This window comes from Enoplosus armatus, chromosome 23 (assembly GCF_043641665.1).
Source record: "Enoplosus armatus isolate fEnoArm2 chromosome 23, fEnoArm2.hap1, whole genome shotgun sequence".
NCBI classification, from domain to species: domain Eukaryota; kingdom Metazoa; phylum Chordata; class Actinopteri; order Centrarchiformes; family Enoplosidae; genus Enoplosus; species Enoplosus armatus.
Genome location: NC_092202.1, coordinates 14,650,266 through 14,766,900, shown reverse-complemented (window position 1 = coordinate 14,766,900; position 116,635 = coordinate 14,650,266). Strand labels below are relative to the sequence as shown.

The following is a 116,635-nucleotide window of genomic DNA, read 5'->3' as shown; positions in this document are numbered from 1 at the left end:
AAGGTGTCAGTCGTCGTGGCTAACACAGAAAATGATTCAGTCAGATTCCCTCGCCTCAACAGAGCGTTTTTTTTTTTTTTTTGTTAATCAAGCTAATTGTTTTGGTTTTAGATGTGAACGTCATGGTTCAGTCTCATTGCTTTCGTCACAGTCATTTCAAGTATGGCAACAAAAAAAACCCCAACAGCACTAAAAACCCACTGTGCCACCACCTGCTCGCTACCAAACATCGCACAGGCTGAGCCAGCTGGTAAACATAGTGGAGCATTTAGCCGCAAAGCTAACAGAGAGTCAATGTAGGACGCAAACTCAGCTCCTAATGGACGCTAATGTGGCGCCGTGTCAGATGTTGTTTTTGCAGCTTGTTGCGGTGCCCCCAAGTGGCCAAAAAAAGAAGGAAAAAAAAAAAGTAATGCCGCTTTAAAGGTTGTCTCTGCGTTGTAACATAGACACTTTCCGCTGGTCATTTTCATATAAAATGTAAAGAAATTTCTGACGGCAGGTGAAAGGGGGGGGGGGGGGAAGCCATCATTTGTCATCATTTGCATCAAAGTCTGAAAACATAATGATGCTGCTGTATGATATCAAAATCTCAATGCTTTTATCATTCAGGGTGTTTATCTGTGTGTGTGTGTGTGTGTGTGTGTGTGTTCTTGGAAGCTACATTATATTCCCAGCTGCTCTATGTGTCAGCGACAGATCATAAATAGACTCGGGGGGTAGAGGGGGCTAAACTGGAAAAGTCCCTCCAGCTGAGAGGGGGGGGGGGACTTGTGACTTGCTCCCTGACAGGCCCTCACAGGTAATTTCTATTTTGCAGTCGGTCCTTGATCACATCCCAAAACACAGCGTCATGGGAACTCACTAATCACTGTTTGCCTCTTCGTGTCGGACACGTCATCTGATTCGGGCAGTGGGAGGGGGGGGCAAGGGGGAATTGCTTGCATCTATTATTCATTAACATGTAAAAGCAAATGATGTCTGTATACCTATTATTATTATTATAGCCTGGCCCTGATGAGAAATCGGCAGGGGACGTACAGCAGCCTGTGGCTCCCAGCTAAGTGACCCCACTGGACATTATGGTGTTCTGTCTTTTTACACTTGAGCTACAGCATCACACGTCCTCCACATCCCACTGAGTCACTGTAGGTGTGACCTGTGGAGCTCAGGGGGATATTGCCCAACAACCACCTCCACCCTCCACTGCGTCAAGCCGGCCACAATCAGCTGCTGGAGAAACAGGAAGTACTGACCTTTTTTTTTTTTTTTTTTAAAGTTATAACAATCCGATTATTATTTTAGTTCAAAGGAAACTTCACTTTAATAACCAATTTCAACTGGTTCATCAGTTAAATCTGGAAAAAAAAGTAATAAAATACTTGCACACGGTCGGCCTATTGGATTCTTTCCAAATGTCCAAACCTGCACACCCCCCCCAAAAAAAATATCCTGCAACATGTAACTACTGAATTATTATCTTACAAAAAAAGGGGTGCTTGGCTCGTCCCGCTGGCCATACGTGTGATTCATTTATGCCATCTATGGGCCATCAAAGTCACCATCAAGGACGCTGAGATCACTATGTCCACACAGATTTAAGTATTTCCACAATTCGAGTCAATAAGATGAAGTTTCAAACTCCTGTATATCCAGTTCGACTACTCCTACACCAAGCTTTAGCATTTCTTATCTCGTCAATAAGAGCAGACCAACAATTGTCCGTTGTTTGGAGAACGCGTGTTGGCTGACAGATAATGGTGAAAGTGATGGTGGTTTGATAAATAGCAGTGTCTTGTAGTCCCACGTGGGATGGGACAAACGTTTGGCATGACATGGAGATCAATTATTATAATAAATTATTATATTCTTCAGTTAGGAACTTCATGGCACCTCAATATTTCTGAAATGGGGGCTAAGGCAAAAAAAAAAAAAAAAAAAAAAAAAATGATCCTGACTTTTTTTGCTCCTGGTCAACCTGCATTTCACAGGGGCTTTATTTTGAAAGGCCTACTCCTCGGAGTTCCGGTTGGTCCTGCTTTAGCCTGACGCTAGCTCTAACTTGAGGCGTGTGTTTGTTTTGTAGCCGAGCTGAGGAGCGGGCGCCGGCGGGGAGTTGGGTGTCACACACGCCGCCGGAGGAGAGGAGCCGTCAGCTTCCACGGGTGGAGTCACGGCAGCGGCGGGAGGAGGGGGGGGGTTTCACAGTTCCTTCGTATTCATGTCGGTTCATCGTGTCGAGAGTATTATCTGACGAGCCTTGGCCATGACTTCGGTATGGAAGCGGCTCCAGCGGGTCGGAAAGAAAGCGTCCAAGTTCCAGTTTGCCGCCTCCTTTCAAGAACTGATTATAGAATGCACGAAAAAATGGTAAGTAACTGTAATAAGACTTCCAACGAGCTAATGTAGTGGGTATGTGTTGCGTTTCTTTTGGCAAAGCCATCCCAATGTGTTGCCAGCAAGTGTCAGAGGGACGGACAGCCTTGCCGTGCGTGGGAAGAGAAAGTGATGTGCCAAACTCCGTTCAGAAATATTAAACTTTTTCTTTTCGGCAAAGTCATGTACGCCACAGAAGAAAAATGGCCTTTGGGGGATCATTCGGACCTTATTCGGCTCACACCCCAAACGGCAACCACTGTTTTTGTCAATAATATTAAATTTAATTTATTGGCTCCCTTGTTAACCCATCGTTATTAGTGCCCGACATATATACTGGGGGGGGGGGGGGGGGGGCGGCGGAAGCGAACGCTCTTAAATGTTTCTAAAAGGTAAGGCTTTTTTGTATAGAGTGTTGTTTGGGCCATTTTTCTGTGGCTTTTACCGATTTGTCTTGGTTGTCGAGTCAAGTTCTGGGAAGTACGTGTCCGTCTGTGAACTGTGCGGTTACCAGGACAGTGTTGGCACCGGAAGCTTTAACTTCTTAAATTAATGATGCAGTTTAAAAAAAAACAAAAAAAATCAAAATATGGTGACGCTCCTTCACAGAGCGCGCCCCCTTTACTTCCGCATCCGCTTGTTGTTGTTGTTGTTTTTTTTTTTTCCCCCCCATATTGACCCTATGTAGTTGTTGTTGTTACCATGTGGTATAGCATGCCTAGTGCATAACCTGGAGGAGTGGCTGGTGTCAGTTGTGCAGGTGGGGAAAGGATGTGGTCATCCGCACCATCAGCACCACCAGGGCTGCAGCCAGGGGTTTTTACACTAATGAGGTCATGCATTCAGTGTGCATTCAGTGGTTGGTTGTCTTTGCTAATGACCAATCGCTCCACTCCATTGATTTTGTTTTTAAAATCATTTAACTCGACTATTTAAGATGCACTTTTCCCACAAAAGCCTTTATGAAATAGCCAGTGTTAGAGTCAGTCAAGTTTGGCTTGACTTCACATTCTTCACAATCTTGAAATAGCTATGTTATGATGCCACGAGTATGCAAAAAAAAGCAGGCTTTAGCCACTGTCCATTGACGATATTTGGCTACATTGGGCTAGTAATAATGACTCTTACACCAAATATGCGTGATTTTCAGTCAGATTAAATGGCAGGACACATGGAAAGCTTGTAGAGTTTGAAGCGAAATGTCCCCGCCCCCCCCCCCCCCCCCCCCCCCCCCAGTGTAGTCTAGAGGCTGTGGCGCAGATAAGGATCTTAAATAACAATCATACATTGTTAGTCTGACTGCTTCGCTCTTGGCACTGCCGGAGTTCCTTTTAATTCCATTATCATTACTCACGGTGGCAGTCAGCATGTGTTTCCAATACTCCAGCCCTGGCTTGTATAGCGGCCTACCTTCCTGTCACTCCGTCCTGCACTCTTTGAGACGTATCATACACACCGACCGGTATCAACTTGTTTCTGTCCTTGGTAGATTCTGTCACGTAGGGTGTTTAGCCACACAGCGTGAGGACTGATACACTTGTGATTACTTGTTCTGTACGACAGCGCCCCTCAGGCACACAACAATGTATGATATTACGCGTAGAATGTACAGGGAAGTGAGTGTAGACTACAGATGTGAGATATATAGACTAATGTGATATGTTTAGGATGTTGAAATTGTGTGTTTTTTAAATGAGGTCTGGGGATTTTTGAGGTGAGTCCCTGAGGTGAGGTGTTTTTGGTGGTTTGTTAAGGTTGTTTCAGGGGTGGATGAAATGTTATATGTGTCATATAACTTATTGACATTTTAAGTCAAAATTAGTCACAGGTATAATTTGACATTTAGAGATAATTGGTCAAGAATTATGATAACTTGCGATAACTTTGACTTAAAATACGAAGTCACAATTTTGACCTACGACCACGTCATAATATTTATCTAGCAGGTTTACGTACTAGTAAGTCTTGACTTAGTGTCTAATAGTAATGTCTTAATTGAATATAAGATTGAGTAACAATTTTTACTCAGAAAAATCAAAATCGCTACTTACTTTCTAGAGAATAAATTGTCCAGGCTGACATATCGGCCGATATTAGCTCATTGCAGTCTTGCCATTCTATAGTTTGGTCGCCAGTTTTGCGGTGACAATTTTCTTAAACTGCTAAACGTCCTGTCCTGTCCATTTCTTGTTTATTGTTAAAAAAACAACTAGTTCATGGAAACGTCATCAAAAGTGTAAATATTCATGTTATGGGTTGTGTGAAGAATATTGGCCAACATATATCATTATCGGATTATTATTGTTTTTGTACGTTTCTTTTCTTGTCTTGGCATAAATTAACTTCCATAATTTCGCAGCGGTCGCATTGAACAGAAATGAGAGCACACAGTCCCGCGGCTTAATGGCAAGTCCAGACCTCGACAACCATCTGGCTGTGTGTGAATGTTTACACTCTCTGGTTTACAGCGTGTTTCAAAATCCAGAGTACTTTCCTTCATTTCTTAACCAAGAGCAGCTCCTCGGGAGGCTGCGCCCGTACATGTTCGCGCCTTATGTAACACCAGGGGATGCCCTGAAAGCACAGAGCGTACGGCGGTGAGCTCCAGCCTAAACCCAGATACGACATCTGCCATTTCATCAGAGTGCGTGTAAAGGGTTAGTTGGGTGGTTTACATGCTTTATCATCTGTGACGAGAAGGAATCTTCTTTATGTTGGGTGTAAAAACCTGTAAAGTGACATTTAGACCACTGATGACTCGCTTTTCCAGGAGTGAGATGTTCAGATAGATATCGGTCTCGTGTCTATGTGTTAAGTGCAGAGCTGGAGTCAGGGAGTGGTTAGCCTAGCTTAGCATACAGACTGGAAGCAGGGGGGGGAAACAGCTAACCTGACTCCGTCCAAAGTCCAAAAACACACCTGCCAGCACATTTAATGCCGCGTTCACTTCATATCTACACTAAATGTTCAGATTGCAATTACCGTTAATTTCAGCCTCCCGAGACAGACGGATCAGGAGTGATGTTTTCCACTTGGTGAAGAGAAACTACAGAGGTTTCGTTTGTACAAACAGAAATGTAAAGCGACAGTTTGTGGTTTTGTGGTAGTTCCGTGCTGGAACTATTTCTTAACAACAGTGCGACAGCAGCGTATCCACCTACGGCACTTCTGTGCTGCGTCTCCAGCTGTGTCTCCAGTCTTGGTTTTGATATCCATCTTCTCATCGCCTCAGCAAAAGGCATTTGTCATGAAAATGACTATGATTAAATTGCCCCACCTTAACAGGTGCAACAAAGCCAATGGAGGTGCTGCAGGAATGAGTCCTAAAACCAGGAAATGAGTCAGCATTTTTACACTTCCTGTTCCCTCGTCTGGAAGTCGGCGGGTTTTTTGAATGGGTTTTTGGTTAGATGCCTGAAATAAGGTCTGTGGTAAACACGAGCTTAAGAGATTTTCACGTTCCATCTGCTTTTTATGGAGGTGGGGAACCAGGGCGATGCTATAATAATAATAATTGAAAGCACCTGTGCGGGTGTGCGTGGGCTTTAAAGTTGAGCAAGAAACGGAACGCATGGTTTGTCCCACGGGTGACAGCGCGGCTGTGTTTTCTACACTCTTATGACAGGAATGTGTGAAATGTGGATCGGCTAGATGGGCCGTCTCCCTGAACTGATCAGCGAGAACCACCCCACACTGACGTGTCGGAGAGTTTAGACAGTCTGGGGAAACTGTTTTGGAAGTCGTATGATCAACAACTTCCCTCACGCCATCGTATGGTAAAGCTCAAGCACCTCGTCCTGCAGTGGCCAAGTCTGCTGTCTTGAGAAGCTGGACTCTGAAAACCACTCGTCATATTTGTAGGTCAAGCCCGTTGCAACCTCACAGGAACATGTCTGTGATGAATAGCGCAGCAGGTGTGGGATTGCTATTAAGCCTCCGTGAAGTTCAGCAGTGGTAGACGTTGTCTATTTCTGTTCTCTCTCCCTTTCACTGTCACTGTCACTCTCCCTCGCAACCTTTTGGCACACATTGGTCACGCCAACATGAGAAGGGGGCCCAGGCACGCCGTCCCCTCCGCAGGCCCGAGGCCCAACCTGGCCCCCGTTTTTTGGTAGTTCTGGCCTTTATTTCTGTGGGCTGCGCTAAAAGTCGCGCTCGCCAAAGTAACCGCTGAGATTCGGGAGCATGGCAACACCGCTACGACAAAGCGAGACAAGTCGGAATGTCGCCAACGATCCCTCATCGCACGGCAGGTTAAAGGTGAAGCAGGAAGTCAGTCATTTTTGGCACAGGTAGATGACACACAGAGGAAGATGTGTCTCTGTCTATTTGCGTCACCACCACCATCATCATCATCATCATCATCAGCCTCCGTGACAAAGACTGCGGCAAAAAAAAAAAGATATGAATTTAGAATAGCTTATTGGAGGAGAGCCGAGATGATGTAGGAGAAATGGATTATGGGTCTGGAGGGAGGGGCGGAGGGATGGAGGGATGGAGGGGAGAAATCAGGGTCGTGTCCGGGTGGACAGAGGAGTGCGTTTGATGCATCGGCGTATTGGCTGGTAGCGGGAAGACAGGGGAGGGAGCCGGGGGAGTCGAGACTCTGAGCGGGGGGAGGAAGAGGAAGAGGAGGAGAGAGAAAAAGGGGGTTTGATGGGGGGGGGGGAGGATGTGAAGACTGAGTCAAGAAGAAGGGAGCGGATAAGGTGTGTTCGAGGCGTGGCCGTCTCAAACTGTGGGACATTTAGTGACCCTGCAATGACCCTGTTTATTTGTTACCCGCATCACAAACATGATATCATGTCTGGGGGTGGGGTGGGGGGGGCGAGTGTGGGGAAACTTCAGAAACGTAATGGGATACTACATTCTATTTTCACGGCAAGGGCCTCGTCCACATATTAGTCGTGTTTTCCCCAATTTCCAGTCTGAAGGATAAATGTGGGTCTGAGTGAGATTTCAGTCATGTGTGGTGGTCTCCTGCTGTGTTTCCAGTATCTTCCTCCCTCTCGTTCTCTCTCTCTCTCTCTCTCTCCCTCTCACACACACACACACACACACACACACACACACACAGGCACACAGGCACACATCCAATCAGAACTGTTAATCCTCAGGAGACCATCTCCCCATCACGGAGCTCTTGCTCACACGGTCACAGGATTTTCATTTTCTCCCCGCCTCGATGTTTTGGAAGCACACAGATGGGGAGCTCGTGTGTCTCGCTTTCGACAAGTCACCGTCTGCTGGGCCTGTTGCCCTTCCCCAGGCCCTGCTATTAGACTGAATTAAATGAGGCGGTAATGTGCTGGTTGCGACCCAAAAAAAACCAGTAAGAGTGAACACAGAATATGTTAAATATCAGAAATCTGTGTGTGTTGCAGTGTTTCTCAGTCCCATTGAAGCTCCGGGAAAGAAGTGTATTCTTTTGGCCAAGGTAGGGGCTCCAGGGATGGCTCAGTCCACCACTTTGGTCCAGACTGAAGTATTTCAGCAACTATAGGATGGATGCTAACAATTAGCGCTTAGCTCAAACCAATGCTGTGTCCCCACGTGCAGCCGGACAGAGCTGCTAGTGTGGCTGTAGGCTCACCACCTACCTAGTGCACTAGCGAACTAGGGGGTGAATTTCGTCACTTTCTTCAGCTTTATTTTCACGCACAAAAAAAGGTCGACCGTGAAACTGAAAAGGGAACTGAAACACCCTTCCAGAAACTTGTCAGCACACCTACCCGTGTGTGTGTCTTGAGCATGTTGTCAGAATCAGAATCAGATATACTTTATTGATCCCCGGGGGGAAATTGTACCCGATTGGAGGACAGTAAAATGCTCTCTCTGTGCTCGACTTGCAGGCAACCAGACAAACTGAGAGTGGTGTGGATCCGGAGGAACAGGCGCCACAGCACCAAGGTAATGAAGCGAAGACGAGTGAGGTGACATTCACTCAGAAGCATTCGAAATGCCCAGCTGTCTCACACTTGTGTTTTTAAAGCGTGCCCTGCAGCGGCTAAAATGCAATCCAATACGAAATGTAGGCAACAGAGTTTGAGATCACATCCCCTTTGTCTGTGTTGTCTTTCCTGCCAGCTCCACAGCTGGCAGCCCGGGATTAAAAACCCCTACAGAGGCCTGGTGGTTTGGCAGGCCCCAGAGAGTTTGGACATCACCGTCACGCTCTTCAAGGTAAGAAGTCAAGCCTCTAGGTAGTTGTGGCTGATGGGAAATCCATAATTGAATGGCGTGGCTAAGGCATCAAGCAATTATTCATCTGTCAACAGGAACCTACTGCAGAGGAGTTTGAAGACAAGGACTGGACGTTTGTCATTGAAAATGTGAGTCTGCCGTGTCTCCGCGTTATCCGCAGTTCTGATTTCCTTTTCATTTGGGGAGAGTCAGGCGGGCGGCGTGTTCTCAGGGTGAAGGCGCCTCTCCTTGCTTTTTGCTCATTAGGAGACGAAGGGCCGCAGGAAGGTGCTGGCGTCGGCCGACGTCAACATGAAGAAGTTCGCCAGTGCCACGCCGGCCCAGTACGACGTGACGCTGAAGCTCAAACCGCTGTCTGTCAAAGTGGTGGAAGCCACGCTGAAGCTGAGCTTGTCCTGCGTCTTTCTCAAAGAGGGCAAGGCCACGTGAGTCAGCGCAGTTTTTCGTCATTTTTGGACACGGATGTTCAGGCGTCTTAATGTTTTAAGAGGATTCTTTTCCCATCCCCCCACCCCCCTTTCCCCCTGCAGAGACGAGGACATGCAGAGTTTGGCCAGTCTGATGAGCATGAAACAAAGTGACATTGGGAACCTGGATGACTTCAATGACAGCGATGATGAGGTCGGCGAGGAGAGGAGGGCCAGCTTTGGAACCGGACAAGCTACTCATCCTACTGGTGAGAATGGGGATACCCGGTAGAGCACACGCCATATATATATATATATATATATATATATACGTGTCAGATACTATTGCAGGTCTTGTGGGGGTGTATGGGTATCAGACGTTTAAGCGGGCAAAGCGGGCGCCGGGGGGGCAAACGGTTGCAAATAGTTTGTGCTAATTTGACTAGCTGCATATTTGTTGGGTGTGTTGAGACAACGACAAGTTATTTAAACAATAGCGATTCACATTTGTTTTCAGGTTGGTGAAACTGAAATGGTTGGGGACGCCTGTTATTGAATGTACATTTTAGTGGGGGGGGGGGTTTTATTTCGCCCCATATCCCATTTTTAGTTCTTTTAATAGGCCCTGATTCAAAGCTATGAAGCTGATGAGCTTAAACGATGGATTATTGATATGGTGTGCGATTTGCAACTTGCACACTACAAGGTATCGTTCCTTCTGGACTCGCCAGACTTGAGAGATCTTTTGCCCCCCCCCCCCTGTTTGTTTCTCTTCTGAACTGTTTGAGCTTCTCACGCTGCTGCTTCCTCTTTTGCTTCCTATTTGAATGTCGGTTCCCTTTTCGTTTAATCTCTCTGCCCGCTCTTCCCTTTTCCCCTCCACAGCGGCCTCCGCCTCCTCTGCGGCAAGAGTTCTCGACCTGGCGTGGAGGCCTGTAATTGAATCAGGCCCCACAGGTAAACTCCCTGCTCCACCTTCCCGATTGGTAGCCGATTTCCCTCCTCGGTGTTTTCAGAGTGAGATTCAAAAATCCACTCTTTCATCTCACTCCTCTTCCCCTTTTCACTTCTCCTCACTCCCTCTTTCCTCAAATATGCTGCAAATCCTCACTCCCACATTTCCATCTTTATTCTGTGTTTTACTGCTCCCATCTCCCCCTCTTCTCATTCGTCTTTTCTCTCAATCCTTCATTTAACCCCCCCCCCCCCCCCCCCCCCCCATCTTTTATCCTCACCCCTGTCCGTCCATCTCATCTCATCTCTCATCTTTCGCTCAGTAACCTCAGAGATGGAGTGGAAAACGTCCTCTGGCATTTCCTCCGCCATCTCGGCCCCACCTCGTCCTCCTCTGCCTGAGCCCCCAGACCCCTTTGTTCCATCCTCTTTACACACTCGGCCACCGAGCACCACCCAGCGGGCTCGGCCCTCCGCCTACGCCTACTCATTGCCAGCCTTTGCGCGCGCTCACCCTCCTGCGCTTCCCAAAATCTTCCAGCCCGGTGCCGGATCAGGTATCGGTCCACAGACACTCCTCCTCCTGTGTGGTCCCCTGTCACCAGTTGCATGTCCATATTTCAAAATGTCCTCTCCGCTCAATGTTGTTTCAACATTTAAGTCAACAGGCTTGACCCTGATGTGGTTAGCCTAGCTTAGCATAAAGATTGGAGTCTTGTCTTCACAGTGAGGGTGCCTTTACAGAGGCCAAAACCAAAATCTGCGCTCACTGAAGGCATCTGGCAACCCACGCCACACGGATATGTTGACAGACAATTCCAGTGCTTCCGGTCTTCATGCTAAGCTAGGCTAACCACATCCTGGTTTCGGCTCTGTACTTAACACACAGACATGAGAATGGTGTCCATCCTCTCATTTCACTCTTGGAAAGGGAGAAATATGGATTTTACCAATATGATGAGCTATTTCCTTGAATTTTTCACATTAAGAGCTATACATGGCTGTTTCTGTTCCCTGTTAGCAGATTGGTTGGTTGTTAACATTCTGTTCATTTCTAGTTTCACTCACCATTTTTCTATCTTTTGGGTTTGTCTTCCCGCTCTCCCCTTTCCTCTTACTTTTCTGCCACTTCCTGTGCGTACCCTGCCATCTTTGCAGTGCCCACTTCAGCTCCTCGAAGGCCCCATAGCTTCCACAGCGGCTCCTCTCCAGCTGAGGGCTTGGAGGCCGAGGCTTTCTCTCCCTTCGCTCCTTCTAAGGCCCTCTCCACCTCCTCTCTCTCATCTTCACCCTCTGATCCATCTCTTCATCCCCCCGCTTCCTTTGATACCTCACAGACAGGTATTACGTAATTCAGTCTTGATTTGCTGCAAGGGCTAATGCTGCACTCACATTCAATAGAAGAGACAGACATGAGGTCCTACTTTTATCAAATAAATATCTGGAGAGAAAACCGTTAATCTCAGCTTTCAGATTGTGTCTTATATTGTCTTCATATATTATATAAAGTAGCCCTGTACGACAAATTGCAATTTTTCCAACCAATATTGCTAATTAAATACCTCACCATGTCTACATGGTTTTAAAGGCCCCATATGATGCTCATTTCCAGCTCTATGTTTTTATTCTGGGGCTCCACTAGAGCAGCTTTGCATGATTCATAGTTGAAAGAAGTCCTTATGTATCACCTCCTGGCCCTTTCTGCAGCCCCCCAGTCCCCCCCCCCCTGTCTGAAACAAGCCGTTTGAGACAAACTGAACCACCTCCAAAAACCTGAAGAGTAGTTCCTGAGCAGAGCGCTCCAATAACTCAGACAGACTGAGCGGGTGGATGAGCATCCCTGTACTTTGTGGGTGGTGCTGTGATTGGAGCAGATGACCTGCTGGGGGCGTGGCTGAGTGTATAGTTGTGACATCACAACCGTAGGGAAGTCCTGACGGCTCGTTTTAAAGGCGCAGTGTCTGAATACTGGCTGTGTTTTGATGCTTTCCCAGTATTTATACAGCACCTAGACCTGCTTTATAATCAAACAAGACATGGAGATCTCACTTTCTACAATATAGGACCTTTAAAACAAACATATTTCCATAATTAGCTAATTTCTGCGTATAAAAAAAGGGAAATGCCAACAAGTACTCCAAAATAAATTACAAAATACATTCAACCCATATTAGTGTGTTCTGATCCCGCACCCCATACATTAGTGGTGCAACTGTTTGACGTTACCACTAGTCGGCGCAGTTTCCCCACATACGATAGGACGTCTGGTGTTTTAAATGGGACTGACAACCCCTTATATTAATGTTTGCGCTAACGTTAGCTTCACAGACTGTCAGGAGGAGCTGTTTCACAACCCCCGAATCATGGAGGCCTCAACTCAGAGCTTTTTGATGTAATGAAATTAAGACAATGTGCATGTCAAAAGTTTCATTGTTCACAGTCTGCCAACTGTTTGTCATGCCCGACAGCTACCAGGGTAACTCAACAACTGCCGAGCTATTCTTTTACTTGTTTACAGCTGGTTAAAATTGAGGTTCTTCAAAAGTTGCGCTCTTTCAAATTGCAATGTTGGTGCAGCATTCTTGTCAGCATGCTTTTGTTCCACCTTTTTTTCATCACTACCTTCTTTTTCTTTTCTTTTCTTCTTAACGTCCTCCTCTCTCAGCCTGCCCCAGTGCCTGGAGAGCACAGAGCGTTCCTTCCTTTTCTCCTGTCTCCTCCTCCTCCTCCACCTCCTCATCTTCAGCTCCTCTCAGCTCCTTCCCTGCTATACCACCACCACCGCCTCCTGCTTCCAGACAGCCCAAAGCTCGCCTCACCTCTGTGGGGGAGCCAGGCTCTGCCCTCACCAGGCCCACCAGTCTCCCATCTGCCCCTGAGACAGGTACAGGGACAGGAGGAGGCTAGTTCACGCCTTTCAATTCTTACACTTTTTCACTACGCCTTTACCCACGTTTCTCCCTCTATCCTTCCATTTGTTTTCCCCAGCTTCCTGGCAGAGCGAATGGAGGCCTCCGAAATCTCAGGCCCCTCTAGCCCAGCCTGCCCTCTCCCCTAAGTTTCTGCATCTCTCTGGCAATGATCCTGGACAGCCTGCAGTGCTGCAGAAAAAGCAGAGAATAGAGACGCCATGTAATGCTGCGCTACCTTTAACCCAACTCAAGCCTGACATCCTCCCCTGTTATTCAGCCTTGGCCTGTGCTAACATTTGTAAATATGTAGCTTTGATTCATCTGCACTGATTCTCCACTGCCTATTTCATATAGTCCTACAAGCATAGTTCAAAATAATCACACACATTTTATAGACTGATCTTACATGAGAACAATCACTTTGACAACTTAAAGGTCCCATATGAGGCTTTTTCCAGCTCTATGTTTTTATTCTGGGACATCACAACCTGTCCCGGCGGCTCGTTTGTCTGAATACGGGCTGTGTGCAGAGTTTCAATTCTTTCCCAGTATTTATACAGCACCTAGAGCTGCTTTATAATCAACCAAGACATGGACATCTCACTTTCTACAATATGGGACCTGTAAAGGGTGAATCCTGTAGTTTTCATCTTATCAGCAAATCCCATGTGGAGAGCCCAATGCTAAATTCATTCCACAGAGCTCCATTGTTGCCTGTAAACTGTTAACAACACATCAGTGAGCCACACTGTTGCACTGGGTGACATGCTCCTTCAATTGCATGCATGAAATATCCAGCAAATCGCTTTTTACGTACAGCGTGTGACCAAATAAGGGTCATGGCGAAAGTGATCGGGTGTGAGAGGCTCTCTTTTTATAACAGCCTTGTTACAGTAGTTTTATTATATATTTTATATATATATATATATATATATATATATATATATATATATATAGATATATATAGATATATATATATATATACTGAGGGCTTAACAAAAACTTCCTGTGTCCTAACCTTCATCCTTGTTATCTACTCTGCTTCCTCCTTAAGAGCCTGGTCTGTGTCCATCCCATGCCTTTTGTTTCTTATATGGTGTTTTTTGCCTCTGGCTCTGTGGTTCCATCTACTGCACTACCTGCCCCCCCCCCCCCGCCTCTTTGTTAGTTGTCCATAGTGGTGAGCTAAGTGGCTGCTACACGCACACTAACACCGTGGAGAAAATGCCTGCTGAACTGATTTTGGAAAGCGAACTTAAGTTTTGGGTCATTGATATTCCGCCCTCCGTTCCCCTCTGCTCTTCCCTCTTTCCTCCCCCTCCTTCCCATCATCCCTCTGCCCCGTTGTGTTCCCTCTCTGTCAGCTTCATTCTCTCTGCCCACTGGTCAGCCTTTGGAGCAGAAACCCCAGGGAGGGTCTGGCTTTGCTCCTTCCTGGAGACCCCAGGTCACCCCTACAGTTGAGACCCCCTCACCTTCTCCTTTCAGTCCTTCCTCTGCTCTTGAGCTCTGTGGGCCTCCTCTTCCTCCTCTTCCTCCTCCTCCTCCTCAGACTCAAATATCCCAAACTGCCACAGCCTCCCCCAGTGACCAAGATGCAGGTACAGAATCAAAAAGGAGCGATGATCCGTCTTGTTCCTGATTGAGTGACTGAGCCCCACCGATATACAAGCACATGTCTCCCCCTACTGGCTGTTTTCATTAAAGCAGCTAAACTCTTAATGCCACAAGTAAAAATACACACATGTACATGCTGTGCTGGGATTATGATGTAATACCTCTTCCATGCTTTTCTTTCATTTTAGAGTTCAGAAGACAGTTGAGCACGCTGAGTGAAGAGGACAACCAGTGTACCACACCTACAAGTGAGCGTGAGCGCAAAACATGCAGCGCAGTTGAATGAGTGATAATGTGGCTCATTTCATGCCTAATGTCTGCCTGCTCTTCAGCCCCTGACCCCAGAGCCCCGGCCAGCCGGAGGCCAGAGCCGCCCAGGGCTTCAGAACGGAAAAGAGACGCACATTTTGGAATCGAGGTTGTCAAGGCAGCGAGGTGAGTGAACGTAAAAGGCTGCCTTTTTTAATATTTGCTGTGGTCGGCATGGCTGTAAAGGAATAATCCACCCTCAGGTTTAAGCATGAACGTTTATTAGTGAGATTGGGAGTGGTAGTTTGCTCATAACAACTGAGGATACTCTCGTCAGAAAACTCAATTCACTGATGAAGAACATGCAATAGGGTTGGAAGGGCTCGGAAAAAGCCAGAGGACCTTGCTCGGTCCTTGGTCTTGGATTATCCAGTGGACAATGGGAAGCCCACCTCTAGAGATTTTAAGTTATTGGATGGACAGAACAGCTCTCCAATAATTAGGACGTCTGTTTAATTTGAGAAAATATGGGGACGTCTTGCCTCGCATAAAGTCCAGGCAGTGGCTTGGGTTAGTTAGATTACTGAGATCATCGCAGTGACAGCACAGGTGAGTAGCACAAAAGTGGAAGGATGTGATTTCCTTGTACACGTTTCAAAGAAATACTTTCAACGACCCCCGTGAAAATGGGAGGGCATTAGTGTGAAAATATTTTTGCTGGTTCCGCTGCTACATTTCCTTTCAACAGTGCACGACATTTACAACAGCCTCTGAAACCAGTGACCCAAACCAACATCCCATGGACTACATTTGCACTAAGTTTTGCAATATACACTCATTTTCAACCTCTGCTTATGTTTTCTAAAGAACTGCATTCTGTTACTGCTACAGCGGCAACTGGTAGCAAGGCAGCAACAGCAAGTCAATGCATTGCTTCATCAGAAACATGCCTGGAAATGCAAAGCACATTGCTGCCATGCATATTTAACAGTGTTAGGGGTAGATTCTTCCCTTAGGGATAGAATTTTCATTAATTTACATCACTCATTTAATTAACATTAATCACACTGCATTTGTGTTACTACGTTCTCTGTGTAATCATACATGGCAACAGGTTATTTGCAGTGATACATATATGATATTGTGGTCTGTTCCTTACTTACATTTGGCAACTGAAGGACCTTCGCTCTGAATAAAATGAGACCAGATAACCTCTGAATCTGAGGTTGAGTAAGGCTGGACTTCTATGAGGTTAGAGATGATTTATCATTATTCATCCCAATAATTGTCGGGGGTGAATATGGTCCAGGGCCTTGGTCAATACTGATGTTCAGCAGGTTGGGCATGTTTTACGCAACAGGCAGTGTCTGTGTCTAACTTTTGAACAAATTAAACAGAAATTGTTGTTCTGACTGACAATTATCATTACTGATTAAGAGGGATGGTATTGCCCCGGCCTAATGCCTGATAAAGGCAACCATCTCCAGGACAGTAGACAATATGTGTAGATCATTAGCCTGTGCAGCACGCCTACTACTCCATCCAGCTTGCACGGGAACATGATTTGAATTCGTCGGAAATTGGCAATTAAGTCCTCTAAATGTGTAAGATATAAGGCAATTCAGTATAAAATCTTGTACTCCAAACTTGAGGACAATTACTTGCCAGGGTACAGACCTTTGAATCTGCCCATTCCACCGAGTTGAGTGCTTCTGGTCTGGCATCATGACATGGAATCATGACATGGGACTTCTCGGTTGAAAAGCTGTGGGAGGACTAACGATTAGCCTATCAGCACCACGGACGGGACTAACACCCTCATCAAGCTGTTGTCAAGATCCAGGCGGATATGTTGGCCTCTAGTGATCGGTCAGGAATCCCCCTCCCCCATGGAAATCGGTTAGAGTGGAGGCAATGTCAGACTGAAGATGGAAATGGAGTGTAACGAGTTGACAATTACAATTATCCTTACCAATGTTGGAAAAGGTTGTGGAAGCAGGGATTCTTTGTTGGATCTATTGTGGGAGTGCCCAGAAGTGCAAATTCTTTGGTCCAAGTTAGTTTCGCTTATGAATTAAATCCTGCATGCTAATTATCCGGTCTGACTCGTACTATGTCTGCTGGACCAGGAATTTGAAGCGGTTCACTCTTTTCCTACGAACCGTATTTTCACGCTGGGGTGTCTCTCGGCCAAACGAATAATCTTGATGAACTGAAAAGAGCATAAACCATCCTGCTTTGCGATAAGAAACTGGTTGGAGGACTCCGTTGTTCTGTTCAACACGGAGAGAGGAGCAGTCTTTCTTGAGAGGCCAATGGGACTTGGTTAGGAATTTCATGGAAACACACCACGTAACATAGCCTTTACTGTATTATCCCATCAATTGTTCTGTAAGCCACCCTCCCCCCTCCTCCTTTTTATGTCTGTGCTTTGTGCCGGTTCCAGATAATTGCTTTGGTTTGCATAAATTGATATATATGCATGGACAGCTGCCCTTAGTTCACAAGATCCTATGTTGGTTGCACTGTATGCAACCTGGCCAGTGCAAAATGGTGGAGCTAACTAAATGAGTGGCTGGTGAAGAGCCAATCTTTTATTTTCAATGGTAAGTGGACTGGATATTGCAGACTTGCATTTGACATTAGGCGTAAAAGAGCGCTCCAAAAGAATGTCCATCTCACTGTGTTTCTGCTGGATATGTTGGGGTAAGATCATAATTGTTTCAGAGGTCTAGTTTATTCCCTCTAGCAGTCAAAAAACAACAAAAAAATCTTTTGTTGCTGGCTAAGATCCTGTCTACACAAGGGTCACAACAACATTAAGGTAGCTAATGTAGTGTAGCATGGTTTGGCACGCATTTATCATTAAATGGTCAGGCCTTGAATAGCAGCTTTGGCTTTTAATACAAACCAACAACCCCCCCCCCATTAGTTTGGCTTGTAAGGGCTTCTGGTAAGGTTTGAAATAACTCTAGGTTAAATAGAGAAGTCTTTATTTTCACTGTAATATCTGGTGAAGCCTCTGTTGAGCAGGTTCTACTACTTATAATTTTGTGGCTATGTTTCAGCACTGCGAAACATTTGTTATCACGCTGCTTGTTCAGCTGCCTCTTGAAATTGCAGATGGGGGTTCTAAAAAAGGTTATTTTTGCGTTGAAATTTAAACGAAAGCAGCTTAGTCAAAGTCATGTTGATGTAGCAAGTGCCTGATCTGGCAGTGTTGTTTCGATGTATTATTTTAAAAGGCTGCTGCTGCTTGGCAAGACCTGCTCATTCCTTCCATGATTTATCACAAAATGCTTGTTTGGTTGGTGACTGTCTGGTTTTGCCATATATCACTTTTTCGCAGTTTCATCTCACATTGCTCATATGCTTGTGTGCTGTTAAGTGGAATTCTGTGAATATGGCCTGGATATGGACTGCATTACTGCGGTGGAGACTTCCCTTACGTCGTAACGTCATAACTCTGATCTTCATTTGTTTGTCCCTCAGACCTGAGAGCATGGCATCAATTCTGCCCCTTAGCCCCAGAACGCCCGTAGCCCCAGCGCTAAAATATTTTGAGATGCCAAAAACACTGATGGATCGGACAGAATCAAGGCCAACAAGGACATTCCCAAACATCCAGCCAACGCTTCCTCCCTTCACTTCTGCACCTAAGCAAAACCCTAATTTTCAAGATGTGCAATGCACATCTGCATCAGATGTCAAGGAGCTTCTGGTTACACCAAGAAGTCACTTATCCACGATCTCCATTCAGTTAGGGAATCCAATAGCCCAACCAGAGCCTGATCAACAAACGCCATGTTCTTCTACCAACCCCCAACCTACTTCCAGATTACTCCAGGGACCTTTGTTGCAGATGCCAGAAATTGCTACAACCTCTGAAACAAAACCGATTGAAAGGATAGGAGTGGCCCATAAAAAAGAAGTTTTAACTATGGATTTTGGGTAAGTGTAGCGTGGTGCTCTGTCAGTTATATCCCTAGTCTGTAGTCTTGAAAATAAATCTAAGTATCAATGATACCACTTGCAATGCAAAAGTAAATCACGATGATTAAAGATACGTAGATTTCGCTTAGGTATTTCTAACAGCTTTCTAAAGCACTTCAGTCTGTTTGTTCTGACATCAGTCTTTGGTATACTCTACTCCTTCAGAAATGAGAGCACGGCTGCCTCAGTGTCATTTTGTCTCAGAGACGCCGATTCTGCTTTTTCTCCAATGAGGATGAACAAAACACCAGAAACTCAGTCTGGAGAATGGTCCATTGCGAAAAACCCACAGTGGAAGCCACAAAGAGACGCTGAAAAAGTCAGCCCTGCTGTTCGAATACCCATTATGGATAAGAAAATCATATCCAACATGACTGCCTCGAGCCAAGTCACTTCAAGATTGGACTCTCATTTTGGGCTTCTCTCAGCACAGGAGGCCACAACAGAAGACTTATCAAAACAGAAAGAAGACTCTAAAGTGAAATTTGAATCGCCTCCCACAAAAACATTTGTTGTGGATGGTTTGGACCCAGAACATTGTACGGAGAAAGGGAGAACTGAAAATGTAACCTGGTCTGTGGATAAGAGACCACTGTGTGATAGGGATGGGAGAGTTACACAGGACCTTGTGTTACCAAGCTCTGCAGTCAGTATAGAAGACAAGTGTGTGTACATAACTAAGGTGGAACTCGGTCCGTTGTGTCTAAGAGGAAGTTCTAGTTCTCATTTACCATCTACTTTTCAGCCTGAAGCTCAGATTGAAGGAACAGTGGGGGTGCCAAGTATGATTAAGTTATCAATTTGCCCACAATATTCCAAGATTCCTGGCATGCCATCTTTATATCAGTCACAAGTTATAGCTTGGCCTGATGATAGAAGGTTATTGTTTCAGAAGTTGCCCAGTAACAGATTTCCTTTACTCCTGTATTCAGATTATGTTAGTTTCCTTTATGATGGTAGTGCAGGGATTGCAAAAATGGTGGATTTAAAACCCTCCTGCTCCAGGTCTGCCAGTATTCCTGGATTCCCATCTGCTTTGAAACGTGAGCCAAATATGGCTCACCTTTTACCTACGTGTCCCAGAATTTGCAGGATTCCAGGGTTTGCCTCTGCTGGATCAATGTCTCAATATGAAAATAGCGTTTGGGACAGGTGTTCTCTGTGGAAGAAACCATTTCAGATAAAAGAAGCATTTGTTTCACGCACGTCTTGTGTTCAGGAACAAGCTGTCAGTGATATGAACATGGTTAAAGTCATGGTGGCTATGTTGCCAACATGTTCTAGAAAGGCTAGTGTCCCAGGGTTTCCTTCTGCGCCATTGCAGAAGGCTTCAAATACTCCAAGTATGGCCAGTCTCCTCCCTACATGCCCCAAACAGACAATGATCGCAGGTATGCCATTTAAACAAAGAGTTGGGGCATATAATGACAGCTGGTGTATTTTGAGGGAATTAATTTTAGATAGACCAATGATAGGTAATCCTGTTCTTATAAAACATAGGGTAGATATGTTACCATCTTGTCCCTGGAAGGCAACCATCCCTAGTTTTCCCTCTGTGCCACGAAAAGACCCCAGTGTGCCTGGTGTTCCATCTGCACCAAGCCAAGACCCTAGCATGGCAGATTTTTTGCCCACTTGCCCAAGAAAAACCAGAGTTATTGGTTTACCCTCTAAGGAGCCAGTTAGTGCTCAAGGTGAAGGCTTGGATATAACCAGGCATATGTTGATGGAGAAGTCCTTGAGTAAAGGTGAAGATGTCATTCAAGATATTTTCTCGGGTGCTGCTCAGGATCTGGACAAAAGAGAAATGTTCAGTTCAGTGACAATGTCACCCTCATGTCCCTTGAGAACTTGCCTCGTGGGTATGCCCCCAGGACCCCAGAAGCTGTTACCAAGTATTGTCAGTATTGTACCTATATGCCCCAAACAGACCCAAACTCCTGGTATGCCATCTCGAGACCAAAACAATTCAGAGAACAAAGATTGGCATGCCTTGAGGCAATTAATTAACATGAGACCACAGAAGAAAACACAAGCTTACATTGCTCAGTGGATACCGAAAAACACAGAAGTCCTTAAAGACATGGTAGATATGTTGATAAGTTGCCCACAAAAAAGTAAAGTTTTTGGCTTACCCTCTGCTCCACGACTAGAACCTAGTATGGTTAATGTAATGCCCTCATGTCCCAGACACAGCGGAGTCCCTGGTTTGCCTTCAAAGACTGGACAAAAACTTTGTTTGTTCAGCTGCAATGAATGGTTTGCTTATGAAAGTTTACAGTGGGGAAGTCCGTTTATCAAAAGGGAAGTGCAGATTCTAGATGCAGTTTCGTGTTTTGATAAGAACACTGCTGAAAGTATGAGTGCAATATTACCCTCTTTACCTGAGAAAGCTAGTGTACCTGGGTTTCCCTCTGCTCTGACACCGACATTAGCCGATGGCCCAAATATGGTGAATTTATTACCTAGTTGTACAAAGGAATCTAGAGTTCCTGGAATGCCACTTAGAGACACCACCAAACAATTGGAGTGGCTACTGGAAAGAAATTCATTGCTACTCCCTAGGGAAAAGTCTGCAGTTACGTTACATTTTCAGGATGTTAACGCGTTCTATCTTGATTATGACACGATCACAAATATGGTATGCATATTTCCATCCTGCCCTCGGTCAGCACGTTTACCAGGCTTTCCATCAGTACCATGTCAGCTGCTGGCAGACATACCAAGTATGATCAATCTGTTGCCTACTTGTCCAAGACATTCCAGAGTTTGTGGAATACCGTCTAGATTCCACAGTGGGTCTGATGAAGCAGAATGGAGTGTAGACAAAAGGCCAGTATGGGAAAAGCCCTTAACAAACATTGGAAGACTATCAGTAATACATGACCATGAAATGTATTTTAGAGAAAAGGCAGTAGTTAGAATTATGGTATCAATGTTGCCACCCTGTCCCAAACGCTCATATATTCTTGGAATTCCCTCCAAGGCAGGAAAGAGACCAGTGGAAGCTTTGATGAAAGATGCTCCCAGCATGTTAAAATCCTTAGCCACTTTACCAAAACATAGTAAAATTCCCGGTTTACCTGCAAAGAATAGTGCAAAAGAATATGATGGCTGGGATGTAGATAGGGATGCACTTTGGGAAAACCCTTTAAATAGAAGGTATGAAGTTGCTCATCAAGATTTTATAGTTAAGGAAATGTTATATAGGGACAAAGAAATAATGCTGAGTATGCTTCCATCATGTCCACGTCAAGCGCTGAACCCTGGATTTCCATCCATGCAACGACCCCAAGCTGTTGATGCCATTGTGGAAAAATATCCAGACATAGTACAGTTGCTGCCATGTTGCCCAAGACAGTCAAGTATCATTGGTTTTGCCTCTAGAGTGCCTGTTATTTCTGATTCTAAAGGAATGGAAGGAGGGAACTGGCCAGTGATGATGATAAAGACACAAGGCTCCTGTCCATTTTACAAAAAATATGGATCCCCCCACAAAGATATAATGAAGGCAATTCTTTCTCTTGAACCTTCTTGTCCAAACATCTCTCTCAGTTCTGGCTTGACAGCAGTTCCACCACCTGACATAGGCTGGCTTCCACATATGGTAAATATTGTGCCATCTTGCCCAAAGAAAGCTTCTTTTCTTGGGGTGCCATCAACACATGTGCACTATGGAATGTTATGGGATGAAGCCAGTCCAACAAGATCAGATCTTGACACAAAGAAAACCAAATCTGATGTGTGCTCACCTTTGGAGATGCAAAAAGATGAATGTGGCTTTTGGACACCAAATGAGGCTGAAGAAATAGCTGTTCTAGAAAAAGGGTGAGTGAGTTGGAGAGTTGGAGTTGTAGTTCTCTCTGTGGTGTCAGGGGGGGTCGTTTTTGAAACATATGCTTTACGATTCTGTTTTCAGAAACTTGCATTGCAGAATGTGGCACTCCATTCCTGACATGCCACTATTCTTGAGTGTTTTTAAGAGGTGGGTTGCCTTGGTTTGCACAGTGATGCAATGATGTGATGCATTTCCACAATAATGCATTTGCTTTATCTCAACATATGTCGTGTGTGTCATACTTTGTGTAGCTTTGAGTTATTCTGTGGTTCTCCAAATGTACACAGGATTTTCCCTCTTGTCACTTGTCATTGTTTAAAAAGCAACAAAGACACCATGAAGCTAGGTGTATAAGCCAGACAACAGCAGAAACAACTTATTATTAAAGAAGAGTGTTCTAAGTGTTAAAGATTAAGATTTACTACATATTTTTGGAGGTCATAAGTCAACACGAAGGTGTATAACAACATCTTCTACATCTGTGTGAGTGAAACTCTTATTTAAAGAAATCCACATTATTCTCATGGAAAGATACAGTTCAATATTGATTCTCAGGTACTTTGCTTTTTATATATATGTTGTACAACTCTGATATACTGTGAAGAATACTTATGTTGAACAATTCGAAGTATTTTCCTCACAAATAACACTAATAACGCTAATAGCACTGGCTGTTTAACAGTAGTTGTAGAATCAACCCAAGGGAATGCTGTGGCATGGTGTTCTTTTGAGTGCAGCTTTTTAGCTCTTGTTGAGGGTTGTTTTAATACAGCCTGGAGTAAGTTTGGAGTGAAAAGCATTTGTTGAAATTGCATGCATGTAAAAGACCTATTTTAAGAATGAGAACAAGTAGTAACATACAGTTTTATTACCAACTTTGCTGTCATATGTAAATTAGTTGGAATTACACGATGAAGCACTGATTACTTTCTCCCTGATTGATTGAGGTACACTGCACCAGACTTGCATTGTATTGTGATGAGAATATGTAGAATTACAGTGTTGGTTATGGGAATGCTCTTATACATTAATTTTACTTGGCATCTTTTAACAGCAAACTTTGACGATAACTTATTGTATTGTATTTACCTTCTCTTTAGACATGAAAACAAGGTTTCACTACAGCCATCATACCCAATTGTTGCTGGTGCAGCAGAACTCCCATCCCAAACCCAAATAAATAACGCTGAGCAGCAGTTAGAAAAACATCCTACAAACAGGACCATACAATGGGAGGAGCTACCAAAGGCGACTACAGTAAAATGTCCTACAGACAAGACCATACTATGGGAGGAGCTACCAAAGGTGAATACAGAAGTAACTAGAATTGTACCAGAAGAAGAAATGGGAATTACAAAGGAAATAGTCAGTATGTTCCCATCGTTCCCTGGTGCTGCCATTGTCACAAGTCTACCTTCCATGAAGTTAGACACTGATGATGAAATGAAGACAAATACAGAAGGTGGGATGGCAGACCTGTTGCCAATATTCCCAACAGGCATATTTGAATTAACGAATAGTGCTAAACAAACAAATGAATGCCTACAGGACAGCGAGTCTTCTTGGGATAAGCCATCAAAGGATAATGAAATTATAACCATTGACTGTGCTCTTCATTTAAAAGGACATGCAGAACAAGTGGTGGATGAAAAGTCTTCCTGCCCTAGTGCACAATGGATGCCATATTTTGCAAAGCCTGAAACTGAGTACAAACAATCCACTTTCTTGGACACCTGTCCCAGTGTTACAAGCATTGATGGCATGCCCTCCAAATTCCCTGTAAAGGAAGAAAAACGCTGGCTTACAGATCAAAAGCCAGTCTTGGAGAAACAATCAAAAATGAAGGAAATATTCTCGCCATATGCATCAAAGAATGATGAAAATAACAAGAAGGAAATGGTTTTACTGTTACCGTCTTGCCCCAGAGAGGCCAGAAATCCAGGCTTTCCGTCTCTACTGCAATACAGTTTAGTTTTTTATGGACACAATATGATAGATATTTATCCTGGTTGTCCAAGTGTATCCAGTATACCAGGTACACCATCTATCAGTGAAGCCAACAACAGATCATGGATATCTCAACAGGAACCACTTTTGGAAAAGAAAATGAAAACTGAATTTGTTGTCATGACAGTTTCACCAAAAGAGAAGAATGAAACTAAATTAATGGGAGCTTTGGTACCAACTTGCCCAAAACATTCGTGCATACCAGGCCTCCCTTCAATTCCACAACCTACTATAGCACATCGTGGGTCAGATATGATGAGCCTTACGAGGTCTTGCCCCAAAACCTCTTGTATTGAAGGTATTCCATCATTAATGGAACATTTGAACAAAAGCTGGGCTACAGATTACAAACCCTTAGAGGTAACACTGCCAAAAATCGACACTGTCATGATTGACGAGAGACCTCACAATGATGACATGAAGGCCATGTCAGCTTTAGCTCCAACTTGTCCAAAAGAAGCTCGTGTCCCTGGATTTCCATCTGCTCTGGATCCTACAGTAACCTATAATGGGTTTAGTGGAGTCAATCTCCTTCTATCTTGCCCGACTGCCTCTAGTATGGCTGGTTTTCCTTCAATGCAGAAAGCTGACAGCAAAGACTGGAACACTGTTCATCAGCCATTATGGGAGAAGCAAATTAAAAATGAGTCTGTATTACTACTGGAGAACAATAAACTGGACAAATCCATGAAAGGAGTTGTTTCTCTCGCACAAAGTTGCCCAAGAGAATCACTCATCTCTGGCTTTCCTTCTGCACCTAAACCCAGAATGATTCATGTTAACATGCCAAATATGGTCAGTCTTGCAAACTCATGCTCAAAAGTATCACAAATACCAGGATTTCCATCGTCACATAATTCAAAAGAGTGGAGAATGAGCAGGGAGCCTCTATTTGAACCAAGAATGAAAGAAAAGCAGCTGTCATCGATTGACAGATGTGAAAGAGATAAGAGGGCAATGAAAGCAATGGTTTCCCTTGTACCTTCCTGTCCAAAAGTGGCACGGACGTCAGGATTTCCTTCTCATCCAAACCCCCTAACTGTGTATTGTGCACCAAATATGATCAGCCTTTTAACATTGTGTTCCCAAGTTTCCAAAATACCTGGATTCCCAGCAGTGGATGGGGATATGGATGTAGGATGGGTAACAGGAAAGGAGTCATTGCTGAAGAGACTACCAAAAAAGGGGGTCATATTCGGCACATCAAATGACAACAAAAAGATAATGAAGACTATGGTTTCCTGTGTACCATCCTGTCCTAAAGTGTCAAGTATTCCTGGTTTCCCATCTATTCCAAATCCGAAAATCGTGTATTACGGCCTGAATGTAGTCAATCTGCTCCCTTTGTGCCCCCTAGTTTCTGTCATACCTGGATTTTCATCAGTTGAACGGCACAAGGAAGAAGGATGGGTTGTTGAACTGGGTTCATTGATACACAGACCACAAAGGAATGATCCGTTTAGGATTAACAGCTCACCAATTAGCATAGACAAACCAAACAACATGTTTGCTTTGGTTCCTTCTTGCCCAGGAGCATCAAAGATTCCAGGCTTCCCATCTGTGCCCCGATACAATATGCTGAGTCTTGTACCTGTTTGCGGCAAAGTATCCAGTTTGGCTGGATTTGCAACCATTGGTGGGGGCTCAGAATTCCAATGGCTTTTTGATCCACACACTTTGTGTGATAAGCCATCAAAGGAGACACTTTTTGCGATACACTGTCCAAATCAAGATGTTGAAACTGCGAAGACAATGTTGGCCTTAGCACCATCTTGCCCAGAAGCATCCAGGATCCCTGGGTTCCCCTCTGCACCTCAAACTAAATCCAAGGCTGAACCCAATATGATACATTTTGTAACTTGCTGCTCCAGTACTTCAAGTCTCAAAGGATTTGCATCCATGACTACAATCCCAAGCACAGAGTGGCTAAATGAAACAAAACCAATTTTGACAAAGCCTCAGAAGAAGAGGGCAGAAAACATTGTGTCATTTGCTGGACTGGACCAGCTACATTGCTTCAACATGAAAAGCATGGTGACATTAGTGACATCCTGCCCAAAACAGGCCAGAGTACATGGATTTCCTTCTGCTCAGGTTGTAAACAGACAACCAAACATGGTCAGCTTATACACATCTGCTCCATGTGTTTCATTGGTCCCGGGCTTCCCATCAGCAAGGATGCTTAGCTTTGAATGGATAAATATACAAAATAGGACAACACACAGCATGTCCCAGTTTGAGAAGTTGCAGAATGAGAAGATTTTTCCTTTTGCGAAATTTCCAGCAAAACATAAACGCATACAAGATGAAAGGAAGTACATGGTAGCAATGGCACCATCATGTCCACATTTGACTCGAATTCCCGGGTTCCCCTGCATTTCACGATTAAATCCAACAGAGAAAGAAACGATGACTGTTCCATTCACTTCTAAGAAGCCCACGTCACAAGAATTGCCTCACGCACTGTCAACTCAGTCATATCTCAAAGATGCAAGAGTTCCTGGCCCTCCCTCCACATCTTTTAGCAGCCCCAGCACAGCACTTGCACTTGGTGAGACATTTACAGCGTTAAGATCGAGGTCACATTCACCTTTCTTTGTCTGGTTTCTTTTAGTGTATTTTACTATTTTTGCTTTTATGACAGAGGGGAAATTCAAAGGCGGCGCAAAGCAAAACCTAGACCTTTTTTTAGATATTGGGTAAGTAGAAGATCCCAGTGTGCTTGCATTGTTTGCTGTGAAAGGGGGCGGTTTAGCGCTTGCCTAACATGGACTGATAAATGGTAGCTCTAGTAACTTGTCAATACAGTGCATGGTAAATTTTAGCATCTCTTTAAAGGCTGTATTTCATCATCTTTTTTTTATTGTATTGCTGCATGAGGATCATGCCTTAAAATCATTTATATTTGGGTCCTCAGCAAATCACAAATAGAGAGGATAACAGCAGAGGAAGCCCAAACAGTGAAGAAACCATTGGACACGTCAGAGCCAGCGGGAGTCTTGGGTTGGGAAGTATTGGAGGCAGAGGGAACAATAACAGAAAAACAGGCAGAATCCTCTTTGTCAGCTAAAGAGGAAGAGACCTCAGGATTAGTAAAAGCTATTGTGGGTGTTTTCCACAAAGGGTAAGTGCAAGACTGTTCTGAAACTAATAGTGTGAAGCATGCAACATAGTGTGCATCGATTGTTGGTAAGCCTAAATGGAGACTGCGATATTTCATGATCCACTGTATTACATATTTATATATATATATATATATATTATATAACATTTCATTTTCTAATGCAGATTTTGACATTTCAAAGTTTGGGGTAAACCAGACTGTATTTGCATGGGAATTTATTTGACTTTCTCCAATACTGACTGGTTTCTAGAATTAGCTACACGTTTATTGAGACCATTGTTTTTGCATGGCTCCAGGTTTCACACATTCACTCCAGTATCCGTGTCTCACAGTTATGAAACAGTAGCATCCATTTTGGGGCCGTCTAGCTCTACTTTAGCTGAAGTGGATCACCAACCCAAGGCTGTCTCTTCCATGGATCCGAAAGACAAGACACTGACCCCTTCAGATGAGTTCTTTCCACATTTCATGGACAACACATCTCCGATACAAAAGATAGAGGGCCAGTTTGAAAACATCCACATCAAACGTAACATTGAATATCGAACAAGTGCTGAGCCTTACATGTGGGACTTGGTAGGTGATCGATCAGCGTCTCCATCACCAACTACTGACAGTGATAATGGGTTTTTGGCTTGTGCAAGCATGAAGAAATGGCCACCATTGACAGAGGCAGATATCAATGAAATATCAAAGGACGATAGTGAACAAGTAGTGGACCAAGAGGCCGCTCTTGACCAATGGCATACAAAGGAGAGATCACTCACAGGGCAGGACTCTGTTCAAACTTCAGTGTACACTGAAAGTTTGGTAGCAAGGCACCAGACTGAGACAGAACAGGATGAGGTTAGAAAGGTGTCAACTTCTACGCAGCCGGATAAAGGGTGAGTGCTGGGGGACAACGACCGACTTAAGTGTTTTGTTGCACGGTGTGACAGTGTACATGTGCTGCATTTTTGGTGATAACATTGTCTCTTGTTCTGCTTATGAGCGCTTACTACTCAGGAAATTGTGATGGTCAACTCTTTGTAATAGCTGTAAGGATTGGCATTGTGATGTGGAATGGTAATATTGCCTTTTTTGTTAGCTGTTGTGAACTGAGGTTAACTTTGTGTCCTTCATGTGCTGCTGTGTCATTTCAATGACAGTGTGCATGTACATGAGTAAAGCAGAATATTGAAAATGAAGGTCAGTTTTGTTTTTACAGTGTGCTATAAGATGTGGTTGCTGTCTTTTTGGTCGAGCAGATTAATGGTTGGAGATAGGGTGCATGGTACAACTATACAACAAAGTAAAGAACAGCAAATTCTGAAGCTTGTCCTTTCTTTTCCTTAAGCCCCCAACAAACAAGCATGGAAGAAATTTCTGCCACTTCCCTGCAGTCTACGTCAAATGAGTTACTGACAGATGCCAGTGCACATAGAGAGATTCTCATGGACAGACCCTCCGATTTTCAGGATATTAGTCCAGTTGGACCACAAGCTGACATCGCTGTCCCTCAGCGAGGCAGAAAGCCCAAGAGAAAGGTTCCAGAACCTCAACAGAAAGGGTGTGATCAAGAAAAAGACGCTGTTCCACTGCGACCACTCAGAAGGAAGGATAGTTTAACACCAGACTGCAAACAAACATCTGATGGTTTGTCGGTCAAGCTCCTCCCTGAAACTATCCCAGTCCAGTCTGTAAGGAAAGGTGATACTGGTGAGATAATTCCCAAACAGCCTGCCACTGCCCCATCTTGCAGCATAAAGAAAGGAGACAGTAATGTTCCCCTCGGTGCACCTCAAAATGGTGACGCCCAACAAAGTGTTCAAGTAACACCATACACAGGTGACTATAGACAAAAAGGTGAATCTGTGCAAATATCCATGGATGTTGTCCCTCCTCCTCGTGTGAAAAGAAGAGATGGTAGTTTGCCACCTGAAACTTCACAGAAAACTGCCCCATGCAAGCCACTCAGGAGAAAAGACAGTTTCACTAGAGAGACATCTGTTCCAAAAACTAATGGCCAACAGGATTTGAAAGTCGGAGTCAGTTCTGCTTTGAAAACATCTGATCCTGTTCCTCCTCAACCTTTTGAGAGAGGTTCTGTGGTCTCAGGTGCCCTTGAACCTTTACAGAGCACTGATAAACACGGTCAAACAGCCACTGAAATGATCCCTTCACACCCTGTTAGAGGAAAAGACCAAACAACCAAACAACACTCTCAAGAAATGGATTTTGTTGGGAGTGCATCCCTACAGGTAGACACAGAACTGGTCTGCTCAAAGGACACAGAACAAACCTCTTGTACCCCGCAATGGCCAAAGAAAGACATTAATACATCTGTCCAGACCTCTTCTCACGCAGTCCCTCCCTCGGAAACAAAGGGAGTAAAGAGCATCTCCCCAAAGCCAGAACCAGGGATATTTGATGTTGAGCAAACTGCTTCTCTCTCAATCATCAAGAAGATACGTCTTCCACAGCGTGGCAAGAGATTGCCTTCAAGCAAATCTGGCAAAATTGACAGTGGCAAGGGAATTCTGGCCCAAAATTTAAATGTTTTAAACAAGGAGTCTGCAAAATCAGTCCAGATCACGAATACTGTTATGGGTGATATGGAAGAAATAAAGCAGTCGAATATAGCTGGTGACACATCTGTTGATACGATCGACGTCACACCTTCTCAGAAATCAGAGGATGTATCAGAGACAGCAGGGGCAGAAAAGGACAAACAAACAACTCTTCATATCCCAAGGCCTCGCGTGAGGAAACGCTCCTTTCCAGATGATGTTACAGCTACAGAGAGCACATCTAAGGCTTCGCATGGAGAGGAGGCACAGGCAGCAAGGCAAGGTGCTCCTTCATCCATTTCCTCAACAACTAAAGAACTGTCAAAGGTGCAACACGTAAAAGGCTTTCTCCCTCATTCTCTGTGTGATCAACCTTCTACATCTACAGAAGAGGTGGGCCCTGTGAAGTTGAGGAGAAGCAGATTGACCAATGAGAGCAGTGTTCCAGTAGAGGGTGGTGATATTTCAGGGAAGACACCAGGAGCTTCAAGCTTGCCTGTACCAAAACCAAGAGTAAAGAAACGTCTCAGTGGTTCATTTCCACATGACATTACAATTTCTGGCTCTCCACCTCCCTGCCCGCCAGATGTAGTAACTGACACCACTGGCCATGAATCAGTCCATCACAATGAACAGTCAAGCCTGCCTGTTCCATTGCCTCGGACCAAGAAACGCCTCAGCGCGACTTATTCAGACAGCGCACCGCCTGTAGACAATTTATTCTCCCTAGAAATGGAATTGTCTCAGAGAAACCCAGAGGATACTTCTGTCACTGGCAAGGACGCAAAGAAAGGCTCAGTGTCGCTGGACTCAAGTGTGATCTCTGAAGGGGGTTTCGTCACAATCCAAGGAGAAGACGACGCTGCATCAGAGTTGGAACGGGAAGTGCTAGCAGCAATGGGAGAGGAAGACTTTCCTCCGGGAGACTCTGTTGAAGATACTGAGAAGGCACTGGATGAAATCATTGAAGGCTGGACCTTTACGGATAAACCTGTCGTTGCAGATGACTCAGAGAAGGCTGCAGAGGCAGTGTCGGAGCAGGCTGACATTGAAAAAGTCCTAGAAGCAGAGGTTGATAGGTCCCTTGCATCCACTGGTGGATCTTCTCAGGATGACTGGCTGCATGTCGAGGATGATAAAGACAGTGAACCAGTGGAAATGAAATCAAGGAAGGAAATGAGGGATGAAGAGTTGGACTATGGCTTTGTATCTGTAGATGTAGCTGCTGGTTGTTTAGAGGAAGAAAGGTAAGATGAAACAGTACACATTAAGGTGTGTGTGTGTGTGTGGGGGGGGGTGTTTTGCCTTATCCTCTCTCTCTACACAATAGACAATTTGAATTTCGATGTATTTCTATTCTATTTATCTGACATGGTCTATAAATGTGGTTTCATTGACATGGTCTATAAACGTGGTTTGCAAAATCATCAATTGCGAAGTGTTTTGTCATTTGTGAAATTGTTGAACGCATTGCTCACTTTGCTTTGTTTGTTTGCTTTATGTGTTCTTCCAGGCAAAGGGGGAGAGCAGAAGAATCTTCGGGTCAGCCTCTACCTGCGCTTAGTGGCAAGAAGCGCTTGAGTGGTCCTTACCTAGACGACAGCAAGTCACAAGTTATCGAATCAACAACGCCTCAGAAAAGACCCGCCGATGGATCTGCCCCTCTGGAGGTATGTTAAACCAGCACTGATCAATGTCTCCCTGCTCGAGACCAAACAGCAGACAGACCGTTAGCGACTAGCTGGTGTGTAGTGACTATTGGACTTACATTGATCAGGTGGACAGAAACACAACATTTAATAACGGTCTTTATTCAGTACCAGGCTCTGACTCACTTGATCGTTCAGGGAGGTTCCTGTACTGTACTGTAGTGTCTTAAATGTGATCTATTTCAAAATCATCCCCCAATATTGTTCTTTTGTGTACTCTAGAGCCTTTTGGCCAGTCCCATCTTAGTGACATCCAGTCAGTCTCTACTGGAATGGTGTCAGGAAATCACACGGGGTCACAAGGGAGTGAAGATCACCAACTTCAGCACCTCCTGGAGGAACGGCCTCGCTTTTTGCGCCATCTTGCATCACTTCCACCCAGACAAGATGTAAGTAACAGTTGAAATAGATAGTACAGATAAAGGTTTTTATATTCCTCTTAATGTTTCATGTTTTTTTTGGGTCTTTTTTTCCCTTTGTGTAGTAATTATGAAATGCTGGACCCGTATGACATCAAGCTCAACAACAAGAAGGTGATTAAATTACCAACGTGGCATAGTTAAAAGCGTATCATGTTTTCATGTGTTGGTTGATAATTCCTAATCCCATCCGTCCATCCGTCCGTCTCTTTCTACAAATTGCAGGCCTTCGATGGCTTTGCCGACCTTGGCATTTCCAGGCTGATGGAGCCTTCAGACATGGTCATGCTAGCGGTGCCTGACCGCCTCATTGTCATGACCTACCTCAACCAGGTCCGCACCCATTTCACGGGTCAGCAGCTGAGTGTGCTTCACATAGAGAAAGATAGCAGCGAGTCCAGCTATGCAGTAGCAGGGGACCGGGAGAGCCCCGAGGACCCGGAGGCAACTGTTCGCTACTGTGCCCAGCGGCTCCAGGAGGAGGGTATAAGTCTTGAGACGAACGGGTCTGCCAGCACAGCAGAGGAGGACAGTAAATCCAGTAGGGATGTGGTTCCACCTCCCAGAATCAAACGGCTGCAGGTTGCTGGGCCAGGTGGGACTCAATTACCAGTGGCACCACCAAGGACTCATTTCCTGTCCAAGACAGGCTTCTCTCATGTCAAAGACGCTGATCTGGTCAAGAAGCGTAGGTCTCAGCGGAGGAGTGGGTCACTTGATGAAGGAGACATATCAGTGGTATGATACCTCATTGCCTTATTCATTTATCCCTTTTAATTTTAATTCTCATCAGTACCCTTTTTCTTTTGTACTTGGTCTCTGTGGTATATGAGGAACCTTTTTTTGTCCGCAGGTTGTTGCAGGGCAAGAAGACAGTGTGATTACCCGGAGGAAGTCTGAAACCGGTTAGTCCTTCTCTAAAGACGTCCAGCTTTTTTGCTGTCAAAAACAGAGTAGTCTCACCACTGACTTAATCCACTTGACCTTGTTTTTTGTTGACTTCATCTGTTGATCATTTGGAAGGATTTTTCCCACCGTTGTTGAAGCAGTGCTATAGTTTCATTTCTGTTTGTCCTGCAGAGAGAACAGAGGCTCTGGTTGAGGAGGGACGACCAGAAGGCCAGGTCAGTCGGCAAACGTTTGCTTCGTTGTGGGGTTGACGATCTAGAACCAGTTCCGAGTTAAAGCTTAGTCCAAATTTGCAAGAACTTGGGATTCCCTAACAAATATGCTTTTTCTGTTCTGCTGGTTCGTCATAATGTGTGACGTTATTTCTGTTCCATTTTGTGCCATTGATACGGAAACACAGATTATCGTTCTAGCTAATTGTGTTTGTGTGCGTTAACGTATCCAGGACCCCAGCCAGTATGTACTGAGTCAGATGGAAGCCCTGGAAGCGGAACAAAACCATGTTGATAACAGGGCAGGCGTGGTGGAGCGGAAACTCAGACAGCTACTGGAAACAGGTAAGAAGCTCTTTAATCTTGACACGTTCTAAGGGGACGAAGTCATTCAGTTTTACAAATTGTGAAACGTCCTCCCGCAGGCAGCGACAAGGTGGAGGAGGAGAGGTTGATTCAGGAATGGTTTACGCTGGTCAACAAGAAGAATGCTTTAATCAGGAGGCAGGACCATCTGCAGCTGCTGTAAGACATCCACAACACAGTATTCACAATTGACAAAACAATCTCACCGCGAGGTCCATTAAGTAGCAGCTCTGGAGCTTTTTTGACCATGACGCATTTCCCTCAGCGGGGGGGGGGGGGTTGCCCAGTTGCCGCAGAATTGTAGAAATTCTAAACAATCATCAACAATCATCAAATTTGACCTGATGAGACCTTTGAGGGTTTGATGTCATCCACGTGTCCGAAGACACTTGCGACATTAAATTGCTCAGAATTTTTTTTTTGGGAAATTTGAACATCTACAATTAGTTTACTGTTCTCACTGTGCGGGGGTTTATAATGCATAATGACATAATAATGTTCTGCAAACTGTCAAAGGGAAACAAAGAAAGAAAGAAAATTGATTTTGGTCCAAAAAAAAAACCCAAAAACAAAACAAAGAAAATAGCGAGTAAACAATGTTCATGTTGAAGCTATAAGACAACGGATGTCACGCATCTTGAAAATGCGTCTCTCGTGATTGACAGGCTGGAGGAGCAAGACCTGGAGAGAAGATTTGAGCTGTTGAACAAAGAGCTGAGGGACATGATGGCGATCGAAGGTACAACTTTTAACTCCAGAAACACTGCGATGGAACGCTCGGTTTGCGTCTCATTGCATGAAATGAATTCTTACCAGAATCAGAATCAGAAATGCTTCATTGAACCCCGGAGGGAAATTATGCTACAGGGAGACAAAATGCCTTTCTTGGCGCTGAAAATCAGAAGAGCTTGTAAATGACGTGATTATGCGCTGACCACAGCCAAAGTTAGCCAAGAAGCAAGACACTTTTATTCAGCCACATTTAAAGTCTACAGTGGTTGGGTGTTTGTATACTCAGAAGATGGAGTATCATGTCCATAAACTGGCATTAATAGAAGTGGATATGATCCACAAGTAATTTTATATTACAAATTCTTGTTTCCAGGAACTTTTCCAGGACAGTTACAGTCGCAGTCATGAATCTGGTCAAATACGTCACGTTGATGGCATCGACAAGTTAACTTCTACAGATCACTGTGACATGCGTATGTGTGTTTCATGTATCCCGGCACAGGTACCCCATGACAATCGGGTGGGGGTCCTTATTGTCGACCCTCCGATTGTCATAGGGTTATCAGCACACGTCATATTTAAAAAAAAAAAAAAGAAAAAGACAGAGTTTGAAAAGCTGATCATTGTGAAATGTTTGTTATTTATAGTTTGTTTTGTGATATAAAGGACAGCTTTTATTTTGGGTTATGTATATGTGAGCAGAGCCGCGGAGGTTAAATGTACGAATTGGCATAAATTTCCTAATTTGCTCAAATTCGTGGGTGCAGTAAACGATGTTAACGTCCAGCAAGATCCAGTATCTATCAGCTGCTCGCCCACTGTCGCGGCGAGTAAACGTCTGTAGTCAGGCTGAACTGGCTGTCACCCTCCTCACCCCTGCTGCTTTTGTTTCTCCCCGTTGTCCTGATGGTGCAGAGTGGCAGAAGACGCAGGCCCATAAACACAGGGAGCAGCTGCTGCTGCAGGAGCTGGTTTCGCTGGTCAACCAGAGGGACGAGCTGGTCCACAATATGGACGCCAAGGAGAGAGGGTGAGACCCGCTTACTGTTCTGCCTGAGGGGTTGATAAAGTTTGTTTCTTCTACTGCAGGTGGAGAAATGATGCCGGTGATGATGATGATGATGATGATGAACAAAATGCCTTTTATTAACGATAATGAAAACTAAAACGGGACAAAGGATGTTTTTTCCTCCATTAAGGTGCAAACAAACGCTTATTCCTTAAATGATCTCTCCTTGATTCCTGGCTAGCGTGCCACTAGGTGGCAGTGTAGTGCAAGGCTTCAGCACATCATGGAGCATCGGGTGCCTTTCATGTTGCCGCCTGTAGCGTGCGAGGAATGTGTTCAAAGACGTGAAAGAGACGCCCGAAGGACAGTCAGCAATAGCAGAGCAGCATGAGGACAAAGAAGGGAAAGACTGAGGGACAATTCATCAAGTAATAATGTTGCTCTCATCAGTGTTCCTTCATCATATGCTTTTACGGGCTGAGTACGCGTTCACCACATATTATTATTATTTTTCTGACTAATAATGATACGCTAAGACACTTTACATGGCAAACTGTCAAACACTACAACTCGTGCGGTGGTGCCCCCGCCTTACCAAAGTCGGAACAAACTTTTAGACGAGGCCTTGCAGATGTAATGTGAGTGAAGATTCCGTACCGGGGTCGCTCGTTTCTCGCTTCAGATTCGTTCAGAAGCAGATTTCGGTGGACCGCCGAGGTGAAACAAGAGAAAGTTTACGCGACGTTAATGGCAAACCGCCGCCAGCGCTTTGCATTGTGGGACACAGTTGGCGAGGCAGACCTGTGCGAATCAGTACGACATCTGGGTGTTTTTGACAGACTGTATGCTACATGCTACATGTTGGCCACATCAGTACCGGTTGCCGTGGCCCAAAACGAGACCTGGGCCTAAAGAGGTGGCCTGCAAAGGTTGTGTTCCGCCAGACAGAATGCATCTGAAACCGCGCCTGTTCCCTGTCTCCTTGTCTCCTTCAGAGCCCTGGAGGAGGACGAGCGTCTGGAGCGAGGCCTGGAGCAGCGGAGGAGGAAGTACGCCAAACAGCAGAAAGAGAAGTGCGTGATGCAGTGATTGACCTCCGGCCCACGCGTAACTCCGCCGGGTCGCCTTTCTGAAAAGGAAGTGGGTCAAGACAACAACAAAAAAAAGGAAAACAAAACCAAGAACGGGACAATCGTGTTTGGTCCTCATGGTCCTGACATTTAGGCCAGGACCGCCGACACCGCTGATCCAAGGAGGGTAGTTCTGCGAGAGAACACCCTGAACCAGTATGAGGTGGCAGTGTATTTCCAATGGAGACTATTTATGCACCCCCCCCCCCTTTTTGAGTGTCTTAAAATGTGGCACTAGGCTTCATTTTATGACCAAAGATCAAGGTAACTGAAGTGGGCCTACAGAGTGTTCGGCACCAAGGAATGTTGACCGCCCACCCCCAACCCCACCCCCACCCCCTGCTGCTTGTACCTTTTGGACTGTTTGCTTTGCAGTGCTGTGTTTTGTAGTGATTATTGTTACAGCTCATGATTGCGAATGGGAAAGCGTTGCTGGATTGAAAGTGTGTGCGAGACCGAAAGGAACAGATGTGAGCTGCCAAAAACCAGGTTTGAGACTAGGTCTGACCCAGTATCGGTTCGCCAAAGCGCGACGGCAGGGAAGCCTCAGAAATAACCAACAGATCCTCCAAACTGAACGACAAAATACACATCAAAAGTACTTTCCATAACCAAAAATGATTCACATGCCCATCTTTTCTGATCCGGGTGAGGTTTGGTTAAGTTTAGGCTTAAAACGCTACTTATTCCGCCTTAGGTTTAAGGAAAGATTGTGGTTTCGGGTTAAGAGAACTACTTGGTGAAGGTTACGGAATGATTGTGGTGACGTACCAATGCATGTACGGCTACAAATATTGGTCCAGCCCACAGACTGTATATAAAGATGGACAACGCGTCTCCGCTACCTCCCAAGCACACCCCCACCCGATCCAATCACAGCTGTCAATCATGTCGTTTCACCCCGTTTTTTTTTTTTATAGCTAATTAAAACCAACCTGATCAGGAAAATGAACACTCGAACAAACATCAGCGTGATAAGAACGACCTGAAATATGACAGAAACCGGGGTACTTTCATTTTTTTTTTTTTTTAGTTTGGCCCATGTCCCATCCGCTAACATGGAGGGGGGGGGGGCGGGGCTTATGACCTATACTGCAGACATTTTGGCTTCACTTTCGGGGAGCTGTCACGTCGTCCATCTTTATACACGGCCTATGGTCCCGCCCTCGAGGAACACGACGCTTCTTGAACATACAGTTCGTCACCACAGTTGCCTTACTGTAGCATGTGCTCCATTACGAATGAAAAAATAAATCAGTGACGCTAAAAAAAAAAAAAAATAGGTCCATTTGCAAACGAGAAAGGCAAATCTAATGTGGTCTGGTTTCGGTGTTGGAGATGTTGCAATGTTCACATCATGTTACATGGCCGGATGGGATTGCAGGTGCAAGTGGAAAGCAGCCGTGGTCGTGGAACAGGTCAGGGTCTTGAACAGGTGACGTCATTTGGATCGATGTTGGAAGTTTTTCTGTTTATTCGAGACATATCATACCCCCCCCCCCCCCCCCCCCCCCCAGAAATGAAAGGTGAAGATGTGAATGTTTGTGCATGGAAAAAAATAGATCCGCGTTTTTACATTTCCTGTAACGGTGACATTTCTGGGGGGCCCCTGAGAGTGTTTTTGTCTGTTTTTTTTTTGTCTTTGTGTCAAAGTTTGCAGTTCTCATGTTGCCACAGCTGCTGGGTCGCAGGCAGCTCTGGCAACCACTGGTGTGATATTAGTTACAGTTAGTTAGGATTGCTGTTGCGAAAGCTTTTATTTGTGGTTTTTAATGTTACATTTGCACTATTTGTAAAGTTTGGAAATTACAAAAAAGATTTGAATGCCGACGCATCTCTTGCCGTTTTATTTTACAGCACTGTATAAAATAATGACTGTCTGTCTATTGCGTTCTATTTCCACCTGTGGATTACATGGATCCATCGAGGGTTTGGTTTTGGGGTCTCAGGCACACATTGAAATACTTACAACAAAAAATTTCAACCCTAGAGTGTCATTGCAGGACACAACAAGACTTTTTTACTTTTGTGACATTTTTAAGAATATTCAATTTTTATGTTGAAAATCAAGATCAATGAAGTTACCATATATGGTTCCTTGCCGGATAAAGGGTTAAGCTGCAGTTGGCCACTTCCTGATTTTGTAGTGCCCAATCAGGGCTTCGTTCAAGGCTCCGGACCCTCAGGTGGCACAAGAGTCCCAGTTTCAACCATGTGGCACTTGACTTTGATTAAATTAGCTTAATTGCAAACGCGATTGGGAATACTACACAGCACTGAAGCACAACATAAGAAAATGGGGGAGGCTATTGTAAGTTTCTTCTGGCTAAAGGGAGGGGGTGGGCTCCACTTTTCTTTTGATGTAGTTTATAGTTATAGAAACAGCCACATTGGGGTTATGCTGCTTTTGCATGTTGTTGGTTATATGACGCAACTGACCTTACACATACAGTAAGTTGTGCGATCGCCTGGTCTACAGTAATTAGGATTTATTTATTTAAAAATAAGATATGTGACCTGAGATATTTTGTTAATGTTTGCCATAAATGTGGCAAGATTCCAGGTTGGTGGTGTGTTTGAATGGTACCAAACTGGGGACAAAAACATCGATGGTGGATTCCAGCTGAAAGCGGGAAAGAAAGTGTTTTTTAATACCCTTTCGGGCACCAGGCTTATCCTAGTTTGGGCCACTTGGTTCCAATGAAAGAAACCTTAACGCCACAACATACAATGATATTTCAGACAAAAGTGTTCTATGACTCTTTCCAATAATAATAACAGCTGTAATGACGGCGTGGTTCATGTGGTTTCATTCTAAATGTAACGTTCATGTAGTTTAGACAGAAAAAAGGGGTTTAAGGCGCGTGCCCAAGTGAGAGAAACGCGCGCGTCACGCGGTAAAAACGGGCGAGCCTCCGACACGCGCTGCGGACGCACCTGAGGCGCGCGCGGTGATTACGACCCGGCGCTCCTGCCGCGTGGGCTCCGCTGCTCACGTCTCGACTCTTCAGCCAAACTGCGGCCCGCCTCGTCCCGGGCGAGGACCCGGAGAGGGCCTGCCCCTCGGCCCCCCCGCCGTTCGTGCCCCGAGCACAGCAGGAGCGGGCGAGCGGCGGGCCCGAAGCTCATCCTGGACCCGCCCTCAACGTGCTGAAGTCCGGCCAAGTAAGAACTGCCTGAAAGAAGCCTACAGCAACTACAGTTAGAACTGAAGAAGCCCCGAAGCACACTCGGATAAGTGTGTGTGTGTGTGTGTGTGTGTGTGTGGGGGGGGGGGGGGGGCTGTTACCATCGAGGAAAACCCGGTTCAAGCCGAACCGCCACGTGGGAACGAGCGCAGCCGAAGATGCCCGAGCGAGCCCCGAAAAGCTGGACCACGCCCCCCCCCTCCTCCCTTCCATCTGAACCAGCAGGTGATACTGTACCTTATCCTGTGATAGAGGGGTTTAGACCGAGACTGAATTCAATAAATAATTAATTAATTAGTTAATTAATCCTTTTTTAGGCTTTAAATTAAAATATGAATATTGATGATTTCTGATAAGATAGTTGAAGTTTGCATGTAGGCATACGAAGCCTAATATTGCCACACTGGTCCAAATTAAAATGAGCTCTCAAGTGCTTTGAGTTTTGAGACTGCAGGAAATCTTTCTAATGCTATATGCCATAATAATAATAATAATAATAATAATAATATATAATGCTATATATATATATATACATATATATATATATATATATATATATATATATATAACACAACAACACAAAAAAGCCAGACATGTGACACGACAGGATTATGCGCACGAAGGTAAAACACAAAATAGCAACAAACCCAAAATAAAAAAGACTGGAACACATACCTGGATGTACAGATATGACACTATATATGAACATATGAGTGACCGCTATTTATTGGTGACATTAGTGTCCAGTTGGGGAATATTGGTTGCCAGTTCCAGACGGCGACCCCTGACGGCGGTGGGTTGAAAGCGTGCAGGTGAGCAAACAGTACCGTCATCTCCCGTTTTTTTTTTTTTTTTTTTTTTTTAAATGTAGCTCGCTCCTTTTCCAGAAGTGGATGACGAACAGCAGGAATTGTCAGATGTCGACGTTTTCTAAAGAAAGAAACGGCGGAAAGAGGAAGTGAGAAAGTCTTGCCCAATACTGGACATGATGGGGACTCTGGGGCAGGGGGGAAAAAAAAAAGTCAAACAAAACTGGCAGATCACTTTGAATTGAACCGCGCCAACTAGAATTAAACTGGATTCAATTGAATTGAATTACAACGCTGCAGAGTTGGTGATGATTCTCGGTCACCTTTTCACATTACCTGAGTTGTCACAGTATGTTTACTGGCAGATGAGGTTTTTGCAAAGTCAAGAGAACGAAGCACTAAAGGGTTTCCAATGGGGTCTCGGGACTGGAACGGAAAGGGAGCCGCAAGAGTCCAAAGCTGCGTTGTTGTACCATCCACTTTTATCAAACCCTGGAGCTGCTCCACGACGGAGACGTTGGGCCTGATTCCTAGATCTGTCAGAAAATGGACGACTGCCTCTGTGAGCGTGGCTAAGAGCAGGGTCAGTTCTACGTTGTTGCCGTTCCTTATGCTATTGCTGCATTAAAGGCCCCCAGTATGTTGTTGTTATTGTGTTCTTGAAAGGAGCCGCAGCAGCAGCAGCAGATAGATACAGGAAGTGCTCTCTGTCCAGAGGCGTAGGCGTATTCCCCAGAGGGGGAGAGGCTCACTTCGCCTGTCTTAATTGCGACATTCCTCCGAACCATATCACACAGCAGATGTAAACACAGGCGTCACTCACTTCCCTGGCGCTCCGGGGAGCTGACTGATGTAACAAGTGGCAGCAGCGGATCCGGGGCTGAGAGCATGGCTGAGTGGAACACCGCGCCGCAGCGGTGCGTCTGGCCTACTTTAATCCTGTTGTGGGTCTGGATGTCTGAAGCCGGCTGTGACACGCAATATCAGGCGGAGGAGGGTGAGTGTTCAGGTGTTAACAGTCTGAATGGGGGGAAAAAAAAAAAAAAAAACTTTGCCATTGCAAGTCATATATAAAACTTTAACGTGCTCGCGTGATGGCGCTATAAGTACTATGTAATACTGTGGAGCAAAAATCCCCTCGGACAAAGTTGTGGGGTCAACTGATCTGGGGTCAGTAGACCTATTACAAATGACTTTTAAATACAATGTAGTGGTTTCACTATTTAGTTTTATAATGTTTGTGAATATAATAGAAATAAATAGAAATAATACCGTAAAAAAAAAAGTATGGAGTCCCTGAAGGGCCACAGTTGGAGATGCTTTGCCTCGCACTCATTCCCATGTGCCCTCTGAACAGCCCGCACTGCTACAGTCTTGTTCAAATATTACATTGAATGCAACGTTAAGAGTGTTTTTTTTTATTTTGTGCAAAAGGCACCAGCTCCTGTAAGTAAGTACAAGTAAAAATACAAGTAAAACTACATAAAGTCCTGCATTCCAAAAAGGTTTTACCAGCAAAATGTACTCATTGTATCAAAAGTAAAAAAAAAACGATTTTAAATTCTACATTGCACTGCATCATAATCTATAAACTGATCACGTGTTTCGTGTGTAGAATTTGAATCCGTTTCCACAGCTGACGGATTGCACGTCGCTGGGTGAAGATTTCCAACATGTCCGTCAAAATGAAGTCGCACAGCTCTTCCCCACGAGGTTTTGGCCAGCCGGTATCTGAGGTGTGGCTTTAAAAGAGAAACATAGATCACAATAAACGCGAGATGTACATTTTTACGGAAGACAAAATATACTCCAATCAGTTGTTTAAATTAGATTTTACAAAATATTGAATCATTTTATTGAATACTTTTTGTTTGTTAAATGTTTCCTTTAACCGTTACGGACAGCACCAACTAAGCCAATCTAACACATCCTCCCCCTCCTCCCCCTCCTCCTCCTCCTCCTTTTAACGGAAATATTCTCATTTCGTGAGAACAAGTGTAATCCACTGACCTCACCCCGTCCTCAGACACCACCCCGATGAAGACAAGATTGGCAAACTGGGGAATTTGTGAGCTGAATCAAGATCACGTGGTGCAAAGTATTGTTCCAGCCTCAATCTGTAGGTGTGTCATTCAAAAAAAAAAAAAAAACATTTCACGAGTCGTCAGAGTGACGGTGTTGGCTTTCTCTCCTCTTCTGTGTTTAGAGGAGATTTTCCATTCTGACAAACAGACCAGACTGGGATGGACTTCCGACCCACCCAGTAAAGTAAGTGGGCTTTCTAAGTGACACATGCCGCAGTTACTACTAATTGCTCAATAGCTCTTACTAACAGTTTGGCCTCCATGGGATTTTGGATTATTGCAGAAAACAAAAGTTTGTGATGCTTAACACGTCTTGTTCAGCGAGATGATCTTCACTAACGAACGCCACTTTTAGGATTTTTTGAAGCGTAAATGGAATCACCAGAAGTAAAAAAAAAAAAAAAAAGCTAACGTTGGGCTATAAAGGAACTGCAGCACGGTCGCATGGCTTCAACGTCACCACCGCTGAGCTTCACTTTAAAGAGACTATAGACAGATATGGAGTATAAACACAACGAGGCTGTAAAGGCGGACTAGTGAGCAGATGGCTTTCCGTGTTCAACCTCTGTAGCCTCATTTAGCCGCTTGTTAGCAACCGCCTTTTTTAAGACACGTAAAAGCTTCAAAATTCACGAGCGGGGGAACAAAATGTGAAAATCTCTTGAGCTTGTGTTAACCACAGACCTTATTTCAAGCATCTAACCAAAAACCCGTTGATTGTATTTGCTCAATATAATGGCAATTGTGACTGTTTAATCTGGTGCACTTTTTTCAACCACCTCCAATAGGCATTTACCACATTTTTAAACCCTAATATGGATTTTGGAAGGTTGACTTTTTTTTTTTGTGTGTGTGTGTGTGTGTGTGTGTGGAAGCTGCCTGTAGCTCATGTTCTGTGCAAGAAAGGGGATAAAAGAAATGAATTTTAAACACCAAGATGTTATTCAACACTGGCATCCATGAGTTTAGTCTCGCACAGCGGTTGTTGAGCCTCGTCGTGATTATCTGGCGTGGACCTGCACCTTCTCACTGATGCTGTCTTGCGTCTTTCCTGTCATCGGCAGTGGGGTGAAATCTCGATGAGTGTGGACGCAGGGAGTCCAGTGCTCGTGCTCCAAGCTTGCGGAAGACGCACGACGAGGACAATTTCAAGCCAGTGGAGGGAGCGCAAAGACGCCCACTATCTACTGATGGACGTGGCATTTGCCCAAGAGGAGGAGCCGTCCGGTCAGCCCAGCCCACTGCAGGTTTACCTTTTTGACTCAGACACGCCCGTGACGAGATTTCAAAATAGCTGGAAAGTCCTGGACCTCCAGACCTCCAAACCGTTCCCTGACAAAGTCCTTGCACACCAAATGTCCAGCTACCTGAATCGCCGCCTGGCCCTGAGCCTGGGCTCGGTCAGGCGCGGAGGCTTCCAGCTCGCCTTCTCCTACTCAGGAACATGTGTGCTGGTAACGTCCATCAGACTGTACTACAGGAGGTGCCCTGACATCGTGGCTCACCTGGCCTCGTTTAAGGGGACAGGGGCCGGATCGGGTCCCGTGACGGGTTCCTGCGTGAAGGGAGCTGTGGAGGCCGCCCGGCCCGTCAGAGAGTGCAACGTGGACGGCATGTGGGGTCCGCCGCAGGGGGGATGTACCTGTGAGCTCGGCCATCAAGTGGTGGATGACACCTGTCGAGGTACGGCGATCAAATTTATGTTTACATTTTACTCGCACGTCAGAAAAGTATCTCAAAAGCAGAATACAAGCGGATTAAAAATTCTGGGATTAATTAGAACTACATAATTTTTTTTTTTTTTTATCGCCCGGCACTCGTCTTCCATAACATTTACGCCTGTGTATTCCCTAAAAACAGTATGGTCAATGCATGTCGTACATACAGACACCGTTCAGCAGATGAGAAATTGTAAATTTTTCTTATATATAAGTATATATGTATATATGTATATGCAAATAAGCTGACTATGTCTGATGAGGACTGTGGACTCCAGATCTCCTTCTTCAGAACTCAGAAAGAAAGAAAGCTGTATAGCAGGGACCTGTCTCTCGATCTTACAGGTATATATACACACATAAAAACACCTTGGCTTGCCTTTGGATAGAATCACTATCAGGGGGCGTCTTTAAAACACCTCACCCCTTCCTCTTAAAATAAAACTGGGCCCAGCGCGGAATCATAAAGTCCGAATGGAGGGCTCCGAGAACAGGCTGTGATGACACAGCGACCATGAGAGAGAATGAGTTGTCCCTGCAACATTTTGGATCTGCTTTCTATGCGAACAGTGACCACAGTGACAACATTTTTCGTTTTTTGCAACAGCTGGCGGCTAAAATTAGCCCGCTGTGGTGGTGGTGGTGGGGGGGGGGGGGCAGTGAAACTTGGACAGATCACGGTCATATGCTGACCGACACTTCGCAGTATTTCGGCAAAACCTAATCTTGACTAGCCTGCGTGTCTTTCCCTACTTCCTGAACCACAGCTCATGACTTTCACTTCCTCTTTCCGACTCAACTTTAATTTTTTCATTTATTTAATGTTTTTTTTTTTTTTCACATTTGCGCACTGTTCAGCAGATACCGTTCACAGTCACTATTTAAAAAGAAAGCGGTTGCCCAGCAGCTACGTTGTTCATTCTCCCTTATGACACGAGAGCATTTATGGACCCAGCAACATGCCGACGGTGCTGCTGTTCTCAGGGCCGTACGTGGAGTTGGGTGGGGGCACCTTTTGGACCATGACTATGCTCAGCCATTCCATCGTCTTCGCAAATTGGAATATAAGACAGGGCCACAAAATGAGCTAATAACGCAGGACCACCAGTGTCTAGCGGTGACATTGTTTGTCTTTCTCCAGCATGTCCTGCGGGCTACTACAAACCAGCCAATGAGAGCGGAGGATGTCGGCTGTGCCCACCGAACAGCGGGACACATGGGGAGGGAGCCCGGATTTGTGACTGTCTACAAGGTTTCAGCCGCCTGCCGACTGACCCTGACGCCCTCGGCTGCACCAGTAAGACACACTGAGCGGGTTTATTGGAAATAAACGGGTGCCGTCCCATTATAAAACGAATGTATGGGATTAGACATTAAAGCCCCTACATACATTTTGAAATTGTCAACCCTGCCCCCCCCCCCCCCACTGGCTCACTTTTTTTCTTCTCATTTTTCTACAAACGTAAACTTATGCTATCAGGCTAATTCGACAAATGCTAACCAGAGGTGCTTTAAATATTAAGCTCAGTCAGTTTTATTATGTATTTATTATAAAATGGATGGGCGGCACGTCTAAGCATGTTTTTGCTTCGCTGTCTTGTCCTCCCCAGAGCCCCCCTCTGCTCCAGTGAATCTAATGGCCCATCACCACAGTGACTCCGTGCTGATCGTGACGTGGGATCCTCCTCACGACCGGGGAGGTAGACGAGAAGCGACGTATCGCGTCAAGTGTGAGACGGAAGCGGAGGCCGGCAGCCGGTGGGAGGCATGTGGGGACGATGTGGTCTTCCTGCCAGACTCGGCCAGCACGTCGGTCAACATCACAGGACTGATTCCACAGCGGGACTACAGACTGTCAGTGCAAGCCTGGAATGACATCTCCACCCTGCAGGGGGCGTCACCTTCATCCACAGCCTCTGTTACTATTCATAGATGTATGTAAGCCCGAATAGATGACGTCGACACATTAGATAGTCCTGGAGAGTGAGACAAGTGCTCCCCCTCAACAGGAAAGCTAAGCGTGGTGGGAAATAGACGTGTGGGGGATTTAGGGATCTGAGGGTTTCCTACTGTGAATACTACACTACTGTGAATGAGTTAGCTTGCTTATTAAAGGTCCCATATTGTAGAAAGTGAGACCTCCATGTCTTGTATGATTATAAAGCAGGTCTGGGTGCTGTGTAAGTACTGGGAAAGCATCAAAGCGCTCAGTCCACAGAGAAATGAAACACAGCCCGTATTTAGACATTTCTGTAAGGTTGTGATGTCACAACTATACCACAACCACGCCCCCCCCCCCAGCAGGTCATCTGCTCCAGGCACAGCACCACCCAGCAAGTACAGGGACACTCCTCCACCCGCTGTCTGAGTTATTGGAGTGCTCTGCTCAGTCAAAAGTACTGTTCATTTCTGCTTTCCTACAGGGAAGGCTCCTCCCGTGGTGATCACTGTGGCCCCGGACCTAAAGCACTCGGAGCGTGAAGCGACACCGGCCCCCCGGCACCAGAGTCGCCTCCCCGTGTGGCTGGCCGTCGGCGTTTTGTTCGGCAGCCTGCTGCTCACGGCTGTAGTCCCCATTGCTGTGTGCGCCCTGCGCCGCCACTCCGCCAAACACCGGTAAAGGGATCCCCCGAAGTCAGTGAATCTGCGCGGTAACCGCTGAGCTCTCATCGTTCTCCCATCAATCTGAGATGTTGAGAGTGTTAGACAGCAATGTCCTGCATGCTGACATTACTTGTGTGTGTGTGTGTGTGTGTGTGTGTGTGTGTGGGGGGGGGTGCTTCTGTGTTGTCTGTGACATTAGTGACATTACTGCTAGTAGCTGCCATTTCTCAGTGGAATTGGTTCCATTCATTTTGAAATACTGAAAATGTCCATTTAAAACGATCTTGACATTGAGGCAAATTGAGGCAATAACTGTCAGTGTCCACAAGGGGGAACTAACCGCTAACTGTGGACCGGACACAGCAGCCTGAGGGGAGCACCATCACCAGTTTTCTCCGCCAGGAAGGTGGAGAAAACCACGTTTTTTGCCTGAAGGGAGGAAAGGACAACAAAAGGAGTTGAACACAATTGGAGGTTGTTTTGTGTAGAATTTGAAATGTCTGCTGCTGCGTGATTTAAGTACGTTTTAATACTGTCTGAAAACTGTGATCTTACGCCAGTAATTATCAAGATAATATTGTATATCAAATCAGACCAAAACATTTGTTTCGGGACATTCACGTCCATTTTCCAATGACTTGACTGACTTGACAAAAATAATTCCACATTTTTCTCATGTGTGAGAACCCTCCCACACGGTTTCAACACACAAGTCGATTTGCGAAAACGTTTAAGAAAACAACCACTCATTATATTTTTTCCTGCAGCACTGACCAGGAAGTAGAGCTTTTGCCGATGAATGCTGGATTTTCCTACCGACGTCCGCAGGAGGTGGAGGCTGCGCCCCAGCAGGCCAACAGTAAGCGCCTTGAAATGATCACCAACCAAGACATTAGCACACTTAACATACAGCACACACGTCCTTTATGACATTTTACACATTTAATTGATTTGTCAGCCACCTTCTCAATTACATTTGAAAAGTGACTCCTTTTTTTTATGATTTCCCATCGGTTTCAGTTGGGGAGGGCGTGGTCCAGCTGTTGGAGGGGCTCAGTGGCAGGCTGCTGTCCAGTCTGAAGGATGTCCTGGTCGAGAGGAACCAGCTCACCCTGGGCAAAGAGCTTGGCAAAGGTCAGTTCAGCAGTACTCCTGTTTTAGCCTCATAACGCAAGACCATCGTTTTGCATATATGTGTATATATATATATATATACAGAACATTTGGTTTGTGCTCTATGATGAGAATTATAACACTCAAAGTAGTGCACTACAATATCCCGCCATGCATAAAAAGCAGCGAACAAGGGACGTGGCTGGGTCTTCTGTTTATACAGTCTACTCTTATTAGAATTAGAAATGTGAGTGAGGGAATTATTTCTCATGCGGCCCCCACACTATCCACCAAACTCAACTTTTGAATCAATCAGAGGTGAGAAATAGCTCACAAAGGCGCAGCATAATGAATAGTTGTTCATGAGGTTTGGGAGTTTTTCAGAGGTGGTGAGTCATGCCGAGTCGTGTCGAGTCATGTCATCTAAACGCTCCCAGTTGTTCTGATGCTTGTCCAGCCTGGTTGGGGTGGGGGGGGGGGGCAATATGACTGCCTCTACCAACTTTCATGGCTATCCATTCAATAGCGGTTGAGACGATCCACGTAAACACCACACATGTCAACCTTGTGGTGGCGCTAGAGGAAAAGTCAGGAGATTACCAAAGCCATTAGGATACGTCATCTGGGGGAACCCCAAATGTCATTTTACTGGATGAGTAAAAACTTTGACCTGCTGGTTGCACCAGAGGAAAAAGTCTTTAGGAGTGTCCCTCTGGGGACCGTGAAGGACCGCAAATTGCCATCAAAATGTTGTTGTGTTACTTCCGCCTGGACCAAAGAGGCGGAAAGACCGACTGACGTAGCCACTGAAACTGAGCTTGTGAAATGTAGTCAGGTTTTGGGACATTAATCAAGATAAATCAGAAGTCTTTAGTGAACTACTTTATTACGACAATTATGAAGGTTTACCACGGGAGTTCGGTCCTTTAACTATAGGGTTATCGAGGTTTATTAAAAGGAAAATCAGCAGCCAGACTCCAGCGCCCTGAAGCTTTTATAGAATTACTTAAAACATACAACCAAAGAAATCAGATATCAACTATTTAAAACTATTTTTGCCTGGGAGTAAATGTGAGTGGTAACATTCAGTCCTTCTGTCCCGTTCTACAGGAGAGTTTGGCGCAGTCTATGAAGGGGTCTTCACACCAGGCGAAGGCGTGGACATCAAGGTGGCTGTGAAGACCATGAGAGGTGTGTAGCGAAACTCGTCCTCCTTTATCAGAACTCTAGTCTGCTGCTACCTATTTCTTTTTTTTTGTTGGTCATTGTTCTCTCTTGTCCCACACATCTAGTTGGAATCCACAGCCAGGAAGACTTGCATGAGTTTTTGAGAGAGGCGGAAATCATGCAGAACTTTGATCATGAAAATGTGGTCAGACTCCTCGGTAAGATATGCCCCCTAATTCACGACCCGGATGCTGTCCGAACTGACCAAATCGCCGAGTGTTTGCTATTGGACTGCATTAACACGAGCGCGGTGAAGATTAGCTACGCTCAGAGGTCCGCTTTCTACCTTTCAGAGCTCGTGGATTTGAATGCCCTCCTCGATCTTTCTCCAGTCGTCCACTGCCCCTTCATCAGTGACTTTCCATGTTGATGCTAGGGCAGTTTCATTCAGTCTCTTGTCCCGTCCAGGGCCCTTGCTGTTTCACCGTACCACAATCCAGTCTTCCTCTCCAGGAAGGGGTGGAACGTCCTGTCCTTAAGTGTGCCGACAGAGACCTTTTTAAAGGGTTGAATGGCTCTCGTCACTTGAATCATCTCTATTGCAGAATGAATGAAAGACTGAGATGTGAAGAGCCGAAAGCTAGTAAGCGGACCTTTAAGCTTAGATTCTCCTTAACGTACGCGGTTCCTAATGGTCAAGAATGAACATCCATTCTCTGAAGGCTGATTCTCTGTCTTGGAATGCTCCACTTAGCACATCTTAGACACTAGATAGCAAGCCAACACATACTTCTGAAGAATCATACCAGCCTGCACACAATACGTCAGCTAGCAACTGACGACCAAAAAAGCTAAGCCACCACGATTTATCCGAAACACGCGACTACCAATTTGTTCTACAAATTTCTGTGCCCCGTTCATCATCCATTTTCCATTTGCCACTTATATGGGTTTGCAAGGAATCCCATATTTCCTTCTCCCTAGCCACACCCCCACCTCCAGTTCTTTCTCAGACATTAGAGGCTCAGGTGGGAGATGAAATCCCTCCAGATAGTTCTGGGTCTGCCCCGGGTCTCCTCCCTGTTCCCCTGTTGCAGCAACCCGGTGAATGATGTGTGATGTGTGTGTGTGTGTGTGTGTGTGTGTGTGTGTGTGTGTGTTTGTCCTGCAGGGGTCACTTTACAGAGAGAGCAGGACTCTCCTCTGCCCGTTCCTCTGGTCATCCTGCCTTACATGAAACACGGAGACCTGCGTCGCTTCCTCATCGCCTCGCGCTATGGTGACATTCCTATGGTGAGACGCTGTCAGCACGTGCACATGTACATAAATGGGGCTTATTGCAACGTTAGCACATGCTCCCACGGACGGACGCACAACACAAAACAGGATTTTACAGCTCTGTAAAAGTTATCACTGTATCCTGGATTTTATTATGTCTTGTCAGCTGCAGCTTTTGTTTTTTGTTTTTTTTTGCTGTATATTTGTTGCATTTGTAATGTTGGGTGCGATGAACATTGTAGCCCGTAGGGGTCCCCCAAGTGGGGCTTTAGACTTGTGCTTCTCTGTCAGGGTTTCATAAGCAAATCCTGGTTACATTATATTATAGATGTATAAAATGTTATTTGTTGCGTAGAATTTATTTAGTCAGTGAAAGCTATGACAAAAAAAATATTAATAAATACGTTTTTTTCATCGAGAATAAAACTAAGCCTTTGAAAACAAAAGCTGTGGTGAAATGTATTAGAGTTTTTTTTGCCAGTGAATGTAAAGTCAACAACGATCTCCTCCACAGAAGTGAATTTAGCTTTAACAACATGTTCCATTTCAGTAATAATGTTCACTAACATTACCAGCTTTTAGAAGGGGGGGAAAAGTAGCAGATTTATGGGCAGTCGGGAGCAACCAAACACCTTGGACAGACCATAAAACGCATGCAGGCTGGCATGCTGATACTTAAAGGTGAAAGGCAAGCTAATGCGAACGCATCATCAAGAATGGCTGTGGATGTGACGTTGCGTTGCTTTCAGTCGGCCATCTTTTGTATTTATATATCAGAAGGAGGATCAGTGTAGGCTGTCAACCATCTACAGTCTATATTATCCAAGGTTTCAGATATTCGTCGCTAAGCTAAACCCAGGCACACTGACAAATTACAAGAAACGTGACTAAACACCGCACACAGCCCCGTATTCAGACGCCGCGCCTTTAAACGAGCCGCCAGGACCTCCGTAAGGTTGTGATGTCACAACCGTACAGTCGCCACACCCCCCCAAACATAGAGCTGGAAATGAGCACAATGTGGGACCTGTAATAAATCACAGACTACACTCTTCCCTACCCTCTCTTCCAGTTTGTGCCCCATCAGAGTCTCCTGCGCTTCATGATTGACATCGCATCAGGGATGGACTATCTGAGCTCGCAGGGGTTCCTGCACAGAGACCTGGCTGCACGCAACTGCATGTGAGTCCATCAGAGAGAGACAGGGCGGGTGGTGGTGGTGGTGGTGGTGGTGGTGGGGGGGGGGGGGCTTGAAATCAAGGACTCCTTGTTCGTATATGACTGTCTCTCTGTCCTCAGCTATTGGTATTCAACCATGGCTTGTATCTGGGGAGGAAGCTCGAATTTCAATAAAGCAGACTGAGGCCCTCAGAGGAGACGGTGTGTGTTGGGACAGAAGAATAAAAAACGCAGCGTGTCAGAACTCTCATTTTGTTATTTGATCGAGATCCAGAGAGCATTGCCTTGCCTTTATTTTATTTTTTTTTTAAAAAACCTTTTGTTGTCTGTTGCCACAGGCTGGGGGATGACCTTAAGGTGTGTGTGGCTGACTTTGGCCTGTCCAAGAAAATCTACAGCGCCAATTATTATCGTCAGAAAGTAGCTGTTCGTGTGCCTATTAAGTGGATGGCCACGGAGAGCCTGTCCGAGTCCGTCTACACCACCAAAAGTGACGTGGTGAGTTCGTCAGACGGTCACGTGACAAGACAAACAGCTTCAGGTGCCATTCTGTATGCAAAACTATGACATTTTTCTTTTTTTTTTTTCTTTTCGTCCTCGTCCTCTCAGTGGTCATTCGGGGTGACCATGTGGGAGATAGTGTCCCGGGGGAGGACTCCCTATCCCGGGGTTCACAACCACGAGCTGCTGGACCTGCTGCGGTCCGGACACCGGCTCAAACCGCCCGAGGACTGTGACCACAACCTGTGAGCCTCAACCTTTTTGAAATATTATAGCGTTGTGAAGAGAGCTAAAATCTCTCTTTGTATTGTTTTATATAGCGTCATTTAAATGATACATTGATAGAGATAGAGACTTGGTCGTACTGCTCGCAGCTCATAGACGCATGAAACCTGCAACGATGCGTTACACTCAGACATTGCTTTGTTTGAAGCCGTCACTACAGGGGAGATTCTTGTACATCCACAGTATGTATATACATTCATACATTCTCCACCCTGCCTCGTCCCTCTCGCTCCTCCTTCTTACCTCACAGTTACGAAGTCATGCGGAGCTGCTGGGACAAGGAGCCAACCCGCAGGCCTGGCTTCGGGGAACTGGGCGAGACACTGAAAGGTCTTCTGTCGGAGCTGCCGGTGCTGGAGGCCAGCCAGGAGGCTAGCTACATCAACCAGGGCCTGGAGGTTGCTGCTGCTGCTGCCGCTGCCGCCGCCTCTCCGGATCCACAGACAGACTCTGGGGGAAGATGGGAAAATGTCTACATGCCTACGCCTGTGGGTGCTGCTGCAGCCAGAGATGAGGATGTGGAAGTAGAGGACGGCTACCTTAAGTGTATTACTGGCTCAGCAGTTAAGGGGGATGATACCCACTAAAAAAAAAAAGACAGTTGTTATAAGTTACAAAATCTAATTCTGTGTAAGAGTGGACCTCTCATGAACTGTGTGTGAGACAGAGAGACCGAGATGTTGGAATCCATTTTTTAAATATGAAAATTGATAAGGAGCAAGAGAGTCACAGAAAATAATCTTTTACTTTATTGTGCATTTTTTTTTTTACATGTTTGTATATCTGTAACAAGACAATATTGGTTACTAGAAAAGGTACTAGAAACGTGTATAAAGATCAATTTCTGCCAGGAAGAGTGGGAAAAACCCACAAACATGAAATAATAGGAATATTAAAGTAAAAATACTACAGTTAAGACAAAATGATGAGATACTAAATCAAAATTTAGAGATTCTAAGGGGGCCTTTCTTTGGAGGTTTTCCAGGCGCATCCAACTGGTAGGAGGCCCCCGGGGTGGACCCGGGATTGCATATCTCATCTGGCTTGGGAACGCCTCAGGATCCCCCAGGAGGAGCTGGGGACAGGGACGTCTGGACTGGTTTGCTTAGCCTGCTGCCACCGCGACCCGGCCCCAGATAAGCGGAAAATAAAATGATGGATGGATGAAGATTCTAAGCCAAAATTTTTGACTTCCTAAATCAAGACTAGTGAAAATAATGAGATACAAAATTGTGAGATAAATACTGAGATATTGAGTCTAAATGATCAGATAAGTCAAGACGATGAGATATTAAGTCAAAATGTCAAAAATGATTACGATTATGTGGTAAATCAAAATTATATATATATATATATATATATATATATATATATAATTCAAAACATTCTTAACATTTCTTTTCTTTTTCTGGCGAAATTGGTCTTCCATAGCAGCGTATGGAACTATAGTTGCACTATTGAATCTCTATAAAAGGTTTTTAAGCTGTGACTGGATGAAGTGCACATTGCAAGCACTGCGCGTCCATTATACCGCATCATCAAATGCGGCGTTTGCGTCTGAAAGTGGCACAATTCAACATGACGGAGCAGTTAAAGGTCATTTTTCATAATAAACTACAAATCCCAGCACTGCTCCGATTCTAGGTTTGTCCTTTTTTTTTTTTTTTTTTTTCTTTTTTTTTCCTCTCGGAGTAGTGACACGTCACCTCACGTCACTACCGCACCTGCGCAGCCATCTTGAGCCTCTAGCGAGCAACGGACACAGAAAGGCAAGGGGGGAAAAAAAGGAGAAAAATAGAGCAGACTAACGTGAGGAAACGGGGATATGTCCACTAGAATCAAGTATATATGAAACAATAACGGTCGAATACAGTGGAACCATCAGGGGCTAGTAACGGAGACGGTAAGACAGCCATCTAAGTGCCTCGGACACCCGGACCTACAAGTCATCTTTTCTTTTTTTTTTTTTGCCGGACTAGGAAGGAGTCGAGTCGCCGACAGAAAAACACATCCAGAGTGAAACCATGAATCCCGAATAGTGAGTTTTTTTGTTTTTTTTTAACGTTAACCTTCATTAAACACGCACCACAGTAAGGCGGCCGCTGTTGCGTTCAGTCAGAAATCAAAATTACATGCCGTGTGGGTTTACGGTGTAACCTTAACGTTATGTAAATAATGCCATTAAATGTATTTGCCAGCACCGGGCGAGCTGGATCGCGTGAACAGGGCGCGGACAGCCTCTTTTTTTTTTTTTTTTTTTTTTTTTTTTGTTGCTTTTCTTAATGTGACAGGTCTCGCGAACGTGTTTTCTCTAAACGTCAGCTGACAGCTTGCTCGTGCCTCGCCGTGTCGCCCATTGGCACGCTAACCTTTTTCACGGGCCAAATACACGGAACTGCCCGGTGTGTAAAACTAGAGTCAAAAACGGTCAGAGGAAACGCGGCCATAGTTCACGAATGGCGTTACCTTGACCGTAACGTTACGTGCGGGAGTGAAGTAGCAGATGCGGGATGGCTGACCCACAGTTTCGATAGACAGCCTCGCCTGTTGTTGTTGTTGTTTTTTTTTTTTGTTTTTCATACGGACAAAACTAGTTGTCGTCAAACTAGTTATGGGCACGGCTGCATACTATACATACAATTCAGTCCACAATTCAGACGCCCGGTACTCCGAATGTGCCCTGAATGCAACATATCCGGGTTGATTTTTGTTAAAAGTTTACCTTTTAGAAATGGCCTCCCCTTTACAACCAGGCTCACGGGCAGAGTGGACCATGTACATGCACGTTATTTGTAGGCGTATTTAAACACCAATTGACATGTACACCTGGGTTTCGTGCCGAATTAAAACATGGGGGGCGGGGGGGGGGGGGTTGTACCGGCCGTGTCATTTCGCAGGCAAAAATTGGCAAAAAACGAGCGTACCCTCCATTACGGAGCGTGCCGGCGCCGACGTTAGGCGATACGGCAGGTAGCAGATGTCTGACGGACGGACGGCCGACCCGCAGCCCTTGAAATGAGAGGACGCCCGCGTGTCACCGAATCCCCTCGGTCGGTGCTGAGACGCGTCTCACTGTGACGTGGGGGGGGGGGGGGGCTGTCCCGGAGCCGACAGCCCAAGCCTCCCTCTTGAGTCCTTCTGGAAACCCTGTCCAACTAGCTTAGCTAACACCTCCACACCCTTAGCAGACAGCCTTTACTCCCCTTGTGTGTTTGCACATGCTGTATAACCTTGTCTCTGGTTCAGTAGGCCTTAATGTTGCCTAGTGCTGGGGGTGTGACGGGGGCACAAAACGTTTTTGTCATTTATTTTGACAAATCAACAGTGGCTCATTTACGGCATACAGAGAGAGAACCATAAACAGCTGTTTTCTGGTGCCCCCCCCCCGTCTGCTGAGTTTGAGTGATTATAGTGAATGCTCTGATTTGATCAATGTAGTGATGCATTGTTTGTGATGACAGTTTCTAACGGCTCGCACCTAGGCCTTGTGGATTTTTGATGCATCCCCCCCCACACCATCCCTTGACCCGCCTGAACAGCACCCTCTCTGTGTTCTTGGACCCCCCGATTCACAAATTCGGGGGGTTCATTTATACCAACACACCCCTGTTGCCTACCATTATTTATATATATATATATATATATATATATATATATATATGTATTATAACTGTTTCTTTGTAGGCATGCTAAGTGCACTTGATTGGGGCTGGTTATCCATCTGCCACCCTCTAGTAATGCACCCCCTTGTGAAGGGTGTAACTTGTGGGTTTGTTAATGGTTAACAAATCATTTAGTACTGCTTTATAGAGCAGTTATACGCATCCACCACGGCCACCTTTTGACTGGTTGTATTTTCCTCCCAGCATGACACTTGCTTTGTCCTTTTTAACTCGTCCTTTAAGTTCATCAGAAATCCAATGGATTGGCCACATACTGTCCAAAAGGCTGCCGAGCATCTGGACCATAATCCGTGTGTGTAACGGCTCATCACACCTGTTCACATTCCACGAAGTAAGGTGTCAGAAAAAGCAGTGTTTTTTGTATCAAAACCGAAAGTTTAAAACGAGACACAGCGCTGCTCATCGGACGATAAAAGCTATTAATGTCGCCACGCTGACTGTTGTTAGCGGCCTGTTTTTAAAATCGCTCACTTCATGTAAGGCTGTGCACTCAAGGTGGTGTTTGGATTGCTCGTTGCGGCAAAGGGGAAGCGGCCGGTCCCGGTGGCCCTCCGCATCAGTCCGTATCAGCACGAGCTGCAGCCACGTGGAAGATGTGAACTGGGCTGATTGCAGCAATGCTGTTGCATCCAGTGTTCGTCAGATGTTGTCAGTCGACCGAGTATCGGGCAGTGATACACGACAGGTCTCAGTTTCCTGTGACACTAGAATAGCAGCGGCATTGGGCAATTCTCTACAGCTGCCTGTGTCAAATCCATGCGATGTTGTTTTCCTCTCTGTGATTGGCTGGGATGGAGGGAGGGTGGGGGTGGGGGGGGGGTTGTTTCACCATTTTGGGAAAACCTGCGAATGTGTTGTTTAGGTATTGGTGCTGGAGGTCAGGTATGTGCTGGAGACCAAAACATTTCTACTGATACCCAACCCCCCCCTGTCCCAGGGTTGGATTAACCTGCCGGAGGGCCCCCGGGGGCACAAATACACCGAGCTTTGGCTTTTCACCGCTTAAAATGTGGATTTTTATCAGCTTGTCAAGTGAATGTTAACCTCCACTCTGTGACACCACTGTGTGCAGCTTCAACAAGTCCAGCAGTGTGATGCGTGTCCCCTCCCGTGAAAGCGATCATCAGGAGTCACATTCTTGAGTGGCGTGTGCAAAATCAGGCGTGTCAGATTACGTAGCTACAGCTGCTATTTCAATGTGTCAGATACAGATTAAGACCACAGAATATCAGACGTCGGAAATTGAAGGGGTCAGGATCGGCAGGTACCCCGAGTGGAGGTATCAGAATCTGTATTGAGGAGAGGGAAAACAAAACAAAACAAAAAAAAAAGCTGGATCGGTGCGTCCCTACTTGAAACTAGATTTTGACACACAGGGGCCCCTCTTCATCACAGGGCCTCAGGATCAGTTAATAAAGCCAGTCTCACCAAAGCTTGATTGCTATGGCGTATATTCCCAGTTGACACCGGGTCAATGTTATATATATATATATATATATATATATTTTTTTTTTAATTGTTAAAAATCCCACAAAAAGATTAAAACCAACAATAAATGTATCTACTAACAAGTATTGTGTGTGTGTATCAAAGCCTGATGTATCTTCTTCCTCTGTGCCGTTGAGTTAAAAACACACCAGTGAGCCACGCCGTTGCTCTGGGCGACAGGTTCCTTCATTGCCATGAACACACACACACACACACACTGTAGTTGATTTGGACTCAACCACGCTCACACGCCGTCCTGCTGCCTCAAACACTCGCTAGAGCACCGAATGCGGATTAATCCGCTGCTGAAAGTAGTCCCCGCTAAATGCACCGTTTCCTCCTGTTTGAGTCGCGCGTGCTAGAAACCGCAGACAAACCGCGGAGCAACAGCTGAGGTGTTGTACATGCAGCGAGGTTCGAAATGTGGTCCCTGTTCTGAGCCGGATTGTTTTTTCCTTCAGTGACTACCTGTTCAAGCTCCTGCTCATCGGAGACTCTGGAGTAGGAAAGTCCTGTCTTCTGCTGCGCTTTGCTGTAAGTAGTTCCGTCTCACCTACCTAAGACATGTTTTCCCAGATGTCTCAGTTGACCCCTTTCCTCATTCCGCTGTTGGTCTGACCCCCCCCCCCCCCCCCCCTCTCTCTCTGCAGGATGACACCTACACGGAGAGCTACATCAGCACCATCGGAGTGGACTTCAAGATCCGCACCATCGAACTGGATGGCAAGACCATCAAACTGCAGATTGTGAGCGCGCGCACACACACACACACACACACACACACACACACACACACACACAGACACAGAACACTGTCTGTAACCCTCACCTGAGCCAGGAGTTTGTATCCAACCATTGTTACCAAAAGGTGTGTGTGTGTGTGTTAGCACGTTTTGCATTCTGACCAAACTGTAACTGGATCCTGTTTTAGTTAAGGGAACAGGCTGTGCCACCTCCCAAAGCCACCCAGTTTGTTAAGCAGACATGGCTCTGCCTCATACACACACACACACAATGAATCGTGTAGTTGTTCTTCATTTATAGATCTAAAGATCTCTAAACACACCCGGAGATAAATGGAGTCACTGTAAGTCACTCAGCCGATTCCGCGCTGAAGAAACTCAGCAACCTGAGTAACCCGGCGCTTCACATTTCCTGAACTTTTGAGAACCTCGTGGCTTTGGTGCCAGGTTCTTTCTCGGTGTTTCCACCGTATTTACAGACAGGGATAGAAAGGGAACCGCAGGACCAGCTATAGCACGTCACACCGCTGAAACAACGTCACTTTTAGGAGCAGTGCGGTCGGCGGGTGAAGCACAGCGCCCGGCGTGTCAAACTACATCCATGCATGATTTGCTCTCGCTTAACATCCCTTGCCTTTTTAAATCTCAAAGCACTTCCAAACAACGGGTGATGATCCGTTTCGAGGGGCTTGCCCTCGGTTGTATATTTCTCTTCTGCTCACATCCGGCCAAAAACTGATCGTGATCAAGCTTAATATTTGATTCATTGCGCGGTCCTACTTGGTGGTGAAATAGAGCTGATGAGGCTGAAATAAGAAATGAGCGTAATCAAAGTAAATGTCAACTCACTCTTTAGCCGTTGCTTCTAAGTCAAATCCACTTCATATGTATGTTGCATATCGGCCCTTTTATCCTGTCGCTGCTCCTCGGTGTCAGACAAACACCACACGAGGTCTTTTGATTGCCCCCGAGGGCTTTGAGGAGGGAATTGTTCCAAGAGGTACTAATTCATTCATTCAGATTCTTTACGGACTTGTGTTTAGTTTGCATTGATTCCTAATCTTTTCTCCCTCTCTCTCTCTCTCTCTCTCTCTCTCTCTCTCTCTCTCTCTCTCAGTGGGACACTGCAGGTCAGGAGAGGTTCCGCACCATCACCTCCAGCTACTACCGCGGAGCCCACGGCATCATAGTTGTGTATGACGTGACGGATCAGGTGGGCCAGCAGTGAAGGGTCGCAAAGGGTCGATACGAGCTCCGGCATTTTGGGAACTGTTTGCCAAATTTCAATATACACATTTTGAACTTATTTGGGGGGGGGGGTAAAAGCAATGCTAGGACCTCACTTGGATGTGAGTTTTAGCTTATAGAAAGTTGCATCAGGGCACGATCAAGTAAAGGTAAAGCAAAGAAGTAATGTTCAAAATGGAAAAAAAACAACAACAAACAAACCACGCTGATGTTCTTTGTCGTCACCGCGCAGGAGTCCTACAACAACGTCAAGCAGTGGCTTCAGGAGATCGACCGCTACGCCAGTGAAAACGTCAACAAGCTCCTGGTGGGCAACAAGTGCGACCTGACCACCAAGAAAGTAGTGGACTACACAACGGCCAAGGTGCGGCTCCATGATGTGTTTACGTACCGTCTAGAGATTTACTGATTTCATTCACCAGTTCATTGTCTAGCTAGATTTCTACACTCGTGCCATTTTTGTCGTGATTGCGGCTCAGCTGAGCGAAACCCCCCGCGGAATTTTTCACATTTAAAAGCCTCCAAGGAAAAGGGAGGACGAGGCCGATTGCGCCGCAGGAAGTCTTTTAATGTGAAACGCCTGCGCAGGAAGTGTTGAATTATTGAACAGCAGCTTAACAGCAATCCCAAAAAAAAAGAATATATAAAATAATAATGAATGATAATTCTAGGATAAGAAACAGTATTTCTGTTTCTGTTTCTGTTTGGTGAATTCCACTTAGCGCCAGTAAAATGGGAGCAATGGCACACAGAGGGAACGCTGTAGGCTTAAACTACTGGTTAGCGCTCCACCATTGAAGCCGCAACATGTTTGGAACGTTTCGAGTGCGCAAATGTGCCGCAGGAGGGCGTTTGGTAAATCTGTCACCATCAGAATGCACTGCAACTTAACGGCACACCTGTCAGGCTCACAGATATGTCGTAATAGTGCATTTGTTGGGGACTATTTTCCGCTGCGGATTAATCCACATTTTGGTGCTCTGGTGCGTACGTGGGGGCAGCAGTGGCTCAGCAATGTGTTTGCTCTCTTCTCTTGCGGCAGGAGTTCGCCGACTCTTTGGCCATCCCCTTCCTGGAGACGAGCGCCAAGAACGCCACCAACGTGGAGCAGGCGTTCATGACCATGGCCGCAGAGATCAAGAAGCGCATGGGCCCCGGGGCCACGGCCGGCGGCGACAAGCCCAACTTGAAAATCGAGAGCACCCCCGTGAGGCAGTCCGGAGGGGGCTGCTGTTAAAGGACCCCGGCCATCACCTCCACCATCTCCACTGAAATCTTCCTTTCTTGTCCTTCTGTGTTCCTCCCATCATCTGTGCCACTCCCACACCCCACCATTCCTCCATAACAACCCCCCCCCCCCCCCCAACTGTTACGAGTGTTAAGATCTGCAAGGGTTAATTCAGACCTGTACACCCACCAGGGAGAGGAGGAGGAGGAGGGGGGGGGGGGGGCAGAAACAGACACCAAGGCAACTTTAACTTTCTGCCAAGAGGACAGAAAGAAAACAGATACGGGGGAAGATTGGTATTGATTTTAGAGTGGAATGGAGGCAGTGGAAGCTTATCTCAACACACACACACACACACACACACACACACACACACACACTGTAGTGGGGCGGCAGGGGTTAAAGAGATTTAAGCCTTTTGGCCAAACACTTTTCCCCTCAGGGTGAGTCTGTCTCTGCTGATCCCATCTTATGGCCACCTCCCCCCCCCCCACCGCAGCCCAGCCCAGATTTCAATTTTTCAATTTCATCCCTGTACACACACACACACACACACACACACACACACACACACGCGCGTGCGTGCGTGAGCCGTACGCGGTCGGAAGCATCGCCCGAATAGCAGCAGCCTGCTAACGGTGACTCATCATCGGCATTTATTGACGAAGATTCAGGGAAAGGCCCCCTCCGGTGGGCCTTCTCTTCCTCTGGCTGTCCTCTTCCTCACTTTCTGAAGGCGTGGCTTTGACCCCAAGCAGCCAGTTCTTTTTGTTATTTCCCTCCAGTCTCTCTCTCTCTCTCCCTTCCCCCCCCCCCCCCCCCCCCCTCCCCCCGTTTCCTTCTCGTCTCTGTGTGTTCGCGAAGTAGATCCATAAAGGATACGAAGCGTCTTCTACCCCCCCGTGGGACGTGTCTTCGCCCTCAGTTTTGCGTCTCTTCACTTTGTATGCAATTGGGCCAGCCCTGAAATTCACCTGCCGCTCCTTCGGAACACACCTTAAAGGTCTCAGTATGCTTCAAAACATAACTGGGACACACTGTACGCGGACGACAGACGCAGTCGTGAAGAATGAAAACAGAGACTTGCCAATCTTCACACGTAGCCAATTGCTGCATAAAGTGAGCGTGATTAACAGATGAAGCCCCCCCCCCCCATCCCACCTTGGAAAAGGTTACGATACGACAAGCATTTCCTTTGAAGCATACTGAAGCCTTTAGTGCCTGGTCACGTCAGAAAGTGGCAAGGCAACGTGCACATTTTCGCATCCTCACAAAAAAAACAACAACAAGCCAGGCAGCATAGCGACGCGCTTGTGGGTCCAGTCACTGCGGCTGACTTGGAGCCAGTTTAACAGTCGGCAAGCCAGCTAGCTCGGTCGCTAACCGCTAAGTTAACACAGTTCATCACGCGCAGGGCAAAAGATCCACGTGCAAAGACAGAGTGTTAGTTAGCTTTGACGGAAGCATGGGTGGGGGGGGGGGGGGGAGGTTGGAGGCGGTGGTTGTGGGAACTTTTTGTTTGTTTTTTTTAAGTCTTCAGAAGTGCATATGTAAAAGAAAGCAATGTGAGGAAATGCCGCAGCGTTGAGCACAGTGACTTCCTGGAATGACACTAAAACGTTTACGGACAAAAGTGAGGAGGGCTGACGGACTCTGACGAAGCAATCGGCAATATTCTGCTTTGATCCGACGATTACTGTTTTATTGTTGTGGTTTTTAGTGTTTTGTTTTTGTTTTGTTTTTTAAATTTTCTCATCGATACTTGTGATGGAGACGGCTATCCACGTGGCTGCCGTTAGCTTAAAAGCGCTCAGCGTTCAGCGCGTGGCGTGTAGGTCTTAGGACGGACGTTTCATTCTCGCTTGTTTGCGGATGGAAGCCGAGGTAGAGGTGCGGTGTGGGTGTGTCTGTTGGCTGAGGCGGGGTGGGGGGTGGTGGTGGTGGTGGAGGGGGGGGGGGGTCTTCCAAAAGCTGCTGTTCCTTCCCTCAGATTGTCCCCGGATTTTCAACGGCCTCTTTCAAAAGGCCTTTCGCGGTGCTGTACTCGTTGGCGCATTGCGGGACATTTTAGTCCTTTTTTTCCTTAACAGCTGAAGCTAGTATGTCGCGGATCTTCAGTGCAGGTTATTGTTGTCGTAGTGTGTGCATTCTTCACGAAAACGGTGGCGACTTTCTACTTTAAATGTCCTCGTCAAACGCCAAAGTCTCAAATGTAAAGCGATGACACGAGGGGCCCCCGCGCGTCACCGTGTCACCGCTGTGTAGCAAAGCGCTAGCTGTGGCGCAGATAACCGCGCGAGCGCAACCACTGCGAGGACAAAAAAAAAAAAAAAAAGACTGCGTCTTATGCACAGCCTTTAGCACCACCACCACCACCACCACCACATACGACCGAAGTATGGGACTGTGGCGACGGTGACGCTGCAGCTCTGAGCGCCTCCCTGCTTCTCATAGCTGTGTTCGGTCCCAGCGGTGGTTTCCAGGGTAACTGGAAGGAATGTGAGGGAAAGAGCGTCCCCCTTGGCCCCCCCCCCTTTTTTTTTTTTATAGAGGGGCCCCTGCACTGAAGTAACAACCAACCTGAACTTTTTACCCTGTTACACAAAGAACTGGAAAGTATGGCGATGTTGTGGTTTCAGTCCGGTCAGGCTTTGAAGGATGAGCTGTAGTAGAGCAGCAGCAGCAGCAGCAGGAGGACCTTCCAAGAACTCACTCTGTCAGTCGTCTCGGCCAGCGGCATTGTGGACGTAGACCGTAGTCGGGTTTCGTCACTTGCGTTGTGTTTGGCGGCGTCCTGAGGTGGGGGGGGGGGGGGTTCAGGGACTGACTGGTCTTGGCCCTGCAGACCGGATATGAACTCCCAACTCTCCCCTCCAAGCCAACCACGCCGCCGCAGCAGCGCGAGGAATTCCTCAAGATCCTCCCTGACTGCCCCCCCCACCCCTCCCTCCTCCCTCCACGAAGGGATAAGGGATCCTTGACCCAGGCTTTGGGTGTGGTTCAAGAAGAACTCCGGCTCCCGAGTCCAGATTACGCCGAGAGCCTCACAGCCTCACAGCCTCACCGCTGATCGATGCCGGACTGTTGAGTTTGCTGCTCCCGATCACGTTTTACATCATTTTTACGTCGATTATATGTATTTTTAGCCTTGTGTTTTTCACAAAGGGGGGGGGGGGGGGCAGCAGTTAGTGTGTGTGTGTGTGTGTGTGTGTGTGTGTGTGTGTGTGTGTGTGTGTGTAGATCGTGGGTCGCATGTAATATTCCTGAGCGTTGTGGACACGTTGGCATCACGCCAGCCTCACTTGAGTAGATGCAGAGCGAGCAATCATTTGGAAACGTCACACACACACACACACAGTCACACACACACACACATACTGTCACACACACACACACACACACACACACTGGGTGTTTGATGACTGATTATTATTTTTTATTTTTTTGTTATTTTTTTTGGAAATCTTTCTTGACATTCTACTGATTTTAATTGTATTCATTGACTACCGTGTTGTTCTAGTCCATGGAAGTACGAGGGGGGGACTCTGATGAGGGTGGGGTCAAACAGACGCGGGGTGGGGGTGGGGGTGGGGGGGGCTGTTTTGCTTATGAATGTGATTCTGATGAAACGACACTTGACTTCTCTTCTTTAGTTCACTTTTTTTGTATTCATTTTGGGTTGAAGGGGACAAGGGGGGGGGGCGGTGGGGTTGTTTTTTTGTTTTTTTTTCTTCCACGTCATTTGCACACACTCGTTCATCGCTGTTCAATGGCTTAATAAAGGCTCTCACTAGGTGTCGTTTGTTAATAAAAAAGCACCGGGCAGGAGCTCGCCTGTCAGTCACCCTCTGTCTTTTTTTTTTTCTTCTTCTTCTTCTTCTTCTTCTTCTTCTTCTTCTCTGTTTGGCTTGTTCACTTTTGGTGCTGTCTCCCTGCTGAGTTTGATCATGTTTTTGTTTTTTTCTGTACATATTATAAATATATATATAATAAAATGATGAAAAAGATCAACGTCAACACGAGAGCCGCTCTGGTATTGTTACTTATAACTTGCGCAGGAAAAATTGGTGACATTTAAGATGATGTAAAACATAATGGGGGGGGGGGAGTACAAAGTTTACAGAATTTGCTCACTTTCGGCACAGACCCTAAACGCCTCAAGTCCGCACTAATACGGTCAATTTGTGTTAGATGGGTGGTGTCTCTTTGGTTCTATGAATCAGAAATGCGACTTTTCGGTGGTCTTTAAGGGTCCACTCCACCGACACCCTGACTTTTAAATCCCCGGTACGTGTCGAGGTCCAAAAAAAAAAAAAAAAAAAAAATCATGATTTTGTCGTTGTTTGTAACATTAACAGACGCCAACAGATGTGTTACTCGTAAAACTGGCCCTCATGAATTAGTCATGTTTCCAGTCAGCGACGTCGGGCCGCTTCACCTCTTACCTGTTGGAGCGCATTCCACCAGTTGCCCCGCAACTGCAGCGCAGTGACAACAGGTGGAATGTAAATGTAATGTAACCGGTAAAGTGCTCTGACGCTTTGCTGGCAAGGGAGGGGGGGAGAGAGTGTCTGAAGTTAAAGGGTCACACACACACAAAAAAAAATCCAACCAACCAAAGGCAAAAAACCAACATGTTTCTCCACTCACCACTAGGTGGTGTCGAGCCAAAACAGGTTTGTGTTTCATCTTGCTGGAGTCTTGAGATGTCTGCTTTTCGTTCCCTCCCCCACTACAATGGAGGTGAGTGGACTGTATTGACAAATGACATCAAAAAGCAACATGTTTTTTCTAGAGAGAAAAAAAAATAACCCCAAACATAATTCACAGATCTCTCTGTGAGCAGTTTCAATTGGAACCCCTTTCTATTAAAAAAAAAAAAAAAAAAGTAGTCCCCAGGCAGATCCTGCAATGACCACGCCTCTTCAGATGATGCGTGATGACACGAGAAGCTCTCACCGTGGCCGTGTCGCGAGGGGTACCACTCAACCCGTGGAAACGGCTGCAATAGCGCCCCCCCCCCCCACAGTGATGTCATCCGGGTTGCTTCTTCGCTTGGAAGAGTCGATCTGACGTGACGATTTTGAAGCCCAGGTGAAGGATGTAGGATCTGAAAGTTTGGCGACTCCTAGTGGCGGCATCGAAACACTACAACTGTGCTGTGGCAGACAGCTTTGACGTCAAGTCCTACTAAATTTCAATATTTCTTGTGTACGTGTGATTTTTGATTTTTTTTTTTTGTCCTGATGGTGGGGCTACAGGAAGGGCGGGGCTACAGGAAGGGGGCGGGGGGGGGGGGGGTGCATAGCCATGTGTTTGAGATTTCCTGTCAGTACTTGTTGAGACGGAGATCTTGCTCTGGACCTGGAGTGCTGAATAGATTCGTCCCAACCAAAATCTAAATGTTCATTATATCAGGCACAAAATAGTCATGAAACCCCCCCCCCCCCCATCATCACTTTCTTGATTGTCACGAAGGATGTTTTGGACCCTCCCCAGCATCCATTACCCCTGCCAACATGCCGTAGATCTCCTCTCTGCTGCCTGTCATCCTCTTGGCGGCCGCCCTTGATTTGTACCCCTGCCTCTCCCTGTGGACCTTTTAAATAAACACACACACACACACACACACACACACACACACACATCACGCGGCTCTTCTGTCGGCGCAGGTAGCTCAGCCGCAGTACATCACTGTGTCAAATGGAAGCGCTGGAGGGCGAATGAAGAGAGATGTCGGACGTCGAATTTTGCCGGTTGCTGTTCAGGGGTCTTGGCTCTGGCACTGATAGAACAAGCCTGCGGCAGCTCTGGTTGGGATTGCAGCAGCACCCGCCCCCCCCCCCCCATCCACTCTGCAGTGAGACCTTTTCAGCAGCAGACAGTATATGATGAGGTACAAGCGGTGTCTGCTCATGTCCAACCCGAAACACCATGTTTACCTACACCCGACTGCTCAGTTGAAGGTGTGTGTGTGTGTGTGTGAATCTGGACAAATGAGAGGCCTAAGTCAGCGTTTGTTCAACGTTTCCTCAGGTGATGTGCAGCTCTCCTGATGACAACGCTGCCCTGTTGCCCCCCCCCCGCCCCTTCTCTCTCTCCCTCTCCCTCCTAGTGGGAAGGCATGGGGCTGCTTATTGACCTTGAGTTATTTTTAGCACAATGGGGGCGCTGCAAACTGGGAGCAAGGCTTAGAGACACTCCGTGGAGTCTGCAGCTTACCACAGCGCAGTCTGTGTGCAGGCTGCAACCACAGTTGGAGGGGGGGGCTTCTAATAGGGAGAGGCTTTAATGTTCGTCCAGCAGCATGCAAAACCTGCAGCTGATAGCCTAGCAGCCAAGCTACCGGAGTATTGAGTCTGTGCAGGTATTGGGCCTTATTTTTTGTAATTTTGGCTGTCGCCTCGAGCAGTTCCGATAACATTTCACTCACCGCGGTGGTTTGCTAAGATGCTGGGAGCGCAGCTACATTGTCAGTTTACCAGATTGCGCGAAGTGCGCCCGAAAATTTTGTCGCCCCCCCCCCCCCCCCCAAGAAAGGGGCACACCAAGAGCGGTCGATGTGGTTGAAAGGGTCAAAGCCGGACCAGGAAGTCGGAACATGCTTCTCCGTTTGCATACAGGCAAAAAAATACAAAACAGACAAACAAATTTCTCCTGACAACACGGCTGCTTTCGTTTATACTTGTACCAGTCTTGGGTGTAACGTCGATGTGTCCGTTTTGAATCTAACCAATTAGCTTGTTTGCCCCGAAGTTACACCTTTCTTGGTGAAGATATGCAGAGTTACAACTCCTTCTTAAAGGTCCCACATTGTGCTCATCTCCAGCTCTATGTTTTTATTCTGGGGCTCCACTAGAGCAGCTTTGCGTGATTCACAGTTGACAAAAGTCCTTATGTATCTCCTCCTGGCCCTTTCTGCAGCCCCCCCTCGGTCTGAAACAAGCCGTTTGAGACAAACTGAACCACCTCCAAAAACCTGAAGAGTAGTTCCTGAGCAGAGCGCTCCAATAACTTAAGACAGACTGAGCGGGTGGATGAGCGTCTCTGGACTTGCCCTGTACTGTACCACAACCGTACCTCGTTTTAAGGCACAGTTTCTGAATGAGGGCAGTGTTTTGATGCTTTCACAGTATTTTATACAGCACCTAGACCTGCTTTATAATCAAACAAGACATGGAGGTCTCACTTTCTACAATATGGGACCTTTAAAGGTTAACTGTGGAGTCTTTAACCTCTTGTAGCGCTGTGGAACCTTGTTTTGTATGTTTGACTAACCTCAGAATTGGCTTCCAACACACCCTTGTTTCTTGCTTCTTCCTTTTAGATACTACAAAGTTTTGGGCCGAGACTGAGCGGGTAGAACAAAAGATCACTAAATGCGTGCTCATTTCAACACAATTTATTTACATATTCTCCATACACCTAATATTCCATTTGAAGCCATGGCAATTTACTTTCGCATGGCGCTTTCAGTTCATCCCGTCAGCAGTCCTTTTCCTGTACTCGTCATCAGTGCTTTCTCTTTCACCCCACACTCGAGTGTTCAGATTTTTGTTCCAGCACACAGTCTTTACACAGCACGTCCACCTCCGCCCAGTCCGCTATCACTTTCCTCTGAGTGGCCCCCAGGTCTGAGCCTCAGTCGACGGGGCCCTGGAAGATGAGTTTGATGTGGCCCTGCTCCCCTGTCAACCAGGTACCACAGAAGGGGCAGGCAGCGTGGAAGGCATGGGTGCCGTGGGGTAACGGGATCTGGCTCCACCCCACCACTGTCTTTTCTGAGCATACATGGCCGCAGGGGCAGAAAGCGTGAGTGGGCGGCCCGGCATCCAGGTACAATCCCCCCTCACAGCCCAGCCACAGCGGCACATAGGGGCCCACTCGCCGGCACATGGGACACTCCCTCTCCCCGGTGCTGGCTGGTGCTGTGCCCCCGGGGCCGGCGGGACCCTTCTCCTTGCGGTAGCCCCAGTTGTGGTAGCCGTGTACATGGCCGCAGTTGACGTAGACCCAAGGCTGCTTCTTGTCGACAATCTCGCGCTGGGCCAGACTGGGGAAGGCCAGGGTGTTGAAGCCCACGGGACACTGGGGCCGAGCGGCGTTCAGCTCCTGGCGAAGGGACTCCAGCTGTTTGAGGGTGGGGGTGTGGCGCAGTCCGGCGGGGGTCCTCCACAGCAGGGTAGCCCCACATAGATCAATCAGAGAACCGTCCTGGAGGGTGTTTGACTCATTTTCAACCTCAAGAGGAGAAGAGAGGATGGAAATGTAGCAGGGGAAAGAGAAGAAGAGAGGGTACGTCAGTATTCATCACTTTCAATTTCATTAGCAAGGTGTGGGGCATACTGGTGGAGTTTGTTGAACTGGGAACAACTCTGCACGGGGCTGGTGCACAGAGAATCTTCTAGCATTCCCCATCTATACCACCACATGATGGCACTGTGCTCAACTAGATATGGTTCAGACTGTGTACACTCATTACATTTACAGATGGAGTCTACAAATAAATGAAGGATAGTATCTTTGGAATGTACAGTATACTCCTTAAAGGTCCCATATTATGCTCATTTCAGATCTATATTTTTATTCTGGGATTTTTTGTTGAATGCAGCAACTGGACAGTTGTGACATCACAACCTTACGGAAGTCCCGATGGCTTGTTTAAAAGGCGCAGTTTCTGAATACGGGCTGTGTTTCATTTCTCCGTGGACCGAGCGTTTTGATGCTTTCCCAGTATTTACACAGCACCCAGACCTGCTTTATAATCCAACGAGACATGGACGTCTCACTTTCTACAACATGGGACCTTTAAAGACAGAGGGTAGTTTTGTTTCCAGCAACTTTTATGCAAATGTATTACGTTTCTGAAAAAAAAATAACGCTTTGTGTTTCCATCAACTACCTTTACATGAATACACACTGATACGTCAACAGCTTTTCATGGCATTTTAAGTTGGAATGGAATGGAATGGAATGCATGCCCAGTGCTTCAGCCACTATAGAAAGTGTTGGGGAGGGGTGACATGCAAGGCTCTCTGGTTAGACTGGGTGGATTTTTTCTAACAATCCAATACATTTCTAAACAATGAAAGTGGGCCGTGGTCACAGTGGCCATTGACCCCTGGTCGTGAATGGACAGGGTGTTCAACAGACAGAAATCCCACATGTTCTTGGCCATAACTGTCTCCTGTAGCGGGAGGTCAGTGCTGCCACAGGACTGCCGAGAAGCTTTTCTCGTTGCTGACATCGAGGGCATCCACGCGTTCAGTCAACAGTGTGGTTGACAACACCTCGGGTCAAGAGAGGAAACGTCTGGACAAAGTGGTGCGAATTGATTTCAAAAAAGAAAGAAAAAGAAACGACAGGCCGTGAGGTGCGCTGCTGAAATTGACACCGCTAGATGCGTTTTTTTTGTATCCTGTTACTGTACTGCTGTAATGAACCAATTTCCACAGAAATCAATGCAGTCTCGGGTTCTCGGGTCGAATCAAGGTCAGCAACCTCAAACTTTGCGACACAGGACTCATTTTCCCCATCAGCCCCCCCCCCCCCCCCCCCCAATCATCTTACCAGTTTTCCCCTCTGTTGGGCCGAGCGAGTCTCCCTCAAGGCGAAGACGTTTCCGCACACCGAAATCTCCCTCCAGACGCCCGGAGCCGGCTCAGACACGAACTCCCCCGCCGGGTGCATCACCAGCACCCCGTTGGTGGTCAGGCCATCCATCAAGCCGTCTGATGTCCTCCATTTGGCAGCCCGCTCCTGAGAGACCCCCCCCCCCCCCCCCCCGACACACACACACACACACACACACAGCAGACAGACGTAAAGGTTAGGGGGAATGATGGGGAGGCACAGGGGGATGATAGTGGAGGTGGGTTGTCAGAGATGGCCGGCTCGAAAAAGAACAGCCAACGTTGCTTTTCTCTGCTGCTATATTTAGCTCCGTGCAGAAGGACTACTGTACTGACTAATGCACAGAGACGCACCCACGCCTAAGAATAAACCCAAACCCCCGAGAGGAAGAAAGGATGTATTATGAACACAAATTAGCTCTCATGGAAGGAAACTGCAAATGTCTGGCGTGTGTAGCTTCATTAAAAAAAAAAAAAAAAAAAAAGCTTTTAAGAGGGCCAAGGCAACCTGGAGGTCTTTTTCTGTTCTGCGGAGCAATTCTTTGTGGCCGTCGCTGCTCCGGAGGGAAAGAAAAACACACTCGCCGGATGAGTTCAACAACAACGCGTAAAGGCCAAAGGATCAAGGCGTCACTTACAAAGACGAACCCCTCGTTGTTTCGGTTTCGAGCTCGCCGCGCGCTCTCGCCACCTTCAGCCGGGACTAGAAGCCGACCGTTCACTCGATCCTTTTCAGTTTGCTTACGGGCGTGACAGAGGTGCAGGCGATGGCGTGACGGCCGCGGTGCGTTTTTATATTTCCGCGGGGTCCTTAGGTGCGCCTTTCACTTGAAGACTTTTAGATGGAACCACTTGTTGTTGACCCACCATAAACAACACGGCAGTGTTAATGGTACCCTTTCAGTACCCCGAACCTTGAACACGGAGGGGTGTCAGTACACCTGTCCTTTTCACTAACTATCATCATTCAAATCTCAGATGGTACTGCCACTTCAGGTTTAATGAAGAAGGACAGCGATATTTAGTATTACAAAGATTTGTAGCAGGATGCGATGATGACCGCCTGGTCTTGAATGTTAAAAGATTGACGCTTGACCCTCGAGGACAGCAGGCCGGTCATCCACGACCAAACCATCCCCCCACAGGTCTCCTCACACAAATACCTTGGCGTGTTTTATCGGTAGCTTGCTGACATGGAACGCACACGTTGATGGCCCCTGTAGCAGACTGCGACTCGAGAGTTCGGGCGGTCCTGGATACGCAGCATCGCAGCTCGGTTCCGGCGGCCTCCCCGTGCGGTCGAAGTCCGAGCTAGTGCGACTCGCGCCGACCGCATGGAGGAGAATAGGTGTAAGACAGCGTCCCTCCCTGCGGTCTCCCTACCAACAGGCCGTTCTAAGGCAAGCCAGCGAGATATATAATAACCGGCCCATCCCACGTGCTCCACGCCGAGCACCGGCTGCTGCCACCATGGAGGAGGTTTACCAGTACCACGTTGTCCACTGGACAGATTTAAGAACTCTTTTATCCATACTTCAATAACAATTCTAAATGGCGGCAGTATGGAAACCTGCTGTCGCATCCTGGGTCATGCGTTTGGTTCGTTCGGTCGCCGCTTCGCGTTTCCTGTCTTATTTCGTTACTTTACTTCTCCTCTCGTTCCGGACTACTCCCTGATTGGTTTCAACTGGCGACAGGCGGACTCGGCCAGTAGAACCTGAAAGCCACCGCGGAGAAAGGTACTTACAGGGTGTAAATCTATTCGCTGACCATAAATGGTATCGCCAACGGGGTCTGATGTGATGAACATCTTAGGATTGTTGCTTTAAGGTCTCCCCAACCATAATCCTGCATTATTTATCAACGGCACAATAACAGTCTTATTTGCAACACATCCATCATGCAGTTCAGAGGTGAACCGCAGAGCCTGATGTTTAATAAAAGGACAATATTTGTTTCATATATCAGTTTAAATGTAGTCCCGACGGCTGGGGGAGTTATACAAGCCTGCGTGTGTGTGTGTGTGTGTGTGTGTGTGTGTGTGTGTGTGTGTGTGTTGAGCGCTGGTTGCTGACGTTATCTCCCTGACTGCTGGCCTAGTTGTCGGGGGTCCTGATGAATCTTGCATGGGATGAAGTCATGCCGTCATGACAAAGGGCTATTATTGGTTCGCACGGCTTTGTGCATCTAGATGTCACGTTTTTAGACCGCTGCCCCCCCCCCCCCCCACCCCCCCACCCCCACCCCCGGCAGCTTCTGCTGCGGTTTGGAAGCGTTCACATCTTCAAAATATGTTGGAGAATCTCGTAACTGAGGAAGGGACAATAAAAGCAAAATAACTGCTAGCTGGTTTGTTCATTGTGTGTGAGTGTGTGTGTGTGTGTGTGTGTGTGGGGGGGGGGTGCGCGTGCTACGTGTGGTGTGCTGCCTTAATGAACATAAGCAGGGTCACGTTTGGCTTATTACAAATTCATCCAAATTCTTCATTTTTGTAGGGTTTATTTTTTGTCGTGTTCGGCTTTTCCGACCGGTAATTATACAAATTTGTCTTTTCGAAAGGAAATCTATGGTTTCATACAATTTGGGTTTTTTTTTTTTTCTTCGTAGTTTTGACCACCGGTTATGATGACACTGGGAGCGGGGCCACATCTCTTCTTTAAAAATAATGTCCGACGGGACGAGACACGAGCAGGCGGGTCGTGAACAAGCCGACAGTTCAGCCAAACGTCGCCTGTTTGTGCAACCAAACCCGCCCCCCCCCCCCCCCCCGTCCCCCCGTGGTGACTAATATCTTACTTATAAGTTATCTGTCTATGAAGCGTGAAGATGTGATATATACATACGTGCTGATATATTACGTGTTATATGTGTAGTATGTTCGCTGACCGGCTGTATGACCATGTATCTCTAACAGTAACACAGCACCAGAAGCACTGGAGCCAAATCACTTTCGTAACACACATGACTAACCACCAGCAGCATTCAGACACACACACACACACACACACACACACACACACACACACTGCACCTCCCTCTCCCATGCTTCCTCCAGCCAGGTCACATGCACTGACACCCATCCTTACAGCTATGATGTCACCCGTGGGTGGGAACAGCCATGTCCCTGCTGTTGCTCTCACCATGGTTGCCACGGTTACCAGTCCCTGTGTATTTTTTTTTATTGATTTTTTTTTTTTTTTTTTTTTTTACAAGGAGAAGCCTGGAGCCATCCAGGGGGAGGGGAGGGGAGGGGGGGTGGGGGGGCACTCACCCCCAGGAAGATGTTCTTGGAGGAGTCGAAGCCAGCGGCGTAGATGCGGGCGGTGTAGGGGGCGCTGCGCTCGCACATGATGCGGCAGGCGTAGCGGGAGATGGTGCTCTGGGCCGACTGGCCTCCGCCTCCGCCGCCGCCGCCGCCGCCACCGCCCTCCCCTGCCGCGCCCCCGCCCTGACCGCCGCCACTGCCCGCCGTGTCCGTCACCACAAAGTCGATCATGCTCTCCGTGGACCGGCCAATCTGAGAAAAGCAAGACGAGAGGGATCGACATCATGAAGCACACGTTTGAAACTACACCCTCAAAATGAACTCGAGTGTCCTCAATCATCCGACAGAATCAGTTCAGTTTCACATTGGAGCTACTTCAATTCTTTTTTTTTTTTAGGGCTGTTTGAGATCATTTTGCGTGGCTGAGTGCGGCGACTGTAGAGTTGTGACATCACAACCTTACAGGAAGTCCCGACGGCTCGTTTTAAAGGCGCAGTTTATGAAACAAATAACAGTTTGTGTCTCCTTCGACTACCGTCACATGAATACACTGATACGTCGCGGCCTTTCGCGGCCCCCTGCACTTGGCGGGCTTGCTGTGCCTGGAGCAGATGACCTGCTGGCGGTGGGGGTGGGGGCTCAACGCCACGAGCAGGAATCTCCGGGGGCCGACAAAGTGAACCAAAGCTCGGTTAGACGCCGCTTGAGGAAAGTAAGGAAGAATAGTTTTGCAATGTCGGTGGACTGACCCTCTTAACACAGCAGGCAGAGAGACAGGCAGACAGGCAGACAGACAGGCAGACAGACAGACATGGATAGACTGAAGTCGAGCCCCGTTGATGCTGCTGGAGCCACGGCTTTGTATGGATCTCCTTGATGATGAGAGAAGGTGGTTGGGAAACAACTTTGAGCTGCTGAGAGCAGAAGGCTCTGACTCATCTCCTTTTTGTATACTTCGTCTCCTCCAGTCTTCTGTCTTCCCTCCCCCCCGCCCCCCCCTGTTTTTCTCGCCGCTGCTGTTGTGTGTTATCCGAGTCCACGGGGCCGACGGGTTCGATTACCGCTTGACTAAATGTTCAAATGTTGAACGGCATCTTTGCTCCGGCAGGTTTGGGACGTGCGCCTCTTGGCTTTCTTTCCGAGGGGGGGGGGGGGGGCGGGACGATGTCAAGCGCAGACGTGGTTAGCCGCGCTCGGCCTGGAAGAAACCGTTAGCCTACGAGCATGTTAGCCTGTGAGCTGTGTTATCTAAAAAAAGAATAAAAAAAAAAGACAAACGGAGGCCTTTTTCAAAAGGGTTTGGCTTCACAAATAGCTTTTGTTTAAACCAATTAGGAACTTTTGAGCCTGTACCTATGTCCAAAACGCGAGCTGTACCTTCTTTTATTTTTTCCCCGAAAGCTAAGAAAGTATTTGTTAGCTCTGGAAAGCAAGCACAGTCGTCATCATCTAACCGGCTTACGATATTGGCAGAAAACAACAAAATATTGGTGGAGTTTGGTGTCCCCCCCCCCCCCCCTACGTACGGTTGTTATGCTAAGCTAAGCTAACAACCACTGGCTAATAAATACATTTCCCCCAAAAATGTCAAACTATTGTTTTAAAGTCTCGAGCAACTCAAAGTCAAAGCGCTGCGTCATCTTGAGAGTAACCAATGAGCATGCGTCGTGGATATTGCTACTTTAAGGTAGATTTCCCAATGGAATTAGGTCGGCGACAGCGGCAGCTACTTTTAATTCAGGCTGGGGGTTTTTTTTTTGTTGTTTTTTTTTAAAGGCTTGCGATGTGGGTGGAAGACACTAGACGTGCCCAGTACCAAATCAGAAGACAATACAGCTATCTACTATGACAATATGAAAGGCCCCCGTTTCAATGGTTGATATCCCCACAGTTCAGTTACTGTTCGTCAAGGGGGGCATTGAAAAATGGGTCTGGGAGGGTTAAATATATGTGTTTTTTCAATCTAAATATTTTGACTCGCTGGAGTTCTGTGGATTCCATTAGAAAGTGCCTGCAAGATGCTTTTGCAGAACTCTCTAAATGCATAGCATCCGACTGGGTCAGAAAGAGGACCCCCGCACCTCACTGCCGTACAGATTCGAATAATGCGACCCAGATTCGAAGTGGAATTTGAACGTGAATCGGGGCCTTTTGCAGGATGTCTCTGCCGTTCCTGTTCACCTGGAGGTCAGAGTCGGATCATAGATCACGTTCTGTGGGACGCTTTGTCCAAATGAGTGAACGTCGCCCCCGGCGCTGTGCCGTGATGGATTATTCGATTAGCCGCCAACTATTTTGACGTTCGATGAATCGTTTGCCGGTTCCGGCTTCTTAAATGTGAGGATTTGCTGCATTTCTTCGCCGTTGACGACAGCAAATGAAGAGCCTTTTTGCGGTTTTGGGCTGTCGGTTGGACAAAAAGAAGCAGTTTGAAGGCGTCACTTTGGGCTCTGGGAAAGTGTGACATTTTATAGACTAAGCTCGAAGCTTCGTTGCAGCTCTAGTCGTGTGTGGGACCTCCATGTAACCATACTTAACTTTTCCAGTTTGAGATGACATCAATTGAATCGATGACAGACCAAGTCATCAAACTACCCCGCCGCACGCTTGCGTTATCGGTTATAAATGAGTTTCCCTCTCTTGTGAGCCCCGGTGAAAGGCGCTTGGTTTGAAGGTGCGGCCCTCGTGGTGCTTCTTAATGACGTTTCCTACATTTTCACAGTCAACGTGCCTCTTTTGACTTCCACTGTCGTCCTCCTTTTTTTTTTTTTTTTCTACAGAAGGTCACGCAGCTAAAATGTTGAGCTGGCATGGCACACGTGCTTGTGTGTGTGTGTGTGTGTGTGTGTGTGTGTGCATACACTGACCTGAAACATGTCTGTGTTGGTGTCATGGGTGTACTCCACAATGACAGAGTGGCTCCGTGACAGTGTGTAGGAGATGCTGTGCTGGCTTTTGTTGCTGAGTGCCTGCCAATGGAAAAGACATTATCCAGGTCACATGGCAAGGTGAGCTGAAGGTCTGAGCCCGCAGGACAATCTGCCCCGAGGACATTTCCTGTTCTTGATGAACAACCCTGGCTCTAATTTAAAATGACTGATATGATTTCGTCAGCCAATGTATTATAGATGATCTCTCTTCATTATAATAAGGTACTGCGTGACGGCTTCCTGCAATATGAAAGTGATCATTCAGAGCATAATATACATTATATTCACAATATATACATACATATATACATCAATGCTAACAAGGCTAACAATGACAACGCTAACATGCTGCAGTTTAGCAGGTAATGGTGGCATTTTCCCCCACCTTAGTTCAGTAGGCTAGCCACTCTTTCTGTTTTAGTGCCAATTAGCAATTGTCAGCACGCTGAGGCTGACGGGAACGCCAGCAGTTTTGGCGGGTGTTGATTACAGCTCATCCCGAGAGGGGGGGCATGAACGCATGTACCAAATTTCAAGGCGATCCGTCCAATAGCTGAGGAGGCATTTCACTCAGTCGGAGGACAACCGGTAGGGTCCATCCTCTGAGGACCATGAATGTCCAAGAATATAGAATCTGGTTTCTTTCTACCTGGGTCGGGGGGGGGAAACACTCGACAGCCCCTTGATTACATCATTTTTTAGGTAAGTCGTTCAAACTGATCAGTGGTGTGACTCCTCACCTTTGACACCAGAGGGGTTGAGACATTGTGGATAACGTCAGGCTTGACCCCGTTGGCTTTCGGCCTCTTGTAGAGGGCCAGGCGACTTCTCCTGCGACCCTTGTCCCCATTGGCCAGCGACCCATTGTGCCTGTGAAGCACAAGAATAAAAGGTACTTCATCGAAATAATGACCAATTGGCAATATAGCCATTGATGGACGTGTTGTTGGGTGCTGTTATTCAACACTACACCTGTCATGGTGGTGACAAACGATGACTCATTACTGATGATTCATACGCGTCTAAAATCTCAATTTACTTGTCACACTATGAAATGAACTCTTAGTATTTACTATTTTGCAATGATGAAGGACACAGACAAAGTTGTGACATACGGGTTTAATGATATTAAATACAATATTGCTCATTATACAAATTGTACTGAACTCATTCGCTATCTGTGAGGCGCTCGCATCATCCAAGTCAAAAGTTTAACCCCCACACATTGAAAAGAACCGATAGTACCATATCTTTGAAACTAAGTTTTGGCTCTTCCTATTATTATACCTGAGCTGGTCTCCAGCACGCCCAAATGCCTGTAAATAGTCCGGTGCCTGGGTTAGGGTTAGGGGTAGTATTTTTAAATGTCCTATACTTTATTATTTTATCATAATCAAAGACATAACATAATCTGCAAGTAGGCCTGTTTTAAAAGAAAAACATGGTAGCCCACCTAAATAGGTTACTAGTGTGGCGTTTTATTGGAACTCCATTGCAGGTGACATCCGGTTTGAGCTATTTGAGGCAAATAAAAATCGTTTCGGTCTACACCCAGATGTAGTGAGAGTCTATTGTCAACTAGCCATGTGCTTAATTTGGGACATTTCTTCAACATTTTCTATGCCGAAGACACATTTTGACCTCGATAACGAGGTAGAATCGTCGGCATACAGGAAAAAGATCCCAGTCATCTGCAGATTTCATATCATTTATATAAATTAAAAAGAGTAAGGGTCCCAAGATTGATCCGCGGAACCCCACGTGTGACGGGGCCTGGATGTGATAAGGTGCCATTTATATCTACACCCCCGAATGCGATTAAGTAGATAAGATTTAAACCAACTAACTAATGGGGTATCACATCCGATAGCCTCCAATTCATTGCATCAAATGCCTCCTGACCGCGGTGTTTACGACCCATCGACCATATTTAACCCGCTTAGTCCAGTATTACCGGCCATGATGATTCCATATCGTGCTGCCTTTTGTAATGACCAACCTTCTCTGGCCACAGAGAAGTAATGATCGCCACCCTTCTGTCATCACGCTGACAGTGAACCAAGCCATTCTAATCATCCGTCAGCGTATGGATCAATAGGTCGACGAGTGGAAGCATATGTCTTGTGTCTCTGTGCCTGGAATAGCACCATAACACGCCTGCGGGAGAGATAGTGTAGCCTTAGAGTATGGTGATTTAGCCACCGATAACCCCGCAGTGGTAAGCAAGAGCTTTTTCTTATGGTCCAAGGTGGGCAACTTACTCTGCATGCCAAGCTGTTGGTTTGCTGGGTCTGGATCCTATTTGACTTGGCTACTCTAACTAACATTTCTAGACTACTTGGGTTTCTCAGTCACTTAAAAGAATAGCTCAGTTAGGATGCTAACGTTAGGGCGTGGGTAGCCTGGCTTAGCATAAATACTGGAAGCGGGGGGTAAATCGCGAGACTCCCTCTGTTGAAAGCTCAAAAACATACCAACACCTCCTGCTTTATGTGCTAGAATAAGCTTCACATTAATATTGACGATGCCACAACTAAGAAACCATGACACCTTTTTTTAAAGGAATATTTTGACATTTTGGGAAATACTCGTATTTACCTTCGTGCCAAAAGATTGATACTGCTTTCATATCTGTACAGCAAATATAAAACTACAGCCAGGAGCTGGTTAGCTTAGCTTAGCTTAGCATAAAGACTGGAAACAGCTTGCCTCGCTGTGTCTACAGGTAACCAAATCCACAAACTCCAGAGTTCACTAATTAACAAGTTATATCTGGTTTGTTTAATCTGTTAAAAAAGAAATCTGTGCATTCACCATGAGGTTCCCAGGCAGCCAGACTCCATAAAGGCACTGCTTCTGGCCAAGAAATAGTCCTGCACAGAACCTCTGTAAAACCACAGTTTTTACTCCAATTTGCTTTTGCAAAGGTAAAAAAAAAATGGATGTAACTTGTTATTTAACTTTTTTTAAATGTGTATTTATCCCTTCCGATTTAGGATTTTCAGGCCTAATGTTCATTGCTACTGACACCATGCAACACGATCTCAACTTTGCATCTGCCCCCCTGCAGGTCTGTGTAGTCCACATGGCCTGACCACAGGTTTCGCTTTGTTAACTAGCCATTGGTTGTAAACAGGAAGTACTTTGCAGGTAGTTGGCTCAGCCTTTAATCAGTGAGAAACCAAATATAATGCTCAGTTCAAATTCACAATACTTCCCTACTCCCTCGTGGTAACCGCTAAACCGTTCTCATTCTCAAACGAAGTGGACCCATGAAGACCAGACTACGGAACCTCGACGAGGTTGTGGACAGTGTGCACATGGGACATATAGGGACCTTACCCAACCCAATCAGACTGACTATAACTCAGACCAAGCTCAACTTGGATTGTGGGTTGGTGTCTCAGAAACTAGGAACCAAAATGGAGACACCAGGACCCCTTTTTTTTTCTTTCTTTTTTTTTTTTTTTTAAATTTACAGCACTTAAATGAGAACGCAGCCCACGCCACACAATCCTGGGTCGGGTCTCAGACTAGGAACCAGAGTGGACCAGTGAAGACATGCATGCACATCACAAGCTCACGCTCAGCCACAGGCAAGACATATCAAGGCAGAATGCGCTTCAGTGTCTCACCCCAAGACGATGAGCTCGCCGTACTTGACGGGCTCCTTGTCCTCAGGGAAGACTCCGTCGTGGGGTTGCGAGCTTGAGCCCAGAGGAGGCGAGGGCTGGCTCTTGTTGCAGGACGGGCGCAGCTCCAGAGATGGGGGGGGACACAGCGCCTCTGAGCTGCCCTCCAAAACCATGCCCACCGGCCACAACTGGGGCTCGCTGCTGGGGAGGGGAGGTTTGGGGGTTTGGAGAGAGAGCGAGGAAAATCTTTTGTTACTGAAACTTCAAATATGACAGAATAACAGCAGGGCTTTATAACCTCACACAGAGAGACATTCCACATGGTCAGTGTGTGTGTGTGTGTGTGTGTGTGTGACACGCTAGCTAGCTACAGTTAGCATGGTAAATCTATACAGCAGTCAAAATTTGCACAAACAACGGCAGCTAAAAAACGAGCTTTGCATTCTGTCTGAACACAAGATCACCAAACGGAGAGAGTTGGAAAAGGTGCTGGTTCACAGATGATCGACATCTGTTGGTTCATTCATGCTTTCCACCGTCACCGGCTCGTTCATCAGCTGTTTGGCTACTAGCCCACTAATAGCGTCCAATCGTTCGTACAGCGCGGCCGCCTCATGCCAACATCCTCCTTTTTTATGTGCTATATTTTGACATTGTAGATTTAACTGTGAGTCTTTAAGGGGGGGGGCGGGGGTTAGTTCTGTGCTCAGATTCTTTGAGAGCCTAAAAGAGCAGAGCCTTTTCCGTTAAGTCCCGCCGTATAACCATTTGCTATAAATAGTCCGTTCCTTGACTGAAGTACCTCCGACTGAAATATGTTTAATAATAAATGGGGGGGGGGGGGGGGGGTTGGCTGGCTGGTGACTTGGAGTTTATATAGAAACACGTGGAAAATCATGTGTCAAAGATAGCAAAAGTATCCATTACAGCATTATAAACATCCGCATGCACGCGTATGCAAACAGATCAGATATCAAACTTTATTTAATATATTCACAAGTGAAGCTCAGACCAGTCTCGTATATAAAAATCCCATCCCAATCAGCTTGTCAATGCTGTCAAACACATCATGGCCACGCCCCTTTTTGGAGGTTTCGATAGACGTCGACGCAATTCGACGCGCTTTTGGATGTTTGTGTGTATTCATTTCGTTGCGAAGCCTTGAGTTGCGTTTGCCGCTCAGTGGCACCGCACAACCGAGGCATTCTGACTATTGTTCGCTACCCGCTGTAGCTGTCAGTATCCGACTGCTATCTAGCTAGCGTGTAGCTAGCTAATGGAGGCAGCAATTGATTTCATATGGCGTTTGGGTCACAATGATAGGAGTCATTGTCTCAAAGGATCAAATGCTGATATTTGCCATGCTGATATATTGGCCCATGCATGTTAACCCCCCCCCCCCACACACACACACACACACACCCCAAATAGCCAACAAATCTAATTCAGGAGTAATTGGCTTGAACGTGTGCTGTTACAGCAGTGCAGGACGTGTGACCAGCTTCAGCCTTCGTGACGTCGGCTCTTCTGGAAATTGTCATCCCCTTTATGCGACCGAAGTGCTTTCTGTTTGCTGATCCAGGGCCTTTGCAAGAACAGCCGGCCCGCTCTGTAATCGGATTGGACGGGCACAAGCGATCCAGCAAAGGCAGATGAACCGATAGCCGCGCCCACGGGCCGCGTCAACGCTCCGGTGCACGTGTGGCGCCCTGCCATTCCGCCCGCGCTGACGAATTACGCTTTGCGACCGCCGCCGAAGAAGAGAAGCACGTCCCCTTCTCAGGCTCTTACAGTTAACAACCAGATAACCATCAATTGACAAACTGTCGTATCCGAGATTCTTAACGAAGCCCAGAGGGGGGGGGGGGGGGGGGGGGCAGCAGCCACCAAACAGAGAGGTGGAGCAGGTCCACTATCACTGCCTTTTCTTTTCTAGAGCTGTAGTCCAACGGCATTTCAGAGCTTTTCCATTGGCATTAAAACACATTGGACGTACAGAAATCCATATCACACCGACACGAAACGTCAATGACGAGCATTTAATTAACTGGCGAGAGAGCAAACACGAATATTATGCTTTGAAAAAAAAAAAAAAAAAAAAAAAAAAGCAAAGAAAAAAAGAGTGGGATCACTTCTACCACATACGGCGTGAGTCACTGTGTGAATATTTTGACACTCGTTTTACACAAGTCAAACAAAGCTCAATCCCCGTCTCTGCACGCAGGTTCTAAGCCAGTTCTTAATGCTCAAGCCTATTATTAATCAAAAGTGGGCGAGACCACCTACACGGTGGAAAGCGAGCAGTGCAAAAGCATGACAAAGCCCCGCAAGCTTTGTTCTCCCTTTGAGCAGATTAGATAATCACCCCGGGAGTGTGAAACGTAATAATACTGAAAAAATACTAGTTTGGACGCTTTTCCTCTTCCTTTCCTGTGAGATTGTTCTGCGTCAGCATTAACGGATAAGGACTACAACGAGCCGATGAGCGAACTGCAAAGTCATTATTAGGCGTGATTGACGAGACCCGATGAGGAGAATGCCCCCCCCCCCCCCCTAAAGGGGGACTTCCTCTTGGCGGCAGAATGCCTTGTTGATTGTGGGGAACCTCCAGGGCCTGACCCTCTAGGTCCTGACGAAGGACATTTTCTTTGGTCTCTTCCCAACACCACTGCGATTTGGTCTGTGTGGAGAGAATTAGGAAATCGCCGTCCCGACTCCCCCCCCCCCCCCCCCAAATTTTAAAATCTGTATGCCCTGTATGGTGACGTGAGGCCAGGGGGGGTCGCTGTGGATGGGAAAGTGGACCCCAAGGTATAATTATATGTCAAAAAGGTCAGAGCCTGCGCATGGGGAGGAGTTCCCAAGGTGCTTTGTCTGTGTATCCAATCCAAACCTAGCTTAGCATTTTGCTGCCACTGAAGGCCTCTTTTAAGGTATTCTTTCAACCAATTGCTTTCAACCGAAATGGGAATTTTACAGTGGAGCTTGGGAACCAGCGGCTAGGAATACGCTTATTGGTTGATTCAGCCCCCCCCCCGTAAATGCTACACAATTGGTCAAGTGGCGGTCCGTCAATGTTTTTCAAGGTAAAGATGATTTGTTGGCTTTAAAAGAGAAAAAACAGAAATGATTAACCTGTCTGATCATGTGAGAGGTTAATAAATAGTTCACAATATATTACACATATTTTGCAAATGTGCCCCCCCCCCCATCCCCTTTTGTGTTTTTCTTAGTCTCTGCGCTGTAAATGATCCAACTGAGCAGAATCACCATGAGATTATCCATAAAAGCAAAAGAGGCATGACTGCCATGGGTGGATGAGTGGACGTAGACGAGGAGGAGGAGGAGGAGGAGGAGTGGGAGGTGGGAGTTGAACGAGGAGGAATAGGAGGAGTTGGGGGGGGTTTGAAGGGCAAGGAGAGGTGAAGAAAAGAAATGAAAGGAGGGGCAGATGTATGATGCTGTTGGTCTCCTGGGGGAAAAAAACAAAAACACACACACACACCGAAGCTTGAGCGTATGTGTGTGTGGATGTTGAAGAGAGGAGGGAAATGAGGAAGAGGAGAGCGAGGCGGAGGGTATGTGTGTGTGTGTGTGTGTGTGTGTGTGTGTGTGTGTGTCAGCGAGCGCATGCGTGGAAGTTGCGGGCTCTGGCAGGGTGATGGATTGCCTGTTCTGTGCCACGCATTTTCTAATCAACCCACAGCCACATCCTGGGGGTGGAGAGAGAGAGAGAGAGAGAGAGAGAGGAGTGAAACAAAGAGAAGCTGTCTGACAAAGGAAGACAAAGGAAGGAGAGAATAATAAAGAGAAACAGATAAAGGGAATGCAGTCCATAGGGTGCAGAGTGGAGTGGCTGGAGGGTCCGCGGTAGGACCGGCCGCTGCTGCTGCTGTGTTACACAACACAACACAGCACAGCACACCGCAAATAACACCGCCCCCCCCCCGCCCCCGCCCCCTCGTGAACCATGCAGATCCAAGCAAGGACCAAAACCCCACGCACTGTATCACAGCGCTACGACACAGCCCCCCCCCCATCACAATGTCAATGTCTGTCAGCTGGTGGGATCTCATGGATTGCCATACATTTTTTTTGTGTACACACGGTACCTGCTAAGCACAAGCATGACAACCCCGTCGTTGTGAGCATGCTTGCGCGCTTGCACGTTAGCTTTCGGCTCAAGGCACTGCAGCGCCCCCCGGGGAGGGTGGACGTGGACTCTTGGCCAGATGGCTACGGGGAAACCTGAAAGTTTTTTTTTTTGGTTTATACCCGCCCAGCACCAAACAACCAGACAGACGAAGTTCGTAAACCAGCCGGTGAACACAGTGGAGCAGCGCGTTACTCGTATTGGCCCGGGTTACTCCAAGTGAATGCTCATTGGCCAGTTGCTCCGTGACTGCCGGACGTGGAAACGTGGAAAGCGCACATCCGCTTCAACAATGTGAGGGCGACCGTTCGTTTGGTCCGTCGGGCCGACATTTTCAGGAATTTGACATCTTCCTGGCGGCACGTCGTGCGCATGCTATCATGCCGTCACTGGGTTTTGCCTACTGCAGGGGAAGTGTGTGTGTGTGTGTGTGTGTGTGTGTGTGTGTGGGAGAGAGAGAGAGAGAGAGAGGGGAAAGAAAGACGAAAAGCGAGACAGAAAGGGAGAGTCAAATGTGTCTCTCCCAGAAACAAATGAACAGAGAGCTAAATATACTCCCAACTGACAAATGAACTCTGCGGTGAATTATGGCCTCGCGACAAAAAACCCATCGCACTCTTTTTCTCCTCTTCAACCTGTTTTAAATAAAGACTCCCCCCCCCACTTCCCTCCGCACATGCTCTCTTTGCCGCCGGTACGTCACACAGAGAGAGTCTGATTAAATCGGATTTACAAACGCATCATTTCTTTTCTTTTCTCTCCATCCGACGGTGTGAACGGCGCACGGATTGGCTGGTGCGTGTTGTCATGTTTGAAAGCACGGCCGAGCCAGAGAGCACGTCTGCTGCACATTACATAACACCTCATACTGTACAAATCCTACAAGCCAATGTTATGAAAGGGTACGTTACCCCCCCCCACGACCAAAGCCAGCCTCCACTCCTTCCATTTCTGTCACTCTTCTGTTTCTGCCTGCATTCAGCTCCATTAAATGTCATACTTTTTTTTCTCCCCCCCCCCCCTTAAAAATCTACATTTTTCTATATTTTTAAGGGTTTCGCTTTATTTGTTCTGTTTTTTAAAATGAAGTCTAACGTGGTTCCAGACCAGTTTTTCAACAGTTCGAGGTCTGGTGTCGACCAATCAGAGCTTCATTGCTATCAATTGCTAGTCCTCCAGCATTCGACTTCTGTAAAGTTCTGTCAACTGCTGTAACAGAGGCCGATATATATCCCGACTTTTTAGTCCCTAACGTGGGTCAAGCCCCCAAACAATGGAATTTCCCATAATGCAACTCGATGTGGTCTTTTATTGGACCCTCCTTGCCGGGTAAATGTCCATTCTTTGACACCAACTAGACTACAAGACGAAGAGTCCGCAGCCATGCTAGCGGCTCTGTGAAGCTGTGCTCTTGAGCTAAATGCTAACGCCGGCGGCAGTTTAGCGGGTCTAACGTTTTACTCACTTTTGCCATCTTAGTTTAGCGTGTTAGCGCGCTACCATTAGCTAATTAGGCTGACGGAACGTCACTAGTATTGGTCATGAAACCAAAGTATGAGACAAAATGCAGATATTACTATTAACGATTGCGATTGTTTACATTCGGATGTAGCCAGCAGCATCCTAGTTAGCCACTTAGGTAGGGTTATGCATCGCGCTTCAAACTCTCTCTTTGTTGAAACGCAAAACGCAAGTCAACGTTGAGTCCTTGTCTGAACCCGAAACCACGATCTTTTTCCCGAAACCCAACCCGAGTCGTTTTGGCTGCCTGACCAAACTGCGTGCGAGAGTTTCACAAATCCAGTGTCACCATCAGGACACGACCCACGCCATGATGTACGTAATCAAACTGCATATCAACCTCATGCCAGCCTCACTGTTACCATGCTTGTTGCTGTGCGACATTTGAATTTGTAATTAAGATAACTGGGAATGAGTCTGCTTTTTTTTTTTTTTCCAACTCTGTGATTCCAAAACATAAGGCGCGATTAACCGACAAGCAATGGTGCCCCCACCGCCAAATCCCCCAAATGTCCTGTGGGAGTGCTGTTGGGTGCCTTAACAAAACCACGGAGCAAACCTTAAATATTAACCTTAACATAAGCGCGTTTTGTTTTATGACATTATCGAAGCTTCATTTGAACTTGGGAACCTTATTTGTTTGTAGTTTCGTCCGTCATTACATTAGTTATGATACCACTGTACCCACCAACGGCTAGAATCCGGGAACACGGCGACACCAATACAACAAATACGTCTGATTGGGCCAAAAAACCTTAAGTGTTTCTTACAATCCGTCACTGCACAGGAAAGCTGTGCACGCCGAGCCTGACCCCCCCCCCCCCAAATGTCACTGAGCAAGACGCTGAACCCTAAGTTGCTCCCGATTGGAGGCTTGCAGGTGTGAATGTCTTTTATCCAGCTACAGGTCGCAGGTTAATACCAGGTGGGAATGGGCTCTACGGTATATCAGATCTTCAGCAGGAGGCTACGATGACGCGTCCTCATTCACATCTACGTCCAACTACTGGGCTGACAATCTTAGCACTCTGACGAACGTCTCCACCCTTGGCTTCAGCTTGAATTGGGTTGAAACTTGAAGCTCAAAGAACCAACTTCAGAAGGTTTTTTTTGTTTGTTTTGTTTTGGGTTTTTTTTTATTGTTTTTTTTTTTTCACCAGCAGCTCAAAATATATATTTTTTTGTGTTATTTTAAATCTCCCCTTCCTGTTATTGCAGGCTCACCTCCTCTCAGTTTGACCCCTCGGGCTTCATAAGTGCCTGACAGGTGGGCTGCTGCTGTGTTACCTCATCTCTCTGCCACACACACACACACACACACACACACACACACACACACACACACAAGCTGCGGTTTTGGAGGCTGTGATCACCACGTATTCATCTAACAAAGCTTAATACATCTTTTTATGTAATCACTTATGTGTACTTATTGTAGTTCTGGAATCAGATTCGTCCCATATTGGGCACCTGGTTATGTTGTATCTGTCTCTACGTGTCTTTAACCATTCCTCGACAGTGGTCTTACTTAATGGAAGCTCACACTTCTTGTTTCCTCTGTTGCAAAATTGCTCCGGGAACAGCTTTATCACAATGGTCAAAAGAGCGTATCGGTTATATACTGTTTCTACTACTCTCTAGTTCATTTGAAGTATACTCAGGCCTTAATGCTACTAGTTTTGTAACCACTAGGAGCATTAAGGCCTGAATATACTTCAAATGAACTAGAGAGTAGTAGAAACGGTATAGTTCATTTGAAGTATATTCAGGCCTTAATGCTCCTAGTGGTTAGAAAACCAGCAGCATAAAGGCCTGAGTATACTTCAAATGAACTAGAGAGTAGTAGAAACGGTATAGCTCATTTGAAGTATATTAAGGCCAGAGTATACTTCAAATGAACCGTACCGTCTCTCCTACTTTCTAGTTCATTTGGAGTATACTAGGTCCTTAATGCCACTAGTTTTGTAACCACTAGGCCAACTGCTACTATTAATACCAGCGATGCTGTTCCTATAATTGATGCTATTACTACTACTGCTGCTAATGAACTGTTCATTTGCTGAATTGCCACCAATGCTACGAGTACTGCTACAACCAGGACCTCTGCTGCTTGTACCAAGTGCTACTACTCCTGTCGTTACTATCACTGAGGTTAATTGCTACTGCTGCTCTCAGCACTGGTACTGTTCAGTGGTATTACTAGTACCTCCACTATGCTATTACTGATGCTAATGCTATAGGCCTTATAACTACTACTGCTACTGCAACAGCTACTGCTACTACAACAGATGGTATTAGTGACCTACTGTTGTTGCCACTAAAATAGTAATCCTAGTAACAGTAGTAATTCTGCTGCTACTAGTATCCCTGTATACTGCTAATACTACACTATACTACACTAATAGCACTGCTGAAAGCGGTAGTCATACTATTCTAAAACAGCCTTTTAAGGGGAGTTGAGGGCCATTTAAAGATCCCATATTATGCTCATTTCACCTCCATATTCTTATTCTGTCATTTCAGTCGTGGCTGAGTGCGGCGACTGTATGGTTGTGACATCACAACCTTACTGAAGTCCTGACGGCTCATTTAAAGGCGCAGTTTCTGATTACGGGCTGTGCGCGTTTCTTCCGTGGACTGAGCGTTTTGATCCTTTCCCAGTATTTATACAGCACCCAGAGCTGCTTTATAATCGAACAAGACATGGAGGTCTCACTCTCTACAATATAGGACCTTTTAAAGGTACCCTGTTGAGTCTTTTAAAAGTTTTTATGAGCAAGTTGCTTTTTCCTGATTGGCTGATGGTTTTGCACCATTCCACTGATCGATAGTTGGTGATGGAAATGCTCCAAGAACCACCAACAAGGGAGGAAAAAGAAGATTGCTACCTAGCAAACTATGGCTGTAAAAAAAACAAAAAAGGTGGTGAGGTTCAGAAGTAACAACAAAAACATCCACACTGCCTGTTTTGTGAGGAACCTCAAGAACACACACAGCATGTTGAAACTGCTTTTGTTGACAACCAGGTACCTTTTAAAAGGTTAGCCCGGCAGATTTAGGCTAAAAATAGTGAGCACAAGTGGAGAAGAGTCAAGCCAGCAGACGCAGCAATATCCAGCTCAAGTTTGGTAACGTTAGCTAACATTAGCCACCATAAGCTACCGCTCATATCAGACCAAGTAAGACCGTAGCAGCAAAAAGAAATTGGAGTAAGCGTTGGATTAAACAAGGGCGTGTTTTTATTGTGAATTAATACAACTTTTTTTCATTTGTAAGAGGCTCTTTAATCCAACATCTGTACATGCCTTTAAGTGAAACTGTTATTCCCCCGCTCACGCACAAAAATGTGACAACCTCACGCCAAATTGGAAGATTCTAAATAATCCCGATCCACCCCCCAAAACAGAATAAATCACATGAGACTTTCACCTCGATCTCTCCATTAGATATGGAGGAATTAAACCGCATCATGTCCAAATTACATATTTCTGGCCTCGCACAGCAGCATCAGCCTCACAAATAATCTATATTTGAGGCCCACATGCCCGGAAACTGTGACTGATGACTCATTACTCAGCAAAACTGGGACAATTGTTGGGTCATGACTGGCATCAAAAGCCCTGCTACTTACTTTTTTGTATATGTGAGCCATTTTGAGCGTCCTTTTCCCCCTGACCATCCCACCAAAAAAACAACAACAACCCCCCAACTCCCCCCCCCCCTCCCCACACAGCATCCTGGAACCATCTAGAAGCAGGGAAACATTACGCGGAAGTGTTGATGCGCCAGAAAAGGCTTCACTTCTTGCTCCGGGATGATTCTAACATGGCCTCTATCTCCTCTTGTTATTCCTGCTCTGTCTGTGCGGATTGCAGCAGATTGCGTTTTCCACAGGGGTCTGTGTGTGTGTGTGTGTGTGTGTGTGTGTGTGTGTGTGTGTGGATGGATGCGTACTTCTTCTTCTACTCTCTATTTAAAGGCATGATGATGTAGTAGCCTGGTCGGATGTGGGCATAAACAGACCTCACTTGAAATTGGGGGAGGGGGTGAGGGGGGGGGGTGAGGTGAGAAATCATCATTAATATTTCTACCTTTTTTTTTCTTATGACAATTAAATATAATATAATATTTTAAAAAAAATTTTTGGAAGTGCATGCAGGCTGGGTTTGTACACAGGGGATTCCACCGCACAGACAACACACACACACACACACACACACCCTCCTTACGCACAAACACACACAGCAGCAGCAGCAGCAGCAGTGATGTAGAGGTAAATAACCAAAAGGCTCACGGCCGCTATTGAGAGCAAAACCCCGCTAGGGCAAAAAAAAATAAAATAAAAAATAAAAAAAAACCCCAAACAAAACAAACTCCCATTAAAGCCCCATTTTGCATCCCTACCAACCAACCAACCAACAGTTTGGCATCACTTACCGACCAGTTCACACCGGCTTGAATAAAGGCGACCAAGTCAACAATCCGCAAATTAAAAAAAAAAAAAAAAAAAAAAGAAGAAGAAGAAGAAGAAGAAGAAGAAAAAAAAAAGAGGTGACTTTAACCTCCCATCACTTCCCCGGAGGAGCAGCAAAGCAGACCGCAGGCCAGCTGGCGCCCACCCGCCATCTGCTCTGCTGTGGACGGAGCCGCTGCAATAAAGACAGGTGATGGTGAGAGATCAGATAAACACAGGCCCGTACCCGCTGATGTTTGCCAATGGAGGTCCGGGACCGGCTCTTGGATCTGTGCGCAGGCCTGATTCCTCCTTTCTTGGGTGTGTGTGTGTGTGTGTGTGTGCGTGCGTGTGTGTTTGTCTCTCTCTCTCTCTCTCTCTCTCTGTGCGGGTTCTGTCAGTCCCCGCACTGCCTGGGAAGCGTGAAGACGGAGAATAGGAGTGATGAGGAGGAGGAGGAGGAGGAGGAAGAAGAAGAAGAAGAGGAGGAGGAGGAGGAAGCGCAGGGTATCAGGAGCGGTAGCATCGCCTCTCCTGCCGTTGACGTTACACCGGAGACTGAGACACGTTCATTCCTCCCGGATATAACAGCAGACAGCCCGATGTCACGCCTACGTCTCTCTCTCTCTCTCTCTCTCTCTCTCTCTCTCTCGATCCTGTCACACGAATATCGTGTTGCCTTAAAGTGATCCTGGTAAATTCGGGTACTTCCAAATCTGGTGCCTTCAAGAGCTCACCTCGGTCTGTGTTAAACGCCACCGAATCACCGAGTCCCCCCCCCCCCCCCCCCCCGACCTTGGGATGGGCTGAAAGATGGGATGCCTTTTTTTAATTTAGAAAAAAAAAATGAAAGGGACATATAAAGCGTACTAATGGCTTTATTATGGGTTAATAAATCATTTACTAACGCTTAGTAAGGATATCAGTTATGAGCCACCGATGGAAACGCCCTTTTGGGTTGCCAGGTTGTGGTTGGTGTTCATCCATGCCCACATTGGGCTTCATAGGCTGCCCGACGTGCTCAGCGTCCGGCGGTTGTATTGGTGAAGTCAGTACTTTCAGGAATCTCCTGTGTGAGCCGGAATCTTGAATTGGCTCCAGGGGTGGCGACGTCGGTCGGTCGGTCCGCCGCTTTGTTCCAGACTGAAATCTCTCCACAGCTATTAGATTGCCGTGAAATATTGTCCAGACATTTATGGTCCCCAGAGGATGAGTCCTCATGATGTTGATGATCCACTTCTCTAGCGCCATCATGAGGTCCCTCTATAGCATGACAATATGTTTTGGATATCCACGGCGCCCTGAGGAAGAATCTGACTGCCACAGAGGTTGAGATTTTTTTTTTTTAGGGGAATGTCTTAACAGCTATTGGATGGATTGCCTTGACATTTGGTTCAGGCATTCATGTTCCCCTCAGGATGAATTTATAATAACTTTACTGATCCCCCAGCGCTATCGCCAGGTCCGCATGTCCATCTCTCATCGCTTCAATGTTGGCTTCTGACCTAATATTTCCAAAACGAATGACACTCCCGTCAGCCTCAGCTGCACTTAGTGTTCAATGCTAATTGGCGCATGTTAGCAAGCTAACACGCTAAACTAAGACGGAGAAGATGGTCGACGTTACACCTGCTTTTGCACTGGCATGCTAGCGTTGTCATCGTGAGCGTGTTAGCATGTTAGCGTCAGCATTTAGGTCAAATCACCCCTGTGCTTGACAGCCTCGCAGAGGAAAACGCGGTGGGCTCCATAAGCAAGGGAGAGGGGAGACTGGGGGGGGGGGGTGCAGTTGTGCAGCAGGAGTTAATAAGATGCTAGTGCCTCTCAGACCAGAACAGGCTTCTTTTCGGCAAGTGGGAGGCTCCTACACATTAAGATTTGTGCACACCGTGTCATTTTTGTAATGCAGTAGGTTTTGAAGGACCTGAAAACCACGACGTCCGAGAAACGTCCCGGGTCTGTCGTGTGGAAAATGAATCAGCCGGCATAAAAAGGAATCATGCGTGCTACACATTTCGGTGACGCGTTTCGGGCACCTGCCTGCTAGTCGTGATTCCAAGTTTGATGCACGGAGTAGTTCCTCTGGCTTTGGACGGAAAATGCAGCATTAGATTTCATTCTTCGATGAAGCGATCTCACGTTGAGTCCATGTTACAGTTTCTCCACTATTAAAGCCTTCATCCAGCCCCCCCAGTTTTTGAAAATAGCATAAATAAATAAGCTACTCATATGTACCCAAGTCTTAACGAATGCCCCATGCATAGGATTTGAACATTCATTACTTTGGCGCCATCTGGTGACACTAGTTTAAAACAACCTGAAAGACACTACAGCCACAAAGTTCTGCACATAGGCCAGAGTCATCTGGCTCTATTGGTCTTTTAACAGCTATAGATATTATCTTGGTTTCCAGCGAACTAGCTGGTGCTTGGGAGGTATTGAATGATGACATCGCTGTCATTATCCAACTGCAGTTAAGTTTGATGTGAATAATGTGGTTCAGCTATATAGATGCTATAGGTCAGGGATACTCAACTTGCTTTGCCTGGGAGGCCACTTTTGCAAGATGAACCAAGGCCAGGGGCCAGTTAATAAACAAACATTAATATTCCTCAGGCCTTTCTGCCAGAAAGCCGTTCTAACACGGGGGTCAACGTTGTGAAACGGTCGCAGTTTGGTTAGGTTTAGGCTCCGAAACTACTCGGTTAGGTTTAGGAAAAGAGCAGGGTTTGGGTTTGGGTTAAAATAAGGACAGGACACGAACAGCTGTCTCCTGGGTGAAAGCCCTGTCTTTCTGTCAGAAGGGCTTTCTGGCAGAAAGCTTTGAAGGCAAACTTCTCCCACGTGCCCCGAGCAGGTCAGGTGCACATGAACTTTTTGAAACCAAGTGTCACGGGGTCAGCGGGCCACCCGGAGGCCTTTCGCGGGCCAGATTTGGGGCATCGCTGCTATCGATGCTATAATAAAGGGGGGTGAGATTGGGGGATCGCACTGGTGAAAAGACAGTTAAGATGGTACCATGGTGGAATGAAGAATGCTCTGTAGCAATTAAGAAAAGAAGACATTGGTTACAGAGTTTATTAGATGATAAAAAAGGGTCAAGCATTATTTGGGAAAACAATCACACAAGTGTCATGTTGGAGAGGATTATGTTCAGTTTCAGGACAACGACACCATTAGATAAATTAAACAAAGATAACTAAACAGGAAATGTGTCTTCCAGTGTTACAAAAAAAAGGGGGAGAACTTGCTTTTTGGAGAATATGGCGAAGGCAGAGAGACGTTAGCCAAGAACTTTGTTAAAGTCCACAGTTCAGATAATTCAACAGAGGGCGGTGGGGTTTAGAGGGCAGCAAATGTGACTCGGAGTACTCTAGATGTACCTTTTGATCTGGGAGGAAGGCAAAGAAAGAATGTTCCTTAAAAAAAAAAAAAAAAAAAAGAAAATACCCAAGAAAGACCCTGCCAGTCCGGATAATTATAGGCCTGTAGCTCTGACACCACAGACTGTATATGCCTGGAGTCTGACATTAAGAAATTAAGAAAACGGGTGTTGTCGCTGTTGTCTTTTGACGTAGAAAAGGTGTATGGCGTGATGTGGAAGGAGGGTCTTTTAATAAAGCTAATAACGGGATAAAGCCGTTCTTATTTGGTAAATCAATCTAGAATCTGAAATATCAAAAATGGAACCCTTCAAGGCACGTGCAATCATTCCTCTTTTTATTCTAGATTATGATAAACTATATATATATTAACAGACTGGCCCAGATATTTTACCGAAAAGAGGAGTTTTTTAAGTGGGTGGGGGGCGTCAGTGTTTACACAGTGGTAAAATAGGGGTCCCTTAAGATAACAAGGATTTAAGAATTTTGTTGCACTACAGTTGGTGGCGATAATGCTCCGCCCGGTTGCAATTTGCCATTAAAAGAAGAAGAAGAAGAAGAAGAAGAACCAGAGAAGCAACCTCGAAGTAGAGGAAGAAGAAGAAAAATAAGGTCAACATATGATGACGTCGTTATACAGCGCCGCAGAAGCTAGCACTCCACCTAGCAACGTTAGCTCACGGTCCGAGAGGCGCTTCTCGCCACTTCGCGCCTCATGTTGGTGGCTGTTTCATCTTGTTAGATGGTCCAGCAACCGCCCCGGCGCCGAGTAGTCGTTTGGTTCAGTCTCAGCCGGCAGTCGTTATGGCAGAGGGGGAGGACTTACCACCGAACCCTCTGACAGAGGCGCTCAAACAGAGCAATGGAGACTTCGTACCCCCGGACGGTGTGTGCTGGGTGTCGGTGCTGTCCTGTCTGCTGCTGGCTTGCTCTTACGTCGGGAGTTTGTACGTGTGGCGGAGCGACCTGCCGAGGTGAGCCAAAGTTAACGGCGTGACACATACAGCCTCTACGAGTAAACATGGCTGTTATATCTGTATATATATATATATATATATATATGTCTGTTATACTTCTTCTTTCGCACGTAAATGCTAAACGGACATGAGCTGCTAGCAATAGCTTTGTGGCAAGGGCACCCCAATGGGCTTTTACATTAAAGTCGCCAACCTTTATGTATGTGACAGGAGTCGTAATTGGGGCGCCTGTTCTGTCTGAGGCAGGTGCTCCTCTGTACTGTATTTGACAGCGACACTTGTAGCGCCGCCGTGTGGCCTGTGACGAACCACCATGGCCGGACTAGTCCCATTGAAGCCCCCCCCCCCCCCCGAATAATACCATATCTGCCTTAGTTCATATTTACTTCCCTAATACATTTGCAGCGACTGCTTTATTCTGGTCTGTTGTTTCCTCCTCATTTTTCTGGCTCGTCTTAAACTCAAGTCAAGGTCTTTTTCAAAGAAGACATTTTGACATCTGACAGTATGAAAAGCAAAGGTGATAAATAATAAAATGAATGACGTCTGAGTTCCATTTAGCTGCTTCAGTTTCAGGGTCCTGGTGTTGTCATACTATCATGACTTACTGGGACACTTGGAAAGAACTATTGTGTGCTTGCCTGCAAACACACCTCATGTTTGCGTGTTCAGCTGACCCGCTGTCCTCTAACTAAAAGACACTCTCGGTAACTTGGTAAAGTTAATTACATTGGTAATGTACCAATTTAATACTTTCTACATTTACTTACTTGTTCTCTTCTGGACATTTGGCCGGGAAATTATTTGGAAAAGTAAAGACCTGTTAAATGAATATCAAATATGTGGCAGACTATTCTTGGTTGGGAGCAGTTGCCAGGCAACCAGCAGAGAGACTCTGGTTCCAAGTTACTGGTCCCGGCCCAGAAATAGTCCGTATTTAAGTACAGGGAGGATGGTAAAGTGAGAATACCCTGGCTGAGAATATTCAAAAAGCGTTAAAATTATATGATTTTTGAAGGAAGATTGGTGTAACATCCTGCATGTGAACTATAAGGATGTCAGGTCCGGTAAAGTGTTTGTCTGCTGTAAGTCGCTCAGCCGGCTGTGGCAGCTTGAGTTGTGCCCCCCACCCCCTTGGTCCTCTGTGCTTGTGACGATGGTGTGATTATTTCCTCCGCTGGTCCATCCTCAGGGATCACCCCACTGTGATAAAGAGACGCTTCACCAGTGTGCTGATCGTGTCGGGCCTGTCGCCTCTCTTTGTGTGGGCATGGAGGGAATTCACAGGTGTCAGGGTGAGTCCATGTCTCCGCATCACCATTCTGTTCTGACGCCTGAGGATTAAACCTCCTAAATTGGCTGTATACGGGCTGGAGTCTGGCTCTTGACTTCGTGCTGTGTTTGTGTGTCAGACTGTCCCATCGTTACTGGCTCTGATGGGGATCCGGTTTGAAGGCCTCATTGCTGCCATCGTACTCCCTCTGCTGCTCACCATGGTAAGAAACGAATCATTTGGATGGGTGACGTTCTGGTCTTGGCTGTTAGGGGCTCGCAGGAGAGGACAAAGAGAACAAAATAAATGCTTCCTAGCATTGGAAATAGATTTTGCTATATATTAAAATGGACATAAATTTATCCTCACCTATCAAAACCACCCTGACACTCTATTTCCTTTTTGAAGTCTGATGTGTAGGAGTTTGTCCTTATCTGGATTAATGGCCTAAAGATGGAGGGTGTTTTGTGGCGCACCTCTCTGAGTCATAGAAATGAAATCGCCTTGACTTCTGTGCAAAGTGAAAACTCCCCTTCGGCCCTCGCAAGAGACACCGGCGCAGAGGTCATTTCTGAAGATCACGTTGCGCAACGCAGCACTCAAACTTCCCCCTCCCCCCAAAAAACAGCTCGAGTTAATTACAAGGAAGTGTGACCATTGTGATGCACAAACACATAAAGCTAATTCCCTTTTCTTTTCTTTTTTTTTTTTTTGCTGTTAAGCTGCAGCCACGGTACATTAGTTTATATAGGTTATAAATGTATCCTCGGGGGGGGGGTACCTAGGTGGGTTACAATAAAGTTTACACATATGTGTTGTGTTGCCTTGCTTGTGAACATTGAATTGTCTTTAATTGCTTTTAAGTAAAAAAAAAAAAAAAAAAAGTCAGATCTACTAATGAGCTGCAATTAAAAAAAATATGATAAATGGTGATTTTCAGTCCCATCCAGCCCCCTGCCTGAAGTTAGAACCTGTTGTGTGTGTGTGTGGTCCTGTGCTGCAGGTCCTGTTTCTGGGCCCCCTCATGCAGTTGGCTATGGACTGTCCCTGGAGCTTCATGGATGGGATCCGGGTGGCCTTTGGTGAGACAACCAACGTGCTGGATTTTGTCCTTTTATGACATTCAATCTCGGTCCAACTTGATACTTTTACGCCATTTCTTAGTCCACATTCTGCTGCCGCCGAGCTTTTAATAAAGTGCTTTCTCTGCGACTCCCTCCCCCCTGCGCCTGACGTCCCGCAGACCCGTGGTTCTGGATGCTGTGCTTCAGCGACATGCGCTGGTTGAGGAATCAGGTGGTGGCACCGTTGACAGAGGAGCTGGTGTTCAGGGCCTGCATGCTGCCCATGCTGGTGCCCTGCGCGGGCCCTTTCGCCGCCATCTTCACCTGCCCCCTCTTCTTTGGAGTGGGTGAGTTCTCTTATGTTTGAACAGCAAGGCTTCCCTTCACTGGAACTAAGCAAAACTCAAAGCTGCTCAAATCAATGTTTTTATGTATTAACACTGTACTGTACTGTACTTAAAGGTAGTGACTTTTTGAGCTCATTGTTTTGGTTTAATGGTCCCCAACTTTCCTGTTTTGGTTCAGTCTGTTTTCCCAATGACTGGAAACCAGTGGCAGCCTGGAAAAGTCGGAAAAACGCAACAGCTTAGTTTACAGCTTAGCCCCCTTGATAGCAGGGGCGCCAAGACACAGTTGATTCATGTCGCTGCATTTGCGAGCCTCCAACGTGCGGTCCCTGTCTTTCAGCCCACTTCCACCACGTGATCGAGCTGCTGAGGTTCAGACAGGGGACGCTGTCGGGGATCTTCCTCTCTGCAGGTGAGGAGCTGGTGTGTTTCTTAAATGATGTGTCGTCCGGTTCAGAGCTCGGACATCCAGCGGTAGGAAGTGGCTGACGATGAACCGTGTTCCTCTGGTCTCCAACAGTGTTCCAGTTCTCCTACACAGCGGTGTTCGGGGCCTACACTGCCTTCATCTTCATTAGAACAGGTGAGGAGCCGCCATTTGCATCTTGCACCTTTCTCATTTGTTTTGCATGGTTGCTACGTGGTTTATTTTTCCATTAATTAGGCTCATGGACCCGGACATCCAGCACCAAATGGTTCGGGATGAATCCACGTCCTCCTCCCACCCCTGCTGCATACCGGCATGCAGCTCCCAGTGTTAATGTCTCCTCCTCCCCTGTGTGTTACAGGTCACCTTGTGGGTCCGGTGCTCTGCCACTCCTTCTGTAATTACATGGGTTTCCCCGCCATCAGCACGGCGTTGGAGCACCCCCACCGCCTCACCGTCCTCTCCTCCTACCTGCTGGGGGTCCTCCTCTTCCTCCTCCTCCTCTTCCCCTTCACCGACCCCTCCTTCTACGGCCTCCCCACACCGGTCTGCACCCTCGCCTCCTCCCCCAGCTCCCTTTGCCTCTCCTGATCTCTGCTGTTGTCATTGTCACCTTCCACTGCAGTTGAGGATGTTTGTTTTTTTTTTGTTTGTTGTTTTTGCCAAGTTACAGCTCAGGTCAGGTCCAGTTTGGACCGGCAGAGCTGACAGCCACGTGGGCTAAGTTGCCATGGAGACGTGGGGAAATCTGTAGCTGTTTTCTACGGTCCTTGATATGTCGACGCATTTACACGACATATTTCACTTGATCAGCTGATGCTCTTGTACAGAGTGACTCAGTTTAAGCAGGTGGTGGTGGTGGTGGTGGTGGTGGGGGGGTGTCCAGTTCCAGGACAGCTTCTGTAATCTGTGGCCCACGCTGCCACCCTGATTCGAGGCTTTAGTGTCGTTCTAACGCTGAAGGACAAGTCCTCCTCCGATCCTCTCGCGCTGGTAGATCTCATCCGTTTGTGATGAAGCGCCATAACGTACCTTTTTGGTGTACTCACTTTCCACTCGGCCCGCCTCGTCTTTTTAAAGGATAATTCTGATTTATCACAGCGTAAGTCTTATTTTTGTGAATTCTTTTTTTTTTTTTGGCAGCCATATTTATCTGCAATAATAAAATGACCAGTCGCCCAAACTGTCTGTCGTAAATCCCCTTCCGAGTTCAACTTTGGCCTTACTGTATTATTTTCGCCCCTTTTGATTGGATTAAACGTTTGGCCCATAAAACGTCGGAAGGTCAAGGTGGAGGCCAAGGTGTCCAAAACCCAAAGATGTTCAATTTACAAAGACGTAAAAGGAGGAAATCCGAAAAACTGAAAGCTCAAACCACCAAGACCCTGGCGGTGTCACTTCAGATACTATTATCTAGATCCTATATTTCCGTATCGTAGCACATCGCCGCTGCAGTTGAGACACAATTTTGGCACCTTCAGACTTCCGTACCTCACTGCCGTATGGCGCGTCCAAACGTTTATTTACGTTAAGAATTCACGTAAAACTGGACTTTAAATTTGGCGGTACAAGTTGGGTTCAGTTGGCTCTAAAAGAAGCGGGTGTCGGAACTCTTACCAAGTTGTAATAAAGGCAGAATTATCCTTTAATGCCTTTTTCGAGCATCTCCTGTGCGAGACATGGGAAATCGTTGCTTTCAGCCGAGTGGGTTGTTGTTTGTTTGTTTTTTTTCTCCCCTCCGGTGAAGACGGTGAGTCACAACCCTCAACAAATAGTCTTATCGCTGAACTGCACTCTGGTCCGTAGAGGCTCATAGAGGCGTCGGCGTCTCCTCGCACATGACCCTGCTGTAGCTGCACTTGATGCACAGGAATGTTGGCGCGCGGCCTTTTGGATCGATGATGTCGAAGTAGGAAAAAAACGGCCGCTAGTAGTGCAGTCCACGTCGTCTGTCGTCGTCGTCGCTTTTTTAATGTTCCGGGCTCGGTTTTTGTTTTTATTTAAACCGTGGCATTTCAGCTTTCTGTATCTGAATTCAGACACCAGGACTCTGCCGTTGTAGAGAAACGTTCTGCTGGAATATCGGCCCGTGTTTTGTATGAGATATATATATATATTAATGGTTATTTATATACCTCTGCATGTTTCAGTGCTGGTAGTTGTTTTGTTGGTGAAGGTGGGTGATTGGATAACTTAAGGGTTGGGGGCTGGGGGTTCATAATGCCTGAAACATACTCTTTGCAAGTGCACGAACACAAATGACAAACTGGTCGAACGTACTCTAGTACAGGTACCCTTACGTGCTCTGGGGAGGCAAAGCGGAGGTCTTAAATTCTGTTCAGGCTCTGGTCGCACCAGCATCTCTTGACATTAGACATTCAGCTCAGTATGTTCGGAGCTGTCCTGTAGGGTTCAACCTGCTCGTTGGCACTGACCTCTGAGCCCCGGGCTGGATTACCCCCAGGCTCACTGTTGAACGGAACCCTGCTGCGTTTACCTGTACATATTTCCTAACGCCTGCAGCTCCCGAATTGGAGTTTGTGCAGCCTGAAGCGTCCGCACACACAGAGTACGTTTCGGTCGCGAAGCTGCTGATTGTTCCATGTCGTCGACCTCCAGCCGAGGAGCTTCACTTTGAGGTCCCTGAAGCGGCCTCTCGCACAGCCTTGTTCTCGCATCCAAATCCCATTCCAATATATCCGTTGTAGCCGAAGTCATCGTCCTCGCAGCCGCACGCAAGCGATGACACCAGTCGAAATTGGCCACCAGCACGTGACCTACTTAAAGGGGGAAACTCCTTTTTTTTTTTTTTTTATAACCTGGGTTTCAATAGTTTTGGCGATCAGTTGTGATTTGAACATTTTACTCGCTAACAAAGGTAGCCGCGGAGCCACGACCTTGCCCGCGTCGTGTCCCAGACCCTACAGACAGTTTAAACGCCTTTGCCGTTCTCATCGTCTCGGATCTCTCCAACCGGGGTGGGGTTAGTCCCTTGCCGACACGGCCCCATCCTCAACTACGCCGCCGAATCGATTCACTTGTCTGTCTGGTGCCTCGCTCGGGTCAAAGCTAACCCGCTGACTAGCTACGAAGCAGCAGACAGCCATACTTTCAACGGCGATTTTTTTTTTGGGGGGGGGGTTCTTTAGTTCTCACGACGTTTTGGCATCATGGTTTATCCGTCCACCACAGCTAGTTTCCCCCATGTTGCCCCACCAGTAGTGCTTATGGTGCTTTGGTATGTTTCTCGTGGAGCATGAGAATCATACCAAAGCGCCAACAAAGGCAGGGCAGGAGGGAGGGAATGCATTCAGCACTTTGGGTGCATCCTTGAGACCTTGTTTGCTTCTAAGAAACCTCCACAGGGCCCCCTTTTTTTTTTTCTTTTTTTTTTTAATGCAGAGAACAACAATTGCCTGGTTTACCGGTAAAGGCAAGAGGATCAACCTGACCCGAACCCCACTCCCGAAGCAAAGCGTCGGTTCCCACATTTGAACGATCGTTGTAATTTTGGATCACCCTCGTATCATCATCATCATCATCATCAACGACAACAGTAGAAGCAATTCCGAGATGCCGAAAGTCTTCGCACCAGCTTCAAATCAAGGCCGAACGACAAAGCACTCCCGCGAGATCCGGTACGATGCGCGCGTCCTGAAGGACCGTTTTGGTTGCCTTTTTTGAGCGTCGCTTTGCCGATAAGTGGTTTAGACAATATGGTTAAACTGTGGACTCTAAACCCCCGACAGCTCCGGTGGCCGCTTCACCAGACCTCAGCAGTGTCACCTGAAAGTTTTTCCATCAAATGTCATAATGGCCAAAACTTCACAAAATGAGACTCCAGTTGTAAAAAAAAAAAAAAAAAAAGTACTTTACTTTCGTTGACGACATTTTATAGTTGTTTACACTTGACTTCTGCGCAATCTTGTAATATTCCCGTCGGCTAGAGGGGATATTAGGCTGCATCACTGGCTTTTATTTTATTTTATTTTTTTCAGAACTAGGTGATGGTTTCGGCATCGGAGCCGACTGATTTGACCGGATCACCCCTCCCTCCACTTGCCGAACTCATTTACAGCTTACAGTTGGCGATATCTGAGGTGACAGAAAGAACTCAAATTGGCAAAAAATAACACTATAAGCTATACTCATACTGTGAAGGAGGAGGAGTGGGCTGCTTGGGTCTTCAGCAATAAATCCTATATATGTGGGAACGTTTTTTGGATCCAATTTATGTGACATGTGAAACGGGTGAAGGGGGGGTGGGGCGTACATGTATATTAATTATTTTTGGACAGTTAAATTATTCTTAAGTTTACAAACCCTCAGGCAGGTAGTGAAGTCGGGACAAGTGGAACCAGTGTGTCGTGAGCTGCACCATACCTACCTGAAGCTGCCAGCAGAGGCCGCCAGAGCACTTTGTCAGGAGGCAGGAGGCCCCTCCAGTCTGTTTGTCGGCCCCCTGTCCTGACATTAGTCATCCGTCACTGGAAAACCAATTCACTCTAACTCACTTTTCCCTTTTAGCTCCTCCGCAATTACGCCCCAATAGAGGAGATTGATGCAGAGACTCTCAACTGTCAGATCTCCCTGTTTTTTTTTTTTTTTTTTCAAAGTTTTAGCTCCTTCTGCCTCCCCAAATGCCCCCCCCCCCCGGAGAGTTTTTGTGACTCGATGCTGGAAGTCAGGGTTTCTTGTTCGCCCCCCTGTTTGTCTATGAATCCCCAATGAGTGTCGATGCGTCACATGAACCTGCGTGTGGTATATTACAATTTTGCTATATGGAAATGATGATATACCAGATTTTCAAACCCTATTTAAAGTCGCTGTGTAGATTTTACATGTAATTGTAGACGACATTTAACCGAAACATCCAAACAAATACTACATGCATATATTACATCAGGCATCACAAATCAGTAGCTAGGGGGGGGGGGGCAATCAATTGAATCCCTCCCTTTTTTTTTTTTTTTAACATTCAGAGCTTAGTCTACGCAGGAACACGGAGAACCCAAACTCCTGATTCAACAGTTAGACAGACGAAACGGTTCCGCAAGTCTGTCCGGTCTCGTCTGGACACGAGGCATCACACAAACAAGAAAAGAAACTGGGACCAGTTTTAGAAACCTCCCACAACCTCCCCCTGCCTGTCCCGTGACCCCAATGCCGAACAAAAAGGCCCAACAAACCCGTGTGTATATATATATATATATATGTATACGCGCTGCACCGCTTCCCATACACGTCTTCCCTCATCCCGACATTTGAAAGACCGATCGACCTTCTAGGCGGAGTCACGCGTCGCTGCGCCATTCCCGTTGTCGAGCGTCAACGCTAGCCGCTGGTGCTAGCAGTCTCAACTCCCCACGCCGAGCCCTTTCACTCAAGCTGTCCCCCGCTCGGCTAATCCAAGCGTCTTTAATGCTGTTTCTGTGAAAAAAGAGGCCTCTCAGAATACCTTGTTCCCCCTTTGTCTTGTCTTGGGTATTGAGTTGTGCTGTCGTGGCTTAACCTCACGGTCCGTGTGGAACACTAGTTTTGCCTTTTACTGCTGTAAAAAGAGAACCCCCCCCCCCCGTGTCCTCAGCCAACAATGACACATCAGTATTTGCTGCTGAAGATGCAGAACCTTCTGCACATCTGTACTAATATGCAGAGAGCAGCATCGACAGAGACTGCAGTCTATTTTTGCTAAGCTTCGAGCAGCTCCCGTTATTTTAATACACGACACCCGGAGGACGAGTCCTTTCAAACGCGCATTTTCAGAACTTGTGAAAATATGAACAGCGCCCAGAGTCAGAGACGGCGAAACACAGAACTCCACAGATGTTTATATTGAGCACTATATTTTGTAATCAGATCTATTTTGGAGACAGGAAACAGATGCGTGCATGTATTTTATGCTCACTGTGTCACACTTGTTGTACAACTCGAACCCGTGTTTTAGTACGACAATCTTTTACAGAAACTTTGGAATCACTCAGTTATCTATTTGTAAATAAATAATGTCCTTTTTATACATCGCTCAGTGTCTGTGCTGTGTCATTGCTGCCTCATTAAATTCATGTCTGTTTGTCCAGATGTTGCTATGATGATATTAAGTTTTTTCTCACACTGTTATTGTTCTTTGTTTGACAATGAACTGTTTCTCCTCGATTTCATGATATTGTAATTATATTGTTATATATTTTTTTTAAAGGTCCCATATTGTAGAAAGTGACTTCTGTACGGTTGTGATGTCACAACTGTACTGTCGCCGCACTGGAGAAGATACATAAGGACTTTTTTTCAACTGTGAATCGTGCAAAGCTGCTCGAGTGGAGCCCCAGAATAAAAACATAGAGCTGAAATGAGCACAATATGGGACCTTTTAAGATCCAATACATACGTTCGGTACATATATACTAATAATAATAAAGCCAAAAATAATAATAATTTCCCTATAAAACAACCCAGTGCACGGTTTAGTTTAAAAACTACTGGTGGTTGTAATGCTTGCCGTATTCAGATTCAGGTGGCTATGTGTTTGTATTATTATTTACTTATTTACTTATTTATTTATTTATTTATAGAAGCAGGCCAGGACTCGTCTTGTTTGATAAATCGCTGGGGTATTATTGTTGGTGCATAGAGTCAGGGTTGTTAGCCTAGCTTAGCATAAAGACTGGAAGCAGGGGGAAACAGCTAGCCTGGCGTTAACACAACTCTCAGAAAGGGAGCAAGAGTGTGTGTCTCGAGTTGAGTTTTATTGGGGTATGTACATCGGGCCATTTATTAAAAATCGAGTCCAGTCACGTGGCAGCCATTTCTGACACGTGACTGGAATCTTGACCAGGTTTAACAGAATTCTGAGCGGCTCCTCCGTGCACGAGTAGCTTAGCTGTTACGTCCATTTCTTCTTCGAAAGGCCAGTTCCTTCAACCACCTCTCCCTTCTTGTAATGTGGAACCCTCTTTTGACAAGTACCTTGTCCTCTGATGCACCTGGCAAACGACAAAAAAATGGGGCTGCTCAAGAGTCCGGACTGGCTGTTTCAAGACCTTTTTGAGAAGGGAGCCGGTCCTCAGCGTCAGGAAGCCAGCAGGTCGCCAACCGGCAAAAACAAGGCTTCCCTGAACTGAGAATCGGTTACCTGCAATGGGTCTGTGCTGCAGGAACCAAACTCACTTCTTGTGGGCGGCTATGTGGAAACGGAAACCAGACGTCACCTCATGAAGGTCCAGTATTCACTCTCTTAGCTTTTGCTGCTAAATGCTCCACCGCGTTCATCTGCTAGTTGCTAACTTAGTTGGGGGTACAGTTGGTTGATCAGAGCTTTGAGAGCAAAACAAGGAAAGGAGTTCGTCATCTGGAAAGCATGAATGCGCTTTCATCCACCATGACCCCGAAGCGGCAGTCGCAGGTTATGTCCGTTACAAAGCATCTAAAGTGCCGTGAAATGTAGTTTGGTTTTGGGCCATGTGGCTTGAATTTCACAGCTCTCGTCGTATCTCGACTTCCAGTTGTGCTGGTTTATCTTCTCCGGCCCTGTCGGATTTAAAAAAGGCTTATAGACATACTTTCTTTTTGGGGAAGGGAGCCTTGGCGGTGATGGGCGGCTGGGAGAGCCGAGGAAACGGGGTAACCGAGCATCTTGCCGCGCTCATTTTCACTGCATTCAAATGCAGACGGGTCCATCCATCTTTTACTCCGCTCACACCCTTCCCCGTCCTCTCTCTCTCTCTCTCTCTCTCTCGCCATCACCCAGCTTCACTTTAAAACCGTCAAAGGTAAATTCGAATTGGAGGGAATTAAAATGGCCCCAAGAGAACCGCAAACAAATCAAACTGGTAAAAAAAAAAAAAACCACCAACAACAACAACAACAACAAAAAAGAGTAATCACCGATTTCGTCTCATTAAAGAGTGGCCGGAAAGGTTGTGGTACTTTGATAGCCTCTCGAGGGATGTTGTTTCATTTGCAAGGCTGGATAAGAGGCAAGCGGGCCTTGATGATCTGATAAAGCTAAAAGGAGCCTCTGTTAGCATGTTAGAAATTGCGATATATGTATATATATATAAACCTCTGTATTGTGAAATCACTTTCAGGTGCCCTTGTAGATGCGATACGTCTTTACCGCAAAGAACACTGTGCTTCACTACCCCGCCCCCCCCCCCCCCCCGTGGGTCTTGGACTACCAGAGGACCTGTTGGGAGCGAGACCATTTCAGTGATTTGTAGTCCTATAAAAAGAAATCTGGAATTATAATAACATAGGCTATGATAGTGGTTTCTGTAAGGTATGCCAGATTTTAGTATGTTGCTTTAGCCAATAAAGAAAATACAGTAGTGCACCAGAGCCATTTCCATGGTTACCACGCATGGAGCACTTGTCTCCCTGTCTATTCACAAGAGGAGCGCAGTGGGACCCTGCGGATTCAAGCAGGTACGCAGGCGGGTTGTCCCCCCCCGTATGAAATACAATATCAGTGTTCCTGATGAGTCTGTCTTGTAGTATCTGCCATTATTGGATACTGTCGGAGGCGTAAATCTTCTCCAAACACTGACAGGGGTGTTGTATCTGCACTGCATCCCCGTCTCGCTGGGTTTTCTCTGTAATGAAACACCCCTAGCTGTCTCCTCCTCTTGTTATCTCCCCCCCCCGCCCACGACACATGTGGCTCTCGTGGCGTGGCATCACTCTTGCCTCCGAGGTCCAGCAAATAAACCGAGCCGAGCAGCGCGCGATAGCAGCCACTTTGGCGGTATCGAGCGGGAGGCCACGGGTTAACCAAACACGGGTCCGTGGCCTCCCGCTCGATACCCCCCCCCCCCCCCCCCCTCACCGCCTCAGTATGCGCACGCATAGACACAAATATACACACAGGCTCTATCTAACATGTGAGCGTAGCCCTCTCTCTCTTTGTGATTACATACCAGCCTGGCTCAGGCTTGTTATTCTATCTGCTGCGAAGGCTGATAATTCCTGCGTCCAGGATACACTGCGGGGACGTACCGAACACTCTGAGGTGTAAAAGTGTGTGGGGAGCACAAGGGACAGGAGGAATGTGTGTGTGTGTGTGTGTGTGTGTGTGTGTGTCAGTGCTTGGAATGAGAGAGAAAAGTGAGAGTGCATTCATCTCTCAGGTCATTTGACAGGGGCAGAAGGTACACAGCATTCACATGACCTTTATTTGTGTGTGTGTGTGTGTGTATAGCCACGACTCCTCTCTGCAGGATGAAAAATATGCCGAAGGAATGCCCGCCTGTTTGGGTTAAGCTCCTCATTCCTCCTCTGTGTCCATGGTTAAGAGCTGGGGGGAAAAAAGAAAGCTGCAGGGCAGACATCGCGGAATGTGGACCAGATTTATGTCCAGTAGGAAATGTCCCACGTGTTTGGGAACTCCTAACTTGTTGCCCTCCTGACGTCGGGGGAGAAGATCCACGTCTGCGCGTCGAGTACAAGACTGGAAGCGCGTTTCAGATCAGGTCTCAGTCACCCATTCACACGCGGCGATGGCGACCGAGCTGCCGTGCAACCAAGGTGCTGGCCTCCATCGGGAGCAACTTGTGTGCGTGTGTGTGTGTGTGTGTGTGTGTGTGTGTGGGGGGGGGGGGGGTGTAAAATCTGGTTGAATCCGTACAGTGTCTGTCTGACTTTGTCTGACTTTCAGGGCTCCCCATCATCCCCAAGTCAAACCTCACGCTGCGTGCACTATCCTGCACCGTTTCACCTCCGCCTGCCTTGAACCACCCTGGTTACCCCCAGCCGCTTGCTGGCCACAGTTTTCTGCCCCCCCCCCCCCCCCCCAATCATCAACTGCAATATGATTAAACAAACGAGGTAGAACGCGTTTGTTTTGAACGAGTTAAGACGGAACCAGGCTAGCTGTCCCCCAATGGATCATGAGTATCTGAACTGGGTATCACGGCCTGATGAGATATGACACCTCGAGATGGTGGTTATGGTTTGTTAGGGTCGACATTTCCTGCACTTTAGCATGGACGTGCATGTCATATTCCGAGATCGAGGTCTCGGGTTGCATTAGCAAAGCAAACAGCTCGGGAGGTGCTCCTGGAATAACACCGTCAAGTGGTTCGGAAAAGTGTGACCTGACCCCGCCGCCCCCGTCACCGCAGCAGCCAGGGCCTCCCTCTGAACTGAGGGAATGTGGACTTGCGCTCGCGCTAATTCAATTTAGCGAGAATCCGCGCTCCGGTATGCGGTAAAGATGACCTCGACCCTTTCCACTGGGGCTTGCCCTTCTCAACAGGAAGTGCCTCTGCCGGACTCCTGCTATTCAGATCGTTGTGATCTAACTCGCGATCTGAGGCGGGTCAAACAGTTGGGAGAACTATCCAAAATGTGTAATTCCAAGGATCTCAGGAGGCGCTGAGCACATAAACACAGAAGACGAGGCTTCCCTCGGCAGCCTCGCAGGGTGGTAACTTAATCCACCTGGTCCTAAACCAAAGCACCACTGTGGGAGGACCGTGGAAGCTTTAGCACTGCGTTGCTGTTGTAGTAGCAGGAGCACAATATCAGCTTTCTGCATAGTGCAGGAGGTCCGTTATGAGTACATACAGTACAGTATGTCAGTCTCCGGTGGAAAGGGTCAAGGTCCAGGGGGGTCCTCTTCCCATCCATCGACGCATGAGCAAATAACTGCATGCATACATCCGTAGTGATAATCAGGGTAACTACTAATTAATAACTAATTACCCCCACTTCTTCAGTCAATTCTATTGGAAATCTGAAACTTCCATCCAAGATCAGAACAAAGCGGCTCTCCGTCCGCACTATTTCGATTCCATTGTCCGCGGCCTGACAACCTGGAGACGCATCGCGGATGTTCTTCTGATTTGCCTGTTAAAGGTCCCATATTACGCTCATTTCAGCCCGATGTATAACTTGAGAGAGCACCTTCTTGATTGGACTGATTTATGCTCATAGATACTTGTATATACCCCCCCCACACACACACACACACACACTTTTATTTCACCTTATAGAACATATGAGTCACCGTCAGGCAACAAGCCTCCCACGTCCCACATAAATGAGGGCGTCCACTCGTTGCTCTCGTCCCCGCCGAAGTGACGTCTTCCCCCGCAGGAACGCGGCCCTCTGGTCAGGGATGAAGTGGACGGAAGGCGGCTGACGGGAACTGGAAGAGGACACGCAGGAAGGCCGCCGTCTGCCTCTGAGAGTCCTCCACAGACACTTGAGTTGACTGCAGCGCGCTGGAGGACAGGCACCAAATACTGAAATGAGTACTGACAATAAGTGCTTTATTATGGAGTCTTGTGTGTCATCGCAGCCGCCGTACATATTGTTTTTCTTACATTGTAAGAATGTTCAATGCGCACCCCAACAGCCACACCCCCCCCCCCCCCCGTTCTGCTCCGCCAATGGGAGTCCGGCGTTCCCACCGCCCCGCTTCCTTTAAAAATTGGCGGCGACAAAACAAGATGGCGGCGCGCCACCGGCGAAGAGGCGGGCCCCCCCCCCGCCGAGCAGCGTGTGCTCCTCGCGGCGTCCGTGCCCATCCCTGGCCTTGAGTACAGGCCCGCGGTCGGCAGGTGGGATAACCTGGAGCTCCAAACAGCACCCCCCCCCGTCCCGTCCGGAACTTCGAAGGCCGCCAGCAGTCCCGGAACCTGAGGTAACTCTGGCGGCGTCGGAGGTGTTGTTTTGTTTGCTTTGAAAAGATTGTTTATTGGTTCGTGAGGGAGCGAGGATTTACTCGTGGGTTAAAAAAAACAAAAAAAAAACAAAACGGAACTGCGTTGATATTTGCCAGAGATCCTTTATTGCTTTGTTTGGGAAGAGGGGTTACTCTGGACACATTTTGTGAAACGGATCTGTTATTGAACTCTGGACTCTTTATTTTGGGTGTGTGTTATTTGGACTGGCCTGTAAAGGACATTTCCTTTTGTGCAGTGTGGGTTTTTCTTTGCACCTTCAATTTTACACTGAGTTGGCATCGTGGCTCTGATTATTGCTCGCTTGGTTATTCATTGGCGGTTCAAATACGGGGTTTCATGACTGTGAGTGTACGCAGCACTGGTTCATGTGTCCATGTGGGGGTTTGACCTAAAACCTCACACGTTAACATTGTCAATTAGTTATCAGGTTTTTATAAACAGACCGCTAGTCAACTAGTCTTGTTTTTTTTTTTATATAATTGAGAGATTATTATTATTATTATTATTATTATATAAATCAATGATTGGAAGGTAGACAAGTGATTAATGTGTGTGGGTGTGTTTGTGTGTTGGGTGCTTATCATGAGCTCCCCTGTTTTAATCACATTTATGGAGACAGAAGTCCATTCTGACAGACATGTCCTACCTGTCAGGATGCTCTGCCCTATTTTTAACCACATTTACAGAGCTAGTAGTCCATTCGGATCGATTTTTCTCCCTATTTTAATCACATTTAGAGAGGTGAGAGGTAGTTGTCCATTCTGACCAATCTGCCACCCCACTTCCATAGTTGCTCTCTCATTGTTAGCTTAGTGTTGCAAACACAATAAACTGATAAACAACCAACCATTAGTAATTCAGTAATTCATTAATTATCAAAATTGCCTCAACACCCCCCCCCCCCCCCCCCCACCCCATGCTTCATCTTGCAGAATAAAACATTTTGACACATTGCATCTATGGCATAATAAGCCTCATACTTCACATTCCCATTCATTGCATTGCGAGGCCTGTCGCTGTAAGCTCCGCAAACAGATGGGATCTCTTCCAGCGTCTGCAGCATCGGTGCCATCCTCCACGGCTATCGTTCATCACGCTCCACTGCTCGCCTGCCGCGGAGCATGACAGCTTGTGATAAGATTCGCGGGAGCCCGTCTTTATGAAACACAATGTTGCCACCCGTCATCGCTGATATCACAGCATGGCAGCACTGAGTGCGTTTTTTTTTTTTTTTTTTTTCTGTTTTGGCTTTCACTCCAGATTGTTGTCTGCCGTTTACAACATGGCAGCCTAACAATGAAGGTCCTTAACAATGGCTTGCCTGCCCACTGCAGCGGAGTGGCTAAAACCTCCACTTCCCAACCGCCAACCACGAGTGAGCAACAATCGTGTGCTTCAAATCTCATTCTTGTGTGAAGCCAAAATGTTTGAATCATGAGCATATGATTTTTTTTTGTTCAACCACATTCCAAGAAAAAAAAAAAAGAAAGGAAAAAAAGAAAAAAAAAGGGAGCCCAAGACGCTCCTCTGTGGGACTCCATATGTTATAGACCGACTTCCAGATAAATGACCTTGAACCGAAAGACAGAAAGGAAGGGGAAAAAAAATCTCTTACACATTTAAATAACTAGTATAAATACAATTTAAAGGTATGTGTATTTTTTCCTGACAGTTGTCAAATTCATTTTTTTTTTGTAAAACATCAATCACCGACGTCTGAATAGAGAAAATCTCTGAAGTTGAACTGCTCACAGCTCAGGTCTTCAGCAGGCTATTATAAGGGGTCACAAGTCGCCGCTGCTTCATTTGGGAAAAAAAGGTCACGGTTTGATTCATGAAGTTTAAGGCCCTATGTGTAGAAGAAGTCCAGCTTTGGCGCCCCCCAGTGGTAGAATAACAAAAGGACACTGTGGCAGAGTGGTGATGACCTGACCTGCGATTTCAGTGTGAGTTCAGCCGAAGCTGATATGAGGCTTTATCAGTTTTGAGTTCAACAAATTAAAAAGCGGATCTCATCACCCTTTTTTGTAAGGGATGTCCTGAAAAGGCTACGGCCAACCAATGAGGCGCGTTGTTGGAACGTATCATTTCAACAGAAAGCAAAAGAAACATGCGTCTAGTATAAATCTATCTTTTCAAATAAAACACGGAAAGTCCGTCAAAGCAAGTGTCACGCCAGAGGAAAAGTCCTTTTATTATGCTTTTTTTAACTGATCTGTAAAGCATTAGATATTCATGACATAACATACAGGGTGTCTTTAAAGGGTATAAATGAGTGCTCTCACCACTCGCGTGTCAGCGATGAGGGGAGACGGCAGCAGGAGTGTGTTTTTGGAGGCATTTTGTGGACACGGGCCCTTGTCAGCCTCCCTTTCAACTTTATCCGTGTGATTCATTTTGAGTCCTCCCTTCTGCTTCTGCTTTCATCTCTCTATCACTTTCATGGTCTGCCCCCCCCCCCCCCACCACCACTGACCCCCGGGGGTGTCACATTATGGGCTCTCCCTTTCCCTCCAGTTTGTTTTTCCTTCACCTTACACCTCCTTTTTCTGTCACAGAAAAAATCTCCGATTGGCAGCTGTGCTCCAAACCGTCTTTAATAACCCCTCTGTCAGACCTTTTGTATGGCAGGGTCAAAGTCTGCTCTGTATTATGTGGTAGATAAATGGCCTCCACACGTTGATTTCCTTGCCTCCAGCACCCTCACTCCCACGGGTCCTTTCAGAGGCACAATGGCAATGGCGCAATTCATTCAGCTTGAATTCATTTCCTCTCCTGAGTTGTGTAAATCTTGCCTCAAAAGATGGATCCGACGGCCTTAGCATCGGATAAGAAGGGTCTGACCTGCCTCCTGGTCTGGCGCTGTGACACGAAGCGGCGGTTCGGTTCTAACCGTCGGCCAACTCGGCGCCGCGGGCGGTACCGGCGCCGTTGTCGAGGCTCAGGCGGATACGTTGTTTGGACAAAGACTGATGTATTTGAGGGCGACTTTCTATCGAGGTTTGCGTTGATCCTCAGAGAGAGCCTGCGAGTCCTGTCGGCGGGATTCGCCATGGGATTTCGTGTTTCCCGCCCCCCTCCCCGCCTCCCGGGGTGGCGGGTGCAGCTTGTTCCCACTCAGCCGGAGCATAAGCAGCTATTTATAGAGCGGACAGACACATGACGGGAGTTTTGCCCTGAAGTGGCTCAGGGGAGCAAGTGAGGTCAGCTCCTTGTGGGACGAAGAGGGGACACCCTCTTCCTCCCTCGCTTTGACATCCTCTACATCATAAACAGATCCCCTCTTGCTCTCGGCCTCCCTCTTTGTCCCTTCCGTTTCGGATGGAAAACACAGCTTAGGAACGGTGAAAGCGTGTCATCCTCTCCAGAGCCTTGCTCGCTCTTGTCTTTGTATTCCCCTCCCTCTTAGGCTGCCGATGTTGACGTGGCGATCAGTCGCTTAACTTAGCTTGGAGACTGTGTTTGATAGAGAAGGATTTCACTATTATCTCAGTGTCAGTTGAGACTACATTTAAGCAACCACAGTGAAGACAAATAACGTGTCCCTGATTTTGCTTCCCAAGTTGCGTTAGGTCTTTTTGTATCACTGCTTAACCTTGAAACACTTATCAGGGTCAGGAATTTGCAAGTCGTCCTGTCCCTCGATTGACCCAAACTTTAGTCACTGTTGGAATACTGCTGGAATCTCCATTTTTAGTGATGGCGGGGTCTCTGGCGTTGGTTGAGGATGAAAAAGGTCCGTAAGTGAGATCAGACCAGAGGGGCCGTGTTCGCGAACATTCTGAGACTAGAGCCTAAACATTTCTAGCAAGGAGTCCGAGATTAGGAAAATTCCCAGCAGCAGCTCTGTGCGAGGAAGGGACACATTCCCCTCGTGAGGAGGTGTGGTTGACCCCGTTGCTAGGTATGACGCCTCCTTTTTTTAAAAAAAAAAAAGGTGCGATTGGTTGAACAAACAAAAAATAATGAGGTAAAAGTGCACTCTCGGTGGCACCGATAGGCCCAGTGCATGTGGATCAACCACCGACCAGCATGTGAGCCCTTTCATTCCTGGCGCTTATTATAGTGTTGTTGCGTTAGGCGGGAGATGTGAGTGCATATCTAATGAGATCGACCGCAAACATCACCCCTCTGTAGCGCTTCATTAACTCGCTGTCAGCGTTTGGAGAGTGTTTCTCCTTCCTCTTTGTCTTTCCGCCATTTCCTCCTCCGCTTAAGAAACTCTTAAAAGTCCTCCTCCGTACTCCCTAACAGTTTGTCACCCGAGGAGCTCTCTTAAGGCCTGCGATGCTTTGTGAATAACTCTTCATCAGGATCTAGTACTCCTAAATGTGAGGGGAAATTCTTCGAAAACGTCATACTTTAAAGAATTTTCGTTAGAATTGTGTCACAACTCTTTGTGTTAGGAAGCTTTATGAATACGGGGCCCAGGTCTCACAATCATCAGATTTGGATTTTAGCATCAAAGTAATCCAGGTGATAGTTTGGCAGTGCAGGATCAGGTTTGACCGACGTTCCACAGGTGTTGTTGTTGCATCCTGATTCTGATATTGAAGCCTGGCGTGGGAGGGTGGGTCATACAACATAGAAACCCGGGGGCATGTTTTGTTTGTCATTTTGGAGATCTTCTCGTTCGGCTCTGTGAAAGAATGCATGTTTTCTTTGAGCGTACATAGACTAGGATCTGACCTCCAAACCTGTCGACATGCAGCTTTGTGGTCTGAGAGAATGAGGAGCAGATGAAGCCAGCATTCCAATGTGAGTCGGCGCTCTAGGTGATAATAATAAGACCCCAAGACTACAGGTGCTCCCATTCAGGAATATAAATAAAATAGAAATGTTAAAAAACGACACATTATGGTTTTAGGTGTCAGTTACACTTTTGAGCTTTTACAACTTTTTGTTTGTTCATTTTGTGTCATTGCCAGTTGACAACATTGTACTCGCCATCTTTTTAGGTGGGATCTGGGTCTGTAAATGCCTCAGAATGTCTATAGTTTAACCATCTAAACCCCCTAACCAAACGTTAAAGGGATAGTTCAGTGTTTAGGGAAATATGCTGTGTTGCTTTCTTTCCCAGAGCAAGGTGAGAAGATGGATATCCGTCTCATGTCTGTGAGTCTGTGTGTGTGTGTGTGTGTGTGTGGTTAGCCTAGCTTAGCATAAAGACTAGAATCAGGGGGGAAACAGCCTGCTTCTGTCCAAAGTTCAAAAGTACACTGAAATAAACCTTTAGGGGGCAGTTATGTGTTGGAACTATTTCCTGACACACAACGGCCAACCTCTGCCCAACAAGTGAATCTGGCAACTTGTGCTAAAGTTGGGTACGCTGCAGCTAATGAAGACTGTTGATTGCCAAGAACTAGTTCCAGCATGTGACCCCCCACCCCCTATAACCACAAATTTTCATTTGTGCATTTCTGTTCATGTACAGACAAAACGCAAAGCGCTAATTGGTGAGCTATACGTGTGTTAATAGGCATATTCTTAGCCATGCTAGTGGTGTAACTCTGGGGATGGCCTCCAGTGCCACTATGAGGTTGACATTTATCGGTTTAAATGAAATATCTCAACAACTATTGGACAGACAGTTGTGAAATTTGTGTCAGACATCCATGTCCCCCTCAATATGAATTATAATAATGTTGGTGAGCCTCTGACTTTTTCATCTAGCGCCATCATCAGGTCAAAACGTGTCCAATACTTTGGTTTGTCACCAAATACCTGCAAAGCTAATACTAATTCCTCTCAGACTTTAGTGCTAATTAGGAAGTGGTAGGACGCTAACACACTAAGCTAACATGGCGAACATGGTAAACATACTTGCTAAACATCAGCATGTTAACATTAGCATTTAGCTCACAGGGCCGCTTGGCGTAGCTGTGGACTCTTAGTCTTGTTGAACTTTGGATGGACCAGTCTAGCCCCTAGCTAGCTGCTTTATGCTAAGCTAGGCTAACCTCATCCTGACTCCGGCCCCATATTGAACACACAGACCAGAGATATTGATATGGATCGTCTCATCTACTCCTGGAAAGTAAGCAGATAAGTGTATTTTCAAAAGTTGTTACTGAAAGCGTCTGAATGCCCTTTAGATTTGCAACTTTCTGTTTCGGCTTACTTTTCCCTACTGGGCGTGCATGCAACCCAAAATGCTAAATATGCCTAAAAAATGCCCACACAGGGTGAAACTGAGGCAATGCTCTGTGTAAGATGGCAAATACGAATATTATCCCCCAAATTGGACTGTTCCTTTTTAAAACTGGTGTGGAACTAATTTAAAACATGCCTTGCTTTAATAGTGGCATCTTTACAGCTGTTTTAAGGGCACAGTGCGATGCCCCGAGGCCTCCCAGCTGCCAGGTATGTTTCTCTGCCCAATGTTTTTTTTTTTTTCTTTCACACGGACAGATTGTTGTTTTTATTGGCAAGTTCGTGCTGATGAAGCTATAAAAAGTCTCTGAGGTCCAAAGGCTAAGGTTTCATTTGGGTGTTATTGTTATTGGTATTTATGGAAGTTTGGATACAACTCAGCTGGAGCCGGAGGAACGCTAAAAATACACGAGTGGTGAGAAAAGGCAGTCCCCGCATGGACTGAGAGACGCATACTGTAATCTCGACATATATGGCACTAGAATACTATGCCCTTTCAAATCATTCTTTCTCTGACTCACTCATTTAGCCAGCCCCCCCTCCCCCTTTCTGCCTGACCCGTCTCCTCATGGTCTAACCCCCCTACTTCCTGTTGTATTTTGGGGAAGGCTCAGTTGGAGCGTGGGAATGCTTTCGGGGCAGGCTGCCTTGACCCAGCGGTATTTGAAGCAACATACGCACATAGCTTCAAACATTGCAGTGT

General features: G+C 46.5%; 5 protein-coding genes across 6 annotated transcripts; 4 read left to right on the top strand and 1 right to left on the bottom strand.

Moving 5' to 3' along the window:
• The first annotated feature begins 2,260 nt into the window (after positions 1-2,260).
• Positions 2,261-38,544, top strand: ehbp1l1a (EH domain binding protein 1-like 1a). The gene is made up of 19 exons (XM_070929781.1): positions 2,261-2,370; positions 8,229-8,286; positions 8,464-8,559; positions 8,655-8,708; positions 8,827-9,005; positions 9,111-9,256; positions 14,659-14,718; positions 14,803-14,905; positions 31,744-31,900; positions 32,162-32,328; positions 32,424-32,472; positions 32,584-33,096; positions 33,212-33,263; positions 33,439-33,482; positions 33,713-33,824; positions 33,905-34,004; positions 34,511-34,584; positions 35,493-35,607; positions 36,582-38,544. Exons 1-19 carry the CDS (start codon positions 2,267-2,269, stop codon positions 36,673-36,675), a joined length of 2,277 nt encoding a protein of 758 aa, XP_070785882.1. The 5' UTR covers positions 2,261-2,266; the 3' UTR covers positions 36,676-38,544.
• Positions 38,545-41,668: 3,124 nt separating this feature from the next.
• Positions 41,669-54,274, top strand: LOC139305958 (tyrosine-protein kinase receptor TYRO3). The gene is made up of 15 exons (XM_070929910.1): positions 41,669-41,710; positions 42,920-42,981; positions 43,862-44,480; positions 45,657-45,812; positions 46,126-46,449; positions 46,939-47,131; positions 47,887-47,978; positions 48,140-48,253; positions 49,343-49,423; positions 49,525-49,617; positions 50,571-50,692; positions 51,750-51,859; positions 52,195-52,354; positions 52,466-52,602; positions 52,893-54,274. Exons 3-15 carry the CDS (start codon positions 43,877-43,879, stop codon positions 53,227-53,229), a joined length of 2,523 nt encoding a protein of 840 aa, XP_070786011.1. The 5' UTR covers positions 41,669-41,710; positions 42,920-42,981; positions 43,862-43,876; the 3' UTR covers positions 53,230-54,274.
• A 205-nt stretch (positions 54,275-54,479) lies between these two features.
• rab1ba (zRAB1B, member RAS oncogene family a) lies at positions 54,480-61,188 on the top strand. 2 transcript variants are annotated; one of them, XM_070929911.1, is made up of 6 exons: positions 54,480-54,680; positions 58,275-58,347; positions 58,464-58,559; positions 59,674-59,769; positions 60,037-60,168; positions 60,847-61,188. In XM_070929911.1, the coding sequence occupies exons 1-6, from the start codon at positions 54,667-54,669 to the stop codon at positions 61,039-61,041; spliced, it is 606 nt and encodes a 201-aa protein (XP_070786012.1). In that variant the 5' UTR covers positions 54,480-54,666; the 3' UTR covers positions 61,042-61,188. The 2 variants fall into 2 exon arrangements, with proteins under 2 accessions (XP_070786012.1, XP_070786013.1); XM_070929912.1 differs by lacking the exons at positions 59,674-59,769; positions 60,037-60,168.
• Positions 61,189-68,673: 7,485 nt separating this feature from the next.
• peli3 (pellino E3 ubiquitin protein ligase family member 3) lies at positions 68,674-80,691 on the bottom strand. Its single transcript, XM_070929695.1, has 6 exons — positions 80,495-80,691; positions 77,600-77,729; positions 76,797-76,898; positions 73,936-74,181; positions 70,603-70,791; positions 68,674-69,273 (listed from the first exon to the last, which is right to left on the bottom strand). Exons 1-6 carry the CDS (start codon positions 80,665-80,667, stop codon positions 68,674-68,676), a joined length of 1,440 nt encoding a protein of 479 aa, XP_070785796.1. The 5' UTR covers positions 80,668-80,691.
• A 14,117-nt stretch (positions 80,692-94,808) lies between these two features.
• rce1a (Ras converting CAAX endopeptidase 1a) lies at positions 94,809-98,683 on the top strand. Its single transcript, XM_070930112.1, has 8 exons — positions 94,809-94,978; positions 96,174-96,276; positions 96,394-96,477; positions 97,258-97,336; positions 97,498-97,665; positions 98,006-98,077; positions 98,186-98,248; positions 98,454-98,683. The coding sequence occupies exons 1-8, from the start codon at positions 94,809-94,811 to the stop codon at positions 98,681-98,683; spliced, it is 969 nt and encodes a 322-aa protein (XP_070786213.1).
• The last annotated feature ends 17,952 nt before the right edge of the window (positions 98,684-116,635 follow it).

What these genes read in the sequence shown, in the direction of transcription:
- peli3 (XM_070929695.1), bottom strand. Translation starts at nt 80,667, where the DNA reads ATGGTTTTGGAGGGCAGCTCAGAGGCGCTGTGTCCCCCCCCATCTCTG. An exon ending in CCAAGAACATCTTCCTGGGG is followed by an intron (nt 70,792 to 73,935) that starts GTGAGTGCCCCC and finishes GGGGTCTCTCAG; the next exon opens with GAGCGGGCTGCCAAATGGAG. An exon ending in CCCAACAGAGGGGAAAACTG is followed by an intron (nt 69,274 to 70,602) that starts GTAAGATGATTG and finishes TCTCCTCTTGAG; the next exon opens with GTTGAAAATGAGTCAAACAC.
- ehbp1l1a (XM_070929781.1), top strand. Translation starts at nt 2,267, where the DNA reads ATGACTTCGGTATGGAAGCGGCTCCAGCGGGTCGGAAAGAAAGCGTCC. An exon ending in GAGGTTGTCAAGGCAGCGAG is followed by an intron (nt 14,906 to 31,743) that starts GTGAGTGAACGT and finishes GTGTTCTTCCAG; the next exon opens with GCAAAGGGGGAGAGCAGAAG. An exon ending in CCGGAGGAAGTCTGAAACCG is followed by an intron (nt 33,264 to 33,438) that starts GTTAGTCCTTCT and finishes TTTGTCCTGCAG; the next exon opens with AGAGAACAGAGGCTCTGGTT.
- rab1ba (XM_070929911.1), top strand. An exon ending in GTCTTCTGCTGCGCTTTGCT is followed by an intron (nt 58,348 to 58,463) that starts GTAAGTAGTTCC and finishes CTCTCTCTGCAG; the next exon opens with GATGACACCTACACGGAGAG. An exon ending in AGACCATCAAACTGCAGATT is followed by an intron (nt 58,560 to 59,673) that starts GTGAGCGCGCGC and finishes TCTCTCTCTCAG; the next exon opens with TGGGACACTGCAGGTCAGGA.
- rce1a (XM_070930112.1), top strand. Translation starts at nt 94,809, where the DNA reads ATGGCAGAGGGGGAGGACTTACCACCGAACCCTCTGACAGAGGCGCTC. An exon ending in CCCCCTCTTCTTTGGAGTGG is followed by an intron (nt 97,666 to 98,005) that starts GTGAGTTCTCTT and finishes CCTGTCTTTCAG; the next exon opens with CCCACTTCCACCACGTGATC. An exon ending in GGGGATCTTCCTCTCTGCAG is followed by an intron (nt 98,078 to 98,185) that starts GTGAGGAGCTGG and finishes GGTCTCCAACAG; the next exon opens with TGTTCCAGTTCTCCTACACA.
- LOC139305958 (XM_070929910.1), top strand. Translation starts at nt 43,877, where the DNA reads ATGAGTGTGGACGCAGGGAGTCCAGTGCTCGTGCTCCAAGCTTGCGGA. An exon ending in GCTATGGTGACATTCCTATG is followed by an intron (nt 50,693 to 51,749) that starts GTGAGACGCTGT and finishes CCTCTCTTCCAG; the next exon opens with TTTGTGCCCCATCAGAGTCT. An exon ending in GAGGACTGTGACCACAACCT is followed by an intron (nt 52,603 to 52,892) that starts GTGAGCCTCAAC and finishes CTTACCTCACAG; the next exon opens with TTACGAAGTCATGCGGAGCT.